This window comes from Rhipicephalus sanguineus, chromosome 11 (assembly GCF_013339695.2).
Source record: "Rhipicephalus sanguineus isolate Rsan-2018 chromosome 11, BIME_Rsan_1.4, whole genome shotgun sequence".
Classification (NCBI taxonomy): domain Eukaryota; kingdom Metazoa; phylum Arthropoda; class Arachnida; order Ixodida; family Ixodidae; genus Rhipicephalus; species Rhipicephalus sanguineus.
In genome coordinates this window covers 9,043,383-9,152,734 of record NC_051186.1, presented here as the reverse complement: position 1 = coordinate 9,152,734, position 109,352 = coordinate 9,043,383, and the positions used below count along the sequence as shown (strand labels likewise).

The window sequence follows — 109,352 nt, the reverse complement described above, 5'->3', positions numbered from 1 at the left end:
CAGCTGTTATTTTTCTCAAAGGTTTCGCGCTTTGGCGAGTAGTGAGTCACACCGAATCCTAGATTTGGAAGATTTTTTTCACCGGAAAAACAAAGCGCTGCAGATTTCGCTAAGGTAGCCTTAAACTCTCGTAATGGGCATATGATTTAACGGAGCGAGGCAAGAGCGTAGCAGTGCGCAGGCGCTGCCTTATTGCATTTAAATGAGTAGTATATTTAGCATGAACCAATCAGCTAACGTCAGTCGACTTTTCATGGGTATTAGCTAGTTCATGTATTATGCATTAACGTATGCTGTAGGCTCAATCCAAACAGTGCACTCTCTTAGTTATTATTGTTCTGCGTACCTTTTATCTCATTAATATGTAGCTTTATATTACAGTGTCAATGTCTTGCTTTGGAACACTCTGAGGCTTTTTCTAGTTTTAGCTCTGGGAATATTGTGTTGTAAATGAGCCTTGCATCCCATAAAAAAGTTCGCGTTAATTAGAGTTAGAAAAGGCATGTTACTCTGCTGAGACCCAGAGTGTAATTATAATAATGATTTTTTTTGTTGAATTGTCTGTCATACTTTATATTAGCACAGAGGAAAAGAGTATTTTATAAGTAGTTGGGTAATATAACACGATGTTTAGGCGTTGCACAATGTCGAATATGTTGACCATGTAGACCTCTGGTGTAGTGCTGGGGAAATACTTAAACATTATTTGTTTTCACTCACTAAGACAGAAATGAGGGCGAACTTACGTGAAATGAGCGAAAACATCTAAAAGTTTGAATAACGGCTGAAAATACAAAAAAAAACGTTCCTTATTTCATGCACGAGGCCGTGAAACGAAGGTCACCATCTAGATTTCGTCCAGCAAAGCTTGCGTATCAAGCTACTTTTAAACCACTTCACAGATGTCAAAAATGAACATCCGATATTTCGGACAGCCGGTTTTGTAACAGTTTAAACTTATTCTCCAGCCAACAAGGTTCGTTGCCCTACATAATAGACAAATACTCAATGGGGGGCCTCAAGAATCTACAGGAGTAACAACTTCGCGCTGCTTACGAATTTTGTAAATTGGTTCAATGTGAACGGGCCACCACTTAGTGAGTGCCACCTCAGGTTGACTTTTGAACTGCAGTCTACTACAGGAATTTCAAGAGACTGCATGGAACGTACATTGCCGTCTACGTAATGGGTCTGATCACCGCCATACTCGTCTTCATCAGCGCCATCGCGGTACGTCCGGGCTCATTTCTACATATACAACCTATCAAAATGACATTTTCACTAAGTGGAATCGCTAGGTCATGGCATCGATTATCGACCACATACGTTTCGTTGCAAGATGAATTCCTGCGCTTCAGTTTCTTACCGTACTAGCTACTCGGTGCAAAAAAAAAAGTAGGTTTAAAGTGAGTGAAGTAATATATGGTAAACAGTTTAATGGCTTGTGTTTCACTATTGGAGAAAATCAGAACACAACAACGAAGATAATGCGACGTAGCACCCGTTTCCCCCACTTCGATATTTTCTGCATGGTAGGAATAACAATAATGGATGCAAGAAAAAAATATATCACGGGTACGTGTCGAAAAATTATGAATTAGCATGAAGCGGCAAGGATGTCTTGCTTACTCATCGAGCGGATTCTTGCTGATACGATACGCTATATTTATGATATGATTAGATATGATTATGAGGCACGCCGTGGCGGGGCACCCAACATTTATTTTTATCAACTAGTGCTCATAAACGTTCACCCAAATTTACGTTCACCGATGTTTCTGAATTGGGGCCCATGTGTCATCGGTTTCATTCACTTGCGGTTAACCAGTGTTTCTTTTATGTTCTTGGTTCTTGATACGTGAACCAGGACATATAGAGCGATGAAAAAATCCGTAAACAGGGGGTGGGTGCTGGAGCCGACGTTTCGACAAGTGGACTGGTCTTCTTCAAGGCTGGAACTGATTTCAGTTGCAGCCTTGAAGAAGACAAGTCCACTTGTCGAAACGTCGGCTCGAGCACCCGCCTTCTGTTAACGGATTTTTTCGTCGCCAGCTTCCACCTTCCCCATCCTGCCGTTTCATGTATAGAGTGAGAACAGTAGAAATATAGAGGTCAGCCGGACAGCACCTTGGGTGCATTAACTAAGTGACCCATTGAGCTGAAAGCTTCTGGAATAAAGCTTTTTACTTGCATAATAAACGATTAACAAATTGATCCCTTCCACAATTTTAGTCACGTTACACACCATCCAAACACTGGATATGTAATTAGGTGCTCTGCCCCCGGTCTCGAGATCTTTCAGTCGTTTTTTGTCTTTTTAGTTTGAGCGTACTTCGGTAAATATTTTGCATAGAACAAGAAGCAACATTTGTCCTGTTAGTTGTGTTAGCTGACGAGATTAACATTTCTTGTGCGATCAAATGCAACATCCGTAAGAGCAATTCAATAGTCTGCGTATTTATGTCCTTCGATTATGCCTTTCGTATCACAATTTCTACACCGACGCCATCATCACACGATAAAGCTTTGGTAGACTACAGTTCTCTTCGTCGTGTCGCTAACGTGTGCTAACCAATCCGTTCCAACTTCCAATTTCCTGTTAAGCCGCTCCCAAAAGTGTCCTTAAATGTTATTACCAATTTCTCTCTCTCATTATCAATATTATCATGTCATGAGCGTATTATATGTATATATATGTCTTATTGCCAGAAACCAAAACGTAAGCGAAAGCTCCAACGCCAATACATGTTGTATTGGCTAGCTAATTGATAGGACGAATTTGATGCAAGGGCAAAATTTATTTTTCGACTAACAGATTAACATTGACTCATTCGCCCTAGTTGCGCAGTTCAGGGTTCGCTTCCCACTTCCGACCTCTAATTTATGTTGAACTTAGTATAAGTGAGCCGTTGTAGCAAGCTATTTTCTTTTCTAGTCTTACGGACTAACCTATACAGGCTTTTCGTTCTTTGTTCTTTCGGTAACTGCAGAGACGAGCGAAGCCCCTGGAAGTCGGAGTGTTTCTCTGCAAAGGAAAGATCGCCCTCACGTCCATGGAGATCGGATACCTCGGCTACCGGGTAAGGCCCGCACCACCGGGACACGACTACTAAATGTGTGCAATTCGTAAGCCTTGTTCTTTTACGCCGTCAGTGATTCTATCGGCAATAGGATTATATCGCTCATGCTTGGAAACCCTGGATATATCCGAACAGTACGCGTGCGTTGCGCCGGTCGTACAAAGGGAATCTAAAAGCAAGACACTGCCTACGGGCTTCGTTGAAGTATCCCATGATGGTAGAATATAAGCCCTCTATAGCAGACCGTGTGAAGCCGGCATGGAGGATTGTACACATCGGAAAAGTTCAAGCTGTGCGACAATACAATGTCAAACACGCTTGTCAGTGGTCGCCGGATGAGCCTTTCGTCGGGCAGTTCCAAACGCTTACGAGCACTAGGAAGAACTTGTAAAGAAGCCGCGCCAATGCCGCCGGACGGCAACGTCTTTGTAAATGGCGCCATCATGTAAACACGTACAATACGTATAGCTTAGGCAACTCCCAATGAAGATTCTCCATGATGTATTTCTCTTCTTTTTTTGTATGTGTGTGATTGGTAACAGCTCGCGTAGCTCTTATTTCCGTGCTTGAGCGAAAGCTTGTACAACAATTTAAAAGCCGTCGCAACTTCCCGCTTGAACCTTGCGATGGCTTACTTCTTTTCTTTATTGAGAAGGAAAAATTGATCCGCTGTTATTACCTGTCGTCATATCATAAACGTACTACCTACAACTGCTATAAGTAGTACTTGCTAGCTGATGGTAACGAAGCAGCAGTATGTGTAAGCTTTACAATGACATCGTTAACATTAAGGTAGTAAGTAAAGGGTGTAGTTAAATATCCGTTACCCTCCAAGACTTTTTATAACGTTCTTAATAACATACGTTTGATTTCATGCACCCCGATAACATTTCTTAATTTTATTAGGCATGTGAAAGTTCACTGGGACAGTTCGCATAATGAGAGAGTAAACAGGCGTCACATTATTTTCTAACCATCAAATATATCGGTAGGAAACACATCATTTGAGTTTTTATGAATATTTGGCTATGCCGATTGTTATAACGCTTTATATTGACAAAAATTACATTTCTCCGATTCCCTGAAAACATTCTTGCTAACGCCTTTTGCAACAAAACGGATGCCTTGTGGTCGAAATGATACCTCAGACATATATTGTGAGAATAAAAGTCACGTGGTGATTCGATCACTTCGCAAGGTCATCCATCTATACCGTTACAACAAAATTAAGCATTTTACTTCTGTGCAGATTGCTTTGGGATACTTCGACCTACCGTTGCACGTAAGTTATTTGTGGCGTAAATTTAGCGCGCTTGCAATTTCGCGAACTTTCATTACACGAGAGCATCTTTTCGTTAATTGTGACTTTTGCCAGACGCTCCCAGTAACAAACAACGCCTCAGAAAATGAGGGTTAGGTACAGAGTTGCCAATAATTAGCGGATTTGGGCTTCTTTTTTCACCCAGTCGCTTGTAGAATCTTCCAGTCGCTTGTCGTGTTTTTTTATTGTTTTTTTGGGTTGTTCGTGTTTTTTTCTACATATAGTTATTTTACTGCTCCTCACGTTCACTAATAAAGCTTTTGTCGATGTCTTTGTGTAGCTGAGTGCTGTAATCAAACATACGCTGCAGTATTCAACAAACATTATTCATGCACTGGCGAACGTTCATTGAGAAGAGTGGAGACTACCCTGCGACTATGTTAAATAAATGTACTTTCCCTCATATTCGATATGTCCGCTGTACCATATAATCAAAGTTATTTTTTTACCTTCTCTTCGTATTTGAGCGACTTCTTATTGTATAAAGAATTGAACAATGAGAAAATTTATTCAACTTTCGCTTCTTTTGAGCTTCTTCGCAAGAGTCGCGCCGCTTTTCTTGGCTTCTTTTGGGGTGATTCCTTGCTTGTTAGCTCGGCAGCATCTGGCAACTCTAGTTAGGTATCTATTTTTCGCAGGATAAGGCAGTCGTGCTCTTGCATGTCGTTTGTTTCTGTGTAGGTTTATGCACAGCTTTGTTTGTGTAGAACTGACAATTTGAATATTCTTTAAACTCAATCAAGTCAGTTTTCAAATACATAGGTGCGCTCCCGAAAGGACGCTTTCCAATACATGACGTCTCGGGGACCCGGTGTAACAAGATGAAGGCGCTATCATCGTAGTATTTTTTTTTTAGTTCTTGCTGACTTAGCGCGACACTTGCGATAGTGACACTCGTGATGAGAGCCTGTTGTTCACGTAAAATATCTCTGATTTATTGCTTGATTTCTTTTTGGTTTAATTAAGTTTCACGTTTTTTTTTTTATAAGCGTACTTTTTTCATGCCCGTAAAAAGCACACTGTGCAGACTATTGCAGTGTTTGCTGTTAGGCTTACACCCCTAATTGTAGCACCAGTCATCACACTAACCACATCGCTACATGGGCGGTTATACGAAGCGGACTCTCGTGCCGCACTTTACTGTACATGAAGTCGTACACTGATTGGTATTAAATTTTTATCACGTGAAAGACTTTCGATCAGTACATCAAAATTCCGTTTTATATTTTACCCATATGCGACCGCTATCGTGAAAAGCTCACCGTTTGCCTTTAAAACATCAAACTTGTCAGCTTCATCGAAGTTACGCTTAGAACTGCGCATGAAATGACCGGTCATTTTAATCTCTTGTTTTTCTTTTATTTGCAGTTTTTCAAGCAATATAATGACAGGAATAGCGTGGTAAGGAATACATTTACATGATCTTGAAGCGCTCTCACCAGTTTAAGGCGTGAACAAACTGAGATTACGTACAATGCCATGTGCAAACAAAACTAAGATTTCATCCCACGAGATCATTGCTGCACCGCCATGTGTGGTAAACCTTTTATAATTTCGTATGTACTTGCCGACGAGGAAAAAATCGCAATTTAAGTTTCAAATGACTGAGTGCATTGCCATAGAATTTAAAATTACTCACTATTTCACACCACAGGCGAAATTTCTCGCGACTACATAACACAATTAGAACTGGGTCTCTAGCACAAATTTATGTTTTTATTCTTGCATGTTCTCCCACTAAACATACACAGAGCTGACAGGTAAACATGTCTTTAACATTATCCCTTGGCGACACGCAATATGATAGACTATCTATAAATGCGTGGGATGTGCACAATTTGATGCGAATGTCCTGGAGACCAGATTTAAAGCAAGTGGGAGTATTAGAACAAATAATAGTGCATTTTGCGGGCAATTAATAGTAATTACAGCGTAACTCACCATGTAATTATTGTACAGTCAGTCGTGCTATATTTCTTCTTAAACTGATTTCAAGGAGTCACTCAAACTGCATGCGATAGCTATCTGCTGGCAGCGGGTATTCCTACGAAAAGGTAAAAATATTTTGAAATTCCTGCCAAAATGTCCCACGTCCAACACGGTAAAGCTTTCACGAAAGTGACCGTGCGTAGCAAAATATACAAATCTGAAGTGATCTAAATGAACTTTAGCTGACACGATGAACCACACAGCGCGAGTAAACAACGCTCAGTGTTTGCGGTCTCTTACTTATCAATGGTACACAAAAACGGCAAAAGTAAGTCGCGTCTACAATTGAGGACGCTGTGCTGCAAAGGGTTATGGCAGTCTGCAAAACACTGAATGTTGTAGACATGGTGAGCACATTTGTGCATCTGAATGGATACAGCCGCACGGCATTTTGTACCATCACTACTTGGAAGCCGCATGCACGAAGCGTTTTTTCTTTCCTTCGAAGCGGCGGCACACGGTCGGGTTATCGCCAGATGGCCAGACATGACGCACAAATTAAGACCTAAGTCTATCCTGAGGGTCCCGATTGGATTCGTCTGTTCACAATGCTTGCGTCATAAGATCGCGACGACAGGCTCGGAGAGTTTACGAGGCATGACGCTAATGAGGCTGTTCTATTCCGTAAGGAGAGAACGTAACTCTATAACCACAACACTGATGATGATAATGCACGGCTAGACTAGTTCATTGTGACAGTTGTGGCGCCATTGCACGGAACCATTCACTGGTGAATAGATCAGGTTTAATCCAATATTAAGGACTCCTGTTTCCTTCATGTCATTGAAGGCTGGAGTTTTGATGGTTAAACAGTCAAAAAACAATCACACAATTACCATACAAACAAGAAAAAATGAAACCACAATAGCTCTGTGTCCTGTTTTCTTATTATTTACATTAATTGACTAACTTCAGATTGAAATAATCATGATTTTGCGACACGCTATAAAGCGTCACTGAACAAAACACACAAACATACAAATGCATGTGTGAAAGGGATCCCCGACAGTCTCACACTATTAAGACACGTAATTGTAGTGAGTGACAATAATCACTTATAACTTCATAACCAGAGGCTGACAAAATGACACACCGGATTGTTATTTACTGAAGTTCAATCGTCAGTTAACTTTATTATGTGGTGCATATACCTCACACTACTTTTGAAGCTAGCGTAAAATTATTGCTGAAGCTTTTTAGATAAATAGAAAATCCCAGTGAGCTGATTTTAGGAGCTCATATGACTACATTATTTATGCTTAACAGTATCGTTAAGAATAGTTGCGAGAATAGTTACGAAATGGCCGCACTTGTCCATGCTGGGCCATTTGTGTCTCGGCTTTCATTTTATTGCCATTTTTCATTGTATTACCATGCGGTGAAGCCACCTTCGAGTTATCCTTTTTTACGCAATTATTGAAATAAAGGAACCCCGTTCAATTGAAAGAAAGGTATCATTTTATTCAGAAAAAAAAAAGCTCTACAAATTGAGCAAAATTTTTCTTTCGTTAATTTTCGTACTTTTTCTTCTTTCCTTTCGGTAATGATAGGGCTAATGTGAGAGCCTTTGGCGCACGAGTCTGCGCACTCCAAGTTTGTGAAAAGAGCCATTGCCGCTCTGTGCCTTCGATCCTACCTGAAAAATCCTTGTGAGCAAGCTTCCTGAGGGAGCCTGGGTACAGCCTATGCGGGACGGCCTTGAATACCAATTAGGCTGGCATATAAAAAACCGGATAATATCATTCGGTTTTTGCGTCTGGGGCCGTTTCCTGGCAACGCAAGCTTAAAACAGGAGCACCGGCAAAAAGAGCCAACAATTGATGGGCGGAGTAGTCGTGCCTTATGTGCACAAGATGAGTGACAATTTCAACATAAAAACATGCTGGCCCACAGATATGGAGTGCCTGTTCTATTTTGCGCTCCGAACAAGCTGGCCCAACTGTGCCCCCGCGTTATGGGCACCGCCGCTAAGACTGGGTGCCAAGTGAAGCACTCCAAACGTTACACTCGCTGTGCGTCAGGTGTGGTGCATGAGAAGTGGTGTGTAGCACAAACGGATGTTCCGCTTTATCCGCCCACATACGCTAGTCTTAATTGCATTTTGTCACCCATCTTGTTCGGTTTTGAACGCAACGCTTGTTTTCGGTATCACCTTTGACATATTTACCACTCGTGCTCATTCAATAATCATGGTCACTCACGTCTTGTCCTTGCAGCCCTTAGCTGCTGCTGCCCACTACTTCTTCAGCAGAAGGCCACGGACTGATAAGGAATGGAGGAAGGTAAGGCGTTCAATTCTCACCAGTTCAGTGCAGTTGTAGCGAAAACACCGAACCTTCAAGAAGGTGTTTCTTTACTCCTGATGGTGATGCATGAACAGTAAAGTTGTGCTTGCGGTGCCGTTGTGTGCTAGAAAACAAAGGGTAATGGCACTTCAACGTTGGCACCGATTTCTCGAAAGATCGATTAAACTTGCACAGGCTTTTGGTGCGCCTGGCCCAAAAAGACTCCTACCGTAATGAAAAACCAAAGAAAGCTGTACCTCTGTTATTACTGAATTTCTAAGGCACGAACCTGTCTCAACATAGCACTTGCTGCGGGCGATCTTGCTTGTCTACTTCTTTTAATATTAAGATCTAATCTTTGTAAATTAAGGCAGAAGCCTACGTGTGTTTTATTATTTGCACTGAACCCCAATACTCGCACCTACAGAAGACGCTCGTGATAGAAGGTTAATAAGAGGTACTTAAGAAAATGAAATTATCAAGGAAGCGGAAGGGAGTGGAGGACACCGTCGCTTGAAACGGGCACTGCTTGGTAGAAAACGAGTGACATATCGTGCCTGCTACGTGACATACTTGTAGTTGACGGCACACGAAGGTGACCCCCCCCCCCCCAATACACTTCTCAAAATTGAAATCAGATGAGAACACTGAACTGGGAAACAAAGGTGACCTTCGACATTTCCCATGTGCCTCTAGCGGTGTTTCGTTAACTCCACCTTCACAGTGCATAAGCTGTATCCCTGTGCGTCCCGATAGAATATTATATAGAATATAGAACAGCGGTTTGTGCCTACGCGTCGACGCAGTGTCCCGCACTTTTACGGTCTTCCCCACTTCGCTTCACACGCACCGCAGTACATTTTCAGAGTAAAACAATTAAACTTGGCAACGTAACTGCTCACTAACCATTCCAGGTTAAACGTGGTTGTTGTGAATGATTATAATGAAACTTACCGCATTCTGCCGAGCGCACCGTTACTGTCAACGCGAGCCTCCGGATCGCGAATCAAGTTGCACTGAAACTTCCTAATTTCAATGTTCGGCCCATATGCCCGCTTTATGTACCGTGGAGTCGTAACATCTTCACTGCACTTCATACTGTGACGCACTTGAAACTCACAATGAAAGCAGAGTGTGAAATGTTTCATTTTATGTATTTCCGTGTGCGTTTGCTGACTTTGATGGGATGACAATTATCGAGACACCACAAGTACAGTTCGTCGTTGTCTTGCTGCTCCGTTTGAAGTCGAAATGCAACTGCCTCCTGCCGCATGCTGAAATCTACGCGAGGTGAACCGAGTAGACTGGTTGCGCGCTGCCATTGTGCAACAGGGCAGAGGCCAGATGCCACAGAAAGAGGGAAGGGGAGTGGGGGGGGGGGGAGGCAAAACGAGCGTGAGTCTGAGAAAAGGAAATCGACCACCACCCGCTCGTAGCCCGAACCCACAAGGAAACAAATATGTACTTCTCAGCTCCCTATAGTTGCCGAAAAATTCGTCCTGGTCCAGTGGTCGAACCCGGGGGCCGGGACCAACGCCTTTCCGGAGTGGTCGCTCTATCAGTTGAGCTAACCAGGAAGCTACTAGCGATTGGCAGCCCGAGGGCGAATTAACGCGAGGACGGTTGTCAATTTGCCTTTCTTAACCCTTTCGCCACCTTGCGGGATTCTGCAGAATAGGGGCGCCAGTCTCTTCCTCCATGCGGGAAGGCCGTGGTGGCTGCGCTGGCTCTGTGCGCGGCTGACCGGAGTAGTGGCCCGCACGCTCTATTTTGCTGGCGACCTGCACGGGGTGCAAATATTACACGAGCAGACATAACCGGTGCCGTCGCGTGCGCTGCCTTCCCGCGCGCCTATGTTGAACGCACCGTGGATTCGAAATATCGGAGACGCCTTGAAAGGAGAGACAGCGCGACACGTTTGCCAACTTGCGTGTTTCCGTACACTGAAGGGCGCAGAGGTGGTAATTTCGGTCGCCGTCACTGCGGCAGAGTGATGTAACCTGAGCAAACACGTCACGTATCAAGTAACAGCGCAGCCAAAATTATGATAAAAGCGAGGGGTTCTGCCTGGCGTTGCATAACTGACACTGTTTCGCCAGTTTCAGTAGCCGGCCCTTGTCAACGGGGTGGCAGCAATGATCATTATTTGATCGCATTTTAGGGAAATGCCTATTTTGTTCCTTGCGATCCTATCGACTCGCTTTGACATATGAGCATGATATAGAGGTTCGTTCAGAATGGCTTTTATAGTGCTTCTATAGTGCCTATAAATGCCTCTTTTTGGCGTTTGTGTCTAAAAGCCCACAACTGCCTATAAATGCCTATTTTCAAAATCGGGGCCTGTATGAAGACTATTTAGCCTCAAGTTTCGCTTTCGAGTGCAGTTTGAGACCGTTACTGATGTTACTGAGCAACACCGACTGTTCGCAACTGTATGGGGTTAAACCTAGTTCTCCATTGTTCAGCCATCTTTTGGAAAACAACCGCTAGCAGTAGTGAAATGGAACTCGCCAGCAAGCATACGCTACTGCGCTGTCATGGCGCGAGCGGTTGGCGAATGCCAAACCACAAAAAGCAAAGTAAGAAACAAAAATGTGGTGTGCGCGCGGCTTTTGCTTTGCTTGTAGTTAACTTTTCAAGCTGTTCACCGACAGGGGAGAAATTGTCCCTCTACGAATAGACCCGGCCAATACGAGGCATCTCTCCATTCTGTTCTTTTAGCGGTCTGGCTATCTGGTCCTGGTCTGCCCTTACCAGCCATGCCAAAACAGAAACAGACCCACAAGCAGGCCCGTAGCCAGGAATATATACTTTTTTTTTTGGGGGGGGGGGGGGGGGGGGGGGGAGGACTTTTGCTGAAGGCCGTGGCAACTGGAGAAAAACGCCTATTATTATTCTTATAAAATCCAAACCCCTCTATAAAAACGATGGAGGTGGGGGGGGGGGGGGGGAGGGAGGCTAGCCCCCCTTCCCTCCCTGGCTACGGGCCTGCCTACAAGTGTGTTGATTCGACTGTGGACACTGGACTCACCACGCCGCAGAATAAAAGAATAGACTGTGTTCTGTGAACCGTGCAGGAGGTAGGACAATTGCGCGGCTATGTTCAACTGTTGGCGCTTTTCTGCTATCATCTACTAGTCATGCTGTCATCTGCTATCGTCTGCTAGCACTTTTCTGCTAGCAGTCGAGTGCCATCACCACTAGACCACCGTGGCAGGGCAACTGCGAACTTTTAGTCGCAGCTATTTTATAGCATTGACAGTGAAATAAATGTAGTAGGCCTTTGCCTACTACATTGATTTCACTGTCAATGCTATCGTCACTTTTAAGAGCAAACTGAGCAAACTGTGGCTTCTTTTAACGAAGATAAGATTGCAGTACTGCACGTCCATGAAAAATTTATAAGTGCATTTTCACAACTGCCGCTCGTTGTCCTATGTTTTCTGCCCTGCAGTTCTACCACGTCAGCTACATCGGCATGGAAACCTGCTTGCTGATTATGGATGTAAGTATTTTAGAAGCACAACGAATGAAACCGTGCTTGAACATCAGCGCAGTCTACCGTTGTGATGGCGCCCCGTGGCGTAGACTTTAACCAGATAAGACACACAGGCTTTTTTAAATAATTCATTATATGCTTCTCGATTTGTTGGTGGGAAACCTCAACTGCCACAGTTGACTATAACATGCAGTCTATTTTGTTCTATATGGCTCCAGCAAAAGCCTAGACTAAATGAAAAACGTTGCGCGTGTTGTCACACAAAGCGTGATATAATGTCTATACAAGCGTTGTTACAGGAGCCAGTATTTACGGCAATCCGAGATTTCAGTAGTGAGTGGGCAAGCTGAAACTATCTGATCTTGTCTGAGCTTGTGACATTAGTAACAACTGTGCTATCTTGAGGGCGCTGTAAAGCATTACCAAAACGAAACTTAAATATCTTTGTTCAGGAAGTACTGCTTGACAATGCGTTTCCATTGAGGCTGCTCGGTTACAGTGAAATATACGGTGGTGCGGCCTTGTCAATGAATTTTTGTAACGGTGTGCAACGGACCGTCAACATGCACCAGCAATGAATAAGAAGTACGCTCGCGTGGAAAGGCATCAACTATGGAGTCTGTCACTTCAGTGTCCTTTTTTTATGTTCACTGCAGCTTGACTCACAATAAAACAAGACTTCTGCATTGCCTTCCTCGTCACTTTGAGATAGCCTGCCACCGAATACGCCTCCGCGCCGCTCTCTATAATAACGCCGTGTGCCGCCTTGATTTGACCGCCAACGTATTCGTCTAGGGAGCAACAGTGACTTCCCGGAACGCGGAGAGTGTCGCAAAGCATACTTCGCCTTTATAACGCTAAGTACGTAGCACTCGTTCAAGTTAGACATATAGCACGTAAAATGATCGGCTTTACGCATTCCATATTGATGTTGCACGCATGTTATTCTGCCACACACTTCTATTTCCTTTGCTGTCTCCTTTGTGCACAGGTGTATACTACCTGGCGACTGGACCTGTACATGGACAAGGTGGTCTCCAGGAAGCAATTTTTCTGAGACAAAAAATTCTGTGACGTTCACTTCAAATGTGTCTGCGATTTGCATACTAACACCTTAAAAGCCCAATCACGCACACACATAACCACTATAAAGGTGATGCCAGATATCCTTGGAATGTGCTTGAAAAGCATTCCTCTTGTTATACAAAAAGTTCGTTGGAATTTGGCGCCCGTCCAGTTCATTGCTCTTGTGTGTGCCCGTGTTTTAGTTTGTGCCATAGTTTTCTTGAAATATAAATGTTCTCCAACTAGATGAAACCAAGATCATTTTTTCTACGTCGCCTCGGCAGCGCCAGACATGAACACCGAAAACGTATATAAAGTGGATGGAATCGGTGCGAGTGGCACTCCCAGACCCTTAAAGGCTAACTCCGGCGATTTTTTGACCATGTCAAAGTAATGGTGCTTTTATGTTCCTGACATGCTCCTGTCACGGGTCCGATAGCAGAAATACTCGGCAAATTGGAGAATAATTTTAAATCAGCAAAAAAGCGCAACACCGAAACGGAACCCAACCGAGCATACTGTTTTCGCGTGACGTATAAGTGGGGACCAAACCGGAAATCATGCAAGGCATGCCGGTCCCGCCAGCGCGTAGTATGAAAGCTGGGAAAGCGGCGAAGAGCAGACGCTCAGTTGAAAGGTGACTCCGTCGGAAATCTTGTGTGTGACTGAACGTGTCACGTGCGCAAGCTGAGCTGTTGGAAAGTGACAGCTGCGATTCCGACGCATTTGGAGGCCAACTATAATGACCATTCCTCTTCGATGAAGTGGAACACACCTGTTTAGCTCTTTTCTTGCCTGGTTGTGCATTCTACCGTCAGACGGCACCACCTGTCCAGGCAGCTCAAGTTTGTGGGTCCGTGATCGGGTAAAATGCTATCGCTGAGAAGTTGGCGGACTAACTAAAGCTTCTTAATATTGCTATGGGAAGAGTGCATAAGTTTGGCAATAGCGGCGTTCATCATCACGTTGGTACGGCCGAATGAATTTATTATAAGCCAAGTATGAGTCACCTTTCGCACCAACGTTACTAGATAAGGTTACGTTGTTTCGCACGATACGCAGCTCACCGTATACCCATAGGCCCGGTCACGGTGCACCCTGTACATGTTATGAAAAGTGTTTGGGTGATGTTCACGCATGTGCATTGTTTAGCCGGTACGGTATTACCGTACTTTCCGTGCGGTAAACCGGCATTGCTGGTGACGTCATACCGCGTTATGACGCGGTATGACGTCACCAAAAAATAAAAGATCAAGCAAAAAGAAAAATGGCTACGACCCTCGGAGACGTGGTTTTTTCCGGCTTCGGCTAATCGCGTGCGCCGCCAGAATGGGTGCAGAACGAACGGCGCAGAACAGAGATCTCCGATCACCCTACTCGTTATGACGCGATAAGACGTCACCAAAAAAGAAAAGATCAAGCAAAAAAAAAAAAAAGAAATGGCGACACTCCGCGGCCTTGAGTGGCATCTCCCGCTTCAGCCAACGCGCTTTCTTCCCCAGGAGAACGAACAAGCGGAACGAACAGATCTCCGATCGCCCCCCCCCCCCCCCCAGGGGCCCCTCGGTTCCGCCATTTCCGCTTTAACGAAAATGACGTCACGCACACAACGTTGCAAATAATTCTGGGAAGCGAGGTGGGGAGAGTCGGGGCAATCAATCAAATTCATTTGCAATGAATCTGCGTATGTCTCCAGCTTGTAATTTGGCATAAATAACGGGAACGTGAAAAGGAACGTACCCAGCGAATTTTATTGAGATCCATGGACCTCGAAAAATAGCCGGAGTTGGCCTTTAAATCTCTTGAGTAAAACCAAATGAAGCCCCTTGTGGGACGACTGTTGGCTACTTCTATCGATCTGGTATTAGACAAACGTGCTTTCTTGGGACCTCGCCGAAGACTGATGACGATGACAATCCGAGGATACATGGCAATTAAGCTGGGTGGATTGGCCAGCAATTGGTAGAATAGATTGTGATCGAAAAAAATATCGATTCGCAGTAGAAGATGTGGTGTCATTTGAAATGAATAGTTCTTCATAAATATTGGTGCTACAGCACTAAATCAACCATTTAGGCTTAACATTTTAAAAAAATATTTTAGAAATTAGTTTCTTTTTTTCTTTAATATCACTTTACTTTATGCTGCTCTTGCTATAAGTTGAAAACTATCAGAATTTTTTACAGGAGACCCCCACACAGTATTGACTTTGGGACCTCCCCGTCTGTGTACTAAATATTCTAGCATGATAACTTTTAATATTAAAATTGTAATTCTGAGAACTAAAAAAAGACAAAGACGGGTGATCACGAGAGATAAAATTGAACAAAATATTGTGAGCGATTGATGGAGCGAAAATTTGTACGTGTATCTAATCTATATACTCGCACTATCCACCGCTAATAATCTTTAGCTTTTCGCGTTCTTTCATAATGGTATTTTTTCCTGTTCTTGTGGTAATGGTTGTTGTTGTTGTTGAGTAAACTTTTTATTTGGGTCCATAGATAAGACGCAGGAGATTTGGCGGCGCTCTTGCGAAGCCCGAAGCCCCGAACTCGACGACCAAATCTTGTGGTAATTTTTTTTTTTTGCCTATGAATGTTCAAGCAAACCGGTTTACATAGTAGCCCAGCCTTAAGATTCATTAGGAATCTATTGAAAATTTCGAATTGACATCATAATCGCTAGTACAATTCCAGAAATCTTTAAGTCCATATTATCCGCCTGACTCTCCGCCGATCCTCCTGAGTGGGTAGGTGCCAATCATTCATCATCATCATCAATCAAATCAATTTGATTGACATACGAATCTTTACACAGCAACGCATATGTTCCTGTCCGAGTGTCCCAGCGCAGAAGCCCCAAAAGACAGCAACAGAATGAAAGTCAATGACATATAAAAGAGCAGTCACATCAACTTTACGCATGTCGCGTTTTTTGCGGCCACGTCTTGTCTTCGGCCCCCTAGTAACGATTCACCACTGATAATGCCAAGGGGGGATGAATAAATATCCGTAATATTGATTAGTATGACCAGTAACGAGCGTGGTTAAAAATGGGTGCAAAGCCGCCACTTTGCAGCGCCGGCAGCGCTGCCGCGCGGTCACCCCCCCGTGGTCACGCCCCGAAAGAGCTCCATCTGATTCCCTGGCCACACAAAACGGTGACGCGATCTTCAGCTGTCATTTCGTCTGCGAGGCGCACACGTGTAGTCATGTCTTCGTCACCACTGCCGTCGCCGCCGCAGTCATCGGTGTCTGCAAGTGATGAAGAAGATGCTGAGGTATTGGAGATCGCTGAGATTCGCGATGTCGCGAATCATTCTCGCTTCGATCATCTGCAATGAAACGATTCTGAAATCGACGGCCGTCCAATCAGCGACAAGTAGGCACCTGGAGACACACGCTTGGGCCATGCTGGCTTGCAAGGACACAGAACAGGAAGAAACAGTATGGACAGGACAGGCGCTCTTGTCCTCTCCACAAAAGTAAGCAGTTCGGTGACTGACAACAAAAAACGATTTATTCAACGATTTATTATAGGTGAAATACGTCATTTCGCTTCTGCCAATTCTTACATTACGCCGGCTCACCTTATTTAACCCTCCCCCCCCCAACACACACACATACACACGCTGTCCACGCTCTTCGCGTCTCGTCCCCAGCCAGGCGTCCGCGCAGGTGCGTTTCGCCTATCTCGCCATGAAGCTCCAAAGAACAGCACATTTTCTGGGTATGTAAGCCCAGCGCCTGAGGAGGCGCTGGTAAGGGCAACGTTCCATGCATCGCAGAGATGCGTGGACAGACGCAAATTGTATGCGCAGTCAGACCTGGAAGCTTTTGTAAACCAACTAAGGAGCTGTCGGCGACAAAGACATTCCTTCTTGCGGCACTTCAAACGCCACTGGTGTAAGTCACGCACAGCTATTTCACGACATGCTGGCACGTAATGCAGTTGAGATCACCGCTCCCAATTATCACACGCTGACGAGCACAAGGCAAGCCATTTGAAGCGCCAAGGCGAAGACGCAGGACTTGGGACAACCAACCCAGACAATCGAAGTGAAGCCGCTGCCAGCCGTCGCTGCTTGTCAGCACCACGATGACAACACTGAGATCGATGAGGTTATCGTTACTAGCGCATCATCACTTAGAGCCTGAAGCGTGGCCTGGGTGCCTGCTGAACACGTCATAATACTATCGATGTCGCAGGGTGCTGAACGCACCCTTGAGCTTTCGTACGCTGTTCGCCCTCAAAATAAGGTAACTTCTACGTAACGGACGCAATGCAAACTTCGCTCAAACAACTTTTGCATACCAAGCTATCGAGTGAAGGCCCCATCTTGAGCTCGAAATTATATGTCACTTCTCCTAGAATGCTAACGCTTTCACACGAAAAAATGTTTTTAGTATATGTATTTTTCTTCGAACAATACACCACCGCCGACACGTGCCACGTGCGTTTCAAGACGTTTATGAGTCTCGAGACATTTATGAGTCTCCTGATGCGAGCTCAAAGTGGAACAATGCGCCTTGGTGATTGATTCGTATAAGAACGGTTCACAAACTGCGAGGGACCTCCAGGAGTATTTTCCTTATCGTATCCTTCCACCAAACTAAAGTGAGCTGCAGCGCTTCAACTTGAGCTCGTTGGTACGACATTGTAATGCAGTTGCGCTGAGCGAAAAGCTGAGCGAAAGGCACGGTGGGCAAAGGAGCGTGAAGGGGCGCCGCTGAAGCGGGGAGAGGGGGGCTGCGTCGCTCGAGCAGCAACAGCGAACTTTGATCATAAAAACGCGGTCGCGAGCAGTGGCGCGCGTGCTATCTTTATTTTTTTTATTCATTTATTTGTTTGACAATACATGACTGTCGTGGTGCAGGAGACTAAAGGCGACATTATGAGTCGTCTGACTAGGCCTCAAGCACCATCCTGTACATTTGTCACACAACGCAACTGCACTGAAAAAAAAAAGTGCATGAATACAACATTTTGATTAACGGCGAAAGAAAGCCTTATAGAAACATAGTGTAACAAGACAAGGAAAATGGATAATAGAATCACTTGTGTCACTACAAAGCATATGTAAATAAAAGAGAGCTGTAGTTATACAAATGTAAATATAAATACCGGCGTTCTAATGGGAACATATATGCAGACATTCATATATGAAAAAACCAGGCATATATTACTATTATACAATATAAATTAGACACGTAAATTGAAGGGTTCAGGTTATGTGGAATATAAAGCAACTAATTATGTCCAAGGAAGTAGATCTCCGATTTCCTTCCGAAAGTGGACACCGAAGATAAATCTGTTATTAAGGTTAGTACTTGCGGATGGATGTTTAACATTTGAAGGATTTGCTATTATAACAGTTGCTGACCATAGGCAGTCCTCGTCTTTGGTTAAAAAAAAAAACAGAATGCCTGAAGTTGTAGTTTCGGATGCTGTTTGTATAGGTTACAAAAAAACGCTGAGCGTCATTATTGTACTCCATAAATATAAACTCAGCGAGACGCCGGCTGTATATCTCACGAACGCCAAGAATGTGGTCTGATGAAAAACCGGAGGATACATGTTCATAGTATGACAGGTTGTGAATGAAACGAACGGCTGCTTTTTGCATAAGATAGAGGCTATTAAGATTAGACTGCGACGTAAGTACACAAATCAGAACACAGTTGTGCAAACGCGAATGAATTAAAGAAAGGTATAACTGACGTTTTAGCGACTTCGGTAACAAAGTCCGGTATCTGTTTAGCATACCTATTGATTTGGCTATGTTGCTCGCTAGAAATTCTACGTGTGGTGTCCATCGCAAATTTTCCTGAAATTGCACTCCAAGAAACTTACATTCAGAGACACGTTCCAATACCTGTGTCTAGAATAAATGCGGAGGGGATGAAGGAAGTGGCTTTTTGGTAGCATTAAATATAAAAAAGTCACAGTTTCGCCGCAACGGCGAAGCAATGAATACGATAGCAATAAATTGGAATGTAACGCGAATAACGGAAAGCAGCTCGAAATTGCCAGCGCGTCGCTCGAGCCCAAAGGACGCACGAAAAGAACGCACACAGGACGAGCACGAAGTATCATGTGTCACAGCTCGACACTGGAAGCGCACTGCTCAAACATAAAGCAGGACGCACGAAACGAACGAACAAGTACACACAGGACGAGCGCGAACTAACTGTCCCAGTTGTTATTTCTGTTTGAAAAACACGGCCGCTGCAGCGAGCGAAGCGACCGTCGTACGCTCTGTGACTTCAGCGCGGACATCGCGGGAAAAGCACAAGACATACACCCCCCCCCCCCCGCCAGCCGCCCCCTTCTCTCCTCGAGATAAGCGCACGAAGGCGACCACGCCCTGTAGGGCGAAGAGCAACGGCGTTCGCCGGAACGGGGCGACGATCTTTAGGAGGAGGAATAAACTTTATTGCTGATGAATGGGAGTGCCAATCTAGCGACGATCTTTAAAGCGCGCTACGCGTGCACATCGCGCCATCTATGTGATAACTAAGAAAGCATGCTGATGTAAGTGGTGTATATAAATAGCTCGCCGTTAGCATGCTGAAAGACGGTGCTGTTGGTGGCCTAACCGTCTAACGCCGCGCACTGGAAAGCGGGAGGTCGCCCGTTCGATTGCGCGCGATATATATATATATATATATATATATATATATATATATATATATATATATATATATAGACATATACGTTGCATAACGGCGGTGACGCCAAAAATCAGCCGAAACTGTCCATATAATTGCTATAGCATTAATTAACTTCGTTTTGGTGACATTTAAGTTCAACTGGTTAGTGTTCAACCATTCTTCTAAGTATCCTAACCACATGTTGGCGGAATCCATGAAGCGCGGTAAATTAGAAGACGAAAAGAAAACACTCGTGTCATCTGCATAAAGTACTATTGACAGACATCACCAGGCGGCTCGTGTACGAAGTCTGCTCTCACCGCCTATTTTTGGAATTGAAACGATAGCGCGAAAACCGTTTCGCTCTCTTCAGTGGTCGCATTCGCTTTAAACAGCATTTTAAGAGTTACCAGGGATCTGACTTCGTATAACATTCCAATTTGTTGCTATCGCAATCATTGCTCCTCCCTTGCGACGAAACTGTATTGTTTGTTACAGTGTCCGATACGTCGGTATCTTTCAAACCATCTCGGTCGATATTTGATATTTAGACATCTGTTATTGGGGTTCGCATTTACAATGCGCCCACGGCAAGGAGTTCGCGCGACGTTGGAACAATCGCAAATCGCCTACATCAATGAAAGAGCGCATTTTGGGCATTTCCTCATAGAACTCAGTTCATTGAAAAGCATAGTTGGTGTAAATAAATGAAACGAAGAAGTTTACGCATATTTGTGCAGAAATACTGCTTTAATACTAAATGGCACACAGTATTTTTTTTCTACGCCAATTATGCCATATTTCATCTCAACCCACAGGCTCTGAGTTGACGCCCTAGTTGTCGCTCCTCCGGCTCCTTCGAACAAGGCCACCCCTACGAAAGATGGGTGGCCTCCTCCTGTTTCTTCAGAGGCTCTCGCACGATGCGTCGCTTAAGAGGTTGCGTGGCTCGCACGTTGCACTCAATAGGACCGTCGGATGACTTCTGCGGATCGACTCGCTCCTCGTACGACATCAGCGTCCGAAATGCTGCCAACTGCGCGGGTGACACTTCGATGGGCTGCTTGTAGACAATCCATGTGACGTTCTCGTACCACGGCGGTGTCGTCAGCGAGCCTTCGTAGGTCCAATAAGTACTGCCGGCTGGAATTAGCAAGGAGACGTCTAAAGTCTGTTGCAGTACGCACTTCATTCCTTTGTGTTTGATGTAGGGGATGCAGTCAACGACGCTCTTAAGCAGCGGGTGAGCTGCACCTTCTATCAAGAACACAGCCACCACGACGAGGCCCTCTTCAGATGAAGCTGCCTCCAGGAACGACTTGCACTTGTCGGCGTTGAAATGGACCAGATGCAGTTCGCCAGCATAGCGCTTCCCGTCGACAGCGTGCTCGCTTCCGCTATCGTTGGTCTTACCCCAGTGAGCGTGCAACATCTCCATTTGGTAGTCGTGCTGGAGAGGTCCGCCGCGAAGATTGGGTCCCGCCGCCTTGACGCTCACTTGCCATGTGTTACCGTTGTTGGAGATGCTCGTCCCCCGCAGGCCAGTATCCTCCCACTGCAGCGGGTTGTCTCTCAAATAAGGATCCGGCGTTACGTCTTTTGTCACAATATTGACTGGCGACTGCTTGTTTCCAATGCGTTTAGTGTTCCTTGCCGTAGTCTTGCCTAAACAGCAATGAGGGACGCAGTCAAACAGCATGTTTACGGAGGACATGCCTGTGGGAGGACAAATGCGCTTGAAACATTCGCAACAAAAGTCGGAACAGGGACGGACCTCGCCTTTGGGGACGATTTGGTAAACCAGCTTAACGCCGCAGGAAACGTATCTGTCACGCAGTAATGGTGACGATGATGATTCTCTTCTTGATGGAGCATACCCGCTAAGGGGGATGGGCCGAGAGGCGGTCCGCACGCTGTTTAAGATAAGGAATAGAGTAGACTCTTGAAACTTTGGCACACACCCATGCTGGGGGATTGGCCATGACCTGCGAGGTAAGTAGGCACGTTGCTCTATATCATTTTCTTTTCAACCGCTTTCCAAATGAAATATCGCCGTTATTGGGGCATCAATCCAGAAACAGTCCCTGTAATCTTAATGGTGATATTTTAAAAAAATATATGCTTCAGGGTCTGAAAGCCATTAGCTAATGGTCGTTAACTTCAAAACATTGGCAAAATATTCAGCATGATGACAGGGTCTTCATGGACGCCGATAAGGTGAAAAAAAAATGAGGGACACTTAAGCTTTGCCTCTAAGAGTTAAACGCGATAGCGAGATCCGACCCCATTCTCATCGCGCTCTGTTTCGCTTGTCATTATGTTCACTCGCCGAGCCAGCCACAAACGCACACACACCCGACATACCTATAGTAAAGGTAAAGGTTTCCACCCTCTTCAACAGCACTTTTATGACTACGTGTGTGTATAATGTGTATGCCCTTTGTAATGGGTGGCATGCTTCAAATCCGCAACAATTACGCGCGTGATACTTTTTCAAAGTTGCGATGCATCCAATACGTGTTCGTAAGGGAATAGGCGCCGTAATGCTTGCGCCTTTTGTAATGAGTGAACTGCTTTAAACCAGCAACTCGTTATGCAATTCACATGGTGTGCCGCCCGATGGCAATACACGCTTGTACCCCGTGCGATATTACATCTCGTATTGGGACACCTGTACGCCCCGCCACGGTGGTCTAGTGGTTATGGCGCTCGACTGCTTACCCGAAGGTCGTGGGATCGAATCCCGGCTGCGCTCACAACCAACGACGCCAACACAAACGCCGAGAGCCGGCATTTCTGCGAAACGAGCTGTTTAACGCTATCGCGTTAATGTTGAGTGACGTTTCCAGTAAACCGAAACGTCAATAAATATTTTAGAAGCGTAGCAGCTTATGGCTGAGTTCAATCCGGTGGTGGTGGTATGCGGCGTGACAACCCTTACTGCGCATGCTCAAACCTTCTTTCCCACTCTCCTCCTTTACGTAGGTGTTCAGTAGCCTTCTCTCCTCTCCTCACCCGCGCTGCAGCCGTGGCGCAGCCTCTCTTCCCACGTGATGCGCCAGCGCATGCGCGTCCCCTCCCCCTCTCTCTCCTCTCCTACGAACCCCGCCCCTGTCGCGCGCCTCATTCTCTCTTGCGACGAGTAGGCAGCAGCGACGCCTCCGGCGTCTTGACGTGGCACGAGTGGCCGAGTGCCGCCTCTGCTTCTGTGGCACTAGACACGGGGTGCTCGTGCTCTCCTTCCTCCTGCGACGAGTAGGCACCAGCGACGCCTCCGGCGTCTTGACGTGGCACGAGTGGCCGATGGCCGCCTCTGCTTCAGTGGCTCTAGACGCGGGGTGCTCGTGCTCTCCTTCCTCCTGCGACGAGTAGGCACCAGCGACGCCTCCGGCGTCTTGACGTGGCACGAGTGGCCGATGGCCGCCTCTGCTTCAGTGGCTCTAGACGCGGGGCGCTCGTGCTCTCCTTCCTCCTGCGACGAGTAGGCACCAGCGACGCCTCCGGCGTCTTGACGTGGCACGAGCGGCCGATGGCCGCCTCTGCTTCAGTGGCTCTAGACGCGGGGTGCTCGTGCTCTCCTTCCTCCTGCGACGAGTAGGCACCAGCGACGCCTCCGGCGTCTTGACGTGGCACGAGCGGCCGATGGCCGCCTCTGCTTCAGTGGCTCTAGACGCGGGGCGCTCGTGCTCTCCTTCCTCCTGCGACGAGTAGGCACCAGCGACGCCTCCGGCGTCTTGACGTGGCACGAGCGGCCGATGGCCGCCTCTGCTTCTGTGGCATCTAGACACGGGGTGCTCGTGCTCTCCTTCCTCCTGCGACGAGTAGGCACCAGCGACGCCTCCGGCGTCTTGACGTGGCCGATGGCCGCCTCTGCTTCAGTGGCTCTAGACGCGGGGTGCTCGTGCTCTCCTTCCTCCTGCGACGAGTAGGCACCAGCGACGCCTCCGGCGTCTTGACGTGGCACGAGCGGCCGATGGCCGCCTCTGCTTCTGTGGCACTAGACACGGGGTGCTCGTGCTCTCCTTCCTCCTGCGACGAGTAGGCACCAGCGACGCCTCCGGCGTCTTGACGTGGCACGAGCGGCCGATGGCCGCCTCTGCTTCAGTGGCTCTAGACGCGGGGTGCTCGTGCTCTCCTTCCTCCTGCGACGAGTAGGCACCAGCGACGCCTCCGGCGTCTTGACGTGGCACGAGCGGCCGATGGCCGCCTCTGCTTCTGTGGCACTAGACACGGGGTGCTCGTGCTCTCCTTCCTCCTGCGACGAGTAGGCACCAGCGACGCCTCCGGCGTCTTGACGTGGCACGAGCGGCCGATGGCCGCCTCTGCTTCAGTGGCTCTAGACGCGGGGCGCTCGTGCTCTCCTTCCTCCTGCGACGAGTAGGCACCAGCGACGCCTCCGGCGTCTTGACGTGGCACGAGCGGCCGATGGCCGCCTCTGCTTCAGTGGCTCTAGACGCGGGGTGCTCGTGCTCTCCTTCCTCCTGCGACGAGTAGGCACCAGCGACGCCTCCGGCGTCTTGACGTGGCCGATGGCCGCCTCTGCTTCAGTGGCTCTAGACGCGGGGCGCTCGTGCTCTCCTTCCTCCTGCGACGAGTAGGCACCAGCGACGCCTCCGGCGTCTTGACGTGGCACGAGCGGCCGATGGCCGCCTCTGCTTCTGTGGCACTAGACACGGGGTGCTCGTGCTCTCCTTCCTCCTGCGACGAGTAGGCACCAGCGACGCCTCCGGCGTCTTGACGTGGCACGAGCGGCCGATGGCCGCCTCTGCTTCTGTGGCTCTAGACGCGGGGTGCTCGTGCTCTCCTTCCTCCTGCGACGAGTAGGCACCAGCGACGCCTCCGGCGTCTTGACGTGGCACGAGCGGCCGATGGCCGCCTCTGCTTCAGTGGCTCTAGACACGGGGTGCTCGTGGCGTCCTTCCTCCTGCGACGAGTAGGCACCAGCGACGCCTCCGGCGTCTTGACGTGGCACGAGCGGCCGATGGCCGCCTCTGCTTCTGTGGCTCTAGACGCGGGGTGCTCGTGCTCTCCTTCCTCCTGCGACGAGTAGGCACCAGCGACGCCTCCGGCGTCTTGACGTGGCACGAGCGGCCGATGGCCGCCTCTGCTTCTGTGGCTCTAGACGCGGGGTGCTCGTGCTCTCCTTCCTCCTGCGACGAGTAGGCAACAGCGACGCCTCCGGCGTCTTGACGTGGCACGAGCGGCCGATGGCCGCCTCTGCTTCAGTGGCTCTAGACACGGGGTGCTCGTGGCCTCCTTCCTCCTGCGACGAGTAGGCAGCAGCAACGCCTCCGGCGTCTTGACGTGGCACGAGCGGCCGATGGCCGCCTCTGCTTCAGTGGCTCTAGACGCGGGGCGCTCGTGCTGTCCTTCCTCCTGCGACGAGTAGGCAGCAGCGACGCCTCCGGCGTCTTGACGGGGCACGAGCGGCCGATGGCCGCCTCTGCTTCAGTGGCTCTAGACGCGGGGTGCTCGTGCTTCCTTCCTCCTGCGACGAGTAGGCAGCAGCAACGCCTCCGGCGTCTTGACGTGGCACGAGCGGCCGATGGCCGCCTCTGCTTCAGTGGCTCTAGACACGGGGTGCTCGTGGCCTCCTTCCTCCTGCGACGAGTAGGCAGCAGCGACGCCTCCGGCGTCTTGACGGGGCACGAGCGGCCGATGGCCGCCTCTGCTTCAGTGGCTCTAGACACGGGGTGCTCGTGGCCTCCTTCCTCCTGCGACGAGTAGGCAGCAGCAACGCCTCCGGCGTCTTGACGTGGCACGAGCGGCCGATGGCCGCCTCTGCTTCAGTGGCTCTAGACGCGGGGCGCTCGTGCTGTCCTTCCTCCTGCGACGAGTAGGCAGCAGCGACGCCTCCGGCGTCTTGACGGGGCACGAGCGGCCGATGGCCGCCTCTGCTTCAGTGGCTCTAGACGCGGGGTGCTCGTGCTTTCCTTCCCTCGCTGAAGAGTCCCACGGCGACACCAATGGCATGGACTGCCGAGAGGCAGACGCACATGATCTTGCGGCTTTGCGGGAGCCGATACCTCGGACGACGGCAGTTCCACGCGGCTGGAGCTGGATGGAGACTGGAAGACAGTGCTGATTCTACGCCAGAGGAAGGCACAGGTTCGAGAACGCAAGAAAAAAAATTACGCCATCTCTCTCTCAAGCTAACCATCTCCCCGCTGCATCGCATCCACACATAGTTCCCTTTAGCGAGAGATGGTGTAATTTTTTTTTCACTTTTATAAAAGTCTATAAATGTTTTCCCCGGAATATTCAGCATATTGATGCCAATCCCACATTTACACAACATATTTTGGCCGCAGCCAAAACACTCATGAGCAAGCGCGAAGAGTTTCAAAACAGCACCATTGAAGGGTGGTTTGTTACGAGCACTAATAAAGGCGCCTTCCGCCAAAACAACACTGCCATTAGTCGGAAAAAAGTTATTTCGGCTGCCTCTTGCGCAAGCTGCCGCGCTTTTCTTCTGGTGTCATCAAAAACCACTTACGATTACGATAACCCGCAATGCGAAATTTGATGAAGCGATAACGATTGAGCCTGTTGGTACATTTCACTGTTGATCATGGGACAGCAAACTCACTCATGAGTCTACCTACTCACTCAGACTCACTCCGACTCAGATCGAGCCATGATTCTGAGTCTGAGTGAGTCCGGGCGAGTAATATTTTGATGAGTTTGAGTCCGAGTGAGTTCGGTTGAGATAAATTTTGGTGAGTCTGAGTCCGAGTGAGTCCGGTTGAGGAAAATTTTGATGAGTCTGAGTCCGAGTGAGCCCTAAGCACAAAATATATTTCTTGAGTGAGTCTGAGTGAGCTCCGAATTTTTTTATTGATGGCATGCTTCCACACGAAGCACCGCACTCTTGTGTATCGCAAACGCTTAACCTTCACCACGTGTTCTCTGGTCCCTGTGCCGCCTGCCAATTTGGTATTTTAAAGCGCAACTCTTGAGCGTCCGTTCCTGCGTTGAGCGGCGTCGCCATCGCTATCGGTGGCGTAACTGATAGACATGAAAAACAAGATAAGAAAAACATAACCAGGATCAAATGGGATCTGAACCCACGCCCACTGGGTGGCAGCCCAGTATTCTACCAGAGAGCCCCACTGGTGCTTGAAACTCATTTGCAAAAAGACCCTATCCAGGCATCATGTCGGCACGGAATCGCGTTAACCTATGTATCATAGCGCGGCGCGGAGGAGCAAAATAACAACCAGCCATCACACAACGCTAATTGCGCAACAAGTGTGCGGTTTAATGCTTCCCACCCACTGCAAAGTGATCAGCCGTAATTATTCATCGCCATCACCTCGTATAACGAAATTACCAAACATTTTTACCTGGGGCGGAGACAGTACCCTCCACCACACAGAAAATTAAGCAGACCACAGGCTCTGACACTCAGGCTACTTCAAGTCGGGGCGTACCCTAACCCCGCGCTATTGCACAAGATCTATCCTGAAATACAGCCAACTAATGCATGTTCATTATGCGCAGATATCGCTAATCTCGAACATATGCTCTGGCGGTGCCCCGCGTTACACGGCGGCGAAGTCATCACGCCGTCAAAATGGGAAGAAGCTATTACAAGCTCCGGACTCGAAGCACAACTATGGGCAGTCCAACGGGCCCGCGACGCAGCAGAGAGACTTGGTCTTTCTGTTCCGACGTGGGAGCGGCCCGCAACGTGCTAGGGCGCGTTCCGAGGGACCGAAATAAAGTTTATTCATCCATCCATCCATCCATCAGCCGCATGCGGCATCAACAGAGTGCACATAATACCTTACAGATGTGTAGCGGGTGCCTCGCTTATCCGCACAAAGAGGAAGAATGGCGTAGTGCGTGCTGTCCTACTTCGCGAAAATCATGATTTATGGCCTAGTGGATACCTTGAATGTGTACTTGTATCGATGGCCCCAAGATAGTTTAGAACGGGCCTGTGGCAATATGTAACGAATGTTACATTGCTACGACTGCGGAAAGCCAAAACGTCAGAGTTGGCTTTGCCCCAACACGCAGCAGCGCTCAGTATTCGCATTCGGCAGTATCGTAATCATCGGTGATTTTTTTTTTCAAGTACCGATGCGCAGCCACTCGATGCAGTATGAATTGCCAGGTTGCTGCCTTTTCCCATTTCCAGAGACCTCGCGTGCTCCCGGAGGCAACGTTCCGTGTGTCCCACGTAGTTACGAGTGGAGGAGCGGGTCCTCACAGACAACACCGACGCACACCCTACGAACTGCTGTGCGTACTTTTTTTCGGCAAACTTAGCGCTTCGTCTCTGTCCAATTCACATTCCTGCATAACGTGCCTAGCTTGTTCGCTGCGGAACTTTAGGCCTTCCAGCGATTTTCTTTAGGCAATGGCTCACCTTCTGTATGAACAGGATGACCAGTGTAGCTTTCGGATGGTTTGTGTTCCTCTGACTTCACACATCTCCTGCACGAAGTTGTACGCAAGACTTATTTTAAAGACGATAGTCTTTCTTGGGGAACTTAAACCCAGAAATTTTGGTCTGTCTTTCTGTTTGTCGGCACGTCACCCGATTCAGCCAACCGGCCAAAGTTGAACCACTTGCTTACCGCCCACCCATCTTGAACTGGTACGGCTGTTCATACTTGTGAAGGTTGTCGATCAAAAAGTAAATATTACGCATATCTGAGGCGTAACATCATTAGGTAAGTATTAGGTGGTGTGTTCCTTTAATAGAAAATACATAGATACGCAATTTTAAAGACCTTGATGGTATGCGTTTAACGTTGAGACAGTAACGCGTTTATTAAAAGATTGCCACAGCTGAAGCGATCAGCGGTCCCAGCCGAGCAAGCGCGAGCGCCAACAACAACCGTCTTCGTCTTCTTCTTTCGCAGGCGTTCTTGTCTGCGCCCTACCATGTTACAAATCACTCCCCCGCGGAAAAGGAGCCATCCTGGCGACCTAAGGAACAGGTACAACTGGTGGGTCATAATGCGGCTTCAGTCGATCGACGTGAACAGTCTCGCGGCCGCGACGACGGCGGTCCGTAGATGATTGAACAGGCTCAATCATATAGTTAACTGGGGATGCTTGACGTAGGACGCGGTAGGGGCCTTCGTACTTAGGCAGTAGCTTTGTGGAAAGGCCAGGAGCGGAGGAGGGAACGCGAAGCCACACCAACGTTCCAGGCGAATACGACTGAGGAGGCAGGTTTTCGTCGTGACGGTCCTTCTGGCCCTACTCGCCCTACAATGTTACAACCCTAGTTTCTTAAGGTGCGCTGAAAATGCGACTGCGCTGAAACTTGTCTTCCTCCGTGCCCTCTGCACAAGCTCATGTTGTGTTTCGGTTTCGGTTCAGTATTGCATTGTACGAATGACAGGGGGCGCCGCTCTGGCATTCCTGTTTTACCCAGGCGACGTGTAAGTAAGAGAGTTTGTGGAGAGTACTCGTTGAGTGCGGACGTTTCTTCTCCTTCGGCGCATCGCGCCAAACAGCGTGTTCGGGCTGGCCGGCGTCCCCACCGGTCGCGTTGGTCACCGCCGGTCTTCGCCTGCCGCTGCGCCGGGACTACCAGCCCGCAACACAGCACTCATGTTTCCCGACGTATTGCCAGATGGCGTCCATATCTCACGCAGCGCCTCTTCTATCGTCTTTAGACGACATTTGCAGCGAAGCACGCAGATACGCGGCCAAATTTTTTTTTTCAGAGATGCCTCCTAGAAGCTAGCGTGGCAGCCTGCTGAAAAACGCTCAGCTTGCGACTGGAAACTTGTTTCCATTTGGTGTAATAACGCCGCAATATTTACAGGAAGAGGACGCGTAGAGAGAGGGGTACATGACGTGAATAAGGTGAGAAGAAGGAAAGCTGCGAGTCTGCAGCTGTCACCACAGTACTTCGCGCCTGCGCGTAGGTTTCGTTATTGGAAGTTAAGACGGCCGAGGCGATAGTGGCTGCAGATGTCATGAAGTGTTACAAGGCGATCCCGTGCAGCAAACGGAGCCGTCGTCGAAACGGAGCCTGACCCCTCTAATGTCAGCGAGGGACCGTAAAACCTCAGGCGCCGGCGTGAGCCACTTAGCCCGCGTGCGCGGGAGTTCATATTAAAGCGGTACCTTGTTGCTGGGCTGGGCGAGGAGGACAGAGAGGGCTGTTTTGGACGCCCTATCTACTCCGAAATTGTAGACAGCCCTCTTAGAGTCAATAATAATGAGTGATTAATTTGGAATGGTAAGGGCTAAAGCAATGGCCGCTTACCCCGCCTCCTCAGAAGAGGAAGCAGAAATGGAGGCAGCAGTGGCTACCTGTCCTTGAGAGTTCACAACTGAGAGGTGCGATCACAGTTCTTTGATTGGGCGGCGTGGCAAAAGGGGTGGAGACTGAAACCTGCACTCGTTATTAGAGAATTGAAGATTAAGCTATAAAATGTTCACCTCTTGCTAACTTTTGAAAGTTCACGAAAGGAACCACAAAAATTTGGCAGTAATATTTTTTTTTTCAAGCAACCACAGCTAATTGGTCTCTTCATGCCGGTTAACAGAGAGCAGCACCGTCGTAATTCGCGTGCATCTGCTTCACGCAAACGCTGGCAGGCAGTGCGTGATTGGGTCCACAAATATAAAAAAAATTGAACAGGTTTCAAAAACTCTTCAAAAACTGTTCAAGCAAAAAACAAACGCGCACTACACGCACATATACTCGAGGCGGTGTTTTTTGGTCCTGGACAAATGCCCACACAGCTGAACGTTCGCAGCCTGATGTGACGCGGCCCATGTCCCTAAGTCGAGCGACCGCTCTCGCCACAAGCGTTCCCGCGCGCTTCATTTGCTTGCGGCACCGCCGCGGCCCGCTCAACTGGCCTGGCGACTCGAACACGGCTGCGTACTGCTGGTCCTCTTTGCCGGAAGCATTTCTTCCTTGGACGGCGATGACGCCTGCTGCGGGTGGCTTCCCTGGGCTAGTACGTCACCCTGCACTTCGGGCAGCTCGACATCCTTGGTCTCGGGGAGCCAGCGGACGGCCATCTCGCAGGTCAGCAGTCCCACGGCCATGATGAGGAGCGCCGAGGTGGCGTCCGCCACGCGCGCGACGTCTACCAAGAACTGGGCCATGCCCTGGCCGAGACACCCGGCTGCGACCACCACGTGCACAGCTGTGGCCCTGACGGCGCTCGGGAAGCACTCGTACGCCAGCAGCTTGGCCACCAGCAAGCACAGCTGGACCGCGGCTAAGAGCAAGTCCACGATGTGCTGGACGAACGCGTGCCAAGGCGTTTTATCAATCAATCAATCAATCAATCAATCAATCAATCAATCAATCAATCAATCAATCAATCAATCAATCAATCATTTAATCAAGCAAGCAAGCAATGAATAGTTTACTCAATCAATTCATGACCATATTTCCACTCCAATAACTGAAATCTCAATCGAACTTGACACTGCTTCTGATCCTTATGCCGGCCAGCTACGGAATATAGAGACATACACTGAACTACGCGAATAGGCTGCCTAGAAGAACAAATGTGTGCTTTTTTTCTCTTGGTTACGATACGCATTTCATTTAGTAAAGATACTAGCGGCCATGCATACATCGCGCTGAGCAGGAAAGAGTGTACACGTACGTCAATGCCTTGACTGCACCACATCTTTAATTTTACTCCGAAAGAATGGTAAAGTATCTTCTAAGAAAGCCTTCGGTAGGAAAGAGGCAAACACAAGCTCTATAATGCTATTTTTCTTTTTAGAAGTGTTTAAAGAGCAATGATCTATGGAGTTGACAATAACTTTTAGCTTGCAGATGATGTCTCATGCATGCTGGGGCTGACTTGCGATAAATAGTACAGGACATATTAGCCGACCAAGTGTAAGATCAGTTCCTAAAAGTTAATATGCACAATTCAAAGATAACGTTGAAGTTCCTTGCAAAAGCCAGAATTTCTGACTGACAAATTATCTAGAATCGGGGCAAGAGTCTCCTTGCTTAGGTTAAATGTTCAGAGGCATCACATGGAATGGAAATGAAATATTCAGTAGAATGAAAAGCATGCACAACGCATACAGCAAGCATGGATCCAAGAATTCAAGTTCAAGAATTACGCTGTGAAAATAAAACCAATAATATGAGGCGTAAATGATGACAGACTATGTTACTGCGAAATATGTCTAACGAACATTTCATGGGCATCGCATTTGCCATCGCATTTGCCTAATAAAATAAGAGGCTGACAGTGTAGAAGTACCCGTCGAAAGCCACGTACGTCCGATTGTTCCCACATAGTAAAAGACAAAGTTTGCTCTCTCGACTATGGTGACAGTGCGATTTTGTTTTCTTTTTTGTTCCAACGAGAAAAGTAAGGCACTCATGGAAGTTCTGCATAACAGCATTCATGAAGGCGCGTGCATTAGCCAAGCATATGTGACGCTTGGACGTGAATAATACCAGTTTATCTTACCAACTGGGTACTATGGGGAGAGCTTTATTGGTTTTGTTCCTTTCTTTCAACTCGTCAACTCAAGCCATTACAGAGTTTTCGCAGTTCACTTAATGTTTTCGAACACCTACTTCTTTTTCTAGCATATATCACTTACGCATTGCTTCAGGAAACATCACTCGCTGGTGCAGCGTTGTCTAGTCTGTTTACTCTCGTCTTCGTATTCGTTTTAACAGCGAAGCTGTGAAAGCTCGCAGTAAGACGTCCGTTAACAAAACATCCCTGCTGCGCCGTTGCTAAAGATAGCCAAGCCGCCGCCGAGCCGTCGCCATAGCAACCGCCACATTTTCTTACACCGTGGCTGAGGGACAGCGGCGTCAACACATTCAGAGCGGCAAGCTTTGCGAGTATTCCGGATCCGCCCGTCGCCGTCTCTTGGCTGCCGCTTCTTTGGCCAAGCACGCTGGATCCAATCGCTGCCGCCGTTGTGATTGCCGTGCAGCAGCACGACGAGCTGGGGAGCAACCAGCTTCGATGTGGCATGCTTTGCGCAACTTAGTGCAAACTACCCGCATATCTTTTTTTTTTCCTTTTTGGTCTCCTTGATATTTTCCATTCGTTCGAATAAGTACCAACTTGCTCAGCTTTCGCTCGTTTCGAATATAACGACGCCCGAGTATAGAGGGAGAGAGAGAAGAAAGGGCGGGGTGCACCTCACCTCGGCGACAAGCGCGTTCTCGGAGTAGTGGGCGGCCCCAGCAGCGACAGCCACCGTGGACGCCACCATGAGAGCCATGTGGAGGCTCGTGCGTCGGGGCCACCTGGTGACCAGCGGATAGCCCGCGGCGTAGACGGGCACCAGCAGCAGGAGCATGGGAACAATCTGCGACGGGCTGGTTGCCGCGTTCGGCCGCACGAGGGCGATCGAGTATTGGGCGAAGAAGCACCAGAACCACAGCACCGACAGCGCCACCGTGCGGGCGCGCAGCTCGGGAAGCAGCAGCACGTCGGAGAGTTGGAACGGCATGCCTGCCTGTCACACCGGAGGTAGGATACATCGGTAAGGGGAGACGACAAGAAAAACAACCGCGAACAAGCGCCTTCGCATCAAATTTAAGGCTGTAAGGGCGCCTGTGATTAGAAGATTTTATTCTAGCCTATAAACGGGATAGAAAAACGTGCTAGCTGGTATGGTCTAATGGCTAGTAATAACATCACATTGACAACTGACACGAAGGAAGGCGTAGACCAATGGTTCTCAGCCATGGATGTTAACGGGGCCCATGTGGACCGGTGGACGTGATGAGGAACCCCTTGCAGTGAGCTAAAAAGGGAGAAGAGGGGGGGCGGGGTCGAGTGTTAATATTAGCACAACACGTAGAGTGAAATAGGCGCATTTTATTTCTCCCTGGCAAAAAAAAGGGTCAAACTAAGTGCCACGTCAATTTGATTTCAACAGCTTATCAATTGGTTGTGCGGTCTACAGCCACATTCAGCCTGTTTCTAGCTCTGTTTGCTCCTCAAATATGACCAAATATGGAAGCCTAGAAAAATATGGTCACATGAATATGTGGTAGAAAGCTGCAACCATATCGTGGAGAAGGTGAACCATATATCAGCTCCGCCGCAATGTAAGAGTGTTATGCGCTGAAACATATCAAATATATTTTAAAGGGCCGCTTTCACAGCGCTTTGTGTGCCTCCAAGAAACGCGTTTTTTTCTTTTTTTTTTTCGCGGATTGGTTTCGCGGAACCTCATTTGAGAACCAATGGCGTAACCGTAACAAAGCGCTTGTGTTGCACGTACGCCGTCCTCCATCTCCGTTCTCAGTACACTAGCTATTAGCACTGAGGTAATAAACCTTCGAAGGACACGACGACAAACACGCTGTTTTAGTTTACGTTCAAACTGCCTTAGAGACCTTTAGTACGAGGGTACACTGCGAATGACCTTTTGGGATGTCATTAGCGATACTGTAAAGCTAAAATCCCAGTAATACGCAGCTCTGGCTAAACCTTACGGAAAAGCGATATCTAAATGCTGCCTGTTTAGGAAAGTTTTGATATCATACAACACTGAATTAAGCCCCAGCGCGGATTAAGAAAACGGAATATAGGCAGAACTTTGCTATGCGGGAACTGTGCACAATATATGTCGCGGGTGGCGGTATGATTGTGTCGGTGTAGTTGGGATAAAGGTGAGATAAACGTATACACCTATACGTGTATTATGTTAACATTCCGTATATGAAACTAACGTGTACCTTTTGGGTCGATTTGACTTTGCTTTCGTTGAGGCTGTTGCATTCAAATTGGTTAGAAAGGAGTTTTCAGGCGTCATACGACAGTTTCTTTCACCGACTCCTTTTACAAAGCTACGCATCGAAAAACTTACTATCAGTGTGATGCAGAAAAAAAGCAGGCACTCGTAGTTTTCGTGGAGTTTCACTTCTATGTATACCACTGTATATATTGTAGTGAGGCTATTGTCATTAATGGTATATTCCATCGGGAGCAGAGAAGCACTCAAAAGCACGCTGAACGGGCTCTCTTCAGAGCCGGCGTGTTTCGCTGGTCGAACAACAGAAGGAGCAGTGTTTTCGAGCTGTAGAGAGGGAGCGCTTGTGCTTTCGAGCTGTAGAGAGGGAGCGCTTGTGCTGCGCCGAGAACAGCCAGAAGCAGTTTGAAGTGCTCCCGCCTGATAAGCGGAGTTGGTGGAGTATGAAGAGAGTCACGTGACTTTAAACTGTCACGTCCTCATTATTGCGATGGCATCTATATGGACACTCTCGGTGGGTTTTCGCCGTCGCCGTCATGTCCTGTATAAAGTCCAAATTGATAACATCCCCACGCGCATCGTATGTTCTACCGCGGGTAAAAGCGCGCGAGCGGGGGCGACGAACGCGGCTGAAGCAGAGGTCAAACGAGCTAGCTCATGTCCGTCGCTCGGAGGGCGCATACGATAACATCACACCGCTGGGAGGCCTGCCGTCGAAGTCGAAGCAGAGAGGAAACGCCCCGCCCGTCTTGAACGAGCATGAAAAGACGCGAGGGAGGAGGGGCTCGAGCAGCAACTTTGAACTTTGATTCTAATGGCGCAGTCGCGCTCGCTATCTTGGCAGCCATCAGCGGGCGGCTCGTATACCTTCCTACGGGCTGCGCTCGAAATGCAAAGAGACTGTGCGGAAAGAGCATCTTTCCCTGGAGCGGCCGTATTCTGTTACTCTAGTGTTTTGTGCAGTTACGCGAGATCGGATCCAAAAGAGTTATCTGCCAGCCTTACTTCGTATAATTTGCTGCTATCGCATTGATTGCTTCGCGCTTGCGGTGCAACTGTGGCTTTTTTAGAGCAACCATGTGTAGTTTGGCACGACTGATGTTGGCCGTGATAGCGCCGTTTGCACGAGTAGCGAGGTTGACGACGATGAAGTGTTCGCAGCTATGTTTACTGGATGCGTCGATGCGCAAACGTAAGTACTTAACTGCAAATGTGGATAATGGCGCATATGTAGCTGTCAGATTTCAAAAGTATTTTGCTGCTGTCCCGCAGAGAATGCTGAGGCTTCGAATCCTTTGATCACGCGGTGTGTTTATCCTCACTCGTCCTCCTCTCACCTGATCTCCGGATGCGTGCTGCATTCCAAAGGCAGATCGAGTGCCCCCCCCCCCCCTGTCAGTGCTCTGCTCCCCAGGGGCGTAGCCAGAAATTTTTTTCGGGGGGGGGGGGGGTTCAACCATACTTTATGTATGTTCGTGCATGCGTTTGTATGTGCGCGTGCATATATGCGCCAGCAAAACTGAAAAATTTCGGGGCGGTTTGAACACCCCCCCCCCCCAGGCTACGCCTCTGCTGCTCCCCCAATCCTCCCTGCACGGCTCCTACTCCTGTTCTCTCAACTGAATTCGCCATTAGTAAATCATGTTGAATCACACTGAGCTCTAATATTTAAGACGCGCTTTGAGGGCAACCAACCTGCAGCGGCTTCACAACCTCGGCGTAGTGGACCAGGCGCCAGACGTCTCCGATCTCGACGTCGTTCTCCTGGGCGATCCTGGTCAGCACGGCGGTCAGGGCGTCGTATTGGCCCACGGCGAGCAGCCAACGGGGCGACTCGGCCACCGCGTGGAAGGCGAGCGACAACACGATCATGCTGACCACGAGCGCGATGCGCGTGAAGCGGAGGTCCATGCGCTGCAGCCACGGGCTCATCGAGGCGGCTTGCATGAGCGGGGCACCCGTCTCGGCTGCGGCGATGTACAGCGTACGGTAGGCCGACGAAGAGCTCTGGGCGTAAATGTGCCCGAAAAAGAAAAATAGAATTTTCACTGTCTCATTGAAGCTTCCTCTCTACATTACAAGTACGAAGCAAGAGGAATTGATGAAGGGCTTTTTTTTATTTGTTAGGCACAAACTAACAAAACCAACAGACATTGGGGCCAGGGAAGGCACAGGGGGCATTATTTGTAGTTTTAATTGTAGTTTCATAATTATAATTGGAAAGAAATAAAGTGGAGGGCAAAACAAGTTGCCTCCTGTAGGGACCGAGCCTACAACCTACGGATAAATCGGCCGATGCTTTACCTATTGAGCTGCAGCGTCGGTCGCTTCCCCGTCCAGTCTATCGGGTATTTCTGCGCTTTATATTGCAGACAGCGGACATTGAAAGCGGAGCGAAACCACTTAAGTCTTGGTTAATGGAATAACGATATTGTACGAAAAAAAATAACTGATCAAATGTTAGAGTCGAACCCACGTTTTCGCATTTTGCATGCGATGCAACCTAGTTCCCTACACCTGATGACACCGGGCATAAAGGCAAGCGACTTGCGTAGACCTAATAAGCATAACTGGAACCTGTTCACAATATGTTGCAGTAAGACTGATTTGGGCGGCTTGGTTCATGGCTAAAGAAGGCAGAGCGCTCGTGTGTGGTGTGTGTCCTTCGTGGCTTGTATCAGTCGCGATGTGCCTTGTTATAGCTGTTCAAAATATTCCGGCGGCTGCATTTGAACGTTGGGCTTGTATACTCGCGGTCAACTTTTCTCGGTAATGAAGCAAAGGCTACATGCAGAGCTAAATCGCGTGTATCCTACCGCCAGTGAGTGCAGTTGCACAATTCCGTCCATATTTTCTACGTAAGTTATAAAAACTACTCCTTTATTTTCTGCGTGCCGCTCTCTGGACGCTGCACACACCAGTGAGATATTTGTATTCATTTCACTTCATACGTTGTCACTTGGTGTTTTTGCACCCGTGAGAAATTCCCGCCTGTTACCTGTATACCTCGGACACTAAGCGGCATCTTCATCGGTATGCAACGCTGTTGGGGCGAAGCCATCACAGCGGTAGGAGACGCGCGCCTAACCAACGCCACCTTGGCCAAACCGGACTACTTCGCGTATGAGTACGTGCGAAGAAGCTCCGCCCCCATAGCTTTCCCTTCAATGCCAAGAGAAGTTGTCCACGAGTATAGTGTCGAAGCCCAATGCCCTGCCCACTATACCACAGGCAATTGTCTTGTCAAGCGCCCTTGAGATTGCCCCACCAAGCGTCTCAGCGCAATCAAGACGCGCAATCAGACGCTAATAATTTCTTTGCGAATTTCCTTCGCCTAACCCAGCGAGTCGAAATGGTTGGCGCGTCATCACAATGCAGACGGAGTGTTGGTGAGTCACCAACGTGCCATTCACGTGGACGATGATAATTGATAAGAGTTCAGTTCTGCTGTAATTTCTCCCTTCCTCAACTTTTCCTTAATCCCTTTTTATATCAAATAATTTACACAATATCTGTTGTGGTTTTCCTGAGCCGTCGGCTTCAATGTGACTGCGTTTAATTGAAATCCACGGCTTCAAGTTCCCGTGTCACTTACATTTTAAAAGCATATATATATATATATATATATATATATATATATATATATATATATATGTATATGTATATATATATATATATATATATATATATATAAAGAACCGCACGACGACGTTGACATGAAAAATTGCCTGTAGCGTTCACTTACAAATTGTATGGCATCAAATGTGCGCCCCGCCGCTTGTAGAAATATGCGTTACTGCAATGTTATCACCGAGAAAGGTATCACTTTTCTGTGGTCTCATGTTTCGTGTAGCAATCGTGAATTGCCGAAAGAATTATTTCTTTGCAATGAAAAAGAAATGTAAGCAATTCTTTCCCCAAAATATGCGTGTTAGATGTGGTAATTAACATCATTCCTCGACTGTGCCGCAGAAGGTCCTCCTCAATATGACTCAAGTGTCTAAGCCTTGTATCACGCTGCGATTTCACGATCTATTTAGCTCTTTGCCGAGCCCCACAAGTCTGCAGCATACTATATGTTAAAATATTATGTTTGAAGCCTGCAGCTTATGAAAACGCCAATAGGTGGCACAAAACACGATCCTTAAGTAGCATCTTGGCACATCTCACAACACCAGTACGACGGAGAATTACCACGTCTTATGAATCACATGTTGATTACAAAGCCTTGAGTTGCCGACAGGGTATGACAAAACATTCGATTTATTCCCGAAAGCACTATATAGGTACTCTTTGTGTGTTTGCTTGCACTTATTATAAAAGTTGTCCTAGTGAAGAAATTCGGATAAGGAAGGGTTAAAACAAGATTGAGTTTATGTTTAAATAATGTTTGATGTGAAGAAAAGTTGCAGCTTCTTGCGGTGAGTGATGGGGCTGCAGCGTTATAGCGCGTAGTCCCCTCTAGCTGCTAAATTCTAGCTGGCACATCTTTTTTCCTGAAGTATGCTCCTAACTCGTTGTTGCCGCTGAATCGAGCGCCCTACCTCAAAGAGCAGAATAGACGTGAGGAAGTAGACGGTGGACGTGCACAGGGCGATGAGCACGTGGGCGACCACGAAGGCGGGGAAGGAGTCGGCGGCCGTTGCCGTGAACACCGACACCATGGACAGCAGCAAGGCGCCGAACACCACGGGCCGGCGGCCGACGCGGTCCGCCAGCTGTCCCACCAGCGGCGCGCCCAGCACGCCACCGACCGTGTAGTACACGTGCGTCATCAGCACGTACGGCGCGCGGTCGCACACCAGATCCCACCTGAGAGGTTTAATTAAGCGCGATATTTGTCTAGCCTTTGGTTTTGCACTAATCATGGTCCTAAGCGGCGCTAATGAATGGAACACAGAAAGGAAGAGGATAATCGCAGTAAAACAGCGCCACCGATAACAATGGACCATGCGAGGAGGAACGACACGTGCACAGGTCACTCTAACAACTGCTGTTAGTTAAAGACTGAGTTGTTAATGCGCCCTTCGTACGTGTCGTTCGTCCTTGTCTGGTCCCTTGCTTTTCGCTCGCACTGTTTTACTGCAAGTATGAACCAACTAGCCCAAAAACACATCTTGAAGAGGATAATGCTTCCGCCGAAAGGTTAAAATACCAAGATGCACGTCATCCTAGCTACGTTCTTGCGTGCGCCTGCGACAGGGTAGTGAAGATGCTTTACGTTGATAACTCAAGGGACTCCAAGCAACAAAGTCCTAGAATCTTGAACAGTACGGCAGTGTTACCGCATACTCATGGCCTATCACACAGACTACAGTGTGGGAGCGTTTCGGCACCAAAATACAATTTGTGAACAATCCTTCCGCATCCTTTATTGGCGCTAGTGTTACACTGTCCCAACAAGGCGTAAATAAAGCGGCACAGGCACGTCAAGCTTCTTCACTACTATTCTTCGTCTTCCTGTCCGCGCCATGCCCAAATTACATCACCGAAAAGTGTAGTCTTCTCGATCAAGCTTCAGTTAGAAAAGCTGTGAGAACTGTGATGTGGCAAAACGCCCTCAGGTGCAGCGTCCCCTCTCGGTTCTTGCATTTCACTCTGCAGCTTTAATTAAGACCATGCTAGTCGTTATGGTACGCGATAAGGTAAGGGAACCTGATAAGAAAAAAATGGGAAAGGCCTGGCGTCTTTTTGAAAGCTCGGCTTACATTTATCTGGCGGCTGAACATTGGTTATCACCTCACAAGTGTAAGCCCCCGTGATTGTCGTGTCTGGTGTATGCATAATGTAAAAGCGCTCTTTGTTCACTTTATGAAAAATCTTGCCGTTTAGAAGCTATTAACAGCCCCCAAAACATTAGGAAACGGGAGAGGACAAGCAGAGGCAGGGGGCGCTGCCTTCCAACTATATTTACTTCAGCGAAAAAGGCGCATAAACAACACGAGGGAAAAGGAAGCAAAACAGGAAAATGTAAGCACACGGCTAGCACATTATCTGTGCCAGAAACTTTTATTAGTGTTATAAGAGAAACACTCACAAGGGCTAACATTAGGCTTAGGGGAGGTATGTTAGTACGGTGTCACAGTGTAATTAAATATGTAAGGAAGTCTGACGCTACAATCAGCAGAACCTCGATCTTTTGGCCAATGACGAGTTTGGATTCTGATACAAGGGTCCTATGGGGAGTTTCGCAACTGGTATGATTGAAGAACTCTGGTTTAAGCGCGCCCGTGGGCCCTTTGCACCATCTCGCGGGTGAAAGTCAAGCCTCTGTCACGCTGAAGCACCTCGGAGATGTTCGTACCACCAACGGTAAATAATGTATATAAGCTCGCCGTTAGAATACATAAAGATGTGTGTGTGTGGCCGAGCGGCTAAAGACATCGTCCTACGGAGCGAGGGGTCGCTGGTTCGAATCCCAGGTCCCACTCGACGCCAAGATTTTGTATTACTTCTTTATTTGCATCTACCTCCAATTTTCGCTCATGAATAACGCTTATGTTTCGTTCACAACGAACTACGCCGACACCGGAATTTTTGCAAAACGAGTTCTAAATACTGTCACGTTAAAACGCAGGACGGAACAGCAGTAAAACAAGTGTCCAGTCAGTGCTCGTTTGTTCGCGTTGTCTTGTGTTTGTCCCACTCACCCTGCTCTTATGTATACATTTCAACTCACCCAAGTCAAGAGAGTGTACACTCACTTGGAGACGAGGGTGCTGGTGTCTGGTGGCAGGTCGTAGTCCCATCCGTCGCAGGGTACCTCCAAGCGGGATCCGTTGAACACGATGGTGCTGAGGTCGTACATGGCGCACTGGCTGTGGCGACGGTTGCCGTGCGAGTCCTCCACCACCGGCACGCTTACGTTGAGCCACTGGTCGCGCGTCAGGTGTGCGAACAACGCGGGAGGCTTGCACCAGTGGTCCACGGGCTGTGTCAGCGCGTGCGTAGACCACTGGTGGAACAGCACCTGGCACGATGGAAAATACGCGAAAAGGCGCGTAGGCGTCTTAACAGCGGTTATTGGTGCCTAACGGCTCAGTTGTTCACGAAGAAGCTCATAAGTTGAGGAGCTAAATTTTTGCATAAAACTTTTAGGAGCCCTTTCCCTATTGGGAAGATAAGGGCAAGCGAAGCTTGCCGTGTGTGTGCCTGGCGGTACTGATTTTCTTTCCGTCTTTCTTTCTTTCCTTGTTTTTTCTTTCTTTCCTTCTTCCTTTCTTTTCTTCTTTCTGTGACACCGCTCAAGGCTCCTTTTCAACTTTTTCCTTCCTCAATCCCGGGAATTGGACCTTAACCGACGTGTTTAGCAGCGCAACATTTCTGTTGCCGCAGGCAACAAAGACGGTCGTGCTTCCATATCCGGGCAACAACGAAATGTGGCAATGCAGATGACAAGTCACGTCGATGAAAGATCAGATTCTAATATGAGAAACGTCTGATCGCCGACAACCCAGCGATCAAGAGAGCGTCAGTTATCGGAAAACGGCGCGTACAATTACGAATGCCACCGGCGTACCTTCGAGGGCCGCAGTTGTGTGCATTGCCGGGTTTCTCGAATAATATCCCACCACCGCCACCTAAATCTGTAACTAACAAGCGTCACTTGAATAGCCCATCGTCATTTAGTGTGGATATGGAGCAGCCTCCTTTCATATTTTACGAAAGTTTCAAATCTCACCAAAACACCCGTTTTTCAGAGAAAACCCGAAACAAAAAACAGCGCCATTATTGCTCAGCGGAAGTGACACATAAAAAGGGAATTCCCTGTCAAACGCGGCTCCTCTGCATGACATGAAAGGGGACATAGTCAGGGGCTTCAGCCAACTACTTGGACGAGGACAGAAGGGGAGACGACACACAGTTGGCTGGATCCCCTTGCTATGTGCATCCAACGAGATCAGGCAAGCACAATACTGAAATGGAAGGAGGCGCTGAAGCACCTCACATGCTGCGAGCCTGGAGCTACGTCATAGCGATAACCACCAAGTTCACGCGTTGTCTGACTGAGTGTTGTTTGAAGGCTGGTAATTAGAAAACGACACAATTAACAGTCCTGTGGCTTTGCAACGATTGGTTCATTGGATACACTGTACTCCCTTATAACAAATTTAGCGCACGTAAAAGTTCGGCACAATTCGTCTTTAAAATAACGTCAAATAAAGGCACGAAATTGGTTCAGAACTGTATAGAACTCCTTAGAGATTGTGTATCTGTTCTTAAAATTTTGTGTTACTGGCGGACTAGGCTTAGACGATTGTTTGCCCTTCGTAATTAGGCCGAATCGTACAGTGCCGGCACGCCACTGCACTATTATTTAAGACCGATGTATTTGTGTAAACATTGTGATCGCCATTTGCCTTGCTGTTCAATCTTTATCCAGGACAAATCAGCGATAAAATCCTAAATAATTCTTTTGGGGCATCTTTATTGGTTCGAGCTAGACTTGTCTTACATTTACATCACGATCGGCCTGTGATGAACAGTGTTTCACAAGAAATAATTGTAATCAGTTAAGTGAAGGAAATATATGCGTTATACCGGCCCCTAAATAATTCTTACCAAGAATATTTTAAAGGCCGTCACTCCTCGTAACTCTCACGGCAGAGATAGAGTAGGGCGGGCAGCCTCCTTTTATGCCCACTTTGCCCACTTGTACCTACAGCTGAAGTTGTTCAATTTCGCTGTGTTGCCGAAATCACCATTTTGTCAGTTTTGATCAGCCGACAAGGCTACAACTGGCTAGGAATTCTAGCGCTGGTCACTTCGGCAATGTGGCTTGATCCAATAGTGAGTAGAATAGCACCCTATGTATGTAATGATTTATATAAACGCCATCCTAGCCAGTTCGTATCGGTTATTAGCCGTGTGTCATCAGTTCACAGGACAGCGGATATGAGCTTGTTAAGAGCGCAATAGTTAAGTGGAGGTGCGCCAATTCTTTTGTAGCTCCAACTCCCGCTATCCTGTATCATCGGTCAACTTATTTCTTCTAGTTGCACGTGTGCTGAAACCTCAGCCTCGACCCTCTCTTAGCCTCGGGCGTTCTTATCTTTGACCTCCTACCGGCTTCCCTGTATACGATGTTCCATTTCTCTTATCGTTTTGTATCTGCAGCGCGGAACCTTTTCATATAAGATGAAACGAGAGCGTCCGCTTGACATACTTCTAATGAAAGTGTGGCAGGCGTATAGTTAAGTGCACCTATTTTTGATCTTTCTTCTTGTCAGAATGTGTAAAAACAGGGATAAGGTGCTTCACGCAGGCTGGCCGGCGTATTGTTAGGTGTACCTATCTTTGTAAAAACGCCTTGCCATTTTTGGCGAGTAATTTTCGAAGGATTAGTGATCGACGTCTACCGATGTCACTATCGGCACCTTTTACCTGCAAGAGACAAAACGATCGCGACTGGCCAGCACTGACTTCTGTACCGTGCCGCGGCGATGGCTTCTACCTATGGGGCCGCGGAGTAGGGGCTCCGCCTTTGAGGAACGGCTGTTCTTCACAAATATAATACAGTTGATTCATTTATTTACTTAGCCGACATTAGCGAGCGCTAAGCAAAGCTGGTAGTACTGAGTAAATGCGGTAAGCCCCGTTCTCGTTGTATGCCCGTGGGCTCTGCCAAGTGCTGGCAGTATACGGGCATATACGGCATGACTGGACACCGGTCAGCCTTCACTGCCCTTCACAAGTCGCACGCGGGAGGGGAGAGGACGAGGGGTGGAACGCGTTACGCTATGGGCACACGCACGGACGGTTTCTGGAGCCATGTAGCCATGGAATGCTTCCTAATTAAAACGCTTTACGGACACTCGTATGCTCCAGCTCACCATGACGAGGGACAGATGGGCGCAGAAGAGGATCCTGAGCTGGAAGCAACCGTGGCCGACTAGCTCGAGGAGGTCCAGGTACTCTTGGCGCAGCTTGCTCGGCGGAATGCAGCGGGCTTGCTCCAAAGCGGATACGCTGGAGTCCACCGGCGTGCCCTCGGGCACGTTCATCATCATCCCGCTGCCCAGGCTCCTGAAATGGGCCACGAGCCTAGGGATTAGGCCACGATTGTTCTAATGGTATCCCCATTGAAATGGGGTCATCTATACTCATTGGCCTAAGATTGATTTTCACTACAACTATCGTAGTCGAGCATTTAATAATAATTTTGTGAAGTTTTAGATCCCTAAACCACGATATGGTTATGAGGGACGCCGTAGTGAAGGGCTCCGGAAATTTTGACCATCTGGTCTTTTTTTAACGCGCACCTAAAGGTAAGTACAGAGGCCTCTAGTATTTCGCCTTCATCTGAATGCGACCGCCACGTCCGGGATTTGGCCCCGCGCCCTTCGGGTCGGTAGTCGAGAACCATAACCATCAGACCACTGCAGAGGGTGTCTAGTCTTTCGACGTTCTCCTTGACATTTTTGTTTTCGTTAATCTAAGCCGCAGTGGTAGCTTAACGGACAAGGTGTTAGACTGCTGAGCTTGTGGATGAGGGCTCGATTCCCAGTCACGGCGGCCGCATTTAAGTAGTGCGAAATAAAAAAAACTGCGGTGTACTTAGGTGCAGGTTCAAGAACCACGGATGGTAAAAATTAATCAGGAGACCCACTAGGGCGTGTCCCATAATGATATCGTAATGTCCTCCCTGAGCTCGAGTGACATTCGTACGCGCCGTAACCATTAGCGCGGACACACGGTGAAGCGTGAAACATTCCTCTACCCCTCGCCACGAGAAAACACGCGCGAGCAGACAGCGGAAGGGCAAGCTTCTCCCATGCGCAAATAAGAAGAAGCGAGCGAGCTCGCCGACGACTTTTAAACGGCCGTCGGGCTCCTAGCGCCACCTCGCTGGTATGAAGAAACGCTTATTATCGCCTGCTGTCTCCGAGTCCGTCCAGCGCTAAATGGTGTGTATATAACGCTCGCCGTTAGTACGTGGAGGATCTGCGTTTCGTGGCGTAGTGGATAGCGCCGCTCGCTGTGGAGCAAGAGGTCCCTGGTTCGATTCCCGCTTCGGAAGCATTTTTCTGAGATTTTTCTGTGGGGCCTTTATATATATACATACTTATACATATACGGTGCATGACGGCGGCGACGGCGACGGCGACGGCAAAATCCAGCAGAGACTGTCCATATAATTGCTATCGCAATAAGAACTGCGGCTCTGAACGTCTCTGAAATATCCTGACCGCTTACAGGAACGGCTTTTGTATTTCTCACGTAGAAAAGACAACGCTTTTCTTAGGTGGCTGGAATGCGAGCAGGAGGGAGAAATGCGCAGACGAGTGCCATCACGACTACAAAAGCAAAGCCCGCGTATTCACAGAACGCGTTGTAGCTGCGGTCTACACACGGCTGTTGCAGCTTATCTTGAGGTTCAGCGCAACGAAACGACGCAGCATAAAATAGGAGATGAGGACAGCGCGCTCAGTATATGTAATGCGAACTAGCCCACCAGCCTATTTTACAACATGACGTGAATGTTTTCTGAGCTAGGCACGTCCAACAGGGCGCCCATTACCTTTGTCACCCCGTTGGTCAAACAGCACCTCAGGACCAGAAGGCCGGCCGCCACCGTCGGGGATACCAGGCGTGCTCGAGGTAGCGTCGTCCACCAGTGCGTTGGGGTGCTGTCGGCGGCTTCGCAAGCGCTGATTTCTTCAATTCACTCGTTTGCGAGGCGGGAGGAAGAATCGGCCGTGGCGATCCCAAAGAACGTTTCTTCTTCTTCTGCTTAGTCTCGCGCGCAGCGCGTGCATCTTCGCGTTTTGCTGTTGGCTTGTACCGACTATATCGATTGGCCGTTATTCCGGTCGACTTTGAAAAACGAGCACCAGTCAACCAGCGAACCTCAGTAGGAGGTGGAGGAAAACGGTATTTCTGGATGGGCCCACTGGCACCGAGAATAGTAGAGTAGAGTAGAGTAGAGCCTGGAAGCTGTGGCTTATACCCACACTGGGGGATTGGCCAAGAACCGGTTAGTTTTTAAAGGAAAAATTGAAATTGAAGTTCAAACTTTGTTTGATTAATACGAAAGAAGTATAAATGAATTAGAGTTAAAATTATACTACTAATAATAATATAGAATAGAATTGAATCAATAAAACCGATAATTTTGGGGAAAAATAGAAATAATATTTTGGAAAGGTAAATTTTACAATCTAAATCTTTTTGAACCTTTAAGAAACTCCTGAATTGCATCAGCAATCTTCCCGTCACTGTGGCCCAGAGAAAAAGCCCCGAAAGACAGTACATTTTGTTCATTTAATTCTAGTCTAAGCAGACGGAAAACAACACCTAAGGTATTTTTGCGCAAGGTAGAGTACCTCTTGCAGGAAATGAGAAAGTGCTTCGTTGTCTCATGTATTCCCCAAAAAGGACAATTAGGCGATGCTGCCAGACCAGCTCTGTGTAGATAAAAATTTAGATAGGGAGTTTGACAACGTAGTCTTGTGATTGCGACTTCTATTGCTCGTGATTGACATACTTTACTATTCCACTGATGATTTAAATGCTGGAATTCTAATATGGTCGTTAATGACGGTGCGGAAAATTCTTCTAACATCATTTTCCTCCTAAATCTAGCACCTGTAATGAATTTGGATGCGGGCAATACATGAATTACCGGCCATTCAATGATGACTTGGCTAGCGCGTCTGCCATTTCATTCATAAATATGCCCTTATGCCCAGGAACCCACACTAATTTGATGAACTTTATGTGCAGTGGAACTAATGATTTGAACGCATCCAAAACATACGAGTCCTCGTTTGCAGTGAGGGAGGAACATACTGATAGTGAGTCCGTCAAAATTATTGCGGAGCTTATTGATGCTTCTAATTTACGTAAGGCTAGACTGATGGCTAAAAATTCTGCTACAAAGATGGGCACAAAATCTGGAAGGCGAAGTGAAAACGCCCAGTCTAGAGTAGGAGAGAAAATCCCAATTCCACATTTTTCTTCATTTTGGGAAGCATCCGTCGCTATCACTGTCTTAATTGGCATATGCTCCAGGTAATCACTTAATATATCGTTTAATAATCGGTATGACATTAGTTTTGCATTTTTTGGAAAAATGTCATCAAACTGTATTTTAATAGAGTTGTTACTATTACTGATTATACACAGATCATTAATTTGAACGTTTATTTTGTCAAGAAGGCTTTCTATAACTAAAATTTGGGGCTTATGAAATCGCGGCCAATATAATCCAAAATACAAGTCAGGACGTGCAATAAAAACTGTTTCGGAACGTCTAACGGAGGATTCATACAGCCTTAGAAATGCCTGTACTGCTAACAATTTAAACCGGGTAGCAAGTGAGGGGAGTCTAGCTTCCATATACAGGACCTTTATTGCAACAAATTTAGGAAGACCTAGGCATAATCTCAAAGCTTGTCTCTCGAGAACTACAAGAGGATGAAGCTTGTAAGCAGCAGCCCCAGCGTATAATATGCACCCGAATTCAAGCACTGGACGAACATACATGCAGTATATTGATATAAGTGTATGTCTCCTCATACCTAATCGGCAATGACTGATCTTCCTTAATAGTCCGACTGCTCGAACACCCTTTGTTGCGATGTTTTCAATATGCGCCTTCCACGTCATAGATCGGTCATATATGACACCGAGATATTTTACTTTCTCTACTTGTGGAATAGGCTCGAGATGATAGGAAAGTGACATGTGGATAGGGTCTTTTAATGGAAATGTTAGCACGGCGCATTTACTGACATTCAAATGTAGATGTATACTATCAAGCCAGCTTTCTAGTGCTGACAAGTATGACTGTAATATTTGGAACAGTTCGTGAATATCACCTGCTGATGAAAAAAATGCGATGTCATCAGCATATACATAGTGTGGACAACGAGAAGGGCGCCACTGGCTCTTGTGGCTCGCGAACTTGACACGTGTGGCTCCTGTGTTCACCCCTGAGCAAATCCCTACGGTTAATTATTATCTTTGTCAATTACTGGTTACGTCTGTACAGAAATTGCCCGGTCGGCCCGGTTTCTGTGGCAGTCGCGTTTTCACCCGCGGACGACTACCCTTTTAGTGGACCAGTTGTGAGTGGTGGGTCTTATCCAATTTCTGAGACACATACACAATAGAAGTTTTTGCACATCTGGAACGGCGAGAGAGAGACAGAGAGAATGCATCGGAATGCTACTCAGTGTAGGGGAAGGGGATTGAGGACAGAAAGACCCTAGGAGCAGGAGGGTAGGGAAACAAAAGAAAAAGAAACTACATGATATTGGTATAAATGTGCAAGCGCGAGCGTAATAGTTGTGTTGTAAACCACTATACAGTTTAATTAAGGTAATGTCCTCGAGGAACATGAACAAAAGTTTTTTAGGTTGACGTTGTTGAGGAGGAGAATGCATAGGTACAAGTATTTTTGCAAGATCTAGTTATACGTAGGAAGTTGAGCATATTCGACTTTAGAGACTAGTTCCATCTTTGTATGCCTGACAATAAAAAATCACACCATCTCCCGCTAAAGGGGACCATGAGGCGATGTGAAGCAGTGTTTCGGCATGTAGAGCCCGCGTATCAGAGGTGGAGTGGTGAGGGGGAAAGGGGAGAAGGGAAGTGGAGAGCGGGAATGGAGAGGGGAGGGGGAAGGGAAGGAGAGAGGAGATGTGGAGAGGGGGAGGGGAGGGGGAGATAGGGGAGGGCAGAGGGGAAAGAGGGAGGTGAGATGGGAGGGGAGAGGAGGAGTGAAGAGGGGAAGTAGAGAGGAGGAAAGGGAAAAGGGAGGGGGAATGGAAGGGGAGAGATGATGTGGAGAGGGGGAGGGGAGAGGGAAAGTGGAGAAGGTCTGCGCATGCGCAGTAAGGGTGATCACGCCGCACACCACCACCACGACCACCGGACTGAACTCCGCTATAAGATGCTTCACATCTAAAAAAAACTTTGAGGACACTTGAGCTTCGCCTTCAAAAGGAGAACGCGATAGAGCAATCGGGTCCCGTTCTCATCGCCTTTTCATTCGCTGGCCTGGGTTTCGATTCTGGGTAGACACCTCAACCGCGTCGTAAGGAAAAGAACGCGTGTGCACGGGAAATTGGCCGTTTCAAACTATCCTAGAATGCCTCTTTCTAAAAAGACAGGGCGTGCAAACACGGACACAAGAAAGAAGTCAGGACACCACAAACGGCGTTTGTGGTGTCCTGACTTCTTTCTTGTGTCCGTGTTTGCACGCCCTGTCTTTTTAGAATGAATACTTACCAACTAGCTCAGCTCTCTGTTATTCTAGAATGCCTACTGCAAGTACAGTTGGGAAGTGTCCACTGCGCCATATTTCCTCCTTTATGAGAATTGGCAAAGTACCCACTACGCGTCCGTAAGGCAAAACGCGCACCGGCACCCTTTGTTGATGCTGTTGCGCATGATAATCATTAATTATGCCTGAGCGCTGCGTAATGGGTGGGCCACTAAACCACCCACTCGTTGCGCAGTTGACATGTGTTCATGCCTGGTGCGAATGTACGCTTCTGCCACGAAATATTATATGCGTTAAGGCTTGTTCACACCTGCGAATAGCGCCGGTCGCGCAACCAAGTTAGTCGCAAAGCGACTGGTCGCACGTGGCCGCAAATGGCCGCTTTGGGCGCAAAGCGACTGTTTTGGCTCAGTCGCTCGCTGCTCGATTTTTCAGTCGCGCGACTCAAATGGCAAACCTCTGCGTAACGAATCACATGCGGAAAAACAGGACGTCAGCTTATTATACTGGGCGATGGCAGCGCAGGCAGACGTGAATTCTGCGTGGCAACTGGTATAAGTCGCAAGCAGGTACAAACATCGGTCCCCTTGAATTGCTATTTGCTTGCCAGTCGCAAAGGGTCGCGCGACCGGAGTTAGTCGCATGTGTGAACAAGCTCTACACTCCTTGCTCTGCACCAAGCAGCGGCGTGGCTCTGCGGTAGAACACCTGTTTGCTATGCAGAAGGCCTCGGTTCGAGTGCTCAAACCAAAAAAAACTTACTCAAACCAAAAAAATTCTTGCTCTACATGACATTCGTATAGGGTTTCTTTCAGAATCGCTTTCAAGTAGCGGCGTGGCTCTGTGGTAGAACACCTGCTTGCCACGCAGAAGGGCTTGGTTCGAGTCTCAAACCGAATATTATTTATTTTTGGCATCTTATGTCGAATTTTCGCTCACCGACAGCGCCGATGTTTTGCTCACAACCAACAATGCCGACGGCAACACCGACAACGACGCCGGAATTTCTACGAAACGATCTCTTCAACGCTATTGCATATATGTTCTATTGCTTCTAATCTACCAGAGCGGAGAATTTCGGTTTCGACTAGCCATATAGAGGTTCGCTGTAAAATCAAGACCTTCGGCTTCGGCACAAAGATTCCTACAATTACCTAGAGGGAACTCTGGCGCTGCGATCGTTCAGCCACCATGGGAATGATGGGTACACGGATTTGCCTAATCTTCGTACTGACGGCTTCGAACGCACTTGTGGCTTTGTTTATTGCTGTGTTTTGGCGTTCGTTTCAGGTAAAAGAATGGACCGTTGTGAACTTCGTGACCAGATTTCAATTGGTGAGCCACAAAAGGTTAAAATGGTGAAGTGGAACTGCTGACTTTTGCTGAACTTCGTCTTGCGACAAAGCGGATTCAGGCGACGCGGAGCGAACTGGAGCCGAAAGAACGAAGTTTAGACAAATACGTGTACTACCCATCATTTTTATGCTGGCTGAAGCGCCATGCGTTGAAGCTCCCATAGACACTAGCGCCAGAGTTCCCTCTAGTGTATCTATGGGAAACTCTATGGGCTGCGGTACTTAATTTTGTATGGTCGGTATTTGTGTATAAACGTTGCGATGAAGAGGAGTGTTCTTTGCTACAGGCGGATCCAGCCTTATGCAAAGTCTAGGGGAGCCGCTATGGCCCCTGCTCGATCTGGGAGGCAACATAAAGCGTTCGCTCCTCTGCCTGCGTTCATCGCACCAGCGTCATGACAGCGAGCGTTCGCGCTTGTCTAACGAAATCTGTTCATGTTCGGCGGTGTGCGCAGGACGATGATTGGCTGATATAGTCCGTAGAACGACGGACCTTCTTTCGCGTGTGTTCTCCAATTCATTGCTATCGCTTTTAATGCTTGGCCTTGCTACCATTTTTCTTCTTTGGTAGGTCATGACAGCATAGATTAAGAAATCCACGTTTGCCTATGACGAACCAATGACCTTCTTTGCTTACTGTTTAAGGCGTTCTGGTGCGCTAGCTGGTTAGTCATCATAGTTTATAGCAGCGAGCATCAGAACAAATGACGACGCAGAACCTAACGGAAAAGGCGCTTTCTTTATCTAATCTTGCAGTCTGGGCCGTTTTGTTTAGTGATGTGCGCTGCCATAAACCATCGTTGCTTACTGTAATAGGGGAGATAAAAGAAACAGCCATATTTTGCGCTAATCAGCGACGTTCGCGTCATGTTTATTCGCGGGTTCAATACCGCAGCCTGCGACGAAACTACTGCTTCTTCGCAGAATGCGTCACATATCGGCGCAGGCCCGTTCGCAGCTCGCCACCGATTCGAATCGGTTCGTGCCGACGAGGCAGCGATGCGCCTTGAGTTCGGGGCTTGAGGCACTGATGCAGCGGGCGGCCCCGTTCGCCCGCATGCTGGCGAAGTACGGGTACTTCAGCTGCCGCGGAGTGCAGGTGGCGGCGTCGGGGGCGTCGCAGCGTTGTTGCTCGCCACTGTATTCTCCCTCCCGACGCAGAATACACGTGTCGTCACACACGCGTCGGCTTCGGAACACCCGCTCGACCTGGAGAGGACAGTTGCCCAGCGGGAGGCTCCACTGGGTGCATACAGCGCCGTCGTAGTACCACCAAGTCTCGGCCACGTCTTGCCTGTACACAATACAGCAAGGCTTAAGAGGACTGAAAATAGGGCGAGTTTCTGAGGTTCCATGGTGGTCTTGAAGCGTAAGGAAAAGAGGGCGACACAGCTCTTAAATACACGTCTTTCTGTCGGATTTGCCTTCTCAATTGCTAGTCCCCTTTTACCTCGTCAACGCGGTTATGGACAAGGAGGCTAAATGAAAGTACTGTCAACAGCCGATACGCGGCGTGAAGTCAAATTCGCAGGCTGTGGGAATCGACGAATCGCAGACTGTGGGAATCAAGGTGCTGTGGGAATCGACGTAATGCGAAGTAGTCGGCGAGGCGCTGCATACAGGGCATTGTTTGGATTTTAGACAAATCAAGGTGTTCATGTCGTAACATGTCATTAGAGAGTTTGAGAATTGGGGACCCAAGACGCTGGGTCCGCAAGCTGCGTTGGGCAGCCTGATCTTGCGTTCGGATGATCAGCAGAGTTTGAACATTGGGCCAACGCAGGCTGCGTTGGGTCAAGCGCACGGAGAGCCACACACGACGAAAATACAATCATGCGAGACGCGGGCCATAGTGCGCCTTGGCCGGCGTTGCGTCTGTGTCTTGTTCTTGGTGGTGACCCAAGACACCTTGGGGACCCACGGTAGTTTTAAATTTTTGCGTCTTAAGTCAACGCGAGCGCAAGAGCCCAAGAGTGGCTTGGGTTCTGCGCATGCGCCCTGGCGGCTCGCAAGCTTCTTGGGTGCCCAAGCTCCTTGGGGCCCCAATTCACAAACTCTCTATTCACTATGCCACATTTGTCATGCATGCGTTCATGCGTGTACAACCTGGTATATACCAACGTAGACGTGTGCAGGGTTCCCAATTTACTGGGGAGCATGTTTCAGCACCCCCCCCCTCACCTTTCTCAAGTCCTTATGAAAGGAAGCTTCGCGAAGGATGCGAAAATTAAAATGTAGCGATAACGTGCTCCTCGCAAAGGCCTGCGTTTGGTCCCGGGCTTTCCGGAGACAGAAGTAGGAAGTAAACGCTTCTCGGAATGCACCATGTGCGGTCTTAGGCGGAAATTATCATAAAAACCTGCCTGCCTGTACACCTGCATATTAAACAATGAATGGACAGGTCCAAGTCGGTAAACGACACGGTTGTATGTCTCTTTCTGTGTCCTGTTTACGTCCTTTTCTGTGTAAATCGTGAACAAACCAGCAAAAATGCGCAATTTAATAACTTTCCTTGCGCAGTCTTACGAAAGGAAGTGAGAACAGCGAAGATGTGTTTTGCATGTCTTTCTTCGCTGTGTCCAGTTCCCCGTGTAAGTTTGCGCAAGGAAAGTTGATAACGTTTAACCAACTAGCCCATTGCCAAGTTTTTATCTCGCAATAACTAACTGTCATAGGCGTAATCCTCTTAGACGAGACGAAGAGCGACACACACACACACACACACACACTACGATAATTTTTGTCACTCTTTGTCCCGTCTTGATGCGCTAAGTGAACGGCACAGAGTATGACTGTTCAGCAAGGCGAACGTGCAACCTGAGCCTTGGAATCAAGGCAGCTTCGGAAGCCTAATTCAAGTTCTTTCTACTTAGTTATCAGGAGTGACTCTTGTGTAGAAGTGGTGAGAAATCGTTATACAGGGGGTGTCGCTGTTTCAACAAGTGGTGTTGTCTCCGTCAGTACAGCAACGTCAGGATGGTGCTTGCTGCCTTGACGATGACAAGTGTACTTGTCGAAACGGTGGCTCCACCAGTGCTCCCAATTTTACTATGTCTTATGACCTCAAGCCACCATCTTCTCCTGAACTGTGTGTCTTGGTGTGTGTAACTGTGTTAAGTGTACACCACTGTGACTGCATTACACTGCCACGAATTTTAGCAGCACGACTATAGGATTCAAACTGCGAGAATCTGTGGAGCGCTCACCACGAGCAGGTGGTGAAGAGAGCGGCCTCATAGCATCGGTCTTGCGGCCTCCCGCTCGACGCGTGCACGCAGCTTATGTGGCAGCTGTCGAGGCTGGTGAATCGGTTGACGCCGTGATTACACACGTGCACGCTGTCAGCCTCCGTTGAAGTACAGGTACGCAAGGAGGCACTGTAGTAGACTTCGCTGCGCCCTTCCTGGCAGTAGGTGTACATGTGGCGGCCGCACCGGTGAGACAGCTGGTCAAAGAGAGCGAGAGAGAAACATTCTTTAGCGGGTGCGCCATATGTTTGCCTGGCCATGCTGTTTCAGATGACGAGGTGTTCCTGGTATATAAGGCAGCTGACAAACCTAGAGTAATATCACACAAATACGAAGTAACGCCCACGAACATAGAGTGGCGACACGCAGTTAGAGGTAGGACAGTGCCCGAAATTATTTCTGAGTTCGAGGTGCCATCAGAGCCCTTCGATAAGCGCGAAACTAATGTGGTACTACACCCGAATAATGTGTACGAGGCGCGGAGCCTCGATAGTCGAAGCCTGCGCATGTTGAGCTACTTGTGTCTGGCTAACCTGAGCTTTCCACCCTGATATAGAGAACTTGGCCAAATAAGACCGACCATATGGATTCCTCATTTGTTGCTATTTTGAGACCAAGGATAGCGAATGTCTGGAATGTCATTTACTTTTCCTGAAGACGAATGGGTTACAAGAGGCTACCCTTATAATCAGAAGCTAATAGGCCAGACCCTGCGGTATTGAGTAATGATGTGGTCTTCGTTCCATTTTGATATGCCAACAAAGGACACACTATAATAAAAACTCCTGTGAAAACCAGAAGGTTCTGAGATAAGCCTTCTTAAGAGAAGATGACAGCGATTCGTACTGCTGCACATTGTAAGTGCAAAGGTCGCTATCGAGCACCCAACGGCATTTATGAAGGAAGAGATTTTCGAATACGGCCGTGTCGTCTATTCGGTGTGTAACAAGGCGATATGTGTGTATTCTGGTGGTCATCCAGCAGTAATTTCACTGCACCCGACCTGCCCTTTCGCTTACCGTTCTGTTGCTGACGCCAAGGCTCGGCAGGCGGGGTCCCTGCACGCCCAACGCCCTGTCTCTGCGCTGCGCTCTCCCAACAGTTCGTGACTGGCGGGTTACGTTGTGAGCTTCCGATATGGGGCGGAATTTCGCTCCTGGTCTTCGTCCCTGAGGCTTGAACACGGGACCCGGTGGGATGGCAGCCCTGCCCGAGCCGATATTCCCCATGAAGCTCTGTACCGGAGAAGCTGGCCAATCTCCGACGTCCGCGTCCTGCAGGTCCATGGTCAGCGCTAAGGTTAGTGCCACGGTCAGCATCGCAGCCACCAGTACCCCGATGACAATGCTGGGAAGCCAGGAGAGCGCGGAAGCGCCGCGGTCATCTGGAGGTGGCGCTGGTTGGAAGGTGCCGCTTGACGAATCCCGCTCGAAGGCGTTAGGCCAGCTCGCCTCGAGCGATGACCTCGTGGCTTGTAAACTGTGTCGAAGAATATTCAAGAACAAAGGTACATGAGGTTTGAATCAGCAAGGTGTATGAACAAAAAAGGGCTCTTGCTAAGCACGGCGCCGCATCTTTCAATATGCCTTCATACATAGGCGTGCGCACGAGAGGGGCAGTGGGGGCGCCCTCGCCCCTTTAATCACCTAGAAGGGGCGCGGTCCCAATGTCTTTCCACACGTTCACTCAATTATGGCCACTTAGGTTTTTCTACGATCACAGCGGCGAAGGCCCACGATATTGCATTTAAAGAGCTGTTTATTTCCCATCTTTATTTTTGCAAAGCCAGGGACCAAAGGCAGGCCATTGTGAGAAACAAGTCACACCTTCATTTCTTTTTCATTCACTGTGAGGCATGTTGTCCTTTAGCTTCGACCAACGGGGAGAGGGGGGGCTGCGATGAAACTGACGCCTCCCTCCCTATGCCTTCATAGCCGCATATATGATTAGCAATCTGTGTGATCATGACATCTCTTTCTGACAGCATATTTAGCTGTTCTGCGCGAACTAATAATTCAGGTACGGCAGTCACGGTGTGGCCTGTATCAGCTTTTACCAGCTTATGCTTTGGAGGAGGTCGTCTTCGAAGTGTCGTTGAGATGGGTGGCGGGTTCAATGGTAGGTGGACAGAGGATGCGCTTCAAAAGTGGCAGCGCGTGGCACGTATAAAACCGCTAGATCATAATATTATACGTTCACTCTCAAATATTTAGGGCATCCCTTGAGCACGGTCATAAACAGTTCGAGATATTCTCACAAGGGTCATGGTACGTGAAAGAATTAAGCACAGTTTTCTGGTCCATATGCAATATTCCAATCTTTACTGAGTCCCCCTTACTTTATAGCCCGTTGTATTTTGGTTTTGATGTTCTTGATCTGTACCACGATCACAACCTCGCGCTGTTCATGCAACAAGCAAGCCGCCTAAGTAGTGTACCATTGCCACGATTCCGTGCTACAAGCTTTATTTTGTGCACGCTATTTCACAGCGCTATTCCGCTCAATGAATCAGCATTTGGCTTTCGAAGAAAGCGGTCGTTTGTCTTTCTTCGCGGACTCCGTGCCGGGCCGCTAGGCCTTCATGGCAGTCCTCGCTTCAGACCGCTTTTTCGGATGCAGTGATGTCGCTCAAATATGCTGCAGCTCTCTTCTGTAAGGCGGCAACAGCCGTTGCATATCAACACAATGCGCTAGCAACACAACGCTACTCTCAGCTGACCAGTGCAGAGTAGCGGTGTGTTACTATGGTTGCACACCAAACCTGCTGCGTGTCGATAACTTACCGTGGTCTCAGTAACAGGAGACTAGAAGGGATCGCCGGTTCCTCCGGGAATAAGCCAGCTGGCGTTGACGGAGCTCCCTCGAGCGGTAAAGTCGTAGACGACGCCACGGACATGAAGTCGGGCCTGCACTGCGGCGGGCTGCTATAGCGGTCCCAATAGCCAGCAGATGCCGAGGTGGGACGAGCAGCAGGCAGGTTCATCCGGAAGTCCTCGAAGTGAAGCTCTGAGAACGCCCGCGATGAACTCTGGCTCGTTTCCTCGGTGCTCTCTTCGGTCGATGTGTCGGCGAAGCAAACTCGCCGCCCCTCGGGCTGCGATAAACGCATAGGTGAATGCGAGCTCCGGTGCTTTGTCGAAGCCAGCATGGTTGCTTCCTCTCGTTCTCCTCGCGCAGCGCGCCTACCTGACGATGGTGATGACTACTGCAGAAAATCACACGAGTCCACTGTGGAAGTTGCGCTTATCCCACGGAAATGTGGGTCACACCCTCTACGGGGGTTGACCAAGACCTAGTAGGGTAGGTAGCAGTAGAACTAGCAGTAGCAGTAGTAGTATTATTAATATTAGTAGTAGAACTACTACTACTAGTAGTAGTAGTAGTAGTAGTAGTAGTATTAGTAGTAGTAGTAGTAGTAGTAGTAGTAGTAGTAGTAGTAGTAGTAGTAGTAGTAGTAGTAGTAGTAGGAACCGTGACGCCGACGCCTTCAAATCCATTTCAAGAGGCCGTGGCTCTTTTCGACAACCACTTCAAAAAAACGTCCTGCGATATGTCGCTCGTCAAAAATTCCAGGAACGCAGGCAGCTCCCGGGTGCGACTTAGCGGATTTCATTGCGAGTCTTCGCACTCTCACCGCGTCTTCTGGTTTCGGCGCGTTGGAGCACGATATGATCAGACACCAGTTATCGGCGTCGCATCGGCAAACGTTCGCTGCTGTCTTCTTCAGCAAGGTTCGTCGGTGACATTAACAGAAGCCATTTCCATCGCTCGTGAGGACGAGCTCGTACGTACTCGGATGGAACACTTCTCTCCGCATCCGGTTGAAAACATTTCCGCCGCTGGGCATCATGGCGCCCGTTCCGTGTCTGCTGGGGCTCGCCAACATGGCGGACCTCCTTCACCGTTGCATCGGGAAGACTATCGTAGCCGTCCTTCTTCCCAGTCGTATCGAAGAGGCCACCATGGCGGTCCTTCAGCTTCGCTTGTGCAGGGAAGCCAACAAAACGGCGAATCCGTCTCGCCGAGTTCATTTTCTCAAGGTCAAGACCGAGCTTTGAGCTAGTTTCAGCCGTCATCATCGCATTTCTCGAATGCACACTGCTACAGATGCGGCTCATTTCGCCACTTAGGTGACTTGTTTCGTTGTCCGGCCCGCAATCGCACTTGTTTGTCGTGCGGGAAGCGCGGACATTTCCGTTCAGTCTGAAAATCAAGCACCTCATGTTTTCCCACTACAGTTCATTGTTCTGAAACACATAGTCAAGGTCAGACCAACACGGTTACAGTTTTAAACGTGGATTGTTTCCGAAGGAGCTCCGGAACCTTGCGTCATGGCTTCCGTAAATGATATCCCTTTGTCATTTCTCGTCGACACCGGTGCATCTGGGTCTTTGATGAGTGCCGATGACTTTCACAGTCATTTTTGTGGCCTTCGCTTGGTGAAGTCCAACTTTGTAGTTGAGAATTATTCCAGGCAGACCATCGCAAACATCGGTCAATTTACTGCCAACATCGCGCACTGCGGCACTACTGCTCCTGTCACACTTTACGTGACTACACGTGGCATGACGCTTCTTGGCCGTGATGCCATCAATTAATTCACTGGGCATCAATACCTGCGGTACAACTATGACATGCTCTCCTACTGAAATCGTGCCAGATTTCCCCGCAAATAATGCGACTCTCCGTACTGCTACTGTGCTCGCTCCGATTAGGTCTACTGCTACTATGCATACTGCGGCTGTACGTGTTCCGACTGTGCGTGCCCCTGCTGTGCCTACTGCTACCGTGCTTCCTGCTACTGTCCATACTCCGGCTGTACTTCATCCGACTTTTAGTGTTTCTACAGAATCTGCTACTACCCTGCGTGCATCGAGTGTACATCCGCTGGTCGTGCCTATACGCCGACTGTGCCCGCTTTCATTTTGTGCGCTGATGCTGCATCTGCGGCGGCTGGCCATGTCCCATCTGTGCCTGCTAATCATGTGCGTGCGTGTTCCGGCCCTGACAGTGCTGAAATGTTTTCTTCAGTGGCCAGCGTAAGAAGCTCCCTTGCAGCGGAACGACTCCTTCTAAAGGGGGGGGGGGGGTGGAGGTGTGGAGAGTCCTTCAGCTGATTGGGCCCCATCTGCCCCGCCGGACCATAGTAAGCGACTTCTGTATCCACAGCTCTCGCGGAAACCTCACCGGTCTAGGCGTCGGCGCCGCTCCAAACGAAGACATAGTAAGCCGGTTCGCTTCGCAGACTACGTAACGCAGTTCAGTTCTAGTTTTTTTTTTCATCATATCTTTTTTCATCATTTCATCATATACAGGGAATGCAGTGTTGTGATTTTCTTATGCTTTGTTAAAAAATCTGTATCGTACCTTATTAGGTATAAGCATAGTCCTTCAAAGGGACTATGGTATAAGTAATGTTATTCAGGTTTCTATAGAGGCGCCCTTCTTTCTGAAGAGGGGATGATGTTGTGTTCTGTTTTTGTTCTAGTCTCAGTTTCATTATGACGATGCCAGGTGGCGCCTCACATGGCATCGATGTTCTGTGACTGCGCCGCTAGGGGCGCTATGAGGCGCTCCTACCTAGGCTACCTTTAGGTAGCAGAGTTGCGCATCTGTCTTCCAAACGCCGCTAGCAACCATGCATTGCGGAGAAGCTGACGCTCGGGCCAATTTTTGTATTTTTGGACGCCGCCGCTGTAGCGAACTGAATTAACACTAGTCATCGATAATCAATGTTCATCGCCGGTCTTCGACACGCCGGACATGTTAATTGCCGACACGATAGGCATTGCATCTGCACAAATGGAGTGCTACGTCACCGCATAGCTGCGGTTGCTAGCCGAACCTACACTCTAAGACAAAATCGAGTATTTTGGGAGTGTTTCTGCCACACAACAACAATCGTCATCCACCTCGCGTACTTTCCTCGCGTTATCACCGCGATCGCGCCACTTCCCGGCCACGAACGGCACGCGCGTTATCAGCGTGACATAGCATTCTCGACAGGAGAGTGACGAGAGCTGGGTTTTCAAGAAAGGAAACGCGAGCAAGCCAGATGACGATTAATGTTGTGTGGCAGAAATACTCCACAAATACTCGATTTTGTCTTAGAGTGTATGCGCAACTCTGCTACCTAAAGGTAGCATATACAGTAACTCTACTCCTAGCTAGAGTCACTGGAAAATTTCAGAGTACCGCAAGGGTAGGCTGCACGCGGGCAACAATGGGCGGCGGCGGCCATTTCCCTTCCAGACCGTCCGGCGCGTTGGTAGCGTGTGTTGAGAAGTGACCGGTCTTTTCGCCACGATGCCGTCTTACGCTCGACGTAACTGCAATATGTGTGTGTGTTTCTTCAAGAGGATATTAGAAGTGATTTCGAGTCATCGGCAGTTATGAATCGACTGCGCGGTTAGCGGTGTAACTAATGAAACGTACGGCGAATGTTGCCATGTGCTCGCAACTATCGTGGCTTCATCGGTCTCTTTTCGTGTCACGGACGGGTGTGTTCGCAAGGTCCGGAGCTGTAAACATAGTTGCATTAGCGTAATGACTGTGCGAGATATTTACTTCGACACTTGGTGAATATTGACTGTTTGCGCTAGCTTTGCAGTCGGTGTTCAGGTTCACTTCACTGCGCACTTGAGAACATTATCGAACATCGAGAACATTCAACATTACTTCCTTCGACTGATCGCTGACGCATACCTTGCTTGCGCACCATGCTTGCTGTTCAGCTGGGTGTTTTGTGTAACAGAATTGGTGTGTGTACGGTAAGTGGAAGTTGTGCGTGAAATATTTATGTCTCGGTTGGGAACGCCAGCAGCCGAACGCACGGGCGAATCGGCGTGCGGTAGGTAAGGTGTATCTTATTTTGCGAATACGTTCTAATTTCCTACAGATACGTACAAAATAGGCCATTAAAAATGATTGACATCTTAATATTCCCAACGTTGCAGTGCATTTGCAAATATTTTGATGTGTTCCGACAAACAGCTCTTTTTTTTTTGGCATTGCCAGAGCGTAAACAGCTAGGGTTTGGTTTCTGCACTGCTTTTAATTTCAACTTTTTTTTTCGTAATGCACTCTTGTTAAAACTTCCTCGGCACAGTGCTTCATGTTATTTTGATCAGGAATAGCACATCCCGAAAATTTTTAACGCGCACATGCTGCTGCAACACAGTATGTATATAGACCTAGGGCTCGCATGAAATCGATTCCCTCCATGCGTGAAAGGATAAGCTTTTTTTTTTTTTGCTTTGACCATTTCTAACCCAGTAAACAGTATTGTCAGGGTACGCTCGGCTCAATGAAGCGTTAGCAACATTTTTTTATATAAAAATACGCTTAATAGCATTGCCTTATACGAAGTATATCAACAGAGTTCCACGCTTCAGTTTTGCGCAGTGGCAAATGATCATGCCACAATTGCCTTCAAGGTATACAGTAAAGAGTTATTATTTTAACAAATCTGCGATTTCGCTCTCGTGCGCGACACTTTTATAACTCGAAATGCATGCACAATCTGTTCAACAGATCGACATATAAACAGCCGAGCGAATAGAAAGGTATGTAGTATGTAGTTTTCAATATCGCTGAACAGAGAGAACCGAAAAGGTGAAGTATCCTGTTGCATGAGAGCTTTTCCAGCAAAGTTTATGTAGTTCACTGCAGAAAAGAGTGATCTTCGAGGGGGGCGAATTCATTCCGCGGCCAACTATGCAGTCACGTAGAACGCTCTTTGATGTTAATGCTTCCCACACGGAATGCAAAAATATACGAGATTCCCGGAGTAGCTCGATCACCAGCAACGTTCGGTTGCTGGTGAGCTACTCTCTGGCATCTGCATGACGCGTTTAAAAAGGTGACGAAGTACTTCTAGGGACCATGGTACTGCTACATGTCCGGCCGCGCTCTGCATTCAACGCGCCTGCACCCAAAGCGCTTGGAAGGGATATGGTCGCGAGAGGTCACGTGATGCGAGTAAGCCAATCGCGTCGGCGGCGGCGCGCGGAAAACAGATGCGATACTCTGAATTTTTTCTAGTGACTCTACTCCTAGCGGCGCCTGAAGATTAGGTTGCAGAGCTGCTTTGCACTTCACACGAGGTCTTCAAATAACGTCAAACGGCCCTTCCTTTATCCCACGTGTGTTTCCCGCTTTCTTGTATAAAAGGGAGACCCGTCTATCAACTCATTCCGCTGTGGTTAGTTGGTTGATCCTCAGCTACTTGGCGCAACCCACCGTGGGGGATCGGCCATGAAACGGGTGGTACCTTATTTTAGAAATAAAATTGTTTTAAAACCCGAATATGTTTAGGAATGGATGGTATAACAATAAACTCACTGGTCCAATTCAGATTTTCAAAAAAAGAAACGAATAGGTTGAAACAGTGAAATTGTACATAAGCCTAACATTCTATTCTTTTTGTTTCCCGTAAAAAATCGCACACGGCTTCGCAAACGTTCCTGTAGCTAAAGCCCATTTCAGTTGCACCAAAGGAAAGAACCACCGGAAGGGATAAACTTAAGCCCATTCTTCAGAGAGGTTGTTCTAGCAATCGTTTTCTTTGATTTGTGAACAATCTGCATGTTAAAAAGAAATGATACAGAGATTCACTCTCGTTGCAGTAGAGGCATAAGGGTGACTGTACCAGACCCGACCTGTGTAGGTAAAAGTTCAGAGGGGGAACTCGGCATCGTATCCTGGTAATTGATATTTCTTCCCTTCTAGTGCAGCACCAACGATTTTTCCATGGATACTTAAGGTGGGAAAACTCAGATGTTGCCAAAGCCGATTTGGCAAAGGTATCCGACGTGGCAAACCTATCAAATCGCGCCGCGGAGACAAACGCCAACGTCGGCAAAATAGAGATTATGGGACCATTATGTGATGCCACCGCAAGTGCATCTGCATATTCATTGAGGGCTAAACCCTTGAGACCTGGTACGCACTCTGAGCGAATAAGACGATAATGTTTTGGGACAAGAGAATAAAATACTTCTAAGGCATTCGAGACATTAGGTGCAGTTAATGCAGAGCAGATAGACAGACAGTCTGTCAGAATGACAGGTTCTGTTATTGATAGGGGTAATTTACGTAAGGCTAGGACAATCGCAAGCAATTCCGCTTGATAAATAGGCGTAAAGTCGGGTAAACGAACTGAAGAAGACCAATCCAAAGCTGAGGATGCAATTCCCACTCTTGCCTTTTCTTCACAAACTGAAGCGTCAGTCGCTATAACGATGTTTGTTTCTAAATTTGACAGGTGGTCTTTCAAAACTGCATTCAGGTACCTATTGGGTAAATGTTTGCATTCCTTAGGAAATATATTGTCGTTGTGAATCCACACATGGATTGGAGCCATGATTTCTTTCTTTTTTTTTTAATCATCACAAATAGCCGCGAGAACTGAGTTACGGGAGTAAATAAATACGACCACCTCAGCCCCGCAAAACTCACGACTGAGTTTCAGAAATAACTCTCAGGAATCACTGAAAAGACTTGTAAAGAGAGTAAAGAATTACTCTGACTATACTCGCTCAAAAACCTAGCACGGGGTAAAAAAATTACAACTGTTTCAACATTCAACACCCCGTGCACAAGAGAGCAAATTTTTACCTCGACTGGTACGTATAGTGAAAGATATAAACTAGAAAAGGAAATGTCCTACCGGACATGTGGCTTACTCCAATTTCGAGGTATTCTTATTTGCATCCACAACCTAATGAAACCATCAGACAATGATACCAAGGAAAGTATAGTGGACCTTATTTGTATTCTTTAGCTGTAGTGCAGTAATTGCGATATAAGTGTCGAGCAATTGAAGTGGATAAACGGACAACTTGCTGCTGGCAGGGACTGAACTTTCAAGCTTCGGATAACGCGTCCTGTTGGTTGTTCGACCAATTGAGATACGGCGGCGGTCGTCCTACGGTCCCCTTCAGTGGGTATTTCGGCGCATGCAAGTCTGGGAGTGTTAGCCAGCGCCGCTCGTAACCATAACGGCGAGTGTTGAACACTCCTCAGTAGAATGTAAAGTTGGGCAAGTTGGAATACTTGCGTGACTGAAGCAGCGCAAAAACACGAAGACGCAAAGAACAGAGTGCACAGGACGAGCGCTGTCCTGTGCACTCTGTTCTTTACGTCTTCGTGCTCTTGCGCTGCTTCAGTCATGGAACATTCTTGTTTGCCAGCTGGCGTCAGTGTTTTTTAGGCTTGAGCGGTCTGCCCGCGTCATTTGCGCGCGCATAAGGTACAGTTCGGCCACCGCATGTGTATGCATTACTGTTTTACCACGAAAGCGTTTTATGCCGGGGTCCACCACGGCTCCACTGACGCATTTCCGTCACGGATATGACGTTGTAAAATATAAAGACTAACATAGGGCAAGGAAAAAACTATAAGAACAAGTTCCGTCACCGGGAGTCGAAATTACGACCTCTCGATCGCCAGCGCGCAGCGCGAAACGACTCCGGCCACAGACGGCATGTTCTCTGCTACGCTAAGGACGAGCTATTTATGTACACAGTTTGCCGGTGGCGGTACTCAGAGATCGGCGGTGCAGCGTATTTTCGTTATCACTAGGGAGATGGCGCGAAGGGCTCGAAGAGCGTAGAGTTACTGTATATGCTACCTTTAGGTAGCAGAGTTGCGCATAGGTCCGGCTAGCAACCACATCTATGCGGTGAAGTAGCACTCCGTTTGTGCAGGTGACATGCCTATCGTGTCGGCAATTAACATGTCCGGCGTGTCGAAGACCGGCGATAAACATCGATTATCGATGACTAGTGCTAATTCAGTTCGCTAGAGCGACGGCGTCCAAAAATAAAAAAGAAATTGGCCCGAGCGTCAGCTTCTCCGCAATGCACGGTTGCTAGCGGTGTTTGTAAGACAGATGCGCAACTCTGCTACCTAAAGGTAGCATAAACAGTAACTCTAGAAGAGCGCGCTTTAACGCGCGTCTCGACAGGGCGTGGTCGCTCGTGTGGGCGCTTATCTCGTCATCTCGGTGGTTTGTACGTCTTGCGCTCTGCCTGCAAGTTTCCGTTGAGAGCACGAAGGTCACCTCTCTCACTGCAGCGGCCGCTTTTGCGAAAGGAGCGCGCTGCTCACACAGAAATAAGTTACAACTGTGACAGTTCGTGCTCATCCTGTGTATGTTCGTTCCGCGCGTCCTTTCTGCTTGAGCAGCGCATTGCAAGTTTCGAGCGGCTTGTTCTTCGCGTAACATTACAATTTGATGCTGTAGCATTCATTCCTTGGCGCTTGGGGCGAAAGAATGCACAACAAACGCTCAACTACGTCTGTGAAGACACGTTTCACTTTCGTGTTATACCGATATAGAGGGATCAGCCATGTTCTTTTTCATTCATTCATTCATTTATTCATTCATTCATTCCATCATTACATCATTCATTCATTCATTCATTCATTCATTCATTCATTCATTCATTCATTCATTCACTGCTATGGCTCTCAGTGCTTTTGGTTGAACTTGCCCCTTGATACGGAAGCAATTCGTAGCACACATTTAAACGACCCCTTCCAGGCATTTTCACTATTTTAAAGTCGCTTGGTTAAAGGATGAAATCGAAACTTAATTTCTTTTTTGCAGTACTTAATCATGTAGTTTATCAGCAAACTTATTTGGATAGGCAGCAGAATAACTATGCAATATACCCAGGTTGAGTACGAAGGTTCTTCAGAGTGTCTTAAGATGAGTGTGCCCTTCCAGAATTCGCTCCGCGAACCATGATAATGACGTAAAAGGCGTGCTTAGCCGTGTTCGTCGTTTCGGTCGGTTTGAAGATTGCGATAGCAGCAGCACGTGTTGCACCTCAAGAAACTTCCGGTCCCTTCAATTATCACTCTCTAACACTGAAGCAGAAAGCGTGTTTTAGATGCGAAGCACCTTATAGCGGAGCTCAAACGGTGTGCGGCGTGACCACCCTTACTGCTCATGCGCAAGCCCTCTCCACTCCCCCTTCCATCTCTCATTTCCCCTCCCCACTCTCCCTCTCTTCACTTTCCCCCTCTCCTCGTTTAGGTAAAAGGCTCGCGTTAAGTCGTACACACGCTCACTCTGCCGGCTGCAGTGGTGTCATGAGTTCCAACGGCAACGTCGGTGCCAGTTGCAGTAATACCTTAACGCCAGTGCTGGGCAGTATCGAAGATACATGTATCTTAGATACTCGTTGGGTATCTTGTATCTGTATCGCGATACGTCTCGCGAGGCGTGTATCAGTATCTGTATTTCCGATACATTGAAGAATGTATGGTGTATCTTAAGATACAAGATACTGCGATCGCACCACCACCGGGCGAAACAATAAACGTTGGCTGAACTCCGCTCCTCAAGCTGGTACTACTGCCACTATCACCAGAATAAAACTAAAGGCAGTGGCATATTATTTTACCTTTACGCCAGAGTTTTCTAGCGAGGATAGACGAAGGGCTCTGAGCGTCCCTATTGGTGAAGCAGTCACGTGGTGGCGCTCGCATCATTTGGAGAGACAAGCGTGCGAACGCCTATGCTTAGCCGACATTTTCTTTCCTCGCTTTTTTCTTTTATTTTTAGTTGTGTCAGTGCTTGGCACTTAGCCCTTCCTCTGCCGCGTACTCCAATGCGTGCGGCGTCTTTCGCACACATCACGATGCCGCTGTAGTGTCGTTGTCAAAGTTTCTCTTGCGTGGTGCTTCGTTACGAATTCTGGATGATGCAAGAGTGGGGGGTTGCTTCGCGTATCGTGGCTTTCACACATCGGCGATTTGAAGGATTTCGCGGATGTAAGTTTCGTTTACATGCAATGAGATTGACTTATATGCAAATAACAATCTAACAGCTATAGCACCGTGAACTGGTACCGATGCCGGATCTAACAGAACAGGCGTCCACCTAGCCAAAGCTATCATGGCGTACGTCTCTTCTTTTATTCAAAGTGTTCTAAAATCATAATCAAAATCACAAGCACAAAATTATAAAAAAATCACAAGCACAAAAAATCATAATTATGTGTTTAAAATCATAGGCACAAGTTTTTTCTTAGCTGTCCTTCTTTTCATTCCATACATTATGTATGTCTCTATATCGTTTCATTTTCGGTCGTGCTTGCTCCAATATGTCTTTAACGTGCTGCCAAGGTAAGCTCTTTGCTTTATTCTTGCTTTTGAACTGTCTGCGTCATTTGTGCTACTGTTTAGATACTTATATTCCACTTGAACGTACTGTCATGTAAAGGCTATGTTGAGAAGAAATATATAATTATTCGGGCGTGCCTAAAATATATAGTAACAAATTCTGCTTACTACTTAGTAAATTAGCGAAATTGAGTGTTCATTATAATAGCCATCTTAAAGTTGTTAGCAACATGATTCCAGAAACCAAATGCTCCGTTTTTCTCATGAGCGTCCCAACGAGCCGTTTGGCGCTATTTTCCACAGGCACTGAATTTTCTATGTTCTTACCTTAAATCCCTAATTGTCATACCTATTAGGGGTTACTCGCCGCGGTGGTCCAGAGGTTATGGTGCTTGACTGCTGTTCCGAAGGTCGCAGCGGCCGCATTTCGATGGTGGGAAAATGCTCGAGGCCCGTGCGCTTATATTGAGGCTTTAGAACCCCATGTGGTCGAAATTTCCGGAGCCCTCCATTACAGCGTCTCTCATAGTGATATGGAGGTTTTGCGACGTAAAACGCAACAATTATTCTTAATCATATTATTGGCTCCTAAACATATCACTATAGTTCTTGGGGTGGTCGTCTGTATCGTGTTTCTATACTTATTCGATGTGTTTGATACGGAACCGCTTTTTTATTTTACTTAGATATATTTGTTTTCCTGTTTACTGTTACTAATCACCAGATTGCGATAGCAGGAGCACGTGGTGTACCCCAAGAAACTTCCGGTCACCTCATTTATTATTCTGCAACACCGAAGCGTAAAGCGTTGTTTAAAGATTTGTCAGAGTAAGGGAATACTCTTTTTCCAGTTTCACATAAAAGAAAGGCGCTTATAGTTAAAGACTAAGTCTTTTAGTGTTCTGTGTAGCTTAGAAGAATATTTAATTCAAATATTTTGCTAGACACAGGGAGAAAAGTGTTGCAACTCTACGGGCTACTCGCCAAGGCTTTTGTTCCCCGCCAATCCTGCTAGCCTACGCCAGCGCAGGAAACCGGAAGCAGTCCAGGGCCTGTGTTAGTAAACAGTGAAACCCTCTTAATAGTGTGAATAGCGGCGGCGTCCTGCGACGCTTTGTACAACTGTACAATACGTCTGAAAGGTTTCTGGGCTGTACATGTTCTTGGTGCCGTACGCCTGTCCGGTGATTCGCTGTGGCAAATACCAGGGGCGTAGCCAAAAATTTTAGGGGCGAAGCTCCTAAGGCGGCACCCGTTCGTCCCTCGTAGTCGTCGTGGTCGTAGTAGTGAGTAACAAGTCTTACGCTTTGACCTCCAAGGTGGTGCCGGTGGGAGATTTCTCCTGTGCGTTGTTGAACAAAAAAAAAAAATTCGCAGCGTGCGCGTTAACTAAAAGCCGAATTCTTCTGTCTCTCATTCCCCATTAGCAGCCATTGGCATGTTCCAGTAGGAAACGTTAGTAGAAGTAGAAGTGTAAGTGTTAGCTAAAAGCCGACTTCTTCTGTCTCTCATTGCCATTAGCAGCCATTGTTTACCTCCAAGGTAGTGCCTGGTGAGATTTCTCCTGTGCGTGATTAAACAATAAAAATTTTGTTCAAAACGCCGTTGATTGATGAAATAAACCAACGAAAGACGCCAGATGTTTTGTAAAAGCAGAACGAAAGAACGCCAGATGTTTTTCTTAAAGTTTAGTAGTAGTAGTAGTAGTCCACCTCGCCCGATCGTCAACGGGCGAGGTGGACCGGCAACGGCGCGAGGACCCTGCCGTACGAGAGTTAAATCACACTAAAAGACATACTTTGCGGGCGATACACTCTAGTGAGCTTTCAACTTTTCGTCTTAATGTACATGATAAAGAAATTATTTCTAGGAAAAACGCAAGGCACACCTTGAGCAATATGTTTGGTTTTGGGACGCTAAATGGAACCATGAGGCGATGCGAAGCCGGAGCACTTGCACGATCGCGTTCCGTTGGCTTTCGTTGGGCATGCTACCGACCTCGCGTCGTGGAACGCGCGTCCTGTCTTCCCTCTAGCCTTGCCTTTAATTCGCACAGGGCGAGCGGGGAATGCGGTCGCTCATGGCGCTCTTTCGCTCGGGAGCGGACTTCTTCCTTGCATTTCACCGATCACAGTGATAATGAAGGGACCACGTAAACCAACAGTACAATAAAAGTTTGATGTTTAATATATACACGATGTTTCACACTCTTTATATTATGTACTGGGCGCATTTCACGGAAGAGTTTCACGGTTTACAGATGATTCCCTCCGTAGCTTCGCCCCACTCATCATCATTCACCCCGTGGATATGCTGTGATTTTTTTTGGGGGGGCACCTCCTTGATCTGAAATGGTGGCCGGGCAGACAGATGTGATCGAGTGCCATTTTGTGCTCTCTGTTCCATGGCAAAAAAAATGTAGGGAGGCGGGCACGGGCCCGGTGTGCCCCCTCCCCTGGCTACGCCACTGGCGAAAACCTTAATACGCTTACGGGCAAGGAGAACTCCACAGCAGTATTTGCACCATCGCGCAGAGGCTTCTTGTTAGCGTCCTTGTACGTAGATGGCGACCCGCTAGCTGGTCGGCAAGCAGAGCAGCGACTTCCATCAATTACGAAAGCGACAAGCAAAAACCGCTATCAGCGAATTGTATAAGGAGCTATGATGTTAAACAGCTAAAGAAGCACCATAAGTTGTTTCAGAATGAAACTGACATAGCTTGAGCTAGAAGTACAAAACTTTTGAGATACCAACAGACATTACATTCAAATTAAACAAAATTGCTCGCAGTTAATAAATTTGCGAGCAAAAATTGTTGTGTATAGGCCTTTAGTGCTGCATTATATGGATATATAATAACAAATTTGCGAATCTATCGAAGTATCTTAAGATACAATTGGAATGTATCGTATCGGATAAAATCGGTGTTGTAGAGCGGCCGTGGTTGTAGTATCTTGTATCAGTATCTCAAATACTTCTTGCCTGAGTATCTTGTATCGTATCGCGTTACAATTTCAAAATATCTTTGCCCAGCCCTGCTTAACGTCTGCCGAGATCCCGGAGCAGCGGAAGGCTCGACGCGCCGAAGCGCAACGTGAACGTCGGCAAGCAGACCCCGAGCTCCGGGCTAGGGAAGCCTAGCGCGAACGGCAACGTCGGCGGGAAACTCCTACAGATGAAACGCGGGCTCGATATGCCGAAACGCAACGGCAGCGTCGGCAAGACAACCCCGCCGTACGCAACGCCCACATCGAAGCCAAGCGTCAGCGTCGAGCCACCGCGTTGGCTGCGGACAGACGACGCGAATCCAACGCCCGTGCAGAACGCCTCGCTAGACAACTTCCACGCCAGGACTGCCAGTGGTGGCTACTTTTCGCCAAATTGGCGAAATTGAGAGGCCCTTGGCGACCTAAAAATATAAATGGCGACATGGCGAATTTTTGGCGATTTTCGGCTTAGGTCACAAATGATTTATGCATCCTAAGCTCAGTGTCTTCCCAACAAATGAGCGGCAGCATTCTCTGTATTTTTCTTGGTTTGAGACCCATGAGTAGAATGTGTACATTACGCGTCATTCGGTATGTCCGTCTTGTAACTCGTGTGTATCCCCTCAATTCATCTAGATGCAGGAGGTACTGGAACGCCCCCCAGAGACATTCTAGCAAAATGTAAGTCAGCGGATTGCCTTGCAAACCGCGAGGGGCCAGTGTTTGACTATAAGTTTCCGGGGATTTAAGCATCTCTAAAGTTTCGCTTCTGAAGGGGCTAGAAGACGGGTTGCCGCGTGTTCCGGCCATTTGTTCCACCAAAGCTCCAACTGTTCTGAATAGCTTGGCGACTTATTCCCTGGCTCTTCCCTGTGCTTTCCTGACTTCCTACAGTCATCCGTTTTTTGTGTCAGCCTGATCGCCACGGCGTCTTGTAGGGCGAGACTGTTCACGTTTTCTCTGAAGAATGCCTACTTGCCTCCTGAAGTTCTACGCCTCTTTGGAGGGCTTGCTCCGTCCGCAGGACATGCGAACAGGCTCTGCCGTATCCTTCGCTCCGAAGCTTGGCGACAAGTCCGCTTCTACACGGAATGCCTTCACGTCGCACACATGGGGCAGGCGCCAAGAGGATCTGGTGAGAAGCTTTTTCTTCAGGATCTTCGCTTAGCCCATCAATCAACTGAGTTCTTATGGCGCCAGATGCTACCTTGGCTGCCGAAAAAGGGACGCCAACGACCCCCACAGGGACAGGAGGTCGTCATCCTTGGAAACGTCGCTGTTCCTGCCGGGGTGAAAAAGGTGTTGCAAAATGGACCAAAAGTCTGCGAGCATCCAAACCTAGACAAGGTTGAGCTGCTTGGCCTCGTGAGAGGCACCGTCGGCCGAGCAAAAGAAGACGAAGTTGGTCTACTTGTCCAGGAGGGTGTCCAGTGCCTTCCGCAAGACATTAAGACGGCTAGACAAAGGTCAAATGCCATCGTCGCCGGCCTACGAAGAGCTGACGTCAAGCTTCTCCAATCTGACAAGGAAGGAGGGTTCGTGCTGATGCCGAAGCAAGTCTACGACAGCAAGGCTGAGGAAGCCATTCGAAAGAACTTCATGGAGCTCCCTGCCGTCAAAGGAGCAAGAGTGAGGACGCAAGCGGTGAAATTGTGTGACGAAATGGGACTAACTGCCTTGGCAAAGTCTGTGAAAACGGCGAAGGGCCTGAGCCTTTCTGTCTTCTTTTCAGTGAAGACACACAAGGAAGGTAATCCCTTCAGAGCAATTGTCTCCGAGCGCGGTACATGGCAGCGCCCCGTTGCATCCTATCTTCAGAGGTCTCTGGCAGTCCTACCCATCGATGACCCTTGTCGAATCAAGAGCCCTGTCATCGTCAGCGATTACCTCCGGACTGAGTGCCCAAAACGAGTAAGCGCCTTCTCTGTTGATGTCAAGGACTTATTTATTCCTTGCCTCATGACCTCGTGTGCGAGGAAGTTAGCCAGTGCATTGAACGTTATGGGTGCACAAAATTTCAGAATGCGTGTGGAATTCATGTTGACAGGTTTTTGGAACTACTGCAATTTTACCTACAATCGACCTTTGTACTTCACAAGGACTCCTTTTACACTCAGCGTGAAGGAGTGTGCATCGGCTCATGCTTAGCTCCGGTGCTTAGCGACCTTTACTCGCACGTTATGACAGAAGTCTCATGGCTAAGCTTCTCCAGACAAGCACTGTTAAGGTGTTCCGCTATGTAGACGACTTTTTAGTTGTTTACCAATTTGATGAAACTAACCCTCGACGAACCACTGGTGATATTTTTGACGTATTTCGGCGTGAAATGGAGCGACTAGAATTAACATCTGAGTGTACGTCTGACGACAGGCTACGATTCCTGGATCTTGAAATGCATTTTTTGTCTGACCATGTCTGTTGGCGGTACGAGCCACGGTCAAAGAAAAGCCTTCTTCCTTTCACGTCCGCGCATTCCAAATTGGTCAAGCGAAGCATCGCTCATTCCTGCCTAAAGGCAGCCTTAACTCGCTCTTGTCACCACCAGGTCGACAGCAGTTTTACGCACCAAGTGCACCGTCTTCAACAAGCAGGCTTCCCTCTGCCCATGTTAACCTCCATCGCCGAGACTCTCCTTAGTCGCTAAGAGTGCCCAATAACAGACTAAGCCATAGCCAACGTATCACGCCTCACTCTAGCACGGCGGTTATTCCCTACGTACATGAGGTTTCGCACAGGCTAAAGAAAGTTGCAGGCAAAATTGGTGTAAGAGTTGTTTTCTGCGCACGCGGCAAGCTGGCCGGGCTGTGCCGCAGGGGTTAACAGTGATGGACCTAAGAAACAAGCATGCACTAAGAAACACGCTACGCGCTATGTGGAATGTGTTTCAGCTGTTGTCTATAAAATACCATTCACTTGTGGGCGCTATTACATCGGCCAAACAGGCCGATGCGGTAAATGATCGGCTGAGGGAGCACTCTTATGCTCTGAAAGGCTCTGTTCCTAGCCACCTGGCTGACCACTGTAAAGATTGTGGTTGTCGGCCGATTCTCGATAAGTGTGTGGTCATGGGGCGCTATAGCAAGCAGCGCGAACGCGAGATTTGCGAAGCCTTTCACATTCAACAGCATGATGTTTCTTGTGTTAGCGTACCCTCAATTTCGCTTCATGGCTGTGAAATTAGATATCTGAGGTCCACTGATTTGACAGGCTCTTGATAATGTTTGCAGTTTGGCCTTATCACATGGATGTGCACTTTGGTGTATGTTCCGTGGTTCTGCGCAGACACCTGTGTCCTATATATTGCACTCGTTTTTTGCAATAAACATTGGTTGTTAGTTCAGCGCCGTGTTTGTGTCCTCTTCTCGTCCCGTGTCTAGCGCTGTTTCTATTCGTCGTCTACCATGCAGAACCAACCAGCCCAATCAAGCACATTGTTACAGTACCCCCAATTCAGCTCGTAAAGACTGTTTTGGAACAGTGAAGAGAGACGGGTACGCGGCTATTTGTGCAATAAAAAATATATTTATTGAGGCATTTTCCACTGTTCTCGGGGAGCGTGTTCAATGAAAACAATTACTATAAAACATTTTACATTGCCTACCTGTTCATTAATAACGCATCGGATTAACGCGTGTAGATATAAGTGACCATAAGAAAGGGCCGGTTGCGTCCGGTATCATATAGTCACACTGGGAAAAGGTGTAAGACTCACTAATGATCGGTTCCTGTAAGAATACTGTCGTATTACCTTCAATAAACCTTTTAATCATTATAATTCATATAAGGGTACGTAAAGCTGTCTACAAACAACGCGGTTTCACGGTTTTCGCCCAAGGTTTACCACACTTTTACCTTTGAAACCAGTGGACAGGGATGGAAAAGTATCATGAGCATTTCATTCATTCACCCTTGCGCTACCACGCGCATCTTGCGGCTAGTGGGAGAAGCCGCACCATGTACGCCCATAGTGAAGCGGTCGATACGACTGGCATTGGGAAACGTCAATATAGTTATTTAAGGGTACTTGGATCTTACTGTATTCTAGGGGCTATACGTCAGTGGAAATTTATTTTATTACTAGGTATGCCGCACATATCTAGAATGGCGACTCTTTTTTTGGCAAATTTGTAAAAAAAATGGCGACTTTTGGCGACTTTTTGCTCGTCGTTTGGCGACATTTACTCGAAGTGAGTGGCAACCCTGTTCCATGCCCAGGCTTCGACGGTGCCGACGGCACAGGACAGACAGCGAAGGCACAGGACAGGCAGCGCCTGTCCTGTGCCTTCTTTTACTTCGTCGTCGTCTAGTGAGCGCTGTTTCAACAAAGCTGAAAATGCGACTGCGCTGACATTTGCCTTCCTCCGTGCCCTTCGCACGAGCTCATTGTTGTATTTCGGTTTCGGTTCTGTATTGCACTGTACGAATGCCATGGTTGGTGTTGAAAAACTTTAGTTTTGAGAAGGCCAGAAGGTGAAAATAAATATTTAAAAAATGAAAAAGCAGCGTTGTGGGCGGCCTTCAGGCTGCCGGTTGTGGCGCCGCTCTGGCGTTCCTGTTTTACCCAGGCGACGTGTAAATAAAAGAGTGTGTGGAGAGTACTCGTTGAGTGCGGACGTTTCTCTGCTTCAGCGCTTCGCGCCAAACCGCGTTTTCTGGCTGGCTGGCGTCCCCGCCGGTCGCGTTGGTCACCGCCGGTCTTCGCCTGCTGCTTGCGCCGGGACTACCAGCACGCAACCAGCACTCATGTTTCCCGACGTATTGCCAGATGGCGTCTATATCTCACACAGCGCCTCTTCTATCGTCTTTACACGACATTTGCAGCGAAGCACGCAGATACGCGGCCAATTTTTTGTTCTTTCGCACGTGAAGTACGACCACTGTAGTCAGGAGTCGAACCGCCTTCTCATGCCGATATGTAGCACGCTTGCCAGTCAGCTATAGCGGCGAGTTACCATGTGCATGTACTTTCAGGCAAGAGGTGGCAGCGAGAAAACAGTTTTAGATCTGCTCAATCTTAGTGTAAGTCACGTATTATTCAGAACGCCGAGGTTCATCAGCAAACAATTACACCATCTCCTACTCAAGGGAACCATGAGGGATGCGAGGCAGCATTGGGGGCAGGGGCGTAGCCAGGGGGGGGGGGGGGGGGGTGGTTGGGGGGGTTGTTCAAACCCCCCCTGAAATTTTTCAGTTTTGCTTGCGTATATATACACGCGCACATACAACGCACGCACGAACATACATAAAGTATGGTTGAACCCCCCCCCCCCCCGAAAAAATTTCTGGCTACGCCCCTGATTGGGGGCGCACACCAAGTTTCCGTTACGTTCACTCGACGTTTCCGTTAGTGTGTGAGGATTGTATTTAGTGTTTGTGTTATCATTACGTTGTATTTGTGCGTTCCTTTCCGTTAGCGCCGAGTGAATGAGTGGCGCCGACGCTGACGTTACAACTCATCTGAACGGGAGCGAAGTGAGAATGACGGAAGCCGACCGAGCGCACGCGCTTATATACAAATGAAATGGGGGGGGAGGAGAGAGCGGGTTACAGGCTGTATTTGGCTGCGGCGCGGCTGCATCACGTGGGAGGAGAGACTGCGCCGCGGCTGCAGCGTGTTGGAGGCGAGGAGAGAAGGCGACCGAACACCTGCGTAAAGGAGGAGAGTGGGAGAGAGAGTAGGCGTATCCGCAGTGGTAGGGATGGTCGATTAAAAATTTTAATAGATTAATCGTTAATCGTTAATCGATTTAGCCTTTAATCGATTAATTGCTTTCGGTGGAATGTTTTATTCGATTAATCGATTGATCGTCCTTCTTCATGGGTGCTTTAAAAACCGATATCTCTTCGTTGAGAGGCATCGTTCGCGTTTGATATGGACCCAAATCTTTTATCAGACGCGCTGACGATCGAAAATTCCCACTTTCTAAAGTGTCGACGACGGGCCCCTTGTGTCCAGTGTGCGAAAATTCCCACTTCGCACACTGGGACACAAGGGGCCCGTCGTCGTTGGTTGATGTCGTGGATTCAAGCATCTTTGGCCACCATCCCTGGACTATTCGGCAGCAGGTCGTATTTTCTCGAAGGCCTGCCTACGCGAGCTCATCGAAACCGGAGGCGCGTTCGGGGACCACACTGGTTGGAAAGTCGCAGCTGAAACATGCAGTGTGGCAGAGGGTGAGGAAATCCCGAGAAAGGTAACAGAGAGACGAGGAGGAAGAGGAATTAATTAAGGACGCTCGCTCTCGTAGCACGGCATCTTTTCTCGGTTTGTCGGTTAGATATTGTTGAAGCCCTACATAATACTATAATTGCGGACTGACGCGATCTCTTCCTTGAGGTCCCCCATGCAGAAGGAAGGAAGGAACACAAAAGGGAGAAGGCAGGCAGGTTAACCAGACAGCTGTCCGGTTGGCTACCCTACACCGGGGGAAAGGGAAGGGAGTGGAAGATGGGAGAGACAGAGAGAGAGATGGGGGAGCGAGAAAAAAAAAAGGAAATGATCAATGAATGCACTGGACACGTTATGTGGCGGCGGCACTGTCAAAATAGTCACAAGCGCTCACAAGCGTTCACAAAGGCCGTAGTCCTTAAGAAGCACAAAAGTGCTTTAACTGCCTTGTGAGCCGCCGAGCGATGGGGACTGTGCTCCAGCAGCATCTGCACAGAGAGCGGCCGATCATCCAATTGTCGCATTGCATCAGAAAGAGTTCGTCTTCAGAGGCAAATCGAGGGCAGCGGCATAGCGATGATCGATGTCTTCCTCAATACTGCAGACTTTGCATGCCACACTGTCGGTCACTCCACTTAATGTTGTGTATGCCTTCATGAAGGCAACTCCTAACCAAAACCGACAAAGAAACGAAGCTTCACGTCGAGGAAATCCGGATGGAGGTCGGAATTGCAGCGTAGGGTTTATTTGGTGGAGTCTTGTACGTCTTATACTTGGCATGTTCCACTCCGCCAAACAGAGGCAGCTTCGACACCCATGCAGAGATTACACAGAAGCATACTGGCCTCAAACAGACCATCCGTACAGGCAACTGCGGCAAATAGAGTGACATGAGTTTCTGCCTCCCGGCTAGAATAAACAGCAGCTGCGCCAGTATACTCCGCAGGTTTCATCTGATCGTTGCCTTAACACGGTGCCACTCGCACCTTTTCAATCGTGCGTATAGCCTGAACTGTGAGTGCTATCTAGTGTATCATACGTTACAACATAAATTTCGCGAGCTGTCCTTCTTTCTTGTCACAGCAGAAGCCGGGGGCCTTTAGCTGAAAGCTGTATTTCTCCCTAAATATGCGACCATACAGTATTAATAAGTGCTACAAGGTCACTTCTTCAATAGTAATGCACTGTATGCTAGACGTTCGGTAAACCGACGCGTAATGTTGCGGATTACATAAAGGTCTATAAGACCCTTTTCACAATTCGCGAGTGTGCATTCCTGCGCTACATTTTCTCTCAACTAATTGCTGCAACTTTCGTGCTTCAAGTGCTGTCTTCGAGAAGTGCTTGCCACATTTATTACACCTTGCAGTCTTCATTTTGTCATCTTCAGCGAACAACGGTCACACTGCGCTCTTCTTCCGATCGTCCGGCATTATGACATCGCAAAGGGCAGCAAAAGTAGCAGTGTAACACCAATGTGTAATAATTACACATTATAACACGCAAGCAACGCAAGCCCGCGTATCTCAGGCGACGCTCAATTAGCTTAAGGGAGAGGAGGTGAAGGCAGTAGCAGCAGTAGACTGTGAGCCGAGAGGCACGTTCATGTCTGCCTCGATGGGGTGCAGCCGCCACCTGCGGGACTTGAAGCGTTGGGAGTGCTTGGAGTTGGACGCCGTACGCGACGGAGATCAGGGCGAGTTCATATCTTTCTCTATGGGTATGGCCGCCGCCAGCTCCGGGCTTGTTCTGCTAGCTCAGAAATATGCGCTGTAGTGAAAGCAGTGAAAGAGAGGCGATGTGCACTGGCATCTGCGTCTCAGGATAGCTCGCCTCGCAGTAGTGATGCAGAACTATCGATGGTACTATCGATTCTATCGATAGCTGAGTCACTATCGAACTATCGATGGTAAAAGATACTATCGATAGTGCTATCGATAGCAAGTACTATCGATAGTTTAAAATCAACAGCGCGAACTCAGTGCAGAATAAATTTGGTTCCCCGCACGCGTGGTACATAGTGTTGCAGGAGCAGCAGGCTGAAGGGCAAGAAAGTTGACATGCTTGTGTTCTTCACCAGAGTGATTTGCTGACACATGGTCACAAAGTCAAACTATTCAACTGGAGCGGAAAGGAAGCCGTTACATGAGGTGGAACTGCGCGGCTTCAATATTATATTGCATTTGATGATTTCGAAATGAAAAAAATTATCACGAACTAAGTTTGTTAATTGTATGATGTAACTGGTTGCTTTTAAACATTGATTTATTAATGGACATATGCCGCCATTTTCACTGCGCAAATAATTTCTCTCGCCAAAAATTTGCTCATACATTAAGCGAAGCATATAGGCTATCGCGAATATTTTGGCAATTTGACCAGCCAGCAATAGCATCGTTATTCGCACCACTATGGATAATTTGTCAAGTGGTTGTGACGGTGAAGAATACTGCATCAAGATTGGGAAATACGAAGCTCTTTATTTGGTAGAATTTGAGCCCAGAAAATCAAAACTCAGAATACAAGCGATGCACGCTGCGCACTGATTGCGGTGAGAACAGTCGCCGGCCGTCGAGTAATCTGATAATCGGTGGTACGCTTCGTGTTTTCTACATCAGTTATCAAACCTTCCAGCGTTATCGCTGGTGCTCGCGTAAGCTGCCGAATAAACCTGAATATTCGCGTCCGGCGCGTAGTCTTAAAATGTCAACAAGCACGAAGCTTCTCAAACATTGCGGCGCGGTCTACGTCAAACGCTGCTAACAGTCTGTGGGTGAAACCCGAATACATCAAAACAAAGCAATAAGCACGCGTGCCAGTAATATTGTTAGTAATATTACCGATGGTACTGTGATTCGACTATCGATAGTTTATCGATAGTAGTACTATCGATAGTTTGTTTACACACTCGATAGTCTCAAAGAAACTATCGATAATATCGATAGTCAATTTACCGATAGTTCTGCATCACTACCTCGCAGTCATGCGCTCCGGCCAAGGGGCGAGGTTGGGGGCGGGAGTGGGGGGTTCCGTAATCGATTAATCGAATAGTTTTAATCGATTAATTCGATTAATCGAAAGGCGGAAATAGATGACGATTAATCGATTAATTGTAGACATTTAATCAATGAATCGATTAATCGTTCATCGATTTTACAATCCCTACGCAGTGGAGCGCGGACGCCACCGCCGCCGCCGGACACAGCCCCGAGCAAAAGCTGCTTCGCATCTAAAACAAAACTTGGAGGACGCTTGAGCTTCGTCTTCAAGAGTGAACGCGATAGCGTAATCGGGCTCCGTGCCTTCTCAAATCGCTAGCCTAGCTTTGGTTCTCGTTGCATGCCTCAACCGCGCTGCAAGGAAACGAACGTCTGTGCGCGTAAAATTCGCCGTTTCAAACTATCCTATAATGCCTACTGCAAGCACAGTTGTGCGGTGCACACTACGCCATAATTATTCGTTTTGCGAATAAGCGAAGGGCCCACTTCGCGTCCGTAAAGCAACGCGCGAACCTACGAAGCTGCTCACTTTGTTGATGCTTTTGCTGATGACGATGATTAATTATGTCTGAGAGCTTTGTAGTGCGTGAGCCTTTTAAACGCCCGCTCGTTGCGCAATTCACATGTTTTGACGCCTGGCGCGATTCGACACTTCTGCCACGCAATATCACATGCGTTAAGGAGACTCGTCCCACTACACGACATTCACATAACTTTTTTTTTGTTTCTTTTGCGATACCGCTTTAAACAATGGCGTAGCTCTGTGGTGGAACATCTGGTTGCCAAGCAGAAGGCCTGGGTTCGATTCTCACTCGAAACGAATACTTTTATCAATCATTTTATTTGCATCCTTCTCGCTTTTTCGCTCACGGACAACGCTGATTTTTCTCTCACAACCAACGACACCGACACCAACGCTGACAACGGAATTTCTGCGAAACGAGCGCTTTAACGCTATCGGGTTAATAATATTCTGAAAGCTACTGCTTTACCAGACCGCCTGTTCTGCTGGTCGGAGCCTTCGTAACGTTTTAATTTTATTTTGAGAAGTGCCAAGTTTTCAAGACTAGACGCAAGCGTGAGTTCAGGCTCAGAACTTTCTTCCCTTGGGAGGCTCCCAGACCTTGGCCTTCGCGGTTGCTAGGAAAGGTGGGGATCCGTGCATTTCGATTATTTGACCTTTAACTTATCAGCAGCAATACTGCAAGTGACCCGGTTCCGGCGGTCTTTGACCACCACTCGGAGATCGCATATCTTAAAGCGTTAGCAATAGGGACGGTTACCTGACAGGAAGGGCCGCCCGCGTAAACATTCGATGACGGCACGTCAACTCCGACGTCTCGCTGTGCCGTTGGACCCTCGAGACGGTAACTAGGGGAAACCCCGCCTTCTTCCCCGTGCATTCTTATCTCTCGGCTATCTGGAGTTGAGTGTCGGGCACGGCTTCGGCGCGGGGGCACTCGATTTTCTATCGCAAGCCGAGCCCGCGAAGTCGCCGCACGATAAACCGCGCGCTTCATTGCAAAGGCAAGGCAAACGCCATCCGCGGACACCCAACCCCGTGCAGGCCGCTACGCGATGGACGCCACCGGCCGGCCCAGATGCACTGCCTTCTTTCTGGTTGGGGCGCGGATTTCGGTGCTCGCCCTGCTGCTGGTATTGCTGTCCAAAACCGCCGTGGAAGCTGTCTCTTGCAAGGACGAGCATAACCAGGATGTGGAGTGGTGAGCGCGTTACCCTTTCTTCGAGCACCGTCCTTCAATGTGCGCGCGTATGTGGATCTGAACTGAGATGCGGGCACATTTATGTTCCTGTTTTTGTACCGCATGTTCATTAGGTGACTCGTAAACCTTTATACCACAATACAATATGACAAACATCACGAAAATAGACAGTTAATTATGAAACCGACAATACTGGTGCTCGCGTAGTCAGTTTTATTTTCTATGTGTCGTTTTCACGCCGTTTGATATATTATACCTTGCCAACGAGCCTTGCTGACAATCATTTTTTTTAAAGCATGTTGCCTTCTTTCCTTTTAATATTACATAGCTAGCCAAAATAACTTTTTCTCAGGCTTCATATACTTCCTTCTGGATAAAATTCACATGACGAAAGAGACTATCTTTGGAGCTTCACATGTGGAGTCCGAAATCGATGATGGAATCCCGTCTGGCCGGGAAGATGCCATGCTAACAAAATAGAACACCGAACCACAGATAAATACACTGTCTTCTTTTGTTGTTGTTGCTCAGTGTTTTCTTAGCCACTGTCCGTCTTTCTTCTGTTCCCTCTGTACAATGTGAATTTTGTGAACAACTAAACAAGTAAAGACATGGCGAACACACGTGCGACACCTCCATACAACGCATCATTGTGGTATAGGATAGCCTGCAGCAACATACTTTGGTAACGCTCGTAAAAAGTAAAAAAAGCTAAGTATTACTAAGGAAAGCAACTTGCACGACGGAACCCCTTCAACATGTTGCCCCCCCCCCCCCCAAAAAAAAAAAACGACGGGATGACTGTGGTTACAACTACGAATGACGTGCAGGTCGTTGTGATAATCAGCGCAATTTCCCGTGAAATTAGCAGCCAGGACCATTTCTAAGGAAACTTAGTTCGTGGAAGTGCACTTAGTCACCGAAAGACGTCGGCTTCAATTTATCAACAATCACATAATGAACTAAGCCCAGCCACGCAACTAACGTATGGACAAGTGGGTTTTCCCTGATGACCACATGTTCCCACATCCAACGTCCCTCGGTTCCCTGTTGAAGCTTTCTTTGTACGACATCTGTTGACCAACCGAGTCTGCGGAATATTAAACGAAGTTCGCATGCTCAGTGATCGCCTGCTACCGTGCTGTCCTTTACTATACATTCCTCGGATTTGAACAAGCAAAAAGTAGCACACGGAAATGACAGCTGCCACGAGCACTAGGCAGAACGTAAACAGAAGAAAGCCCATCCGCATTCTCCAAATGAAATCTTCAAACTTGTAAGAAACTGATATTTCATCGGTGATTAAAGCCGGTGCTGCCACGTTTCCGGAATACGTGCTATCTCTACCAGCTCTGAGCTGCCGAGGAAGTTGCCATCGGACAAGGTACTGACGGAATCGATCACCAACTCGAAGAGCTGAAACAGACTTCTTAACCCTCATTTGTATTTAATCGCTACCGCTCAGACGAATGGCCTACGCTCGCTGGCGAACTTAACCAGCTTCAGTATTGTTAACGCAGTTTTTTTCAGCTGCGAGACACAAACTCTTCAGAGACTTTTCCCTTCTTTAAGGGAGCCGCGTCAGGCGACTGTCCGAATATAGCAACAAGCGGCTATACGAGGGACGCTTCTTCAGCGTCATCCGTGCCACCCACGTGATGCATCCATCGGTCGCTGTATCCCAATCTCGCTCGTAGCAGTGACAACGACGTTATCGGTGCTGCACGTCAACGTCCTGGCAGCCCATGACTGTCCCCTAGAGAAGTCGCGACGAGTGTACAAACGCAGACGAGTGGAATCAGGAAACACTTATCGCAGACAGAACGTAAAGTCCATGTACACAAGTGCTGCAGGCTCAGTGAATGAATACCGCTATGCCTCATCAACCGTTGTATTGTTTGTACAAACCCAAGAGACATAATATAGCAGTACTATTGCAGTTAATCTTGCCGTAGACTTATCTTCCTCGGAAGTCTCGATCTGTAAACATGCGTAAAAGAAAGATAGTGTTTCTCGGCGACCACGGGACGAAATTTCACGTCGCTTCTTTTTTTCTTTTTCTTTTGGGAAAACCCGAAGTAGACCTTTCATGTAAGCTACGAATATTTTCACAAGGCATGGTCGAATTTACAACTCTGTAGCACAGGAAAAAAAAGCTATTTGACGATTCTGTGAAAATTTCCTGATAACACATGTAGCACGGTCAACGTAATATAATAAGTTTGACGTTAGCCCATTCGCAAGCGAACCCGCTCTCATCCCGCCAACGGCAAACAACGCTCAGCGTATTACCCTGGCACAAAAATGTGCGTGCGTTTGTTGTGCGATGTGCCGCTTCCTAATCGCACCATCAAACGCGAATATATTATATATGACGAATGTAATACTTGAAACACGAGCGACGGGACGCTGCGAATCGCAAACCAAATCACGCAACGCTTATGCGCAGTAGATGCAAGCAACAGGGCGACGAAGACCAGCCGTGCCACCAAGTGATCCCTCCACCCCCCCCCCCCCGGGGCCCCTACTATATACCCTTGTGATGCTGTCGAATGCTCGAGTATTGCGACCCTCCACGCCGAGTGGCAGCAGTGCTACAGACATTTCCATCGGGAAAAAGGAGCACCTCTTCTGGACTGTTGCGCGGGCGTATAGAGGCTGGCGCCATCGGCAGTGCTTTCTTGCAGGGTCGCGCATGTCTACACACAGTCCAACGTTCCCTAACGTGCACTTAATCTAAGTGCGCGGATGTGTGCATTTCACCCCGATCGAAATTCAGCCGTGGCCGACTATCGGAGCGGTGACTTCGCCCATGGCATATGCCACACCAGCCGCTAACCTGCTATGGAGGGTAAGGCGTTATATCCGCTCTTTCCGAGTTCAGTTTTCTAGTACAAACGATACACATTTTCCTTGCAAGAGCAACTCAGCACACAAAGATAATTCACAACGTGTCTCGTTCCATTCAGTAGGCCTCAGAAACACAACGACGCTTTCGTGTTCGTATCGCGCATGGCGGTTCTTTGTCGTGGGGGCTGAGGAGGTGCCGCAGCTCCAAGCTCAAGCCGCGTTGCAAATGTACGGCTGTCTTCAGAATCTGTCGCTCAGGGCAATGCCGAGGAAAGCCACACAGGATGTTTGGAGTCTTCCTAATATTCCATGCTGTGCACAGTGGAGAGTCCGAGTGTCAAATCTTATATTTGAAGTAATTTGTGTAGGCTACGTTGAGTCTGATCCGGTGAATGCCGTTCATCTTGCCTGCCGAGTCCTCGCGGCGTACGAAAGTTACAAGATGGGTCTGTTTTCTGCAGAGGTCCGTACTGGTTACTTGCTTCGCGCCATAACGATCGCTGCAGATTACAAGCAAACGAGACACCAGAGTCGTTGCATCTTTTATTGAAAAGGTAATATCAAATTTCGGGGATGTAGTGTCATGTGCGGCTCTTGCAGCGGAGTCAGCACGAACATTGACCGCAGTGAGCTGGTATCACAGCAGTACAACGTCGTGGTTCATGATCATTATTAGCGGGATGATGATGATGATGATGATGCAAACTTTATTGGGGTCCAGAGAAGACGCAGGGGAGCAGAAAGTTAGGCGGGCAGATCAGATTAAGAAGTTTGCGGGGATACCACCATGGCCGCAGCAAGCACAGGACCGTGTTGATTGGTGGAACATGGACTTCCCTTTGCCCTGCAGTGGGCCCAGTCAGGCTGATGATGATGATGAATTATTACGCAGGCACCTGATGTTCAGGACTAGTTCTTGCGAGCGCGGTAACTTCAAGATTTCAGTGCCGCTCGTGAGTCCGAGAATATCACCTAAGAATCCGGTATCTGATCTTTGATATATAGGAGCGCGCTCCGCAGTACAGTAAGCTCATAGCTGGGGCGGATGTATACGGTGACTCAGAGTGGCAGAGATGGTAACGATCGACGATGGTATCCATAGACCTATTGCAGATGATAAATATGTGACAGCCATCAGTGTAAATGTGACCGCGGGTTCTATAGTTGTAATGTGTTCAAGAACATAGTATGTCAGCGCTGGCTCAGGTGTGTTTCTCGTGCTCTGAACACCGGCACTGTCGTGACTATCGTCCAGGAAGGAACTTGCCATGGAGGCTCCATCAAAATCGATCGCTTTTCATAATTCAGTTGAAGGAAGTACTTGCCCAAGCAAGCGGATGGTTCGGTACACTGGCGGCAAAACGCGCGCTGACTCGGGGGAACTCTTGCTTCACAAGTTTGGGAACCGAAAGACGTCGACTTCCTATCAAGGTTCCTACAGTACGACTTGTTGCTGGGCGAGTTCGTTGACACCGAAGGCAGCTGTACGCACCTTCCTACAGTATACGTGTTTTTCGGCAAGTCTAGGCACACACTCACGATTTGGCTTGCATACTGTGCGCACCTGAAGCTTTGATTTGGTGAGACACTGTAGTGCAGGAACGCTGTACCGCAGGAGACCTTCACAAAAGGCCATGCACACGCGCGGCTGAGCTGTCACGGAGCATCAGCTATGACATCATGCGGAAGATGTTCGCGTATGATGCCAGCTTTTCCTTCAATACTCGATCAGGAAGCGATCATTAATCGGTCAAATATGACTCCCATGAACTTTTGACTTGACAGTTATCGGTTGTGAGAGCCCGCCACTTTTAATTTGTAGCGCGATATATGCCGTTTAGTAAAGGCATGCAGTGACGCCGCACTTGTCTGTTGACATTATTAGTCCACGTGTCAGTAAATGTTTCAGTGTAAGGTTAGTGGCCTTCCGCAATATTTCGCGTGGAAAGCGTAGATTGCGATTACTGCACCATATGCAGATGTCAACGGCATATAAGGCAATCTCAACCGATGCAGGGACACACTTTTCCAGGCCGATGAGAGAGGTAATGAATACAGTCGGGCTCAGTATACAGCCCTGCGCAACTACACGAAGTACTGTGTGATGAGTGGTGTCACCATCTATTGTTGGCACGTACAGCGCCCGGCGACTGCAACGCGCTACTCGAGGCGGGTGGCTGCTGGCGGTGAGGGTGACGGTGATGGACACGTCCCTCACCGCCAGCACGTGATGGCTGCATCCAGTAGACAGCCGTTAAGTCTGTGGTTCTTTGTGGCGCCGGCGGAGCGCTGCTTGCCACGACTTCGAAACGGAGAGCTCACATTCCGCACAGCGCGAAGCTGCTGTAGCTGGCGTGTGTGCGTTACGAAGGAATGCAGCACTCCGCTGGACACACTCAAGGCGTCTTCGAGTAGCAAATTGTAAAAAAAATATCACAACAAACTTTATTTACGTGGGACACTGCCTCGCCAAAGTAGCAGTTCGTGAAGTGTACGTACGTTGATGTTCAGTCACCCTGGGCAGCAGCACGCATACACTTGTGCTACTTTTGCACTGCGTGACTACTGAAATAGTAATAGCAGATACGTTACGGGTGTGTTCAAACGGCTTTTCATGGCGGGCAACCAAAATGACGGTATGTATTAAGAACATTCACCCACAGAAGGTCAGTCAGTCTTTATTTACTTCGTGTTGTCTTTCTTCGGTTGTTGGCTGCAGGTTCTTCATGTACAAAATGCCTAAGGAAGCGTCACGTGCCGCCTCGTGGCCTTCAACAAGGCTTCCACATCACCGAGGGCGGCGAGGAGTACTTCTACGTAGATGCACGGACGCCGGCGTCCACGTCTCGGTGGCCACGGTCGGAGCACTCGGTGGCCGAGGCCGCCGGAGCGCTGGCCAACATGGCACCACTTTACGCGATGAATAAGTCCGGCCTGGTGAAAGCTAACCAAATCGACGCGAAGTTTCCAACGACATAAGCATTTCGCTGTGTGGCCAGTAAAACTCCCGGAATGCTTATTGAAAAGGAGGAGGCAACGTCATCATTACACTGTCAATGTAGTGCCAGCCTAATCAGTGTTGCGCTAAATACCTCGCTAAAATTTGACGAGGAATGCGCGAACGCTCATCAGGCATATTGAATTAAGACGAAGTGTACCATTACAAGAGGAGAGGGACATAGGCAGGAGTCACAACACACAACAATTATTTCAAGAAACAAAAGTGTATCTGGAAAGGCCTACACTTATACCAGGTTGGTACCCTGGTGTCACCTGGTAAAAAAAACAATAGTGAAAAAATAGCATCAGCTTTTAGAATCAGCGCAAGGGTATCTATATCTAAGTCTATTAATAACAGCGAATCCAGGTCAATAAATGAAAATTAGCTAACTGATGAGGATCGGCTGAAGCGCACTCGGCAGACATCACCAAACCGTTACAGGGAATTTACCGCTGTCTCCAATGCTGACAGTGTGCAATCATTGAAACTGTCCGTACCAACCCACAGAGCTCAAACTTGGAAGATGCTTACTTGAGTCAGCTTCTGTGGACATGTCCCGGGCTACATACAGCTTCTCGCCGCCATCTTTGTCAGGCCACCAGATTAACTCAAATGTATTCGCGATCCACACCACCATTTGTTTCTGCGCTTTGCGTACAAAACTGAACTGCGCGTGTCTTAGTGCAATCTAACGCGAGAAAAAAAATGTTTTAAAAGGTCATCTCTCATGGCCATCGAGTTTGCCTGAGCGCAGTAACGCCACGCTCGTTTATTGATATAGCGAGTGACCAGCTACTACAGTATACATGACCAATAATGATATGAACCATGATTTGTAGCGTTGTGTAATGCATCGTTATAAGGATGAATGCTTAGTCTTTTGGCAGACACTGAGTAATTTTTAATGCTCTACTCGCTGCTACCCACTGTTGCAGAACTTGGCCTACGCGACGTACAACGACCAGCCTCCGACAGGCACTGACGGTGCCACTGTCGACAGTCATGGTCACACGAAAGGTGAGGCTGCGTCAGTGGTACTCAACGTTAATATGCCAACAGCGGGAACCTCTCGATAAGGCAGGCGCATGACATTAGAAGTACGGAATAATAGCGCATCTCTATGCGCTATTTTTATTCAAGCTTCATGGTCTGGTGGAATGCCAAACACAAGGGGTGGGGGGGGGAGAACAAACAAGAAAGCTCGAGCCGGAAACAAAGTAGCAGGAAGAGTGCTTCACTAGAACCTTTTCTGTTAAGGCTCTGGAATAATGTACGAAGTCGCTCTATAAGCAACTCATGAACCGAACAGCCGCGTGGCCCACTGAGAGCTCGTCAGCTGTCAAGGCTCGTGGCCCTGCGTAGATATTCTTTATCCTTTAAGCGGTTCGGTGTCCTTTTCTGCACATTTGTTTTTGCCCTGTCATGGCGAATCGATCGCCATCATAGTAGTAGTGTTGCGTTATTACAGCCTATGCGGGCGTCGTGACAAACTCAGTTTCAACCGCGCTGAGCGTGACAAATTTGTTACGCACTTCGAAGAAACATGAAATTTGATTTCATGCATTCAATAATACCACGAAACAAATCTCTTCTTTACATGGCGCTTCCGCAGGAGGAAAGAGTGTTCAATTTCCGTTCTAATGAAAGTGCCGAAACTGCAGCGAAGACAGTGTATATTACAGTTTCTATAGCGGTGCTCGAAATGTCTGAAATCCTGGAATAACGATTAGAACAATAAGTTCGAATATCTTCAAATCAAATAGTCGTTATTGGTAAATATGAGTAGCACTATAATATCTTAGAATACTTCGAAACGCGCATAATGCTCAAGTGAAGACAAGTGTGAACACATATACGATCAGTCTCATTATCGTCGGGAGTAGTATGCATGCATATAATCCCATAAGCAGTCTAAGTCGATCTCGGAGCAAAACTGCCTGCTCAGCAGCAATCTTTCCGCTTCTCTGGAAAGTACTGTGTATACTCACAAACCTATTTGTTCCCGTTCGTATTGCGCTCGCCGTAAACAATGCTTCATAGCGTGTAATATGATAGAAACTTATTACCGACGTGTGGATCATGCATTAACTTCCAGAAGTCTGTGAGTAATTCGAAAAGAAATGTTGAGCTGGTATACGGCAATCTATTTAATTCCCTTCGCTTCGGGCCACTGTTCCGATTCAGCAACATCGTCTTCATTACGAGCCTATTTTATGTCCACTGCATGATCAAGGCATCTTCCATTGCTCTCCGACTTACTCTACTTCCCACGAAACCTATAAAACGTTTTATAGAGGTTTACAGAGGTTTCAGACGTTTTAAAGACGTTTTATATAGGTTTTGTGTTTCATGGGTTGTGCGAGCTGATACATCTTATCCCTCTTCGTATCCATACCCTTACTCTATTCACCACCGGCTGTCTGTCCCACGCATTATGTGGCCGACCCAAGTTCATTTCTTCGCACTCGATTTAATCTGAGGATTGATATAGTCGTACACTCCCATACATATAATATTATCATTTGCATTCCCTTGCAGGCGTTATCCTATTCGACGAGCAGCAGGGCGTGTGGCTGGTCCACAGTGTGCCGGATTTTCCGGGCTCCCTGACAGCGGACACTACGAGTTCCCCGACACCGGCCGCGAGTACGGACAAGTGGCGCTGTGCGTCACATTCCCACGACCCAGCTGGACACAATCGGTACGCCATCGCAGGAAGCGCAAAATAGAGGCGTTTGTTTCCCTTACGCACCGCTATTTTTGCATTGACGTGAAACGAGTGCTCTTCAGACATCAGGCGCTTCATACACGGGTGCGGCGGCCGCATTACTCCAGGTAACCATATGCTTGTGCTGATAGCCAGGGGCGTAGGCAGAAATTTTTTCGGGGGTTTGGGGGGCACCTCCTTGATCTGAAATGGGGGCCGGGCAGGAAGTGGGTCGAGTGTCATTTCGTGCTCTGTATGTCATAGCAAAAAAAAAAAAAATGGGGGGGGGGGGGAAACGGGCCCGGTGTGCCACCCCCTGGCTACGCCATTGCTGATAGCCTAGCTTCGGTAACTAGTCGTGACCTGGAAGAAAACCTTCTCGTGAGTTTTTTTTTTTTTTTCCTGTTACTAATTCCAGAAAAGTTCTGATCCCTGCAATTCCATTAAGAAACGGGACGAGTGGTGAAACTGCGTTTCGTGCATTTCACCTCAAACGTATGGTAACACACTGAAATCCGCTATGGTTTGACAAACCAAACAACGCAAGCGCGCTAAGTAGGCAGCAACTGCCATCTCTCGTTATCTTCGTCAGGGTTCAGCGAAGTCGCCAATAGTAGCAGCGCCTTCATGGCACCATTGAGTCGGTCACCACATCAATGACATAACTGTTCCCGAGGCAGAGAAAACTCCACAGTGCCACTTACTGAAAATCTTGCTCGTAACAGCGACGTATTCTCGTAACGAAGTTTGCAAGAATGCGTCGTGATCTGTGCCGTCAGCAATTTCATTTTTCCTCCTGGTAGCGAGCGATCGTATTTGTGATAAACATATAAAGTTGAATTGACAGAATCGGCTTATTCGCCCTGCTACTCCAATAGGGAATATTTCCATAGAGTATACCTAACCGTCTATTGTATACACTGGGCATGTGTCAGCAGCCTGTTGGAAGAGGAGTATACAGGCGACATACAATAAATTACTCGGGCTGCTCACACTTTCGTGGAGTATAGAGTAGAAGCCATTTTACATGCTGCATATATACATTGTATATAGATAGAGCAGCACGTAGAATCCATAGTATATACTCTTTGTATACATTTCCATACAAAGGGTTGTATACAAGGGGTATATACCTCTGCATGCACTTTTATACAAAGGAAATCCAAAAAGGCAGGAACGGGAAGATGGAAGCTTGCGTTGAAAAAATCCGTAAACAAGGGAGGGGTGCTCGAGCCGACGTGTTCGACAAGTGGATTTGTCTTCTTCAAGGATGGAAGTTCCAGCCTTGAAGAAGACAAGTCACTTGTCGAAACGTCGGCACCGTTATGTTAAAATACAACCATTTGTTACCCCACAGAAGCGCTATTCTCATCCGGAGTAACACGCTAGGCGAGCCACCGGGCAAACAATTTCTGAGGTTTATTAAATAGCTCTTCTCACCCCTCCCCAACTGTCTCTAACATAAAAACCGCGTTTTTCGTCTCGCAGCAACGCATCTCCGTCTCCAGCATCCCGACATCTACACAGCTACGCCCCGCAGAGCCTTCTCACCGCGCACCCTCCGTTGGCGCTACGCGTGCAGAAGAGGTTCCCCACACACAGCCGTGGCTGCTCACCGCCAAACTGGTCACCCAGGGAAACGCCACGTTCGTCAGCTTCGCCAAACAAGGGCAGTACGAACAGGGGGGTAGCTGTGCTGCCGATGTCTTACGCTAGGGTTCTGTGTAACACTCAAAGTTTCGAGGCATATGCAAACAGGCATTTTGAATGTTTATTTCTATGAAATTCATGGCTTCCAGGGCGTTTTACTGAAATCCGGTTACATGCCCCAAATCAGAGTGTCAGGTTTTGTTGCTCTGGTTCGAAATTTGAGCAATATCTGTAAGACAAACGCTCATTCTCATCAGTAGAAATTTTTTTTTCCATTGGTGCAGGAATCGCTGTCCCTGCTACAACTTTCTACGTTTGCAAACACACCAATGTTTGCGTCCGCGGCTCTGAGACGTTTCTTCAGTTCACGAAATGGAACACCGGTACACCATTCTGACTTTCGCACTAACAACTGGGGATGGTGGGAGATACAGCGCAACGTAATAAAAAGTCCGAAAAGAGGTCATGCGTGGACATGCAAGCGAAAGAATTGCAATTACTAGACAATTCTTTCACGTATATTCGATTACAAAAGTCCGCCAGTATGCAGGGTATATCACCTATGACCCAGATAGGCCACAAAAGGTGAGTAAGCCTCGCATACTTAGGCAAATTGTCTTCGGTTCTGTTCTATAATTGTGGTCATGCAAGAAGGAATAGATGGTTGTATGAAGTTCCTAGCAATGTTTCCTTGAAAGAGGAACGGTGCCTTTCGACAGAGGATATCGCACGAGCACGAAGGATTTCCGCGAGCACTTCATGAAAACTTTGACCGCCTTGTGGGCTTACGGTTGGCAAGTGCTTTAGCTGAAGATTCCAGTACTGACTGAAGGGAACTTACGAACGAAGATCCTTAGGGATTTAACGAAGTGCTGGAAAATGCAGGCACACTTTCAGCAACCTCGCACTGCCAATTGCAAAGAATTTTTTTCCCAAAATCGCAAGCCTCCTCGAAATGTATCGATAGAATACCTGAAGCCTGCCGCACCAGTAACTGTTTGAGGTGCTTCTGAAGCTAGAAAGTAGACATGTCCCTTGTTTCCCGTTCAATATTTTGAAAGATGGTTTGCGGAAACCAACCAATGGAGGCGGCGTTGCACTACTGTATACTGTAACATTTGGAGGTTGGCCACCAGAGTGTGCCCACCAAGGGCGTCTGCATAGCTTTTTGCAGGGGTGTGCATCCGCATGGGACATCTAGCGCAAGCAGCCTTTCTTTCGCAGCTGTGACATGACTTGCAGGATTAGTCAATAGTGTGTAACGCGCAGTCAGTTACTCTTAATGACAACGGTTATCTTGCCTATGCGCTACATGCCCAGCTCATGTCCATTTCTTCTTCTTGATTGCGACTAAGGTGTCCTCAACACCCGTTAGTTCCCAGACCCACTCTGCTCTCTTCTTATGCCTTAAGGTTACACCTATCGTTTTCCTTTCCATTGTTCGCCGCGTCGTCCTCAGTTTAAGTTGAACCCTCTTTGTAAGCCTCCAGGTTTCTGCTCCGGTGGTAAGTACCGGTGAGATGCAGCTGTTATGTACCTTCCACTCAGGTGATAGTGATAAACTATAATTCATGATTTGAGAGTGCTTGCTGAATGTACTCGATACCATCCTTATTCTCCTAGTTACGTCAGTCTCATGGTTCGGTTCCGCGGTTGCTCCTAAGTAGACGTATTCCTTTACAAATTACAGTGCCTCGCTACCTATCGCAAAGCGCCGTTCTCTTCCGAGACTGTTGTCTATTACCTTAGTTTTCTGCATATTAATTTTCAGAAGAGAAGGCGAACGCGGGAGGGGGAGACCGAAAGTTAGGTGTGCAGATGCGATTAAGAAATTCGCGGGTATAACGTGGCAGCAGCACGCACAGGACCGGGTTGATCGGCGGAACATGGGAGAGGCCTTTGCCCTGCAGTGGGCGTAGTCAGGTGGATGATGATGATGATGATGAAGATGCAACGGGCAAAGTTGGCTAGCATCCCTGAAGGTTCTTTCACGGACATGCGGGACCTGAGTGTGATAACCAAGCTGTGCAGCTTATTCCTACTGCATGCAAACTACGATGTGTTCTGGTGAACAATAACCGCCATATTGACAATTGGACTATTTTCCACTGTAAACATCTTCTAAATATAATCCCAACATTTTTGTGGACGTTTTGGGTGCGCTGCAAGACGGAACTACGCAGCGGACGTGTCCTTGTCAACCTCGCAATGTCAACATAAGGAAATTCTGCTGCTTCTGCTTCGATTGCGACTCCGGTACAGCCGGTCGTATTGACTCAGCCGCGCGATCCTGGTAACTTCTGCGGGACAGACAAAGTTGACGTAGATAACTGGATCGCAAATCGGTGGGACCCAACAATGATGCTCGGCAATGTTGCCTTCTATCTCTGCAGAACAGCAGGCGTGTTATTTCGTGTGTGAGCCACGGCTTCCCTCACTTTCTCCCCCTCTGAATGCCTATGGTGCCAACCACTTAGCTGGTCGTAGTGAAAGGCCACTAATGCCAGTGTCACATGCGCACCTTTGATCACTATCAGGGCCGATCCGGATTAGACTCGATCCGTATCAGTTGCTGTTAGATGGTTACCTTCAATCGCAATCAAGCCCGATTGGGATCAAGGCGGTCGCAATCTGCGCATCATGATCTGGCTCACAGACAGCGATGCGTGATTTGACAGACGTATGCGTAAAACGCCATCAGGATTAGTTCGGACCGAGAAGCAGCGACCATTGTTGATGGCGATCAAGAAATCCGATCTGGATCGGCCCCGATATTGATCAAGAGTGCCCTTATGACAGCGGTGTAGGATTACCACCGCTGAGTGGCCGTGATTGTTTGGTGCCCCATCAGTGGTCACACATATCGGGCTGTTCTCAACAGTGTCTTCGAACATGATGTTTGCATTTGTCTTCATTGTGTCTCTTTACCTCCAACACAGTTTGTCAACCTTGCAGTGCGTGACTTTTTCTGAACATGTCATGCATTGCGACGCTTTTCAGAATGTGCATTAGCCAGTAAGAGAAACGAAAGACGGAAGTTCTCGTAGTTTTTCGAAGCAATCCGAACTTAAAACTTTCAAGGCCGGCTTTATCCTAATGCGTAGAATGTGTGCCCTTAACCCCTCTTGTTTTGTCTGGGAAGTCTAGCGGAATTTTTTTTCGACGTGAGTGACACGTAGCTACGGTGCACATTGGTAATGAAATAAATCAGACGTAACTGCGACGTCAAAGATGTTGAAACCGCTGCTCAAGTACGTCAGTGCAGCTATCACTGTCAAACTGCACCAGAGTTAGTTCTGAACCATGGCAGCTCCATGAACGGCCGTGGTACAACTAACTACCTGTGGTGGCCCTGGGCCGCTCGCAGACGTCTACGAGACGGCCGTGGGCATCACTCTCGGGAAGGACGTACTGGTCTCTACGTGGCGGAACGGTCGTGGTGGCAAGCTACCGCCGGCCTGCAACGGCGTCGCCGGCCCGCGGGTGCTGGACGTGTTGCAGATGCGCTTCGACCAGGCCTCGAGCAACGCCTCGCTGGCCTTCGACAACACCGAGGACCACAGCAAGTGGGCCGTTTCCCTGCCCGGCAAGACGTGGACGCACGACAAGGCAGAGGAGAGCGGAGGGAACAGCGACGTGGGCTACGTGCATAGGCACGCTCACCGAATGGTACGTACGCACACACGTGCTCGCACCTTCCTCAGTCATCGACCTTACGAGGCAAGGTCGAGCCTCGCACTCCGAGAAGAAAGAAACGGAGTATGCGTAACTATTTATGGTCAGGCCTGACTTGCAACTCTCTTTAAAGAGACACGTTAAGTCTCTTTTGCGTCCCACGACTCTCCTGAGAGAGTATAATGATTGTCAAAGAGAGTTCATGCGTCACTTTAAAGAGACATATACGTGGCAAGTCAGGATCTAACAAAAAAAAATAGTCAGACTTTCTTTTTCCTTAGAGTGCAACACTGCATTAAGTCAGTGTTATACTCAGAATAGCGGTGGCTTGAGCTAGTTGGTTTTCCATTTTTATTCATGTGAGGTAGCGCGAACGAGGACGACTCGTCCAAGTCATTTCTATGCCCATTCTCCCGCTTGGTGCTACACCACATTAACAGTTATACTCGGCCGGAGAATACCTTGACATTAATCTGATTTCCATAATAAACGGTTCTGTTACACAGAAGCAGTTGTGTTAATACTTCAGAGACACAGAGGGGCGCGAAAACAGAGGAAGCAAGGAAGCTTAACTAGACACGCGTCCACGCGGCTGCAAACTCTACACATTCATAATAAAACATTCCGTATGTCATTTCAATAATTCCATACGTTTCCTTACTGAATTCATGTTTTGTCTATATTTTCCATACATTTACCATATATTTCCGTAAGAATCTTACGGAAACATATGAAATTGTTGGAATGGTATACGGAACGTTTCAGTACTATGAATATGGGCGATGAAACTTTGAAGCAGAAGCTCCCTAGTGGGATATTGTCTATGCAGTGCGCTAGCATTATTAACATGAAAGTATATTATGCCGGGGTCCACCAAGACTTCAGTGACGTATTTCCGTCACGGAAAAAATACCCACGATCTGATGACAAATAAAAGCTTCCATCAAGCAAACTAGCAGCTGTTCCGTTGTGGGGTCTGAGAGGACGCCGCGCTTGAGGAACACAGGGACGCAGTTCACGCGGTCGTGCAACAACACACACGTTTATTAACTAGCTTTTTACATACGACGAACTCGCCTGCCGCATCTGATACACAACTAGGGCCACGCTAAATAACCTTATACAATACCAATACATACCCCGAAAGCCATAACCCACACCCAAGACACAAAGACACAATGCACCGCGAATGCGACGTCGCCGACTCAACACGAGGGCCCGCGGGAAACGAGCCGCGGTATCGTCCCCCACGGACCCGCCGCGGGGGACGTCCATCCACGCACGCCGCCAAACCAGAGGCTCGCTGCCGTTTTCTGTCCACCGGCCTAGCTTTTCCGGTAGGCGACGTGCCGGCGCCCCGCGCTAACTCTAGCCCGCGCGAGCACATTGCCACTGCTCGCTCGGCGGCCGTTTAACCTAACTGCGGCCTATCCGCGAGCCGCGCGGCGCCGAGCGCAAACGGCTTTACAGGGGGTGATAGAACCCCCACACCGTGCACGAATACAACTGATGAGTGAAGCTCCTTAAAATGGGACGCAAACGACTATGCGCCTGATCTCGCATCTGGCTTTGATGAAGGCGGTAGTGTGGAGCGTGTGGGGAGAGCGTCTGCTGGCGCTCGGTGGCGGGAACGACTGGGGAGCGAGAGTGCGCTCGCGCAGCGCAGAGAGAGGGGCGCGAGCGGTGATGCGGCAGGGAGCTTCGACGGCGGCGACGGAACACCGCACGCGACGTTCGGCGCGCGCAGCGTTTCATTGCTTTTATTGCTCCGGCGCCGGGTGGGGAGAGCGTCGCTACTACCTTCGAGAAGCCCCTAGTGCCTAGAATTATGTTGTCATTCACAATCCACGATAAAGGCGGTGAAGTGAAGACAACCATTATAACCCAGTTGCGCACAGAGCTTTTCTTTCTTTAACCGCGAATTTCTGGTGCGCTAGAACCAACCGCTGAAGGCCTAAACATTTCCTCTTAAATCACCGGCCACTACAACCTAAAGCGGTTGCTTAACGGCGACGGCGGTGCGGCCTAAGAGCTTCGCTCCTAAGAAAATATTCCCACGACCTCTCGGTTTGCGACAACAGATCGGCATGCTATCGACTGCGCCACCGTCACACACTCTGGAGGTGTTACAAACGCGCATTTTATATCTCACCTTTCCTCACACAGGCTTTGGTGGGCGGGTGGTGTCGCCGTGTTGGAGCGGGAACTTTTGTGCATATAGTTTCTCGCAAAGATTTTTACGTCATCGCTTTACGTCATCAAAGCAATTTTCGTCATCGCTTTACGTCATCAAAGCAGTATTCATAGCCACTGCATTGCATCAGGGCTAGGCAGTATCTCAGAGATACTTTTGAGTATAGATAGTATTTCAGAGATACTTTGAGCATCTGTATTTCTGCATCGAGATACATTTGAAAAATGTATTTGCATCTCAGTAGTGAAATACTTTTATGATATATCGTTTGTATCGCGATACTATGCAGTACACGAGTACCTCGTTACATATTGTTGTCGGAAATGAGTTTATGCAAGTTTTCAAGGGGGGAATGAGGTTTGTTTGTTTTTGTGCCAATACAAGCAAAGACGCACTGGCGGTCGCCGACCGAAAGGGCGGCGATGGTGTCCCTTCATGCGCAGAATGGCCCATGTAGTACAGCGCGCGACGCCACAGACGGCAGAATCGCGGAGGCAGTGTTGTAGCCCTCTGCCGACGAAAGTCGCTGTCTCTGAAGGCTAGTGCAGCACGCCTAATTTTTTTTCGGGTGGCAAGCCATTACTTCGTGACCTCCCGCGCGGATACCGCCTTGGAACAGAGGCTTCGCAATGCTTCGCGTGCGTTCAGTTCTGAAAGCGGCGGCACTTCGAAAAGCAGTTCCAGTTGTCGCGGCGGAAGTGTCCAGAAGATGGCTATCTTTGTCGTGCTTTCAGCCACTTCTCCAGCGTGCCGGGGTGCGTTCCTAATTGATCACAATCGTGAAACGGTCTTTTGTGGTACCAGGCTCCCCCACCGCCGGAGCCGACTTCGCTTGTTGCGGCTTGCTGAAACGGGTGCTGGTGGCGTCGGTAATGATGACAGCTTTATTGAAAAGTGACCCTTTCGGCCCAGGCGACGAGTGCTTGCTGTAGTTTCTGATGGGGCGCTCTCAGCAGCTGTCCTTGTTTCCTCGTCTGTTTAGACAGCTGGCAGGAGCGACTTGGGGGGGGGGGGGGTGGTTAAACCCTCACACACCCAAACAACGCGATTTTAGGAAGCCAATGTTTGAATTGTGCAGTTTTGGCGTATTGGGTTCTATTGCGCGTATAGGTAATTATGGCCGGCCTATATGGGCAGCGGAATCATCAGCCGTCTGACCCGGCGCCGACCGGGCCAGACGGCTGAGGGTTCCGAAGATGGGGACCGATTTCGGCTTCTAAACGGTCAGAACATCCCACGTGAGGGCGGAAGTGTTCCGGTATCTAGATGACCCGAGAAGAAATATCACCACACTGCAGAGCCATCCGACTATGAAGGCGGTATTTATACACTATAACAAGAATTTGTCCTCGTCTGCAGCGGTGGAGGGACTTCTTTCGCGAGTCCTGTGCTGAGGCCGAACCGACGCTGTCTAGAAGACAGCCTATTTGAGATGCTCACACAGCAGCCTTCTCAGCAAAGCAGATCTTATGTGCAAAATAAAAGCATACCTTTTCTCAATTGACTGGTGTTCATTAGTGATTCGAGTAATTTGCTTAGACTGTGCTGTTTCTAGAATAGCTCATTTTGTTGTCACCAAGTATGTCGATTTCAGTGTCCAATGCTTGTTACTCTTGCTGTGAAGTAGTTTACTTTTTTGTTGCAAATGATAGGTGAAATTATTTCATTATTACTAATTATGTACTTTGTAATCCACGGAGAACTAAACAAGTACGTTTTTTTTTTCATTGAAATCATGACTGGTTATAGGTAACCTGCAAACGAAATGTGTGAACTTATGAATGCATCAGCCGTAAGTTCCGTGTTCTAAAGCAATTTGATGCGCTATTAACGTGCTTTACGGACACGATCGACCTCTGTAGCTATACTTTCAATAACGTGTTTATCACAAAGCGTTTTTATGTTTTCCCAATCTGTGTGCAGCAATCTCAACTGCGAAGAGGCGGCGAAACCCTGTGCTTCCGCAACGCTATGCTCCATGGTTTGCTCCTCAACAGCGTCGTCTCGCACGACACCTGTCCGAGGAACACCGCGGCCGCCTGATTGTGCAGCGACGAACGTTTACTATGACACACACACCATCACGCTGACGAAACGAAGAATAAAGCTAGTGCGCGATTTAATCGCCTCGGCCGTCGGCCATCTATTTTCCTGTTGTCGGGCAGAATTCATATCTGTTTATCTTCGCTATGTGTACCATTTTTTTTTTTTTACTGCGGACCCCTGCGTGGTCCTAGCAGGAGGGTAAAAAAAAATGAGCTTGGCACTAGTGGTGCCAAACCTGAAGGAACAGTGGAGCCAGGCGGCCTTGCTTGTTTTTTTTTTTTTCTTCTTTCGTTCTTCCTCTGCTTTTCTACGTCTTCCTTGTCAGTTTCTTGCTACTTCTTTCTCTCGCTGTCTTAATACATCTCGAGCTGGTTGGTTGATCATAACGCGGCGAAAACAGCGCACACTTGACGAGGACGGACAGAGGGAACACCGGGCACAGCACGTGTGCCCTGTGTTGTGTGTGGTACCTTCCATAGAATTTAGGCGAGTGGCGGTGCGTGAGATAAGTCGAAGAGCCGCAGCGTCAACGAAATTTTCTGTCGACATGGAAGGTCGCGCTTACGTGCATGCGAGAGTGCTCGTGATATGCGAACGTATTCTTGTTCTTTGAACACGACTGGAAGTAAAAGTACTCTCAGTGAGTTGACAGTGGAATTCAGGTTGTATTAATATCTACCTTACGGCTGAATCCGCAATTATACAAGCGCATCTTCGGGATATCTTCGACGTCAAGTGCGTTATCCAAAGTTTATACGATCGTGTAGATTCTCTGTCAAAGGAACAGCAGTGTTAAAACCGCCAGCAACAATCCAACTTTCATGGTTCACGAGGGGCAGCTCTCCGCGGCCTGTTAATTCAGAACCTGCTTGCAACTCGATCTGTGCACGCACTGAATAAGTCAGCACGAGATCCGTGGCAATAGAACTCAAAGCCGCACACAAGTTATGTAAAATCTGAGGCCAGCACAGGTCGGCAAGCTCACTCATGAGTCGACTCACTCAGACTCAGATCGGGCCGTGAGTCTGGGTGAGTAATATTTTGGTGAGTTTGAGTCCAAGTGACACCTGCTGAAGAAAATTTTAGTGAGTCTTAGTCCGAGTGAGTCCAGTTGAGGAAATATTGGTGAGTCGAGTACGAGTGAGCCCTAAGCGAAAAATATATTTCTTAAGTGAGTCCGAGTGAACTCGACCTTTTGTTGCCGACTTATGGTCCTATCTACTCATTTTCAGCATTACAATCAGCCTTATATCGGCTTACGATTATACTCGTCTATTCACACATATCTCCGTAAATTGTCACTCATGCGCCGCTTCAATAATAATTGATCAGAGGCATGAGTTAGGGGAAGGGGTGCCATGGCCTCCCCCCCGCAAGCTCTTTCATGGGAAGTTCTTGATAAAAATATCTCGTGTGAGTCGCGTATTTCATAAAAATGTCCTTACTGGTTGGATATATGATAATGATGACACATATATGGTATATGATAACTCGTATTTGAAGGTACAAGATCAAAAGGCGTATCATATATAGAGCACTGATTATGGGAGATATTGGTCTTAAAGAGGATTGACACCATGACAGAAAAAGCTAATTTTACGCCAACGGACTCATGAGTCGACTCACTCAGACTCAGGTGAAGCCGCGAGTCTCAGTGAGTCGGGTAGAGTAATATGTTGGTGAGTTTGAGTCTGAGTGAGTCCGGCTGAGAAACGTTTAGTGAGTCTGAGTCCGAGTGAGTCCGGTTGAGGAAAATTTTGGTGAGTCTGAGTGAGCCCTCGGAGCAAAATATATTTGTTGAAACTATCTGAGTGAGCTCCAATTTTTTTGACGACCTATGGAGGCCAGGTATTACATTCAAAACTAACCGAAACAAGCCAGGTACAATAGGATTGGATACCGAAAAGGCAGTGCGGCCGAATTTAAGTAACGCTCGAACGTGCGCGGGCGCGCTGAGTTCAACAAACCGACAGTTGGCCTCTACCGGAAGTGAGTCATCTTTCTGACCACTCGCAACGAAGTTTTTAACACGGAAGTGTTTTATGCCGGGGTCCACCACGGCTCCACTGACGTATTTCCGTCACGGATATGACGTAAAATACACTAACAGATGGTAAGAAAAAAACTGAGAAAAATTTCCGCTGCCGGGTCGAACCTACGACCCATCGCTCCGCAGCGCGCGGCACTAGCCACTCGGTCACAGAGCGCACGTTTCTGAAGCTTGCTAACGGCAAGCAATTTATATACACCATTTACCGTTCGCGGTACTCGGAGCTCGGTGGCTTCAGCGTGTTCTTGTTGTCACTAGCGAGATGGCGCGAAGAGCGCGCAGGGCGCGCTTTAAAGGTCTACGCTCCGCGCGTCGCGATGCGAGCGCGCTTCTACAGGGGGTCTCTCGTGCGCGCGCGCTTATGTCGTGATGGAGGCGGTTTGTACGTCTTGTCTTTGTTGGCGATTCAGAGCACGAAGGTCACTTCGCTCGCTGCAGCGGCCGCGTTTCCGAAAAAAGCGCGCTGCACACACGCAAAGAAGTAACAATCGTGACAGTTCTTAGTTCGCACTCGTCCTGCGTATGTTCTTTTCGTGCGCCCTTTCTGCTTTAGAGATCGCTTCAAGTTTCGAGCTGCTTGCCGTTCTTCGCGTGACATGACAATTTATTGCTATAGCATTCATTCGTTCGCCCTTGTTGGGAAACAATGTGCAATAAACGCTCAACTACCCCTGTGAAGACGCGTTTCACTTTCGTGTTATACCGATTCATATGAAAGGGGGATCATCCATGTTTTTTCTATATTTCAGCCTGTTTGTTTAACGACAACAACTATTATACACAGTGTCAACGGGAACAAGCGCGTCTGATCCAAACACCCTTGTTGATTTATGTCTGTTATTGGCCAATAAGGATGCTGTGTCTTTTACTACGCGGAGAAACAGAACGCGACCTCGGGTTACAAGCGCCCGCCCACCGACGAGAGCTAGAACAGCTAGGCCTCTGTTTGAAAAAGTGCGCCTGAGAAAAGAGCAATTTCGCGCTCCGCTTGTAGCCTTTGCGCGGCGCGCACACTGCAATATTTGACTGAGCAGTTCATAGCCGTGTCAGCTTTCCGCAGGGTGTGTTTTGTCAACAGACCCGAAGGGTTCTCCACGACCCCTTTAAAACTTCCGTGAGGCTGTGCGCGGCACGAATGACTAGATCTGTGCGCAGCAAAATCTTCGCACCTCCATTATGATAACGCATGCGCCCATTCTGCACATCTAATTCAGTTTTTTTTTTCACTAAACACAACATCCCCGCCAGGCTCCCTATTCCTCGACATGGCTTCATGCGGCTTTTGGCTCTTTCCCCAAGCTGAATATTCTGTTGAAAGGAAACCGATCTAGTTAAGAGGACACATCTGAGAAATGCGACGGGCCTACTGATCACCATTCCGAAAAATATGTACCTGAAATGTTTCTTACAATGGCGGAGCGATGAGAGAGGTGTTTGCATTAATTTGCCGAGGATAGTATACATCGAAGGGGATAAGGGTTTTATACCTTGTAATTAAGGACTGTATTTCCGCTGACCAAAGGTTCGATACTTTTTGCTGGTGTCAATTAAAAAAAAGCGAGGAACACTGTGCGTTAATTATAACGACGTCATGCACCAGGCGGGTGATATCAACGCGCATTATTGTGGACAGTAGAGGCTAGGCACACGGCATTTGCAAAAAAAAAAAAAAAAAAAACTGAATTCTCGCTTAGAATAAAAATATGATTTATAAATGCGCGTCTAAATCCGCACAGTAGGTTTTCGGACATACAAAATTATTCGTTCGATTAGGGCGGTCATATGTTAACAGAGCAGTAATCTACATTTAGCGTGGAGACCCTGCCACAGTCAACGTTACTAGAACAACTCAGTTTCAAAGCTCCGTATCTCCGCCGCGGAGGAGGGTCCGAACGGCGGTCGCGAGAACTAGCGGCGCTGCAGTTTCCGTCTTGCGCCACTATCGGCGTCGTCTGCTGCCACGCTGCGGTCCGCCGCGCAGTAGCTCGCGGCAACTGCGCGGCAACTTTCTTATTGTACTAGTTAGGTGGATACTTAGGTGGATATGCATAAGGTCGTCTGTATGCATTGGCCCGCGTGCGTTGTTCATTGATTGGCTAAGAATCGATGTTCGGTCTATATTGCCACGCCCACTTCTTGTTTTATTTCGATATATTCGGGTTTGACCAGCAAGGACGGTTATTAACGCTCGACGCTGTCCGCGAAGCAGTGTTCGAGAAGCTTCGCGATTGTAATACATCGTCTTGGTAAGATTGCGCGCTGCACGCGAATGTTCCAGCTTTGTCGAGAGATAACGCCGCCACCACGATATCGCTGGAAAGTTCGATAGCGCCTGTATAAAAGCCGACGCGCTTGACCGCTTGTCAGTTGATCGACGGTCGACGCTCTGTTCGCCGCTATCAGTGTATTGCTGTAGCTTGACTTTCAGTTTCCCGGCCACAAGTTCGGCCAAATAAAGTTTCATCTCGGCCTGCTGACTGCTGCCTTCGTCGACGTCACGACCCTGTGACAATATTTGAGCTGTCTACATTGCGCTTAACTTCCAAGCATAGGAGTTTCTAAGCGAATGAGGCTTGTCAGAGTAATTTTTATAACTACCACCACAATTTTAGCCCCTGCCGTCTTATCTAGACCAAGAACAACCCAACACGTTCGTAAAAGCCTTTATAGTGCACAAAGAAGCGTACTTACTCGAGATACAAAAACGTTATAGAAAAAACAGTACTCATGTTTCTACACTTTACTGAAAAAAACTTTCTCGAAAAACATCACCAAAGCTTTGCAATGTTTACAAGACACATTTTCGCGACGGTTAAGGTACTGACCCAAAAGCGGAAAATTTTACGAGAACTGGGTAAATGAAATCCCAGTGTGCGATTAAATCGAATAGATGTCGTCTCTGAGCAATTTTTTCAGCGTATAGTTGTATTTTCGGTGTCTCATCTTTCTACGTCGCATCCTTCTACGGTGCCTTAAACAATTCGAACAGATCGCTGTGATGTGAGCACCGAGCAGTTGTTCGCGCGTACTCTGTCGCTAGAAGAGTCGTCAGTATTCAACTTCAGTTTTTCAACTTCACCGAGCAGATGTTCCATGCCCGCAGCACCTTACGCTGTACGACAGCCGTTTGCGTTTCGTGCTGTAGCCGTTCACTGCGCAGTTAAACTGCTCGTACAATTATCTTTCGCACAAGTAAGTCTCCGTTCCCGAAGCAAAGTGTGGGATTGGGCTAGTTGGTATTCCATTATTAAACTGATCAGCGCAAAAAATTGACACGTACACATAGAAAAGACGAGGACCAGCGCTGGTCCTCGTCTTTTCTATGTGTACCGTGTCAAATTTTGCGCTGAGCAGCCCGTTTCCGAGCCGGCGAGTCTAAAATATTCCGCACATCTTTTTCGATACCTCGTCGTAAAATCTCTCGAAAATCCACTGCTTTGAAGGCATAGCGACAGCTGACAACTGATCGAATGTCAGTGTGATGCAACTGTCAGTCTCGGTAGCGTGTATAGGTAATGGCCTGCCTTTCGTTTTGCTGTTCTATTTCTGGCGGCTCCTCCAAACTGGGCACTGGGCTTTCGCGCGACGCCGTGCGTTTTGGGGGGATTCGCGCCTAAACCCCGAACATTTTGGCTTTGAAATGTGGTGTGGAAGTGCTGGGAACAGCGCGGCACGGCACCGGGCGCGAGTTCCCACTTTCCACGTGGGATCAAAACTTCTGTCCCGCAACGACACGACGATAGTGCTTTACAATGTCGTCACTCTCAAAATGAACGTCACAGACCTTGCATTTCGCAGTAAGCTTTCTATCTTTGCGATGCAAAGCTTGAATGGCGTAGGGTCTTTTGCAGGTCCGAAGAAGTGTCGTGAAGCGGAGTCGTCGCTGCGGTAGCCGCTCTTGCAGCCAGGCGCAAAGCAAGTCGGCATACCGCACTGTGAATCTGTTCGCCCTCATTACGCTTTGTACATCATGCACGTGTCTTCGTACAAGACGCTAAGCCTGGTCAAGAACAGTTGCAAAAATGACGAGCTAACAAAACGCAGACGACGCTGTAACCCACGTGCGCCCGTACATCGGCGGCGCCGATCATAACAAGCGCCAGCCGCGGGAGCTAGACTAGAGTGCCTCGATGCGCGCGCCCCCGCTTAGAGTGTGTCAGCTTTTGAAAGGGCAGATGCCGCCTCCTCGGCCTTGGCGGCAGCGTGGCCGCCATTTTGAATCCCCCGCCCGTCACTTGGCGTGGCGCGCGTGCTGTTTTTGGGTCGGCTCGTGTCCCTCCAGTTTTATGCGCTCGCTACCGTCACCATGGCGGGTGTTGCGTGCCGCAGTGCACCAATCATTCCAGAAACGCTGGGAGCTGTATCGTTTTAGAAGATACGAGGTTTCTTTGGACAGTAAAAATCAAACGTGACAAGCGGCATCCGAAGAACACATTATGCACTTGCAAGAATAATTCTGCCGGTGTTAACCTTGCGTATAAATGGACACACTGATATCAGCTACATCCTCAAATGCTTTGGTTCACGTATGCATGATTCCTGCATTTTACTTTGCCACATTCTTCACTGCACTTGGTTGGTCTTGTATCTGCCTTTGATTTTTGCTTTCCCTATTTTTGTGATTTGAAATGTATCATGGAATATTTATGCGTGTTTTCTGCAGATCAGATCCTTCTTTTTCTTAATAAAATTATTTGTGAGAATTTACGTCCCAAGAACCCCGATATGATTATGAGAGGCACCGTATATGGTGAAGGCTCCCGAAATTTTGACCATCTGTTGTTCTTTAACGTACACCTAAATCTAAGTAATCTAAGGGCCGCTGTCATTTCACCCCGAAATTCGTCTAGCTTTCCATATTTCCAGGCAACTTTTTTTTTTCTTTTTGCCATGGAAAGGCTTTCATTCGAACAATTAGGTCTTGCCCCCCCCCCCGAAAAAATCCTGGCTACGTGCCTGTGCCCATGTATGTATGTGTGCAGTTAAATGTTTTTTATCCTTCCCTGTTTCAGTGTTTCAAGGTTACATTTTCGTCCTGTCTTAAATAATTACGCAGTTTCTGTTTTTTAATCATTTACGATCACTGTGAATCGACTAGTGGCAGTTGTGTTTTATTATGTAATCTGCGTTTTATTTGTGTAATTTCTTCTGTCAGCGCAGCGTTAATGCGCACAAATAAATGGCCTGTACACTGGATAATAACGCGCACACACACACACACACTGAATATCTTATTTCTTTGAGCAAGCATAATTTATTGATTAATAATGTAAGCCCTGAAGGCTCATACAGGAATGCGCATACAACAGTTCTCGCGAAGCGTCTATACAAAGAAGACGCATGAAAATAACAAGAAGGGGGAAGCATTGTGTACAGTAGACACGCTATGTCAGTAAAAAAATACAAGAAACAAAGTGAAGTTGTACAATGAGTACGTCATGGAAAACCAGTTAATGAAATAAAAACTCACAGGCTCCCTTATGCGTTCGCTTAAGACGGCTCGAAAGCGAAAGCCATCTTCTTCTCCGTTTTTTGCGCACAAAGCGCGGTTTAACATTGCCTCCAAGATCGGAAGCACCTCACCTGGTTTTGCACTGCCTTCGTGATCTGCCCACTTTTGACCAAGCTACGATGTCATGCGATAACGGCATCATATGACGTCACGCCAAATTTGTGAAGCCATGATGACGTCATATGGTGGCGTCATCACGTGACGATGATTTTTTTGCATCCCTCGTCCCCAACCTCGTGGTACGCTGACGCCGTAGACGCGGGACGCCGACGGTCAAATTTCGCGTTTTAAAAAGACGTCCGCCACGGTGGTATAGTGGTGACGGAGCTCGGCTGCTGACCCGAAAGTCATGGGTTCGATCCCGGCCGCGGCGGTCGCATTTAGGTGGAGGCGAAATGCTAGAGGCCCATGTACCGTGCGATGTCAGTGCAGGTACCAGATGGTCAAAATTCATGGAGCCCTCCACCACGGCGTGCCTCATAATCATATCATGGTTCTGGCAAGTAAAAAAACCCTAGATAATATTAAAAGAGACAAATAAACGACGCCGTGCATCTGCCGCACAAAGTGTAAAACAGTATTGGAAACACTCAATGATATGTGCATGCAATTGGGCATGCGAGAAAACCTACAGAAAAAGAAACTGCAGATACGAAAAGAAGGAAAAGGCACTGATGCTGCGCGCATGCAAGTTTTACGGCATACTACTTAACAACGTATTCATCGTTTTGATGAAGACTCAAGGTGCAACTCAAGGTGCAACAGTAGCGGCTACAGATTGTGAGCAAGAAATGTCAGCAATAATATGATAAAGAAGCTTTCAGTTCATTTTAGCAGGATATTCGCACCATACTGCCCCTCGGCCCTTTATTCTGTGTACAATGTATGGTGTCATTATAATAAACGAGTAAATTTTGCAAACTTAGCGAAATGAGCCACCTTAATCGCGCTTAGGTAGCTTCGCAACACTAAATTGCGTGTGTTCAGCTACATATACTGCTGCTGCTGACATGTATACAAATACTTTAAACGAATGTTGTGTATTGGAATGCAGAGCTTACGAGAAAATTAGGTAAGGCTTTAGACTTTTCGTTTCCGGCGCAAGGAAGAGGATTGGTTTTCAACATAACAGTCTGCGTCCACCTCTAGCGCATAACACATGCACAGGCCGTCAGCTTACATGAATTACATGCTTCCTTAATAAACATTTAGGCAACAACAGCAATAAAAGCTGCCCAAGCTTCAAAAAAGAAAAGGAAAAGAGAAAGCTCACTAGCGTGCACTTATTTCCGGACGTATCCGCGCACCGCAAGCGCTTTGTGTAGCGCGTTCCGCATGCTGCCGAGCTGCGGCGGGATTCGCAATGGCGGCCGTCGTAGCAGACGACGCGCCTGTCCTCCCCTCAGCGGAGCGCGCGGGCATCAAGGCACCCTAAGCTAGACGTGACTGCAGCGCCACTAGTTCTCACGACCGCCACGCGGACCGCCTCTCCGGCGGAGCTTTTAAACTGAGTTTGTTCTAGTAACGTTGGCCACAGTTACTTTTTGTCTTGGCAGAGCCCTGAAAGTAGCGTTCAGATATTCCCCCGGAAACGGAAAGTGAGGCCTCGTATCCGACACAATATCCGACTAGCGTCTAAGCTAACGAGGCAAAGGTTTCGGGAAACCGCGCTCCGGTCTCTTTGAATTAAGGCTCATTCACATCTACCACTAGCACCTGTCGCGCGACCAAGCTATAGTCGCAAATGGCCGCTTTGGTCGCAAAGCTGACAAAGCGACTGCTTTGGCTCAGTCGCTCGCTGCTCCAGATTTTTCAGTGGCGCGGCTGCAGTCGCAAGCCTCTGAACCATCAGATGCGCGGGAACAGAACGTGCAGCTTACTTTACGGCGCAATGGCAATGCGAGCCGACGTAAATTCTGCGTGGCCACGCGTATAAGTCGCACGCAAGTGTGAACATCGGTCGCCTGCGTTGTGTTCCTTTTTCGTCGCCAGTCGCAAACGGCCGCGCGACCGTTTGCAGTCGCAAGTGTGATTGAGCCTTACGATCGCCCTTCCCGCATTAAGAGAGGCCCCACATTCGCGTCACAGACCGTTTTTATTGTCCCACACTAATCAAGAAGAGAAGAAGAAGAAAAAAGGTAGCCGAAGACCGCGCAGTTGCTCTACTCGCATGGATGCAGTAAGAGAGACCACGTTCGGCAACCAGAGAGGGATTCGCACAGGTTTT

The 109,352-nt window shown here is 48.1% G+C and overlaps 4 protein-coding genes and 1 pseudogene across 4 annotated transcripts; 2 read left to right on the top strand and 3 right to left on the bottom strand.

Moving 5' to 3' along the window:
• The first annotated feature begins 1,137 nt into the window (after nt 1-1,137).
• LOC119373374 (uncharacterized) lies at nt 1,138-13,267 on the top strand. Its single transcript, XM_049410775.1, has 5 exons — nt 1,138-1,230; nt 2,991-3,080; nt 8,607-8,672; nt 12,130-12,180; nt 13,166-13,267. The coding sequence occupies exons 1-5, from the start codon at nt 1,186-1,188 to the stop codon at nt 13,229-13,231; spliced, it is 318 nt and encodes a 105-aa protein (XP_049266732.1). The 5' UTR covers nt 1,138-1,185; the 3' UTR covers nt 13,232-13,267.
• A 7,502-nt stretch (nt 13,268-20,769) lies between these two features.
• LOC119373373 (carbonic anhydrase 1-like) lies at nt 20,770-21,690 on the bottom strand. Its single transcript, XM_037643393.2, has one exon. The coding sequence runs from the start codon at nt 21,607-21,609 to the stop codon at nt 20,770-20,772; it is 840 nt and encodes a 279-aa protein (XP_037499321.1). The 5' UTR covers nt 21,610-21,690.
• Nucleotides 21,691-30,728: 9,038 nt separating this feature from the next.
• On the bottom strand, nt 30,729-46,377 carry LOC119373370 (solute carrier family 22 member 12). The gene is made up of 7 exons (XM_049410858.1): nt 46,111-46,377; nt 44,423-44,615; nt 41,294-41,559; nt 39,134-39,401; nt 36,285-36,596; nt 33,030-33,344; nt 30,729-31,127 (listed from the first exon to the last, which is right to left on the bottom strand). Exons 2-7 carry the CDS (start codon nt 44,597-44,599, stop codon nt 30,729-30,731), a joined length of 1,737 nt encoding a protein of 578 aa, XP_049266815.1. The 5' UTR covers nt 44,600-44,615; nt 46,111-46,377.
• A 5,649-nt stretch (nt 46,378-52,026) lies between these two features.
• On the bottom strand, nt 52,027-58,500 carry LOC119373371 (uncharacterized). Its single transcript, XM_037643392.2, has 5 exons — nt 58,309-58,500; nt 57,208-57,518; nt 55,444-55,903; nt 54,383-54,621; nt 52,027-52,470 (listed from the first exon to the last, which is right to left on the bottom strand). Exons 1-5 carry the CDS (start codon nt 58,498-58,500, stop codon nt 52,107-52,109), a joined length of 1,566 nt encoding a protein of 521 aa, XP_037499320.2. The 3' UTR covers nt 52,027-52,106.
• Nucleotides 58,501-81,177: 22,677 nt separating this feature from the next.
• On the top strand, nt 81,178-99,594 carry LOC119374297 (deoxyribonuclease-2-alpha-like; annotated as a pseudogene).
• The last annotated feature ends 9,758 nt before the right edge of the window (nt 99,595-109,352 follow it).

Excerpts from the sequence above, each read along its gene's own strand:
- LOC119373373 (XM_037643393.2), bottom strand. The coding sequence starts at position 21,609 with ATGTCCTCCGTAAACATGCTGTTTGACTGCGTCCCTCATTGCTGTTTA.
- LOC119373370 (XM_049410858.1), bottom strand. The coding sequence starts at position 44,599 with ATGATGATGAACGTGCCCGAGGGCACGCCGGTGGACTCCAGCGTATCC. Across the intron at positions 41,560-44,422 it reads CCCATCTGTCCCTCGTCATG|GTGCTGTTCCACCAGTGGTC; the intron begins GTGAGCTGGAGC and ends CCATCGTGCCAG. Across the intron at positions 31,128-33,029 it reads AGAACGCGCTTGTCGCCGAG|CACATCGTGGACTTGCTCTT; the intron begins GTGAGGTGCACC and ends GCGTTCGTCCAG.
- LOC119373371 (XM_037643392.2), bottom strand. The coding sequence starts at position 58,500 with ATGACGGCTGAAACTAGCTCAAAGCTCGGTCTTGACCTTGAGAAAATG. Across the intron at positions 57,519-58,308 it reads CGGTGAAGGAGGTCCGCCAT|CCCGAGGGGCGGCGAGTTTG; the intron begins GTTGGCGAGCCC and ends CGTTTATCGCAG. Across the intron at positions 54,622-55,443 it reads TTGGCGTCAGCAACAGAACG|CTGTCTCACCGGTGCGGCCG; the intron begins GTAAGCGAAAGG and ends CTCTTTGACCAG.
- LOC119373374 (XM_049410775.1), top strand. The coding sequence starts at position 1,186 with ATGGGTCTGATCACCGCCATACTCGTCTTCATCAGCGCCATCGCG. Across the intron at positions 1,231-2,990 it reads TCTTCATCAGCGCCATCGCG|AGACGAGCGAAGCCCCTGGA; the intron begins GTACGTCCGGGC and ends CGGTAACTGCAG. Across the intron at positions 8,673-12,129 it reads CTGATAAGGAATGGAGGAAG|TTCTACCACGTCAGCTACAT; the intron begins GTAAGGCGTTCA and ends TCTGCCCTGCAG.